At 31.7% G+C, this 129,780-nt stretch overlaps 2 protein-coding genes across 4 annotated transcripts; one reads left to right on the plus strand and one right to left on the minus strand.

The window, feature by feature from the left end:
- Positions 1 to 30,509: 30,509 nt before the first annotated feature.
- LOC118190553 (N-acetylglucosamine-6-sulfatase-like) lies at positions 30,510 to 74,765 on the minus strand. 2 transcript variants are annotated; one of them, XM_035361286.2, is made up of 12 exons: positions 74,416 to 74,765; positions 74,281 to 74,340; positions 73,272 to 73,475; positions 73,128 to 73,193; positions 65,886 to 65,984; positions 62,106 to 62,202; positions 51,632 to 51,716; positions 39,177 to 39,295; positions 37,409 to 37,512; positions 37,123 to 37,335; positions 36,904 to 37,014; positions 30,510 to 32,822 (listed from the first exon to the last, which is right to left on the minus strand). In XM_035361286.2, exons 1-12 carry the CDS (start codon positions 74,563 to 74,565, stop codon positions 32,718 to 32,720), a joined length of 1,413 nt encoding a protein of 470 aa, XP_035217177.1. In that variant the 5' UTR covers positions 74,566 to 74,765; the 3' UTR covers positions 30,510 to 32,717. The 2 variants fall into 2 exon arrangements, with proteins under 2 accessions (XP_035217177.1, XP_035217176.1); XM_035361285.2 differs by having other exon boundaries at positions 51,632 to 51,714; positions 62,105 to 62,275; positions 74,416 to 74,760.
- A 1,218-nt stretch (positions 74,766 to 75,983) lies between these two features.
- LOC118190554 (lysosome-associated membrane glycoprotein 5-like) lies at positions 75,984 to 116,886 on the plus strand. Of its 2 annotated transcripts, none has more exons than XM_035361290.2 (9): positions 75,984 to 76,177; positions 78,982 to 79,217; positions 80,552 to 80,671; positions 83,657 to 83,696; positions 91,010 to 91,134; positions 96,850 to 96,969; positions 100,888 to 100,969; positions 111,236 to 111,418; positions 115,003 to 116,886. In XM_035361290.2, exons 1-9 carry the CDS (start codon positions 76,111 to 76,113, stop codon positions 115,179 to 115,181), a joined length of 1,152 nt encoding a protein of 383 aa, XP_035217181.2. In that variant the 5' UTR covers positions 75,984 to 76,110; the 3' UTR covers positions 115,182 to 116,886. The 2 variants fall into 2 exon arrangements, with proteins under 2 accessions (XP_035217181.2, XP_035217178.2); XM_035361287.2 differs by having other exon boundaries at positions 75,986 to 76,177; positions 80,522 to 80,671; positions 115,003 to 116,788.
- The last annotated feature ends 12,894 nt before the right edge of the window (positions 116,887 to 129,780 follow it).

Raw genomic sequence — 129,780 nt, forward strand, 5'->3', positions numbered from 1 at the left:
TAATGTATTTTTACTTATTTTTTGTAAAAAATATGCAATTTGTTTTTGCTTAATGCTTATAAAAATATATTATATACTTTTTTATAAAACGTTTGTATTTTTTATATGCATTTTACTTGCAAATGAAATTACATATGTGTAAATAAGATGGTCAAAGATTCTAAATATTGTCATATATAATTTTTTATAGTTACGTTTATTTAAAATGAGATGTGCTAAGATTCTAATTTTTTTCGCATATATTTCTATATAGTTGTCTTTATTTAATATTTTGACAAAGTTTGCTAGTAGTTGTCATTTATTTCGTATTAATAGAATATACGGGGACGGGTTTATGATTTTGCCGCCTCGTCTAAAATCATTTTGCTGTCCCTAAATTATAAATATTTTCCCCCCTTATTTACTTTATTCTGTTTATTAGTGTTGTTTAGGATATCAATAATAAATCGCAATATAATTTCTCCTATTATTTCACATAAATATAAGCAAAATACATATGTATTTATGATTTACATTGAAATAAAAAAAAATGCAAAAGTTATACAAAAGGAGAACATGCGAAAATGTGTAACATAATTCAAGAAAATCATGATTGCATTTCTAAATTAGCATTAGTAAAAAATATAAATTTCATGAAAAGTTTTAAAAAATTAAGATGAGGATATATTTATCTATTTTACGATTTTCCATCACGCTTTTGTTTTAGCGATGTTGTAATTATATCCTCAAAAGAATATTGTTAAATGTGTTATATTTTATTGTTAAAATTGCTATATATAGTTTGATTTTTCCTCAAACGTTGTCGATCTTAAATAATATTTTATTGGGTGAAAACAGCCAAATTATTTTTAAGTTTGCATGACGTATAGTTTATAACAGCGGTCGATACTTTTGAATATTCGTAATGTTATATCCGCATTCGGCGTTAAAATCTTTTCTTTTTCTTCTTTTGCATTTAACTGCATAGAGTATGTTTAAGTTTCAATCTTGATTTAGAAGTTTTTGTAATTCTTCAGCTGAACTTTTTTTTTAATAAACTTTCACAAAAATGAATGTTAAAATATTTAAATTTGTAACATGAAAGATTTTAAAATCGTATAAAATTTCATTTTAGTAATCTATTTAGTCCTATCTCAATTGTTATTTTTATAATTCGCAAAGCAGTTAATCAGTAATAACAAAAAAAGTCTAAACTTTGTATTTATTTTTGTTATTAAGAACTTCTTTTTCTGATTTACGTCAGAAGGAAATTTTCGCGAAACATTTATGTGCCTTTGTAACGTATAAAGTATATGTAAAACGTTTTGAATTATTTTTATAAATATGTCTAATTGTTTTCTTTATTCAATGAAATGTTTGATGCCCCCAAAATTGCCCTTCTTAGGTATTAGCCTATTTAGCCTGAGAACACATGCCATTTCATGTAAAGCTCAGTGAAATATATATGTATAACATTGCAAAATTAGGTACTTACGTATTAACGCAACCACCTTGGTGCAAATTGGCGATTTTTTACAGATGAAAAGATAAAAGTTACTTTTCGGGTGCAAGTTGGTCGTTTTCGCACTCCCTCCCCCCTTTTTTTCCTAGAAAGATTCCCAAATTATCAATATTTATCATAAATCGGTAAACATTTTCAACATATGAAAAGAAAACATACTTTAGGAACTTCAAATACAAACTTGAGTTATTAAATCATTACATGATACATTAAAAAAGTGAAACACATTTTTCTTCAAATCTTTCTGTAATTTATTTGTAGTATTCTTCTCCTAAAGTACACAGCAATCTGTTTCCGCTTGAAAAAACGCTAAAGAATTGTGGAGATTTGCCTTCGTACAGCCCTCTGCAACAGCGGCTATCGAGGAAAAACATTTCAGTACTTTTCCGTTTTGCCGGCGCAGGCGATAAAGTCGCCAATAATGGTACAACTAATGCCAAACGGAATATCCTCGCTGGTAACCTTTTACGCCTCATTTTCAAAACAAGTCGCAGCCATTTCTTATCAGATTAATTTTTTTTTTCCAATACTGGCATAAAATTACATAGAATATTTACCAGATACTTCAATTTTATGACCTAAGACCATTCTCGGTAATTAAGTCAATTAGGAAGCAATCACACCGCTCACCGAAGACGAAAATATAGTAAAGGCAAAGTCAAGAATTAAAGTCAGCAATTCTAATGCACCAGCGAAGTAAAGCACTGCGGTTTTACATAATTTCTGAGTAAGCTATTCGTACGAATTGAAACAATTCTTGCATTTAAACTTGTATTCTAAGATTTGTAAACAAGATTTAACTTGAAATTAATGTAGATAATTATTGAGAGAATTAGATTTTGGTAATATAGTTTACGTGAGATGAGATCTTTTGGGGTCACGTGATACGAACCGGTGAATCAGGATGTTGAACAATGAAAGCATAGTAAATTCTTAAATTAATGTCTTTTTTACAAATGTATTGTTTTTATTTATTGGCTTTTTACAAAATTTTAAGCTCTATTAAAATATTTATGCCTTCAAAATAAAAAATTCTTAGAACTAACATTTGTTAACATTTTTTATTTGTATACTGTATGTTGTCGCCAATAACGTCTGCTTGGCGAGATTTGCGCCGGCGAAACGGAAAAGTACCAACATTTCTTTATTGTTTCCTTTAGAAAATGTTCAGCAAAATTCTGTAATTTTTCAGAAATTTTACCGCAGTTTCTTTCTTTCATTGCTGGCAAATTCCACAAGCTCATATTTTAAGACTAGTTTAAGGAAAGAAATGCCACGATTTGTTTACAAAAAGCCGTTGGAACTTGGAATACAACAAAAAAGAATGCATACGAAAATGGTAATGTTGCTTGAGAGAAGAATTATTATAAGCGTGGTTGCCGGAAGAAATGTGCATAGTTGCTAGAGTTTGGCACATTCTGAAAATCTAGCGACTTCTACTAAAGGTTGTTGCGTTTATACGTAAGTACCAAAAATTATTTTCAGACAAACTATATATGTTTAGAGCAGATTATAACGACAGTGCAACACCCGTATAATAGGGCGGCAAAATCCGGTTCAACCGTATCGATTAAAAAAAATACCGTATATATCCGAATATAAACCGAGAGTGCTTTTTTTTCTTTCCTCCCCCCGCCTCCTTTTTTCCCCTATGTTTATCTAAAATTCAAAACCTTTATATAAGCCGAAATGAAAAAAAAAATCTTGTAATGTTCAAACATGTCGCCAGTTGGAGCGAAAATGTTGCTGTCGGTGACCCTATTTGAAGTTAGCACACTTCTGTCATTCATTTATTGTCTTGTACATATTATATTTGGTATCTGTGCTAGTCATATTTTCTCTGCCATTTTAGTCTGAAAAAAGAACGGGACGAGAAATTCTTATACGGCAAATCTCAAAGTACAGATGATCGCGTCTGATGAAAATGGTTGCTGGACGTTTCTGAAAACAAGTTCGAGAATGGAGAAAGCGGGGCGCAGATTTCATCAGTATCAAATTGTTCGTGCTGGGACGACGCCAGCAATAATGCGCAGTTTCAAAAATAAAAGAAAACTCATTCAAATATCACACTTCATTTAATTTTTTCGTAAACTAAAGAAATAAAAAAGTGCGATTTTGGCAATGATCGCTTGCTTCCGGCTAACGGAAAAGTACCTACATTTTTGCCAGATTAGCGGATCTATATATAAATCGATCCTCGTAATTTAGTTTCAGAAAATGTTCTAAGAATTCTCTCCTTATATACGGAAATATACGGCAGTTAAATTGCAAGAGGAGAGAAATGTACCTAGATCTGACTGAATAAACTGCCATCTTCGCCAATTTTATTTGTTTTTCCTATTATTGATACATTCCTTTAGTTGTTGTGATATAATTTATATCATATGTGTTCATGGTTCATGTGATATAAATAAAACGTAAGTATTTATTATGTATAAGATAAACGTATATTTATATATGTATAATTTATATCATATGTGTTCATGGTTCATGTGATATAAATAAAACGCAAGTATTTATATATGTATAATTTATATCATATGTGTTCATGGTTCATGTGATATAAATAAAACGTAAGTATTTATATATGTATAAGATATTGACGTTATGAATAATATTTTATCGTGTACCTTCAGATTTAAAATTGTCATATAGTTTAATATTGCTTTTATACGTTATGTTAAAGCAAAGCAACATTAAGACAAAAAAAGGTGAAAGCGGAATTTAAAGAAAAGCTTTCTATTTTTAAGTGAGTCTGTCTCAAAACTCTACTTGAAGAAGCAAAAATCGTTTTGATTTGTATTTGCTTTTTGATGAAGGAAAGATTGCTTCATATTTGTAAATTAAGATAACTAGAGTTTAAAATTGAGGTTTTTTTTTTTTTTTTTTTTTTTTTTTAAATTTTAATTTTATATCTCTTCAATAAGTTGTAAAATTTGACGTTGGCTGGAGTTAATTTCAAACGAAAAGGTTCATTGCATTTCAAGAGACAAATAATAAGTGATTTTCTTTTTATCAAGGGTAACTTATTCTAAATTAAAGTTTCGGATTTAATTACTATTGAGAGAAACTATTAATCTCCGTAACTCACTTTAGCTTTAAACAAATTTAGTAGAACCTGACCTGTTATTAAAATATAACAACACTGGCTAACAGGGTTTAATTTTTTGCTTGTCAAATGGAAGTGAAAATATGATTCTTCGAAATTTTTTTCTACTGATTTTAAATGTTTTTACAACATTTCGATCCCTTAGATGCATGAAAGTACGTAATATGGTAAATATGAGTAGAGGTAATTTCCAAACGAAAAAACAAATCTAATTATATTTTTCCAGTTTTGTACACTGATCAATATCAATTATGAATTTAACAAATTCACTGTTTGTCAAATTCGATCTTGTCCAAAATTTACATATTCTATTCTTTCTTATTGCTACATCAGTTAATGATTGTAATTTTGAAGTATTACTACAACAGTTGTGATTTGTTTAAGTGCTATTTGTTTTCCCAAACTATCTTTCAGTTGATGGAATTCTTTATGTATTTGTGATGCATTCAATATTAGGTTCAATAAGTTTTATGTATTGTTGGAAAATAAATCATGTTCATCAGATGAAGTGTTCTGTGTTTCTAAATGAAGTTACGAGAGCTTCGATGCAACAAAGTTTTACACTTAGAAAAAAAATACATTAAATTTATACATAGAAAAGTCATCTACAATTTTTTAACTAAGAAAGCTGTAGAGAAACAAAGATCTATACCGAGGTATATGGTGTTAGAAACAGCATTTAACTACAATAATGCCGCAAATGGTTCACAACAATTGTTCAATTCGATATGTAACAAATAGTATTTAAACTATTTATTATATATCATGTATTTTAACTACTTAAATACGTCTTTAACTTATTAAAAATATTAATTAATTAAATATTAAGTGAATTTTATTGCTTTGAAAACTATCCATCTGTTAAATAATAAAATAATGACAGCTTAATTAAATTTGAAAGAAAAAAATCTGATGTGGACACCAGACTTCCTTGTATGGCCTATAAAATTATACACATATTTTGCTGCACTCTTCATTTAAGCAAAATTTGCTCGAATTTCATTAGAATAATATTTCTCATTTAATCAGTTCTCACTTCGCCACAAGGCAAAAATGCATAAAAACTCGAAGCATCTAGATTAAAAATTGACAAATACAGTAAAACCTAAAATCACCAAATACAGTTATAAAACAATTTTTGCAGTTAAAATTAGAGTTTCTACGCGAAAACAAAACATTTGGCCCGCGGGGAGGAAGACAAAATTTTCGGTGCACAAAACTGAAAGTTAAATCTTGATCCCACTTGTCAAAAAGGCGGTGAAATTAGTGCACCAAACTGAATTCATCATTCCAGTAAGAATTTCAGATGTAATCAAATGGCTTCGTTAGGTTTAACTCGCCATTTAAACTTTGAAATTGTCGATAATTCTACAACTATTGCATGCAGATTAACCAAAGGCATAAAAATCTTAACTGGAACATAAAAACAACTTAATTCAATAAAAAAAATGCTCTATTTACCAACATACATGAATAAAATAACTAAGCTCACCGAGCCGGGTAACAGAGTGGATATATATGAATCGTTTGATGATGTCAATTGCAACCAAAAAGGGAGGTATACAACTGCATGCCATAGCATTCCTATATACAAAATTTCAACGTTCTACGGCTATTCGTTTTTTATTTATGCGAGATACATACATGTTTACGTACTGACGTCAAGAAAAAAAATATCGTTTGAATCCGTTTTGGCAAAAAGACAGTCCTTTATTCTGTCCATACGTACAGATGTCACTCAGAAACATGGTTTAAATGGATTCGAGAGCGGTCGTAATGGATATTGTCGTTGAAATTTGATACCAGAAATCTTACACGATTACAATACAATACTTAATTTATTTCCCACAAGAAAGTAAAAACTATGACATGAAACTTCTCTTGCCAAAACATCATAATCCGACTTCTGAGTATGCGAAGAGTTTCTGGTTAACACTTCGACCTGCTGCCTTGGCCAGCGAGAATAATTCAAATTGACAAATAACTCTTCTATAATTCTCTCATAAATTCATAGAAAAGCAAAAGTTTACAACAGTTTTGCTGAAATGTTGATGCTTTATAGATTCACTACACATTAATTATAAGAAATATAGTTCTTCATTGTAGTGTATAATATTTGTACAAGGTTACATTACTTAATACAAAAACCCAAAAAATTATAATAATACAGAAACAAAAATTTGAAAGCTTTCTTGATTTTATATTACGCCCAAGGAGTTAAATATGGAGTTCTGCTTCGAGAGTTATTTTGTAACTTGAATGTTTAAATATTATTATCTTAAATGTTTTGTACTTATAAGTTCTGTGTCTTTAATGTCCTTTATTGTGTTTCATAATTAAAACTCAAGTAGAGTTCTTTTGTATAGGTAGTGCCTGTTTTTAATTAGATGTTAACCCTAACAGAATTAAGATGTCCTGCTTACAATGGTATAAATATAAAGCTATTAAAAGAACGCTACTAAAATGTTATTAAAACAAAGAAACTTACGTCTATACAAATATTCAACAGAGCTTTAAAAATGCAATAAAATAACTCGTTGAAAAATTAAAGATCACTTTTCAAAATCAACTCGATCTAAATCTCTTCTAGAGCTCCATATTTTATGAATCGTTTTCAGACACGAAAACGTAGCTCGAGAAATTAAGTTTTGTTGCCAACAGTTTTTTAATTGTTTTATAAGTAAACTATATTTATGCTGGAACACAGCTATTTTTTAGGCAAAGAAGTTCCATAACTTACGGTCTGTAATTTGATTATTGGTGGTGTCATTATATTTGTAGATATATTGGTTTTGACGGAGATTTTAAAACCATGTTGCTATATTTCCATTGTTTAAATCTCCATTTCTTCTCTTTAGTTCTCGATTAATTTTAGGTTGTTATTTTTTAATTCGCTCATAACCCATCATTATGAGCTATATCGCGTTTGGATTGTATTTTATGAATCGTTTTCAGACACGAAAACATAGCTCGAGAAGTTAAGTTTTGTTGCCAACAGTTTTATAATTGTTTTATAAATAAACTATATTGATGCTGGAACACAGCTATTTTTAGGCAAAGAAGTTCCATAACTTACGGTCTGTAATTTGATTATTGGTGGTGTCATTATATTTGTAGATATATTGGTTTTGACGGAGATTTTAAAACCATGTTGCTATATTTCCATTGTTTAAAATCTCCATTTCTTCTTTTTAGTTCTCGATTAATTTTAGGTTGTTATTTTTTAAGTTAATTCGTCCATACCCAATATTATGAGCTATCTCACGTTTGGATTGTTAATGTTGAACTAATTACTTTGAGTTAGCGGTTTACTTCTTTTAATTCATTTTTAGTCCAAAGGGATTTGAATCCCGAAGGACTATTAGTTTCGTTTTGGCATTTTGCGTCGGACTCATAAATGTCGGTTCACTTTTCAAACTGTTGCCACAAAATGTTAGAGTCCTGCATTATATTTGAAGAAATTAAATAATGAAAAATCTGCATAAATGTATGTATATTTCTCGTATTGTGATAAAACAACGGTACATAGAGTCATCGAATTTTGAATAACGTAATCCTCCAACGAATATGAGCATGTGGAAGACCAAATTTGAAATTTGTTTTATGATCGATTTCCTATTTTTTAAAACTTTGACGAATTTTCGATTAACAAACTCAAGGATTTCAAAGCGAGCAATGGCAACGTTGTGCAGAAAAAACATTTTTATCTCCAGCGCGTGAGTCTCTGTATCGGAAATTCTAAAGATATGCTCGTTTTAAAACTATTTTGCGATATTGCTGTTGCACTGGATCTTATGGTTTAAGTGCGAGGAACATGATATTTAATAAAGAAAGGTAACACACAAAATGTTAAAAAACGCCCCTTTGGACGTAATTTAAAATCTGAAACATTTCAGATTTTGTTTTTTCTTGCTTTACTTTAATTGTTAATGCTTTTCAGTTAATTTTTCGTTTTAAGTGTTGAACATATCTCACTTCATGAGGTTCTAATTACTAATAAAAGCTACAATCTTTTACTGATAACATTGTTTGTATTGTTATTTAGAATCTGGTGTTACTTTAATTTTTAAATCTCTACAAATACAATAATCTTAAAAACTGTGTTAATATTTTATTTTATTTTTTAACTAGCTGTTACCCGGCATGCGTTGCAGTGCTACTGAAAGGAAAGAAAGTGTTTGTGTTTTCATTCTGCTTATTGGAGCGCTTTTGGATGCACAGAATTTTTTGTTTTCCCATCTGGTGCGTACACGAATAAATCGGAATGATTTTCCGACGCGTAAGCAGGCTGTAGCTGCCATGTGAAAAGCATGGATTTTTCCAAATTTAGTCCACAAACTTGTAGCTATTGTCCCTGTACATTAAAATTCCAATGGCATAAATGTCGGGATCATTGAAACATGGGGCAACAGTACTACATCTCCTTTAAATTTTCCGTTTAAATGTGTAGCCTGAATGATATTATTCATCAGTTTTTTCCACCGAAAGCTTGGCACCATTGCAAAGTTGTGGCGGATTGATGTTTCGGAGAAACAGTCGTGGCATGCCAATTTTCAATTTTAAAACATTCGGCGGCATACCTGGCAAATTGAGTGAATTTAAGAATTAATTTAAATAATTGACAAATTCTTTTCTTGATTCATTACAATATTGGCCTGGTACATCTCTTTGAATGCTGAAACTGATGGCAATGACATCATTGTTATTGACTGCTAATATAGCACTTGCACTGAGCCGCTGATGATCTTTATAATTCTGTTCGATTGTGGTTGCTGCAATTTTAGAGAAGTTTTTTATCAATGGGATACACTGTGTGGATATATTGATTGTAATTTTCCCATTCCCAATATCCAAGATATATTTTTTTCCCCGAAACATTCAGCGATGATGCATTATGTTGTCGTAACTCTTTCTTGAAGTGTACATCAAACAGTCGATTTTTGTTTTGGTGGCATAATTGATTTTACAGCGAAAGTAATGCTTTGTGACGATTATTACAAATTCACTTTCAAAAAGCAAAGAAAATGCGTGTGATGCAATAACACGCATGTTAACATGCGTGAAAAATTAAATATTTTACGCTTTACTGAATAATAACACACCTTATAATATTTCAGTTTGGGCAGTGGCAATACATTTAGGCGAGTTTATTAAATTCGACAAAAACTAATATAACTGCGTTTTGCCGAGTGGCAACACAATTTTTTTATATCACCGAGTTTTCTGATTAAATTTGAAACATATGCTTCACAGAATGGCAACGCAAAGCTTTTAAATCGCTGAGTTTTTAATCAAACGTTTGTTAAATTAGCATAAAATGTATGTATAATGAAGGGTGCAGACTCCCTGGCCTGATTTTTAAGAAATCTTATATAGACAGTGACCTTCGTCATGTTCTGAAGGTAGAGTATGGCAAGTTTCATAAATAGAGGATTTAAACTGTAGATTTGCATAAAAGACAAGCATTCATTCATTTTTATACATTTAGATTGTAATAACGTACACATAAAAATAGGTGCTTACAACATGAGAAAAAATTATGATTTATTAATTTCAATTACTTTGAGCAATTCAAGTGAAAATCTCAGATGATGAAAGTGATAGTATTTCTTTCGTACAGATTTCGCTCAAATTGTCCGTGAACATTTAAATGCATAACAAATACAGAAATTTTATTTCAAATTGATTTAAGCATTCAATTTAATAGCTTATCACTTTAAGCGTTCACTTTTCCAAATGCATTTTTAGTTCAAAGGGGCTCTCTCCCGGAAGGCTATTGTTTTCGTTTTACGTCGAATCATTCCGAATGTCCGTTTCACTTTTCAAACTGATGCCACCAACTATTGTCGCCCTGTATTATATTTCAAGAAATTAAATAATGAAGAATCTGCATAAATGCACGTATGTTTCTCGCATTGTGATAAAACAAAGGTACCTAGAGCCATCCAATTTTGAATAACGTAATCCTGCTGCGAATATGGGCATCTGGGAAGCCCTAATTTGAAATTTGTTTTATTATCGATTTAATATTTTGTAGAACTTTAACGAATTTTTGATTAACAAACTCAAGGATTTTAAAGCGAGCAATGGCAATGTTGTACAGAGAAAACATTTTTATCTCCAGCGTGTGAGACTACGTATCAGAAATTCTAAAGATATGCTCAATTTAAAATTATTTTGCGAAATTGCTCTTGAACTGAATTTTATGGTTTAAGTGTTAAGAACATGATATTTAATAAATAAAGGTAACACACAAAATGTGGGAAACCCTAATTTGGAATTTGTTTTATTATCGATTTAATATTTTGTAGAACTTTAACGAATTTTTGATTAACAAACTCAAGGATTTCAAAGCGAGCAATGGCAATGTTGTACAGAAAAAACATTTTTATCTCCAGTGTGTGAGACGGAAATTCTAAAGATATGCTCAATTTAAAATTATTTTGCGAAATTGCTCTTGAACTGAATTTTATGGTTTAAGTGCGAAGAACATGATATTTAATAAATAAAGGTAACACACAAAATGTTAAAAAAACTCCCCTTTGGACTTTTTTTTTTTTTTTTTTAATATATTATTCTAAGGCAGGATTTGTTGAAAATTTTATGTATGCTTTAAAGAACGATTGTGCTTTGTTTAAACAGTTTCTTTCCTCAGACATGGGCATTTTAAGCCAAGAATTTTGAAAGGTAGTGTGAAATTTTTCACTTTATTCATAATTCACACTTAATACAGAAGAAGTGTGGATTATGTTACTCGTAATTCACAGTTCACACAGAAGCTGTAATATAATAGGCATGCCCACTCACAGATCACTAAAATACCAAACAAAGCAGTTAATCATGTGAAAACACCAGCGATTAGAACTGAAAAACTGAGTGTACATGTTGTACGATCGCATAACTGCTAGAAGCCAATATTTATTTAAGCTTAATTAATGCTATTTATTTACGCAGTTTACGATACATTAAAAAATTAGCACACGAAAATAATGAAGAAGTAGAAAATTCGCAAAATCCCAAATTTTAACTAAATCTGCTACTTCTGACACTGGCTTGTCAGGAGTAGCAGATTTGGGAAAAATCGCATGATCAAGCAACAGTGGTGCAGTGTACGAAAGACATGAAATACGAAGATTCCTGTTCCCAGCCAAAGAGGAAAACAAATACATAACCATAAAAGTATTCCATCTTACATTGCAATAAGTTAGTTATAATTATTAATCATGTATAATAGTTCGGTGCACAAAACTGAAAGTTAAATCTTGATCCCACTTGTCAAAAAGGCGGTGAAATTAGTGCACCAAACTGAATTCATCATTCCAGTAAGAATTTCAGATGTAATCAAATGGCTTCGTTAGGTTTAACTCGCCATTTAAACTTTGAAATTGTCGATAATTCTATAACTATTGCATGCAGATTAACCAAAGGCATAAAAATCTTAACTGGAACATAAAAACAACTTAATTCAATAAAAAAAATGCTCTATTTACCAACATACATGAATAAAATAACTAAGCTCACCGAGCCGGGTAACAGAGTGGATATATATGAATCGTTTGATGATGTCAATTGCAACCAAAAAGGGAGGTATACAACTGCATGCCATAGCATTCCTATATACAAAATTTCAACGTTCTACGGCTATTCGTTTTTTATTTATGCGAGATACATACATGTTTACGTACTGACGTCAAGAAAAAAAATATCGTTTGAATCCGTTTTGGCAAAAAGACAGTCCTTTATTCTGTCCATACGTACAGATGTCACTCAGAAACATGGTTTAAATGGATTCGAGAGCGGTCGTAATGGATATTGTCGTTGAAATTTGATACCAGAAATCTTACACGATTACAATACAATACTTAATTTATTTCCCACAAGAAAGTAAAAACTATGACATGAAACTTCTCTTGCCAAAACATCATAATCCGACTTCTGAGTATGCGAAGAGTTTCTGGTTAACACTTCGACCTGCTGCCTTGGCCAGCGAGAATAATTCAAATTGACAAATAACTCTTCTATAATTCTCTCATAAATTCATAGAAAAGCAAAAGTTTACAACAGTTTTGCTGAAATGTTGATGCTTTATAGATTCACTACACATTAATTATAAGAAATATAGTTCTTCATTGTAGTGTATAATATTTGTACAAGGTTACATTACTTAATACAAAAACCCAAAAAATTATAATAATACAGAAACAAAAATTTGAAAGCTTTCTTGATTTTATATTACGCCCAAGGAGTTAAATATGGAGTTCTGCTTCGAGAGTTATTTTGTAACTTGAATGTTTAAATATTATTATCTTAAATGTTTTGTACTTATAAGTTCTGTGTCTTTAATGTCCTTAATTGTGTTTCATAATTAAAACTCAAGTAGAGTTCTTTTGTATAGGTAGTGCCTGTTTTTAATTAGCTGTTAACCCTAACAGAATTAAGATGTCCTGCTTACAATGGTATAAATATAAAGCTATTAAAAGAACGCTACTAAAATGTTATTAAAACAAAGAAACTTACGTCTATACAAATATTCAACAGAGCTTTAAAAATGCAATAAAATAACTCGTTGAAAAATTAAAGATCACTTTTCAAAATCAACTCGATCTAAATCTCTTCTAGAGCTCCATATTTTATGAATCGTTTTCAGACACGAAAACGTAGCTCGAGAAGTTAAGTTTTGTTGCCAACAGTTTTTTAATTGTTTTATAAGTAAACTATATTTATGCTGGAACACAGCTATTTTTTAGCAAAGAAGTTCCATAACTTACGGTCTGTAATTTGATTATTGGTGATGTCATTATATTTGTAGATATATTGGTTTTGACGGAGATTTTAAAACCATGTTGCTATATTTCCATTGTTTAAATCTCCATTTCTTCTCTTTAGTTCTCGATTAATTTTAGGTTGTTATTTTTTAATTCGCTCATAACCCATCACTATGAGCTATATCGCGTTTGGATTGTATTTTATGAATCGTTTTCAGACACGAAAACATAGCTCGAGAAGTTAAGTTTTGTTGCCAACAGTTTTATAATTGTTTTATAAATAAACTATATTGATGCTGGAACACAGCTATTTTTAGGCAAAGAAGTTCCATAACTTACGGTCTGTAATTTGATTATTGGTGGTGTCATTATATTTGTAGATATATTGGTTTTGACGGAGATTTTAAAACCATGTTGCTATATTTCCATTGTTTAAAATCTCCATTTCTTCTTTTTAGTTCTCGATTAATTTTAGGTTGTTATTTTTTAAGTTAATTCGTCCATACCCAATATTATGAGCTATCTCACGTTTGGATTGTTAATGTTGAACTAATTACTTTGAGTTAGCGGTTTACTTCTTTTAATTCATTTTTAGTCCAAAGGGATTTGAATCCCGAAGGACTATTAGTTTCGTTTTGGCATTTTGCGTCGGACTCATAAATGTCGGTTCACTTTTCAAACTGTTGCCACAAAATGTTAGAGTCCTGCATTATATTTGAAGAAATTAAATAATGAAAAATCTGCATAAATGTATGTATATTTCTCGTATTGTGATAAAACAACGGTACATAGAGTCATCGAATTTTGAATAACGTAATCCTCCAACGAATATGAGCATGTGGAAGACCAAATTTGAAATTTGTTTTATGATCGATTTCCTATTTTTTAAAACTTTGACGAATTTTTGATTAACAAACTCAAGGATTTCAAAGCGAGCAATGGCAACGTTGTGCAGAAAAAACATTTTTATCTCCAGCGCGTGAGTCTCTGTATCGGAAATTCTAAAGATATGCTCGTTTTAAAACTATTTTGCGATATTGCTGTTGCACTGGATCTTATGGTTTAAGTGCGAGGAACATGATATTTAATAAAGAAAGGTAACACACAAAATGTTAAAAAACGCCCCTTTGGACGTAATTTAAAATCTGAAACATTTCAGATTTTGTTTTTTCTTGCTTTACTTTAATTGTTAATGCTTTTCAGTTAATTTTTCGTTTTAAGTGTTGAACATATCTCACTTCATGAGGTTCTAATTACTAATAAAAGCTACAATCTTTTACTGATAACATTGTTTGTATTGTTATTTAGAATCTGGTGTTACTTTAATTTTTAAATCTCTACAAATACAATAATCTTAAAAACTGTGTTAATATTTTATTTTATTTTTTAACTAGCTGTTACCCGGCATGCGTTGCAGTGCTACTGAAAGGAAAGAAAGTGTTTGTGTTTTCATTCTGCTTATTGGAGCGCTTTTGGATGCACAGAATTTTTTGTTTTCCCATCTGGTGCGTACACGAATAAATCGGAATGATTTTCCGACGCGTAAGCAGGCTGTAGCTGCCATGTGAAAAGCATGGATTTTTCCAAATTTAGTCCACAAACTTGTAGCTATTGTCCCTGTACATTAAAATTCCAATGGCATAAATGTCGGGATCATTGAAACATGGGGCAACAGTACTACATCTCCTTTAAATTTTCCGTTTAAATGTGTAGCCTGAATGATATTATTCATCAGTTTTTTCCACCGAAAGCTTGGCACCATTGCAAAGTTGTGGCGGATTGATGTTTCGGAGAAACAGTCGTGGCATGCCAATTTTCAATTTTAAAACATTCGGCGGCATACCTGGCAAATTGAGTGAATTTAAGAATTAATTTAAATAATTGACAAATTCTTTTCTTGATTCATTACAATATTGGCCTGGTACATCTCTTTGAATGCTGAAACTGATGGCAATGACATCATTGTTATTGACTGCTAATATAGCACTTGCACTGAGCCGCTGATGATCTTTATAATTCTGTTCGATTGTGGTTGCTGCAATTTTAGAGAAGTTTTTTATCAATGGGATACACTGTGTGGATATATTGATTGTAATTTTCCCATTCCCAATATCCAAGATATATTTTTTTCCCCGAAACATTCAGCGATGATGCATTATGTTGTCGTAACTCTTTCTTGAAGTGTACATCAAACAGTCGATTTTTGTTTTGGTGGCATAATTGATTTTACAGCGAAAGTAATGCTTTGTGACGATTATTACAAATTCACTTTCAAAAAGCAAAGAAAATGCGTGTGATGCAATAACACGCATGTTAACATGCGTGAAAAATTAAATATTTTACGCTTTACTGAATAATAACACACCTTATAATATTTCAGTTTGGGCAGTGGCAATACATTTAGGCGAGTTTATTAAATTCGACAAAAACTAATATAACTGCGTTTTGCCGAGTGGCAACACAATTTTTTTATATCACCGAGTTTTCTGATTAAATTTGAAACATATGCTTCACAGAATGGCAACGCAAAGCTTTTAAATCGCTGAGTTTTTAATCAAACGTTTGTTAAATTAGCATAAAATGTATGTATAATGAAGGGTGCAGACTCCCTGGCCTGATTTTTAAGAAATCTTATATAGACAGTGACCTTCGTCATGTTCTGAAGGTAGAGTATGGCAAGTTTCATAAATAGAGGATTTAAACTGTAGATTTGCATAAAAGACAAGCATTCATTCATTTTTATACATTTAGATTGTAATAACGTACACATAAAAATAGGTGCTTACAACATGAGAAAAAATTATGATTTATTAATTTCAATTACTTTGAGCAATTCAAGTGAAAATCTCAGATGATGAAAGTGATAGTATTTCTTTCGTACAGATTTCGCTCAAATTGTCCGTGAACATTTAAATGCATAACAAATACAGAAATTTTATTTCAAATTGATTTAAGCATTCAATTTAATAGCTTATCACTTTAAGCGTTCACTTTTCCAAATGCATTTTTAGTTCAAAGGGGCTCTCTCCCGGAAGGCTATTGTTTTCGTTTTACGTCGAATCATTCCGAATGTCCGTTTCACTTTTCAAACTGATGCCACCAACTATTGTCGCCCTGTATTATATTTCAAGAAATTAAATAATGAAGAATCTGCATAAATGTACGTATGTTTCTCGCATTGTGATAAAACAAAGGTACCTAGAGCCATCCAATTTTGAATAACGTAATCCTGCTGCGAATATGGGCATCTGGGAAGCCCTAATTTGAAATTTGTTTTATTATCGATTTAATATTTTGTAGAACTTTAACGAATTTTTGATTAACAAACTCAAGGATTTTAAAGCGAGCAATGGCAATGTTGTACAGAGAAAACATTTTTATCTCCAGCGTGTGAGACTACGTATCAGAAATTCTAAAGAATATGCTCAATTTAAAATTATTTTGCGAAATTGCTCTTGAACTGAATTTTATGGTTTAAGTGTTAAGAACATGATATTTAATAAATAAAGGTAACACACAAAATGTGGGAAACCCTAATTTGGAATTTGTTTTATTATCGATTTAATATTTTGTAGAACTTTAACGAATTTTTGATTAACAAACTCAAGGATTTCAAAGCGAGCAATGGCAATGTTGTACAGAAAAAACATTTTTATCTCCAGTGTGTGAGACGGAAATTCTAAAGATATGCTCAATTTAAAATTATTTTGCGAAATTGCTCTTGAACTGAATTTTATGGTTTAAGTGCGAAGAACATGATATTTAATAAATAAAGGTAACACACAAAATGTTAAAAAAACTCCCCTTTGGACTTTTTTTTTTTTTTTTTTAATATATTATTCTAAGGCAGGATTTGTTGAAAATTTTATGTATGCTTTAAAGAACGATTGTGCTTTGTTTAAACAGTTTCTTTCCTCAGACATGGGCATTTTAAGCCAAGAATTTTGAAAGGTAGTGTGAAATTTTTCACTTTATTCATAATTCACACTTAATACAGAAGAAGTGTGGATTATGTTACTCGTAATTCACAGTTCACACAGAAGCTGTAATATAATAGGCATGCCCACTCACAGATCACTAAAATACCAAACAAAGCAGTTAATCATGTGAAAACACCAGCGATTAGAACTGAAAAACTGAGTGTACATGTTGTACGATCGCATAACTGCTAGAAGCCAATATTTATTTAAGCTTAATTAATGCTATTTATTTACGCAGTTTACGATACATTAAAAAATTAGCACACGAAAATAATGAAGAAGTAGAAAATTCGCAAAATCCCAAATTTTAACTAAATCTGCTACTTCTGACACTGGCTTGTCAGGAGTAGCAGATTTGGGAAAAATCGCATGATCAAGCAACAGTGGTGCAGTGTACGAAAGACATGAAATACGAAGATTCCTGTTCCCAGCCAAAGAGGAAAACAAATACATAACCATAAAAGTATTCCATCTTACATTGCAATAAGTTAGTTATAATTATTAATCATGTATAATAGTTCGGTGCACAAAACTGAAAGTTAAATCTTGATCCCACTTGTCAAAAAGGCGGTGAAATTAGTGCACCAAACTGAATTCATCATTCCAGTAAGAATTTCAGATGTAATCAAATGGCTTCGTTAGGTTTAACTCGCCATTTAAACTTTGAAATTGTCGATAATTCTATAACTATTGCATGCAGATTAACCAAAGGCATAAAAATCTTAACTGGAACATAAAAACAACTTAATTCAATAAAAAAAATGCTCTATTTACCAACATACATGAATAAAATAACTAAGCTCACCGAGCCGGGTAACAGAGTGGATATATATGAATCGTTTGATGATGTCAATTGCAACCAAAAAGGGAGGTATACAACTGCATGCCATAGCATTCCTATATACAAAATTTCAACGTTCTACGGCTATTCGTTTTTTATTTATGCGAGATACATACATGTTTACGTACTGACGTCAAGAAAAAAAATATCGTTTGAATCCGTTTTGGCAAAAAGACAGTCCTTTATTCTGTCCATACGTACAGATGTCACTCAGAAACATGGTTTAAATGGATTCGAGAGCGGTCGTAATGGATATTGTCGTTGAAATTTGATACCAGAAATCTTACACGATTACAATACAATACTTAATTTATTTCCCACAAGAAAGTAAAAACTATGACATGAAACTTCTCTTGCCAAAACATCATAATCCGACTTCTGAGTATGCGAAGAGTTTCTGGTTAACACTTCGACCTGCTGCCTTGGCCAGCGAGAATAATTCAAATTGACAAATAACTCTTCTATAATTCTCTCATAAATTCATAGAAAAGCAAAAGTTTACAACAGTTTTGCTGAAATGTTGATGCTTTATAGATTCACTACACATTAATTATAAGAAATATAGTTCTTCATTGTAGTGTATAATATTTGTACAAGGTTACATTACTTAATACAAAAACCCAAAAAATTATAATAATACAGAAACAAAAATTTGAAAGCTTTCTTGATTTTATATTACGCCCAAGGAGTTAAATATGGAGTTCTGCTTCGAGAGTTATTTTGTAACTTGAATGTTTAAATATTATTATCTTAAATGTTTTGTACTTATAAGTTCTGTGTCTTTAATGTCCTTAATTGTGTTTCATAATTAAAACTCAAGTAGAGTTCTTTTGTATAGGTAGTGCCTGTTTTTAATTAGCTGTTAACCCTAACAGAATTAAGATGTCCTGCTTACAATGGTATAAATATAAAGCTATTAAAAGAACGCTACTAAAATGTTATTAAAACAAAGAAACTTACGTCTATACAAATATTCAACAGAGCTTTAAAAATGCAATAAAATAACTCGTTGAAAAATTAAAGATCACTTTTCAAAATCAACTCGATCTAAATCTCTTCTAGAGCTCCATATTTTATGAATCGTTTTCAGACACGAAAACGTAGCTCGAGAAGTTAAGTTTTGTTGCCAACAGTTTTTTAATTGTTTTATAAGTAAACTATATTTATGCTGGAACACAGCTATTTTTTAGCAAAGAAGTTCCATAACTTACGGTCTGTAATTTGATTATTGGTGATGTCATTATATTTGTAGATATATTGGTTTTGACGGAGATTTTAAAACCATGTTGCTATATTTCCATTGTTTAAATCTCCATTTCTTCTCTTTAGTTCTCGATTAATTTTAGGTTGTTATTTTTTAATTCGCTCATAACCCATCACTATGAGCTATATCGCGTTTGGATTGTATTTTATGAATCGTTTTCAGACACGAAAACATAGCTCGAGAAGTTAAGTTTTGTTGCCAACAGTTTTATAATTGTTTTATAAATAAACTATATTGATGCTGGAACACAGCTATTTTTAGGCAAAGAAGTTCCATAACTTACGGTCTGTAATTTGATTATTGGTGGTGTCATTATATTTGTAGATATATTGGTTTTGACGGAGATTTTAAAACCATGTTGCTATATTTCCATTGTTTAAAATCTCCATTTCTTCTTTTTAGTTCTCGATTAATTTTAGGTTGTTATTTTTTAAGTTAATTCGTCCATACCCAATATTATGAGCTATCTCACGTTTGGATTGTTAATGTTGAACTAATTACTTTGAGTTAGCGGTTTACTTCTTTTAATTCATTTTTAGTCCAAAGGGATTTGAATCCCGAAGGACTATTAGTTTCGTTTTGGCATTTTGCGTCGGACTCATAAATGTCGGTTCACTTTTCAAACTGTTGCCACAAAATGTTAGAGTCCTGCATTATATTTGAAGAAATTAAATAATGAAAAATCTGCATAAATGTATGTATATTTCTCGTATTGTGATAAAACAACGGTACATAGAGTCATCGAATTTTGAATAACGTAATCCTCCAACGAATATGAGCATGTGGAAGACCAAATTTGAAATTTGTTTTATGATCGATTTCCTATTTTTTAAAACTTTGACGAATTTTTGATTAACAAACTCAAGGATTTCAAAGCGAGCAATGGCAACGTTGTGCAGAAAAAACATTTTTATCTCCAGCGCGTGAGTCTCTGTATCGGAAATTCTAAAGATATGCTCGTTTTAAAACTATTTTGCGATATTGCTGTTGCACTGGATCTTATGGTTTAAGTGCGAGGAACATGATATTTAATAAAGAAAGGTAACACACAAAATGTTAAAAAACGCCCCTTTGGACGTAATTTAAAATCTGAAACATTTCAGATTTTGTTTTTTCTTGCTTTACTTTAATTGTTAATGCTTTTCAGTTAATTTTTCGTTTTAAGTGTTGAACATATCTCACTTCATGAGGTTCTAATTACTAATAAAAGCTACAATCTTTTACTGATAACATTGTTTGTATTGTTATTTAGAATCTGGTGTTACTTTAATTTTTAAATCTCTACAAATACAATAATCTTAAAAACTGTGTTAATATTTTATTTTATTTTTTAACTAGCTGTTACCCGGCATGCGTTGCAGTGCTACTGAAAGGAAAGAAAGTGTTTGTGTTTTCATTCTGCTTATTGGAGCGCTTTTGGATGCACAGAATTTTTTGTTTTCCCATCTGGTGCGTACACGAATAAATCGGAATGATTTTCCGACGCGTAAGCAGGCTGTAGCTGCCATGTGAAAAGCATGGATTTTTCCAAATTTAGTCCACAAACTTGTAGCTATTGTCCCTGTACATTAAAATTCCAATGGCATAAATGTCGGGATCATTGAAACATGGGGCAACAGTACTACATCTCCTTTAAATTTTCCGTTTAAATGTGTAGCCTGAATGATATTATTCATCAGTTTTTTCCACCGAAAGCTTGGCACCATTGCAAAGTTGTGGCGGATTGATGTTTCGGAGAAACAGTCGTGGCATGCCAATTTTCAATTTTAAAACATTCGGCGGCATACCTGGCAAATTGAGTGAATTTAAGAATTAATTTAAATAATTGACAAATTCTTTTCTTGATTCATTACAATATTGGCCTGGTACATCTCTTTGAATGCTGAAACTGATGGCAATGACATCATTGTTATTGACTGCTAATATAGCACTTGCACTGAGCCGCTGATGATCTTTATAATTCTGTTCGATTGTGGTTGCTGCAATTTTAGAGAAGTTTTTTATCAATGGGATACACTGTGTGGATATATTGATTGTAATTTTCCCATTCCCAATATCCAAGATATATTTTTTTCCCCGAAACATTCAGCGATGATGCATTATGTTGTCGTAACTCTTTCTTGAAGTGTACATCAAACAGTCGATTTTTGTTTTGGTGGCATAATTGATTTTACAGCGAAAGTAATGCTTTGTGACGATTATTACAAATTCACTTTCAAAAAGCAAAGAAAATGCGTGTGATGCAATAACACGCATGTTAACATGCGTGAAAAATTAAATATTTTACGCTTTACTGAATAATAACACACCTTATAATATTTCAGTTTGGGCAGTGGCAATACATTTAGGCGAGTTTATTAAATTCGACAAAAACTAATATAACTGCGTTTTGCCGAGTGGCAACACAATTTTTTTATATCACCGAGTTTTCTGATTAAATTTGAAACATATGCTTCACAGAATGGCAACGCAAAGCTTTTAAATCGCTGAGTTTTTAATCAAACGTTTGTTAAATTAGCATAAAATGTATGTATAATGAAGGGTGCAGACTCCCTGGCCTGATTTTTAAGAAATCTTATATAGACAGTGACCTTCGTCATGTTCTGAAGGTAGAGTATGGCAAGTTTCATAAATAGAGGATTTAAACTGTAGATTTGCATAAAAGACAAGCATTCATTCATTTTTATACATTTAGATTGTAATAACGTACACATAAAAATAGGTGCTTACAACATGAGAAAAAATTATGATTTATTAATTTCAATTACTTTGAGCAATTCAAGTGAAAATCTCAGATGATGAAAGTGATAGTATTTCTTTCGTACAGATTTCGCTCAAATTGTCCGTGAACATTTAAATGCATAACAAATACAGAAATTTTATTTCAAATTGATTTAAGCATTCAATTTAATAGCTTATCACTTTAAGCGTTCACTTTTCCAAATGCATTTTTAGTTCAAAGGGGCTCTCTCCCGGAAGGCTATTGTTTTCGTTTTACGTCGAATCATTCCGAATGTCCGTTTCACTTTTCAAACTGATGCCACCAACTATTGTCGCCCTGTATTATATTTCAAGAAATTAAATAATGAAGAATCTGCATAAATGTACGTATGTTTCTCGCATTGTGATAAAACAAAGGTACCTAGAGCCATCCAATTTTGAATAACGTAATCCTGCTGCGAATATGGGCATCTGGGAAGCCCTAATTTGAAATTTGTTTTATTATCGATTTAATATTTTGTAGAACTTTAACGAATTTTTGATTAACAAACTCAAGGATTTTAAAGCGAGCAATGGCAATGTTGTACAGAGAAAACATTTTTATCTCCAGCGTGTGAGACTACGTATCAGAAATTCTAAAGAATATGCTCAATTTAAAATTATTTTGCGAAATTGCTCTTGAACTGAATTTTATGGTTTAAGTGTTAAGAACATGATATTTAATAAATAAAGGTAACACACAAAATGTGGGAAACCCTAATTTGGAATTTGTTTTATTATCGATTTAATATTTTGTAGAACTTTAACGAATTTTTGATTAACAAACTCAAGGATTTCAAAGCGAGCAATGGCAATGTTGTACAGAAAAAACATTTTTATCTCCAGTGTGTGAGACGGAAATTCTAAAGATATGCTCAATTTAAAATTATTTTGCGAAATTGCTCTTGAACTGAATTTTATGGTTTAAGTGCGAAGAACATGATATTTAATAAATAAAGGTAACACACAAAATGTTAAAAAAACTCCCCTTTGGACTTTTTTTTTTTTTTTTTAATATATTATTCTAAGGCAGGATTTGTTGAAAATTTTATGTATGCTTTAAAGAACGATTGTGCTTTGTTTAAACAGTTTCTTTCCTCAGACATGGGCATTTTAAGCCAAGAATTTTGAAAGGTAGTGTGAAATTTTTCACTTTATTCATAATTCACACTTAATACAGAAGAAGTGTGGATTATGTTACTCGTAATTCACAGTTCACACAGAAGCTGTAATATAATAGGCATGCCCACTCACAGATCACTAAAATACCAAACAAAGCAGTTAATCATGTGAAAACACCAGCGATTAGAACTGAAAAACTGAGTGTACATGTTGTACGATCGCATAACTGCTAGAAGCCAATATTTATTTAAGCTTAATTAATGCTATTTATTTACGCAGTTTACGATACATTAAAAAATTAGCACACGAAAATAATGAAGAAGTAGAAAATTCGCAAAATCCCAAATTTTAACTAAATCTGCTACTTCTGACACTGGCTTGTCAGGAGTAGCAGATTTGGGAAAAATCGCATGATCAAGCAACAGTGGTGCAGTGTACGAAAGACATGAAATACGAAGATTCCTGTTCCCAGCCAAAGAGGAAAACAAATACATAACCATAAAAGTATTCCATCTTACATTGCAATAAGTTAGTTATAATTATTAATCATGTATAATAGTCATGCAGTGCATCAATATTTTTTCTGCGTGAACAAAAGGCTGAAGAAACATGACAATAAAAATTCCTAAATGCTTTCTAAATTCCAAGTGGACGGTGTCATATTTAATAGTGCTGCCATCTAGTACTCAACATGTAAATTAAAATCACTGGAATCGTTGAGTACCGAGCACATGAATTAATACTTGATTGCTAATTCAATGATAATTACTCTTTGAAAAATATGGTATATAAATTCAAGGGAAGAGTATATACAAGGAACACAAACGGAATTTTTTCCATCAATCTCGAAGGAATAAATCGTGTTCTAGATTCACGAATAATTTGATTTTATACTATTAATCAGGTCAGACCGTTGATAATGGTCACAATTAGCTCACAGATAAGAATTAAAGAAACGGATTAAAGAGAAACAAGTCATATCATAATTAATAACTAGTTTTATCTCCTAGCAGTGTAATGAACACAGTGTAAACAACGGAAGAATAAGTCTCGTTGGTACTTTGCGGTTATCCGAGCGGTTTTTTTTTTTTTTTTTTTGGGGGGGGGGGAGATTTTTAAGACTACTTGCACAAGTGACCAGAACAAAATGGCCGTTACCCAAAACAAAGCGAAAACGTTCATCAGTATACAGAACAAAAAAAAAAAAAAAAATTATGTTCATGAATATATAAAGAAGAAATTTTTATATTTGTTCAATAATTCGATTCTTTCAAAATATTGAAATGTCTTTAAGAATTTCCTCAAATGGATACCTTACTCCTCTTCTCCGCATAAAATCGGCGAGGAACTACTCCATGTACTGATGGGGTGGTTCCCCGATGTAGTTTATATCTTCATTTGGCACTGCTTTAAAGACATTCGATTTTTTTTTTTTTTTTTTTCCCAGAATTTATACCAATGTCAGTGTCTACAAAATTATACCTGTGGTTGACTTTGAAATGCTTCAGAACCGCTTCATTGATTTTAGTAGTGCATAAACCGTTCTAGGAATCGGAATAAACAATAGATCCTTTTTATAGTATAGTTTTTTATCGAGTTTAAGAATACTGGTAGAGAACGGTTTGGAACCTTAACTAGGAAGCATTCAATAGTTTTGGGGCAAATACCACCAAATATCCATTGTTCCGGAAGAATTAGACAAGCATTGCTCTTCCTTTTGGTAAACAAGCTTTCGTCGATTTCAACGATCACTTCAGGAACACCGATTTTTTTTTTTTTTTTTTTTTTTTTTTTTTTTTTTTTTCCTCGCGCGTTTCGCTAATATTTTTAGACAAACTTCTCGAAAGTAGTTATTCCAATCTACAATCGTTAAGCGATTCATGTCTAGTTGTTTTTCACACCATTTGATTGATGTCATTTCTTCACTCCAAGCGTAAATAAATCTTAAAGATATTAGAAAACTTTATCTGGACGTTTCGAACTACGCGCCTTTACGAACGCTTTTCTTCCCGCGACAGGTACTAATATTGCAACGCCATCTAACTCTCAGAAAAATAGTTTTGTTTCATGATTTGATTACATGATGAATTTGTTACCAATATCTCTCTTTTATGAGAAAAAAGAGATGGCCTTCTCTTCACTTCGTGGTTAAGTCCCAAATTTTCAGCACTTTCTAATACCAAATTTGCATAATAGTAAAAATAGATGTTTCTTGTTTTAAATGAATGCTGGAAATGACGAGAATGAATCCCGTCAGGTTTGTACGCAAGTTGGCGCAGGTCTAAATTATTTGGCGACTTTCCGCTTGCGCCCGGCTAAACGGAAAGTATCTTATCACATTATTATAAATTAAAGCTCTAACGCTAAGAGATCTAACGTTATAAATTAACGCTAAGCTATAAATGGCAACAAAAAGCACTTCGTGCAAAACAACTTGAGTGTTGATTTTTAACTTTTTTGAGGGGGGGAGGGGACAAGCTTTTCTTTTTCCTTTCAAGACTGTCTTCCGGATGATGTCCTAATGTTTACACATTCTAAATTGCATACAGTAAATTACGTATTGATCTGAACAAAATCAGTCAGAAATACTATACCATCACCTGCAATTATTATTTTCCTTATCTTTTTGGATTTTCTGTAGACACTTTAGCACGATGATAGTTTGTAAAGATAATTTTTCTTCTTTCCGCAATAAACAAATGTAATATTTTTATAGATAGATCTAGTTCATCGGCAGTTGATTACAGCAATATAGTTAGGCTGACTAACAGTCACCGCCCGTCGACGTAACATAGAAAACTTTGGTTTAAACTATTAAACTATCACGAATTTTAAGTCTCAAAAACCATAATCCTTGTTCATTTTTCGTCATTTTGATCTTCTGAATGTTAACCTGTCGCGATTTATTTCACTTGTGTGACTAAAGAACAAGTCAACAAATTTTATCATAATAAAGAGCGCAAGATTGCATATCTTGTTGGTGTGAGCCTTGAGAACCATATAGATGACAGTACGACTTTGCCCTGTTCCGTCCCCCCCCCACCAAAATTTTGACAGATAGACCCTGGGAGGACGAGTTCGAAAGTCTTCCATCTATTTTCCCTTACCACTAAACCATTCGACAGGACTTTCGACTTACTGTGTACTTCGAGTACTCATATGCTACACAGGCACTCAAAATACTCATGCCTTACCTAGGATTCGAACCCGAAGCCAACTAACAATACAACAGCCCGCCAACAAACACTAAGCATTATATTAATAGATGTGACAGAAGAATTCTAACCTAAAAAACCTATATATATATATATATAACGTTTAATATGCACAATGCGAAATTTGTCTCAATTCTCTGAAGTTTTTTTGAGCTAAAACAGATCCCCGTGTACATGGGAAGAACAACAATTTGGATCTCCCTACGTACACTACATTCTGTGTTCGTTAAAAAAAGCACCAGAAAAACAGTACAATTTTTGCATCACACGCATTAAATATTATATATATTAATTCAGTAAATATTTTTTTTTCTTTTCATTAAGTTTTATGTATCATTAGCATTGCCACCATTTAGTGAAGAGTTTTGCACCAACGTTTCTGTTAGGGCTAAGTGGCGCCCCATTTACTAAAAATAACCAGACGTCGATTTTATTGATGTTCAGTAGGTGCAATTATTAGAAACCTTTATTGTTGGAATTAGAACATCTAATGATTGTTTATATTCATGCAAGCATTTTTTACCTTGTCCAAGACCATTTCCGTGTACTTAGACCTTTCAGCTCGGGCTCGTTTAGACAATATTTCAAAGAAAAAGGGTTGTTACAACAAGTATACGACCACTACATCTCACTGTATTAACTGCGAAGAAGCGAATAAGAAACTAAGTACAACATACGAAGTAACACACTTGGCAGGAACATGCCCAGCATACAAGGCACAGCTCAGAGCAGCTTATCAACATTAAGCAACGAGCATGGTCTTGTACGCAAGAGAATATTTCAAGGCTTCTCCGTCCTACAGGGAAACCTCCAGAGATACCAGACTGCAACAAACAACTGCAAACAACGCATCCCCAATCATAATGGAAAATCTTTTCAGTGGCTCTACTGCTGAAATATTACACCACTAGTGGAAAAATTGTAGGCATGAGTTGTTTTAAAGCGTTTCAATTAATCAGTAATACAGCAGCAGTGATGTACAACGGTCCGCTCACGCCGTTATTAATGTACAAATACTCAATCACCATTCAGCTTGACAGCCCTAATTGGAACATTGCTTTCACAAGGGTTCATATTCCGCCTTCATATGACATCACATTAGCGCTCCTTGACTAGAACACGTAGCTTAACTTCCGGTTCGCAGCAAAATTGTTGGGGGAGACTTCAATATCACAAACCCTCTTTGGGGTGCACCGGAAGAAAACAGAAAAGCAGTGCCAGTTCTGGACTTCATAACATCCGATGGCCTGACGATAGTTGATTCAACTGACAGTCGCCCAACTTTCTGCAACAGACGGGCAGAAAGCTGGCCAGATATTACACTGGCAACTACTACCATTTACCCAAGAACCCACAGCTGGAATGCCCATCATTAAGCAACCACCGCTTTATTAGCTTCGACACTGATTTAGAACACCAATGCGCAGTTAAAAATATATGTAAAACAAAAAGATAAATTCTCAGAAATTTGGCAGCACCTTGGAGCTCCATGTTTCTCATTTAGTTTCAGCTGGCGGTAATGCAAATGATAAAAAAATAGAGCTCGATACGGATACAGTATGATATTAGATGCATTGCATATGGTCTCTAATAAAGTACTTAAACAGCAAAGTCACTCGGTTCTAAATAAAACTCTGTGGTGGAATTCCATATCAGCGGCAGAACAGAGTCAAGTTCAAAGATTGCCGCAAACCAAATGAAAGAGAGGCATTTAGAATGGTATTCAGGAAAAATGCGCAGCCTACAAGCGGAAAATTTCAAAGGCTAAACTAGAATGTCGGTAGAATATTCTAGTTTAGCCTTTGAAATGGCTAAACTGAAATTGGTAGAATATTCAAAGTTGCTTCGTGATAAGATCTCTAAACCTATCATTCAAACTGCGTCAGTCCGACAAAATGACAACACAAGTTCACAAACTGTGACAAACATACCGGAAACGATTTTCCAGCACAATGACCTCCGTCAAGACACCACTGTCTAGAAGGGAATACGAACTAGTATTGAAACAATATTACACTTCGTCCATTGCTGACATCGAAACTCTTCCAATAAGAAAGGAACTGAATGACATAATCAAAAAAATCCGAATAAAGCCCCAGGGCTTGATAAGGATATTCCCAGAGTTATGTATAACACGCATCCGGTACTTTTCTAATACATATAGGCGAGCTGGAGAATTCGCTACTTTGCAGAGAGCACAAAAACTGCAGACGTTGCCCTCTTCCTAAAGGGAAATCGAGATCCAAACGAGGAGGCCTCTTATAGGCCCATCTGCCTGCTCCCAGCCATGGAGAAAATCCTCGAAAAAGAATAATACTTTAAAGACTGAATTTTACATTCATGCTAATAAACTCATAAATACTAGATAATATGGCTTTGTAGCAGAGAAGTCAGTGGATCGTGCACTGAATCACCTGTCAACATACGGTACTTAGAAACAAGCATCATAGATTGCATACTGTAGACTGCATACAGCATAGACATCCAAGATGCATTCGATTCGTTGTGGTGGCATGATGTTTTAAAATGTCTCAAAGATTCTAATTGCTCCAAAACTTCATTTGATTTAATCTACAGCTGCCTGAGTAAAAGACGAATTCAAGCTACAACGGACGGAGGAATCCACACGCAAAAGGTAATAAAAGGCTGCCTGCAGGGCTCCTGCCTAGGTCCACTCCTGTGGAGCCTCATAGCAGACACATCGCTCAAGCGGTTTGATGATGATGAAACATTAGAAGTTACTGTGCATGCTGACGACTTCTTGTTTGTTTCAAATAGACACACCCGAGCTACGAGGTAGGTTTTGGGAATTGTTTGAAAAAATAATAGTCCGCTGGGCCAGTTTCTTTTAATATTTGCCATAAAATTGCTTAACTGAATACCTGAATTGGTGTAGGGTTGTTCACTTCAAAGAAAAATTCTATCACGATATTATTAAAAATAATATACGCTGCAAACTCTTGGAGAGCCAACATACCTCCTTGCGAAGAATAAAATTGTGGTAACTTTTATTTCTGCGATCCCATAGTCGCGTAAAAGCAAAGCCATTCAAAGCTACGTAAAGGGTACACTTATATATTGATGACGTAACTGGCATTTGACCAGAACTTGTCTTAACAAGATTTAACGGCCAGCATGGGTGAAAGAATAGACGTAGATTTTGCTGTCGTTCATTTGTTTTGCGTTCTTCGTATTTTTTGTGTATTTCTGCACTTTACCTCTTTATACTGCACTTATCGCATAAAGCTTTATGTGTTCAAAAAAAAAAAAAAAAAAAAAAAAGTATTATTGATTTTTAAAATTCATTAAATGATTTTAGGGTATTTTATTCCTTAGATTTATTTTATACGATTTCTTCCTCACAGCATGATATAGCACTATATCAATGAATAATTAATTATCAATTTAATATTTTTTGTAATCAATGGGATCTCGTATGCCAATCTTTTACCGGTGCATATTCGCCTATCAACCCCTTTTAAAATTTTATCGACCTCAGTGGGATTGATTTTGGTTTTACAAGATTACAGCAAAGCCTCAAGGGCTATCTGCCAAATGGAAAGGATGCCTTCGTAGAGGACTTTCTAAGGAAAACTGGCTCGTATACACGTTACACATGGGTAAAACCACAAAAACTCCCATGCAGCCAGCCCGTTTGCGGGACGACATAAGTGGGAACCTCTGATCTAACAGGTACATGACTTCATACTGTAAAATGTTTATTTTCCTTAATTTTTCCCCCTAAAATGTTTCACCTATGAGAACCCCCCCCCCAAAAAAATGAACAAGCATTCTTCAGTAAATTAAAATATGTTATTGCTTGTAAACATGATTCACTAACACTATTTACTATCAGATTTAACGAATGCGAAGCGCAAGGAACGCAGTGAGCTGCTTAGCTATGTTTTGGAGTCCATTGGAGTTTCCAAACATATTTGCTGCATTGCATAACTTTTTGCTTTTTCTTTTTTTTTTTTTTTTTCTTTTTTTTTTTTTTTTTTTGTATATGCAATATGAAACATAAGATATTGACGATTTTAAGATAATAAACAATTAATTATTTCTTCATCTAATCTGCAGCTCTGCTAAATTAGGAACATTTACACAGTCCATATAAGAGTTCATAGACTATTAAAATAATGATTAATAGTTTTCAGCACATTTTATAAATAAACATTAAAAAAAATTCACATGTTTTATTTTACTGCTTTCAACCTTAATGTATTCTAAACTGAATTTACTTCTCTGAGCATGTTTAAAATTCATGAATTTTCCTGTAAATGTTTATGTACAAACCTTTGTTTCTGCTGAGTTACAGTTTCAAATACTGGCACATTTTCCACAAAACTATTAATTGTACCAAATTTTTATATACTAATGTATAAGGTATTTCTTCTGCCTTCTTGGCATGCTTCGTGGTGTGGTCGTCTGCATGCTGGGCACATATTCCAGAGGTCCGTGGTTTGATTCCAGGCGAGGGCATTGCTAATTTTTCGTCTTTTCTGCTTTCAAAAAATACCTAATGTCTCTACAGTGGTGCCCGAACTAAAAGGGTGGTGGATGATGATTCTCCCCACCCAGGATTTGGCGATTGGGTCCCCTAAAACCCCAGTTGCCCTTTAAGAAGGGGGAGTATATAAGGTGTTTCTTCCGTCTTCTTGGCATGTCTTCGTGGCGCATATTCCAGAGATCCAGGATAGGTGTTGCTAATTTTTCAATCTCTCTTGCTTTAAAAAGTGCGCGTATTCCAGAGGTCCGCGGTTCGATTCCCAGCGAAGGCGCTGCTAATTTTTTTCAATCTCTCTTGCTTTAAAAAATAACCTAATGCCTACAGTGGTGCCCGAACTAAAAGGGTGGTGGATGATGATTCTCCACACCCAGGATTTGGCAACTGGGTCACCTAAAAACCCCAGTTGCCCTTTAAAAGGTATTTCTCCCGCCATCTTGGCATACCTTTGTGGTGTGGCGGTCTGCATGCTGGGTGCGCATCGCTCATTTTTTCATCACTTCTGCTTCCAAAATACCTAATGTCTCTACAACTGTATGTTACATTTCAAAAGGTAAGATGGCCAATGTATTTCCAAATCTCTTAAGATTTGCAGTTAAGATAACTTTCATATATAACAAATCAAGTCATTGTTTTTGTGGAGCTTTGTTCCTGAGATACTGAAAACGACAACATTCGAGATGGTGCTGAAACTTTTAGAGTTCTTACACTGAATATAAGCTTTCTGGTACAGAAAATTATGAGTCAATCCATTACACCATGAAATTAGATTCCATACACAGAAAACAGTTAATTTACCGCTTTCCTTCTGATATTGAAAAAAATATTTATATTTCAAGATTGCAGATGCAAAATGGTCATCATAACTGCTAAATTTTGCAATGTCCATAGTTAGAGTTTCATAAACAAAAAGCAGTAAACTGGTCCACTGGCTTTGTTCTCATATTCAAAAAGAAAGATCATTTGAAATAATCTTGAGGAAATCATTTGTTAAAAAAATGATTATGTAACAATTAAACAAAAACCTTAAATTTTGGATTTTTATATTTGAATATCCTTTCAATTTTTCATAATTATTAAATAAATTTTTATTACATTATCACTTCATCAAAGTTTAAGCTAATGACATTCTAGTTCGCAAAAATATGCCAAGAATTAAAAAATAATTTCAGTTTGACTATGTGGAAAATCAGTTTAAATCCAACGAAAGCAATGATTATTTTGGAAAAGAAGTTACTGAATTTACTTTGCAGAGATTTAAAAACATTGTTCAAACAATTTCTGAAAAAGCATCAGCACAGTACATTCAAGATGGCTGCAAAACTTAAGAATTCATTAAATAAGAAAGAAGAAACTAAGAAAACTAAAAAATGTTACGAAAATTGAAAATCAATTCAATATTTCTCCCAATTAAAATATTGTTAAAATAATAACAAACTGAAAATTCCAATGAGATTAGTTGCTAACTCTAAAAATGATAGAAAAGTTTATTGTCATTGGATTTTTGCCTACCTTGAAAGATTTGGTACCTATGTTAAGCAGAAGTCAGTTAATTTTCATTTCTAAAATATCTGAGACAAATAAATATACAAAGCAAGTTAAATAAAAAAAAATTACATTTACGATTTTTTCTGCAAATAAAAATTCAAACATTCAATTATTCAAAAATTTTCGAATAACATCCCTTTCTTTTGCATGTGGATAAATGTTCCTCATCTGAAAAGGATCTTCAGTAAGATTATATGCTTCTATAAAATCCTGAAATACATAAAGATGAAAAGGATCATCAGTATAAAGTTTAATGAAGCAATAATTTTAATTTTAGTCTAAAAACAGAATATATTTAAAGAAGATTAGGCAATTAGAAAAAAAAATTAAAACAAGTACATTTTTATGGTACAAAACAGAATAATGCAAGCTATACTTATCCCTTTTAAACAATTACAACTTCTAAAAATGTTATTATAGTATGAATTGCAAGAGTAATGGCTTCATTCTCCCTCTTTCTTTCCCAAATTCCAAACAGCCCCTTACAATTTAAAATTATGCAAAACATAGGGTTTTTTCCCTCCCCTCCCCCATTCTATACAACAAAATAAAAAATGTTTGTATAATTTTTAATTTTACATTAACTTTTTTTTCATTAACTGGTCACATATTATTTCCATTGGATCTACATAAATAGTATTTAAAGCAGTGATCAGAAAATTGCCTGCTACTGGAACTGAGAAATGATATCAATAATCTACTATTTCATATGCGATTCTCTCTCTAAGGTTACAAAACAAATTTCAGAAGGGGGGAAACACAGAAAAGTTGAAGATTAGTAAAGTGAAATTAGACCATGAAACAGTAATAAAGTAAATAACGTTTTCTAGAAATTGCAGAGAATTGGCAACTGAGCAAAAGATAAAAGTACTCTCTGCAGATGAAATCCAAATTTGAACTTTTTCGGTACAAAACAGATAAAGCATATTAGATGAAGATCAAATGCAAGAAACAATCAGGAATAGACCACATTATGAAATATAAAAGTAACAATTCTTTTATTTGGTGGTTTTTAGAGCTGAAGAAGTTTTTTCTTTTTTTCTTAAATCCCATGCCTGTCGGTGGCACTTCTGCCATTAAGCGATGAGCAGCGCAATAAAATGAAGAAGAATGAAAATGAGAATTAAAACTAGCATCAAAAGAGTTGTAAAGAAAAAGTAGATCTCAATAAAACTTGGGTAAAAATACATCACAAAACTCTTTTACTGGTCACATAACTTTATTGCTCAATTATTCTTACAAGTGTCTCTACCCAATGGTGCTGCAAAGAAGAGCTATTTCTTAAATATGAGTTTAACTGAATTTCTTATCAACTTTCATGCACAGACAGATTAAAACTAAATAGCATTTTATTTAGCTTTTCTTGGTAGATTACATTTAAAGCTAAACTAAACTATACAAAATAGTCAGTAATCTACTGAGAATATGGTAACAAAATCTAGGCAACTTTCCTTTTTTTGATAAATTTTACAATTATCTCATAAACTCTGCACTTATTTGTTTCTTCAACTAAGCACCTTAAATCACTTACCAACTCATATGGCAAGTAGAATTGGTAAGGCCTCCAACCATTGCAAACTGGCACAAATCTTTATTCAAGGCAGCACATAACATTTGCTCCGATAAGCATGAATTGCTGTTAACCTATCTAGCTTTTTAAATAATCTTTTTCAAAATTTTAATCTGTATAATCTGGTCTGGGTGAATACATTTGACATATGTCAAAGGAAAGGTAAAGCAAATTGTCACAACCATGGTATCTGAAATGGATTTCATCTTATCTCTATTATTAAATAATTAAGAATTTATCCGTCTGTCTGCGTGCAAGCATACAATTGTGATTTAAAGTGCTTAGTTAGTCTAGAGCTCTGTATCATAAAATGGAAAAAAGCTTCTTCCCAAGAAACAAAAGATGAAGCTTACATTCTTTTCTGAAAATAAAAGGTCCTATATTAAAAGAAAATATTGACAGTCAAAAATAATAGTCGTAAAAGATATTTCACAATTCATAAGGACACATATGGTATTATTTATAAAATCTGTGCAAACAAGGTCTTCAGCCTTACCGAACTTAAGAATCCCAACAAGAAGATAAAACAGTTCATCAAAAGATGATAACACCGTTGCAACGATAATGAGAAAAAAAAGCTCCTTCAAAAGAAACAAGAGATGAAGCTTACATTCTTTTCTCAAAATAAAAAGCCCTATATAAAAAGAAAATACTGACAGCCAAAAATTATAGTTGTAAAAAACATTGCACAATTCATAAAGACACATACGGTATTATTTATAAAATCTGTGAAAACAGGTCTTCAGCCTTACCCAACTTAGACTCACAATGACAAGATAAAACAGCTCATCACAAGACAACTACCATTGCAACAATAATGGAAATAATGAAACAACGATTTTACTTCAGATGAATTATCACAAGATAATCAAGACCAACATTAAAAGGAACAATACAAGAACACCTAATACTCCGAATACTCCCAATCTCTGTGAAAACAGGAATAGGCCCCCTGAACATAAAGGCACAAGGAGAACACATTAAAGGCATGACTTTAAGACTCACAAAAAATTTTTCCATAAAAGATAGAATCTTTGAACATACCAATTATGAATCTCCTTGTAATACATACAGAAAGCACCCAGATAATACACCATACAAAAATCAACTAACTGTATTGCAAAAGATACACAAATAAGAGACTACTACCCATGAGCATATACAGATGGCTCTAAAATGGAAGAAGGAGTCAGATGTGCATGCATCATTCATATTTATTCTTAAGTTAAAATAGTACAAACAGTTATACTTGGAGATAGTAATAATTTCAAATATAGCAAAATAGTGTTTTGAAAGCTGAGTTATCAGCAATAAAAATGGGCTCTACAATACTGTGCCGAAAATGAACTCAAATAAGTTCAAATATATACACACAACCAGTCCATGATTTTAGCTATGAAAAATATTAAACATAATGGTCTGATCATCCAAGATATCTATGATATCTCCACTTTGAATCCCAATATACACCCTAATAATTTCATGGATTAAATCTCACATGGAGATTTCTAGAAACGAAGAAGCTGCTGATGCAATAAAATCTGCTATTACTAACATATAAGCAGATCTAATAACTTCAAATTCCGGATAAAACATCAGCCTAAATTCCTACGGGAACAAGTACAGAAAGAAGAGTGAAAAGATAGTGATAAAAGGAGAAGACTCTTCCAGCTGAAACCTCACATCAATACAGACAGAACCAGTATGAACTATCTAATCAATTTATTTATGACAGGATATGGCCCCTCCCACACTCATTTTTACAAAAGCTCATTCTGGTGGGGAAAGGGGCAACCCTCACCAGTACAAGATCAAGCGTCCATTAACAGAAAACTATCACTTAAAACTTTTAAAGTCCAATATATACCAGCACCTAAATACCAAAAAACAGAGAAGAAAATTAGAACTCTCAGTCATATTCCTTGTATAGGAGAGGAACTGTGCAGTACAAGATGAGTAAATAATGAACACATTGCAATTTTCAAAAATGCAAAATAGAAACGACAAAATGACCTACTTGTCAAAAAGACTAATGGAAAAAATAAAAAATGCACACTAGAATTGACAAAATCACAACAGTACCACACAACACCCATTAGCATCCAGCAAAACAAAGGATCAAAATTTTCTAAGAAATAGTTTTCATACAAAATGCTGTCTTCATGAATGTGTACGATCATATTATTAGATATATATAAAAAAAGTACTGTTATGTATTTACCATTACATACACTAACATAAGTATGAATGGCTCCATCTACCCTAATCACACTAACTATATGTGAAAATTCTTCAGAACTAATGTTCAAATAAAAATAGATAGCACAAGTTAGACAACAGCCCAAATTGTCAACGGTAACTAATGGGTGTTTGCTACACTTTAACCTGAACCTGTAACAGTTACCTAGCAGAAGTCAAAGCAGCTGGGTTTTTTCAAATCTTAACAGTCCATCAGAGAGTAGATATAAAATGTATATCAATCATTAAAATGTGCTTAATATTAGTTTAATAACAGTGTGATAAAAAAGTGAGTATAAAGAAAATTTTTATAGATATTCTAGGCATCTTTTTTAGTAATTAAGATTAATTAAAACGAAAATAACATCAAAACTCTTTCACATACTTTCAAAACAGTAACTGGTCATATGCAGAATAACATTTAAGATATATTACGAGATATTTTTAATGACTATACTATTTCAATATATAAAATAAAATTACCTCATCATCTTTGAAAAGACAGGTCAGATAATTTTTCTCTTGAGTAAGTTCTCGTACACAAACATAAGTATTGTTTCGTGAATCCTCACATATACAATCAATTTCACATGTCTAAGGGGAAAACATAAAACCATAAATAATTATAATAATTAATAAAGAATTTTTTTACATAAAGAAAGAACACTTTGCATAAAGAAAGAAATGGGGAAAATGCATTACATGCACTTCTTCAGCTTTGTATTGTGGGCATCCAGGAATAAGCTTATCACTAGCCTCACCCTGATGTTCTATTATGAAACTTGATCTCAACTTGACATCTGAGTTTGGATTTAACAGCAAAGTAGCAAACGATTTACCATCTAAATCCTCAGGAATTGATATGTTTGCAAGTTCCAGAAAGGTAGGAGCTAGATCAATATTTAACATTGGTTGCTAAAAGATAAAAAATGACTTTTATTGGCAGCATGACAGATTCATTTTTATTGATTTAAAAATTACGGCTTACCTGAATTGTTATTCCTTTCTCCACTCCAGGGCCTCTAATCAGAAGAGGAACTTTTACATCAAATTCATATGGCTGTCGTTTATCCCACGGCAAAGAAAATTGCCCTAAAAAAAAGGTGATACGAAGGGTAAGAGAAGAGAAAATTTCAGTACTAAAATGGGAATAAGACTATATTGAATTCTAATCGTAAGAATGTGACCATTCACTGCTTTAAAATATTTTACAATGAAAAGACTTTGTGCAGTTACATAAAAAAATAAATACAGTGTCTAGAATAAAATGACTTAATTATAAATTTAACCTCATAAAGAGCATAAATTTCACTGAACCAAACAGCAATAAATATAATCATGTTAACATTCAGAATTAGACACATAAAAAACTTGACAGCATGATCTCAATATTTTCATTAGCAGTATATAAAGCTGCACAGTTTAGTAACTTAATAAAATCACAGATCAGAGATTAAAGGAATGCAAATATTCATAACTAAATTGGATTCATAATAAATTAAATGTATTTAAAATCATATAAAATGATATTGTACCTGGTGTACTTAAAAATAAAAATAAAGATTTAAATAATTAAGTTCATTGCTTTTCTATTGTATTGCCTGTTAAGCAGTTATCATTTGAGTTATCATTTGATCATTCATTTTATATCACAAGAAGTGGCAACAGTATGGAAACCATCTATTGCCAGACCAGGTTATATATCAATGATCTTACAAGTCATCAAATGGAAAATTTCATTAGTCATATGCATGATAAATGGCATGGTAGCGTAATGTAATATAATGCCTATCTAACATTTTTGAAAGATTTCTTTAAAGACATTTCTAATATCAGCAAGTGCCAGTTACATGATAGCTTGAGCAAATGATGTTTACTTTTAACATCTAATGTGACCACTTTTATCCATACAAATTTCATAAATAAGTGAGACATTAAGAGGAATGCTTGAAATGTATGTGAAATCTCTAATTGAGTAAGGATCTCATGCTGTGCCCACACTGCAAATAATATCTTAAAAATGCAGTTTGTATCTACATAATAACTTTACATTTACCCCACTTATTTTAACCAAGTTAAATAGCTTAGTTTGATTTCCTTTTATTAGATATATATTTTATGGTCTAAGACTTGTAAGAGTCTTTTGAAACATTTGGTTTTTGAAATCTTATTCTAGGATAACCTAGCATAAATATCTAAATAATGTAATTAAACAAAATTGATAGCTGTGATCAATGGCAGATTTAAGTGCAACTCAACTTAACTACTAAGACCCAATCAGCTTAACAGATTTATTACTTTGAAAACTATTGTGGGCCTGTTCAAATGAAGGGCTCTATACAATTGTGACAAAAATCCAAAAATCAAATTTTCACCGTAACTGACTGACTGGCATTTAATAATCGTAAAGTACACTGCCTTAGGGAGCTACAAAGGATTTTTCAAGAGAAACTGTTTTATATTTATACCATACATAAGGAAACACATGGAAAGACTAATATGATTGGCAATCAAGAATCAAATTTCAATATTTCTGCAGCTTCAATCTCTTGGCTGCTGGAAGAGCTCAAGGGGGGAGATTGATTTTTCATATTAATTTTAATATGATTTACAAAGAGAAAATTCTGCATTACATAGCTCATCACCGATATCAAATTATCCAAATTCAGCAAAATTATAACACAAGTTAGCTTCTCTATTATTTAAAAACATAAATAAACACACTTCAATTTTCTAATATAGTATAATATTCTGACCTAAGTGAAAACCATTATCTGATGTAAAAAAGATGAAAGTATTATCCAACAACTTGGTATCCCGAAGCACTTTAAAAATGCTGAGCACGCCTTCATCAACAGAAAGCAAAGTACGCCATCTGCAATAGGAAAAATAAATCTAAATAAAATTTATGTGCATTTTTTCATACATTTTCAAAATTACAATTTCTTTAATTTTTTACAGCTTTATAAAATGAAACATCATTAAAAAAATTTTTGCAGGTTCATGTAAAATGATAAACAGTTTAAACAATTCACAATTACAGGATAGCTTATGATAAATATCATCATAATCAATATTTATTACATCAAATTCCATGCTGTGCCCACACGAGTCACCTAGTGAAGAAATCTCTCATATTTGTTTAACAAATATTTAAATCCTCACAATAACAGACTTTACTTTTCTTGCCCAACTCCTCTTTGGATGCCGAAGTTCATACTCAACAATATCTACATAATTTAAACCTTTGGTTTGAAAATGATTCAAAAATTACAAGAGGAGAAATTACATATGGCTGTAAAATCATTTCTGCATCTTGAAACTTTGTGTCTTTTTATTCTGTCTGTAAGGTTTAATTTTAAATAACATGTCATTTATATCATTAAATCTTTGATGCACTTTTACTCCTTTGGTCAACTCTGCCAGATATGAAGACTGAATTTAAATAATGAGTAAGAATACAGCTGAATAAGTTTAGAGGCAGAGGAGTGGCAACAGCAACTAACAGTACTATAACTCTGATACTTCACCTGCTTACTACAGGTCTAGAGATCTTGCACATGGATGTCGTAGTGCTGTCTCAGGCAATCCCCTTGTCTTTAAATCTTTCATGCATGAATTGGAGATGGTACTCGAGGATCTTGACTTGACCAAAACTCTCGGACCTGTGACATCCATGGCCAGATCTTGGCATTCATGCAAGAAAGAAATTTCTGAATATAGTGAATCAATCTTGGAGTCTTGGAGGCCTTCCTAAAGAGTTGAAAAGAGCCACAAGCATACCTGTTGAGAAACCTGACCAAACCGATGTGTCTCCTGGGAGCTTCAGACCCATTGCCCTAACCAGCATTGCGTGTAAAGTCATGGAAAAATTATTATGGGGCAGATGCTCTTCTACCTGGATACCCATGACCTCCTAACAAAAGAACAATACGGTTTCAGAAGAGGTCATAGCACCACTGTTCAATTGGTTTATCTTAGCCAGAAGATTAGAGATGCCGAAAACAAGTGACATACCAATCATACTGTGGCTGCTTTTCTAGATTTATCAAAGGCACTTGATCGTGTCTGGAAACATAAACTAATTATTAAACTCTACGAAGACTTTGGCATCAGGGATAAAGCTTTGACCTGAACCGCAGATTTCTTAAGAAATAGACTGATAAAAGTAAAGCTTAATTCCACTATGTCAAACACCTTTAAATTGAGCCAAGGCATCCCCCCAGGGTTCTGTGTTGAGCCCAATTTTTTTCTGTCTGTATTTAGCTGGAATTGAGAAAATTATATCAAGGAGATGTGAGGTTGAGCTATTTGTGGATGACATCGCCCTTTAGAGCTCTGGCCCAGATGAGAGTTCAACTGAGACCAATATAAATCTTATCCTTGAAGAAGTGTGGAAATTCTCGAAAAACCACAAATCGAGTTTTAATCCAACTAAATGTATTGCTAGTTTTTTTACCACCAATAAGAAGTTTTATAATTATCATCCGAAACTTTTTATGAATAATTTGCCTCTTACATATGACAAACATCCCAAATATTTGACTTCATTCTCGGTCCAGAGATCACTAATAACAAACATGTGGATGCACTAGTTTTTAGGGGCAGAAAACGACTAAACATTTTAAAGTACTATATCTTGGAACGTGATTGGGGAAATGATGCTTGCACTTTGAGAACTACTTATTCAGCTATCATACGACCTATTTTGGAATATGGTTTCCCCATTTACTGTTGTGCCTCTTCTACCAACCTCCAGAAATTGGAAAGAGTCCAACTTAGTGCTTCTTGTATTATAACTGGCTTACACAACAGTTGCCCAAATAAAATTGTATTGTATGAAACAGACCTTCAACCCCTTAGCCTAAGAAGAAATGTTGGCCTTGCAAAATATTATAATTAACTTTTCAGTTATGGCTCCCAAAATAGAACTTCAGAGTTCCTACAGCACTGGAGTAATAACCAAAGACTTAAGAAAAATAGCCCACTTAGTCAAATTGAGTATTCTGGTATAACTGACCGTAATGTTGAGCAGCATTCCTTGAAACAATGTTTAGATTTGTCTGAGGGACTCCCTAGAGTTAAGTTTCATACGGAACTTTTGTCTCGAGTTTCTAAGAAAAATGATATTCCGGCCCTGTTACGATAATCTGCCTTAGAAACTATACACACAATTCCCGCTGAAGCTACTCTTATCTATACTGATGGGAGTAAACACGAGGACTCTCATTCCGGTAGTGGAGTTGTCATTAAATGGAAATATTGTTAAAATAAAGAAAAGAAATTCTGACTTCAGTTCAGTTTTTAAGAGTGAGCTTATAGCCATCGAAGAGGGACTAAAGGCTGTTTCGTCCTTTACAGATCTTAAGGCAGTATGGTTTTTGTCTGACAGTCGTAGCACCATCCAATATCTGTCAAACTGGTGAAGAGTTGGTGATAGGGCCGGAATTGCAATTCTTAGCAAGCTTAAGCAGGTCCCGTCACTCTGTGAAGTACACCTTCAAAGGATTCCTTCCTATGTTGACATATGGGGGAATGAAATGGCAGACATTCTGGCAAAGGAAGATTCTGAAGAACCATTACCAGTTACCAATTCATTGACATAACTTGAACTGTATTCCATTGGAAGACATGCAGACAGGCAAATTTGGCTTGTTCCTCCGAATCATCCCTGGTATCAAGCTGATTGTCCTGGAAGATCTCTTGCTATTGATTGCGATAGATGTGTTCAGACAACGCTTTCCTGATTCTTCAGTGGACACCTGAAAGGACTTACTTTTGAGAGATGTCTCAAGATGCACCCAATTTGTTCTAAATGTCAAAATGCAATGGCATCACCGGCACATATCCTTGAGTGCCCGGAGTTGTGTCTTGAGGAACTTTTCAAGTCTCCTAAGCTTGTTTTTGATTTTCTGAAGGTGAATGGACTCATGGACCTCGCCTAATATATTCCTAGACATGGAGATTAGTAACAACAACTACAGAACTTTACTCGTTTTGACAAAATCTAACTTTTTGCTAGTAATTATACTCATAGTCGAACTTTAAATTGGAGATGGGATTTTAAATACTATACTGTGGCTTTTTAAATATGTAAAGTTACTGTTATAGTCTTAGTTCACAAAACGTTGTGTTGACATTTTAGTTTTCCCCTTCCACTTGAAGTGTAAATAAACTTCAGGTTATTTCATAAATTAAAATATATTTTAGAAATTTTGGCATTCACTTAATTTTCTTGGAACTGGTGATGGTATATTGCCATTATACTCCAGAAACAACAGAAAGTCACTCAAAAAGGCACAACATCAATAAACAATTCAAAAACAATTTTATTGAATATTTAAAAAGTAAAACTGCATCCTGCAAGAGGACAAATACTTAAAATGAAGATAACAGTAAACTGAAATCAGACATTGACTATGAACAGACAAGAAATGAGTCTCTTCATGTGAAAGTTCAAGCTTTCGTTCCTTAAGCTATGACAAGTATGCACACACATTGTGCAGCAAAAATGGATGTTGCTACTCGCTGCAATAAGAATGTTCTGCCATAGTATTCCTCTCCACATGCCAAAGGCACAAGGCATCAGAGATACCTCATGGTAAACTTGATCCTTCTGCCAAAATGCGTAGTACACACTGGTGGTGTTTGATTGGCCAGTACAGGTATTTTAACCATAATGCCCAATGGATTTACTGTAGGAGTCTGTTCAGGAGGAGGAACTGATGCTGGAGTATCTGAGAATAAAAATGCTGGCTTCAGGCAATCAATGCCACTCATCGATTCTCTTCCCTTAATAAGAAGTGTAAAAATTTTATTAACCCTTTTTATTACTTTACTTGGGCCATCTATAAGCGAGTCAGTGAAGGTTTCATTGCACTGTACTTCACAAACACGCCAAGTGCCACATCCAAGGCATCAACCATTAATGACAGCTGCTGACCAGGAGCATGGCAATTTCTGGCTAAGGCCGGATCGGTAAATATTGGCAATATCGGCAATTTCTGCCTACCCAAGCTCCATTTCATTCTCTTATAAAAGATTCTAAGAAGAATGATAAACATCCATTTCCTTGGACAGTTAAAACAACTGCAGCCTTTGAAAAATGTAAAATTGGTCTAACAATTCAGTGACGCTTGTTTGCCATGCTCCTGGTCAGCAGCTGTCATTAATGGTTGATGCCTTGGATGTGGCTCTTGGCATGTTTGTGAAGTACAGTGCAATGAAACCTTCACTGACTCGCTTATAGAGTACTCGCTTACAAGTATTCATTGACTCGCTTATGATTCGCTTACAAGTATGCACACACATTGTGCAGCAAAAATGGATGTTGCTACTCGCTGCAATAAGAATGTTCTGCTATAGTATTCCTCTCCAATGCCAAAGACACAAGGCATCAGAGATACCTCATGGTAAACTTGATCTTTCTGCCAAAATGCGTAGTACACACTGGTGGTGTTTGATTGGCCAGTACAGGTATTTTAACCATAATGCCCAATGGATTTACTGTAGGAGTCTGTTCAGGAGGAGGAACTGATGCTGGAATATCTGAGAATAAAAATGCTGGCTTCAGGCAATCAATGCCACTCATCGATTCTCTTCCCTTAATAAGAAGTGTAAAAATTTTATTAACCCTTTTTATTACTTTACTTGGGCCATCTATAAGCGAGTCAGTGAAGGTTTCATTGCACTGTACTTCACAAACACGCCAAGAGCCACATCCAAGGCATCAACCATTAATGACAGCTGCTGACCAGGAGCATGGCAAACAAGCGTCACTGAATTGTTAGACCAATTTTACATTTTTCAAAGGCTGCAGTTGTTTTAACTGTCCAAGGAAATGGATGTTTATCATTCTTCCTAGAATCTTTTATAAGAGAATGAAATGGAGCTTGGGTAGGCAGAAATTGCCGATATTGCGAATATTTGCCGATCCGGCCTTAGCCAGAAATTGCCGATAAAAGTTCAGCATTGCAAAAAACCTCTTTAGTCTCTTCTTTAAAGCTGGGTGCACGAAATATTTATTGTTAACGTGAGCTGATGAGGATACCAGTACCATCTCTCTCACTAACTCGAAAAAAACTTCTGTATAAATGAAACAGGGTTGACAGAATTAGAAATTTGGCTGGGTTTCAAAAATTCTTTAGGGAGACAAATAGTAGTTCCATAAACCATCTCTGAGAAGGTCCTTCCCCCCCCAGTTCTTTTTTATATATAACTCAAAGGCCGAGGAATACAACTGGAAGACTCAATGTCCACTCCATGTTAATATGAAATATTAATGTCTGTTTTAGTGAACAATGAAATTTCTCAAGTAATCCCTTGGTTTGCAGAGTAGTATAGAGTAGTCTGAATTCAGTAAATGCCAAGAATTTAATTAAGAGTAGTAAATATGCATGACTCAAACTGTCATTCCTGATCAGTACTTAAGACGCTGGGGACTCAAGCCCAGCAATCCGATGAGTGAAAAACATTCAACAAAGAGCTTCTGCCGAAATATCTTTCATTGGTATTGCTTCCGGCCATCGGAAGAAATGGTTGATGAGGGTTAAAAGGTAGGAGATTCATTATGACATATGATTTCCGAATGATCCATTATGACATGAGGTAGTCAAACTCCTGTCTGGCCATCAAAAATAAATCCAGTGACAAACAACGAAGTTTAGAAAACACAGAGAGACCTCTAATCTCAATATAATGGAAAACTGTTGAAATCTGATTATTGCTAGTTACATAAGAAGGAACAACAGAACGTCAATTTTCGATGCTTCGCTTTCAGAATGTATTGCAATCGATCTTTGTTTTATACTATTATATTTTTCAGTAGTGGAGGAGAATTAAAATAACATTGCTAACAGAATTAAGTATATTAGAATCCACAACAGCAACATGGTTAAATTTTATTAAATCTGGAGCTATACTGGAAAGAAAAAACTGTGATTCTAATCTTACAAACCATACTGCAGAGCTTGTTTTCTAAAAAGGCAGTAATTTTACTAAATCCTTCGATAGTGTAGCTGCTACATTTTACAATTTTCATTAGGAAAATCATCAGTAGAATTTTCATTAAATGACTATTAAAATTTAGAAGAAAACACACGAATAAAAAATGCACATTAACAAAATGTAAAACATTCAGCTCATAAAAAATCTACTTTACACATTATTAAAAAGGAAAAAAGAACTCCGGTGAGTACCAACAACACGCAATAAAAAAATTTCTTTTAAAAACTTCTTAAAGATATTCTATCCATTTAGATTATCAGCCAAAAATCTTTTTCTGAAAAACACTCCCTCTTAAATGCTAAACAACAATCATATGAAAAATAATTCAATCCTACACTGCAAAAGACATGGAATTTTTTTTAAAAAAGCAATCCAGTGTCAGCACTGACACAGAAAGTGATGAACTCTTTCACTACAATATTCCTGAGTTATAGATCCACAAAAGAATTATTTGCACTGATGCTATGAATTCCCAAATTTTATCCAGCTTGCTCTAAAAGACTTCATGCCAGTAAACTCAGACTGCATGTAAAACTTTAGCATATTTCGTTTTTCATTTTAAGTCACCATAAGGTGAGAGTTTATGGCCATTATACTTCAGACTTATCCAGAAGATCATTTAAGAAGGCCACAACTTCAATAAACAATTCAAAACCAACTTTATTTAACATTTAAAAGATAAAAATGCATTCTGCAAGAGCCTAAATATTTAACATGATTACAATCACGAACCAATGTCAGACATCGATTATGAGCAGGTGAAAAATGAGAGAAGTGAGACTCTTGATGAAAATGTGTAGAGACATTAGGATTTTTTTTAAAGCAGGAGAGATGAAAAATGAGCACCACCTTTGTCGGGACTCAAACCACGAGCCACTCAAATGTGCGTCGAGCGTGCTGACCACTACACTATGAAGGCATGCTAAGAAGGCGTGAGAAATACCTTATATACTCCCCCTTTTAAAGGGCTAATGGGATTTAGGGGACCCAATCGCCCAAATCCTGATGGTGAAGAACATTTAGATTCACCACCTTCTTAGTTCGGGCATCACTTTAGATATATTAGGATTTTTTTAAGCAGGAGAGATTAAAAAAACGAGCACCGCCTTCATCGGGACTCGAACCATGGGCCTCTCGAATACACGTCAAGTGTGCTGACAACTACACTAGGAAGACATGCTAAGAAGGCGGGAGAAATACCTTATAAAAGTTCAAATTTTTGTCCTCATGCTATGATGACCACACATGCACATTACAAAGCAAAAATGGATATTGCCACTTGCTGCAATGAGAATGCTCTGTTGTAGATTCTAAGAAAAAGTTGGGACGCTTATTTTTTTACAGTCTAGAAAGGTTAGACAAGGGTTTAATAGCTTAGGTGCAATTAGTTTAATTTAACATTTTATTAATATAATCTGGAGTACAGAAATATATGTTATGTTGTCCATTACAGTGTTTCCATTCTTGGAAAAACATAAAATTTCGATAACTAAGAAGAACTACGTATTTATAAAGTTTTTACTTATTTCAGAAAAATTCAAGCAGATAAAAGTTATTCTCTCCTTTTTTAAATAGATTTCTTGGACTTAAATAAAAATGTAGGAAACAGAGATGCATATGTAAGCTTTAAAATATGAAAGCAAACTACTAACTTTAATTTCACAAGAGTTGTTTTTAATTTCGCTACTTCCCCTTCCTATCCTATCATAACTAAATTTATCTCATCTCAAAATTAATCTGCATCATGCTATCTTATGTAATGTGCAGCACTGCAAATATCTTTCCTCGTCAGACGAAAGAAACTTTTAACAAGCCCACATTTTTGCAGACTGTGCACTTATATTTTTGCTTTGCTGCCTGCTATTAACACATGATTCTTGATCATACTATTAACACATGAAAAGCCTTCACATTTCCAGGACAAACAATTTCTCCAGCTTTCATTAGGCATTCCTTGATGAAATCACCGTCAGTAAAAGGCTTCGAATGTTTAGCTATCAACTCAGACAAGACGTAGCTTGTATGTACCGCCGCTTCACTTTCTTGCAATACTTTACTAAACATGGACCGTTCTTTTTCACTCCTAACTTGAGCTCTTTCAACTTATCTTCTCTCATTAATCCTTCGTAATTGTTATATTTCGATTTGTGTTGTTCGTAATGACATTTAATATTATATAACTTTGGTACATTAATAAGATTATTATTATTACATATCAAGCAGATTATTTTATCTTTTATTTCACAGCAAAAATATTCTAATTCCCATTTTACTTAGAATATTCTATGTTTGTCAGCGATTTTTCGTTTAATTTTACTACCACTTGGTTTTGATATAGACATACTGAATACAAAGGGCTGGAATAAACACGGTTAACGTTAAAAAGTTAACAAAAATTTATTCTTTCCACAAGAGATAAATCAAAATGCTGAAATATTTCTTCAAAAATATTCTAACAATATCACAAAATGTCAAACGTTTAGCAAAAATCAATTCAAAACAGAGAAACTAATTCTATCTCACAGCGAAATCACTACAAATCAATCACAGCATTAAGTACACAAACAGTTCGCTAGAACTACAGCTACTACTGAGATGAGTTGTTTGTTCTCGGCTTTTATAAGCTCTATAATTAATTTCTCGAATATACTGGAAACATCTATAAATATCTGGATTTTTGTGAATGGCAACAGCAATTACGAGATATTTATTTATTACGTATTAAATGCACACGCTGTTCTATTTTTAACCTTCCAACGCAGCTGTCTTTTCAAAAATTGTCTGCGTTGCTAAAGCAACATGAAGCAAATCTAATTATAATTCTAAATAAAAAAAAACTAAATAAATAAATAACTATGAAATCCGTAGCAATATGAATTAAGTAATAATTAATAATAAAGCAAAGTGCATGCACATGCATGCACCAATATATCGTACAAAACTATGACTGGAAAACTGAGACCATGAGTTCAGCCACATTCGGCTGTCGGGGGATGTGTACAAGTTCTGAGTGCACGTGTCCCCCAAAAGCCGAAGGTACCTGAACGCAAGCTACTCACTCGCATTTGTAATTTAAGTAGTGTGTGTGTGTCAGTTCGCTGTGCGTAATCTAACAACACTGAATAAATTATCGTTAATTACTTAGCAGTAAACATTTCATTTTTTTCTTCATCGATATGTTATTTTATTATTATATATTATTATTTGCCGATATATTGGCCGAGCCGCAAAAATATTTGTTGTGGGGTTCGACATCCTTGCCCTACAGTGATGAGTGATTGAGAATATGTATCTCAAGAATGTCCAGCAATAAATTAAGTCTTGTTTCAGCCAGATCTGTCTATAGATGCCATCTTTGTATTTATGCAGAGAAACTTTTGCTAAACTGCTGCAACTATTACCCAAGTTAACATTATTTAACAAGATCTATAAATAGAAGAAAATTGTGCTACCTCCCTGGAAGACTGGGGAAGGGATCTATATTTAGAAAAAAGATTTCTGCTTTAAATCAGCTACATTCTCCATTCAAAATAGGAACAGCATTTGATATCGAGTTTGCCAATACAATTTCCATTGGCTAAAAGCAAACAATAATTCAATATAAAGCACTTAACCAAATTTAAAAATTTCATTCATTTGCTAACTTTCAATCAATAAAAATTTGTTTATTTTACTGATATTACACAATAATATAATTAAGGTATAATTTCATACTTTTCAACAGATCAACAATTAAAATGGGAGGGATTTTCTATGTATTTTATATTCACTATATTTGCATACACCATAGCTGCCAACCTTGAAATATGAACAAACAGGAAGTTCTTGTGCCCCCAAATGGGAATTTATGGAAGATTTTTGCCTGCAGCATTCCAAAAGACCTCCAAATTGTTTAAAATTCACTTTATAATTTAGGTTATTCAGGTGATTATAGTACGATTCTGAAGTAACAAATATTCATATTTAATTATATATTTTATGTTTATAAGTTGATTTCTTTTTCTAATTTTCTTATACTTTTAAAATTGAGAAAATCCTGAGCAAGGAAGAAAAGCTTAAATTTATCTCAGCAAGCATGACAAAAATAAAATTAATAATTAACGCACATACTATTGTAATGCAAAATTTTAATGCAGGTGTTAATTTAATTAATGTGAATTACAGATGCTTTAAAAAGTTAAAATAAAATTATTTGGATTTGCATAGCAGAAATTTAATTTTTGAAAGTATAAAGCCATTTTATAGCTTTAGATCCCCCCCCTTCAGGATTCTCATTGTTGGGAACTGCTGAGTGAGGCCAGACATTGGACAGGGTGTTTTTCTGAACATCTCGATAAGAAATTAGTGGGAAATAAATGACTTGATCAGTGTTTCCTCAACAAAATTTCTTAGCAGGTTATGTGTGTGAATGAATAACTGGTGTCTTTACTTTGTTGGATATCACAGTTTTGATAGACAAATGGATTTTTTTCAAATAGAAAAAAAACATTAAGCTTTTTTGTTTCAAGATGGAATTAAAGACAATTTTGACTTAACCCTTTTTCTGTAAAATTTCTCTGCTTTCAAAGGATAATGAGAGTTTTTGAAGTTTCTTACGGGTGTTGGTGAGCCATTTCCAGATGGAAAATTGGATGACAATCTTGAAATATTCAACACAATTTTTTTTCAATTGCTCAGGGGGTTAATTTTAAATTGATTTTAAACTTTGTATTGTCACAGCACAATTTTAATTCTCTTATTCAACTTAAAAATTTTTGCAAGTGGAGAAAGTGAGTTTTCCTTGCAGGTTGCATGACAGCACAGATCAGATTTGGCTGAAATTTGAAGAATGTAAGAAAAAGAGAAATGGGGTTTCCCATGGCCAGGCAGCCTGGATAGACCCTTTAAGACTTGCATTTTCCCAGCTATAGGAGCCTGGAAAAATTGACTGGATCCTGTCTCGATCAGTGACATTAATTTCATTACATTTTTTACTTAACTTGTAGTACCTGAATGCGAAATGATCTCATCATTTTGACTCAACATATAGTTTAAATGAAAACAACAGCAACAAGATCTGACTGCTTAGTTCTTGAACTGGGGAATATTCTTGAAATTTGATACATACTCATTGAATAACATGAATAATTTATCATTATGTGAACTCGTGATTGATTTAATTATGTATGGTGTTTAATTCATTTAAATATGTATGTATGACTGATTTAATTATATTTGTGAAGCTGCATACCAATGCAATCCAGTGAAATGAGTTTATGGCTATCTTTAGAGAGTTTAGAAGTTATTGCGAATTTTGTTTTCCAGATTCTATGGTTTTTAGAAAGTCATCTTAAAGACTTTAATGGTATAGATTTAAAAGAGAAATAGCATTTTTAGATTATGGAAATGAATTGAATTTTCATCATTACTGGAAAATAATTTATGTTTTCATTTTAATACCCAAGCACCAGATACGAATCTATCTCACTTTACTTTCAGTGGTACTGATTAATGAATTTGAATTTTGAAATAAATTAATTTACCTTTTTAAAGACATGTATTTCAGTAATTTTGGTTAATTTCAATCATGTGTATCCAGCATCAAAAAGTTTAGCTTAGAGCAAAGAAATTTTAATTATTCTAAAATTTTTGACATAACTATACTACTGTGTGAATAAACTTAATAATGTACCACATATTAATGTAAAACAAATTTAAATACACATATTAGCTGACTAAACATTAGTTGAATCTTCATATGAAATTCTACAAATGTGTACAATAGATCAAGACAACAAAGATCAAATAAAATTTAATAAGAACATAATACTGAAAATTACTAGGGGTGGGGAAATGAAATTTGCATAATTCAAGTTTCATTAATTCAATAAATTTCATTTACTGCTGAAAAACATTTTCATTAGTAAAGGCTAAAAAGTAAAAATTGGGAGATTTGGGGACCTACCAGGAGATATGATAAAAATTCAAAAGTTTCCCGATAAAACTGGAAGAGCTGGTAACTGTGATATACAAATATTAATATTCTGATAAAACACTTTACTAAAGCTTTGCAATATTAATGAATAATATTTTATAACTACAGATAATAAACATTATCTTTTTACTTGTGTATATTTTTACCTGTGCTAAAATAGAAAAGCAAACCAATAAAACATAAAACATTGCCTAAAAATGCAAAAAATTACACTAATTATATATTCTATACCTATTCCTGAATGTTTCATCAATACTTTCAATTACATCTTCTGAGAGAGATTTAGGAGGCTGCCTCAACAACCAATGTTTGCCCTGGAAATAAGATGTAAAAAATCATAAGGAAGGTGACTGTAATCAATTATCCTTATTTATTAAGTATTATCAATGGGATAATACAAAAGAAAAGAGGTTCTAATTCCTAAATTCATTATCAGGGCTGCTGTAAAGCATATTCAGGTTGAAAAACTGTCAATGCAAATGAACTGCATCAAACACTACAGTGGAGGTTGCCATATTAAAGGAATGACAATAATTTTCTGTCATGTACCCAACCATATAACTGAAGATACAGTGTGTTGCTGCACAGCTTGTATGAAGATCAGAGGTGACCACGTTCTTTATTACAGAAAGAACTATTACACAATAAATTATTACAAATATATCTAAATATATTTCATTTACAATAACTTTTAGTCAAGAATACATAATCATAGCTTTTCTATTTATGCAATATTTACTAATGTGTGCTTAACATTTGCAAAGCAAAATAAATATCAATGATGAAGACCTGTATTTAAACAGTTTCTATTAGCTAATTTTTTATAATTTTTAATTAATATCTATGTTTTTATAAATTTAATTAATATCTATATTTTTTTAATTTAATTAATATCTATATTTTTAAAATTTAATTAATATCTATATTTTTATAATTAATTACTTTATTCTCGACTTTCACAAACGTCCATACTTTAAGATAATTATTATAAAAGAAAGTCAAAAAGCAAAATATTTTAAATTTGAATCTAATACAGTACAAAGTCCGTAATCCGGACCTCAAAGACCACAAACTTTTTTTTTGTATGCTTTACGCCTGCATGTTCAATGTATAACTGACAGTATAAGCTAGGCTAAAATCCTCTTTACTGATTCTAAGGCATTTCAGTTAATGTTGCAGATTGTGCTGTTCTTTAATCTTCTAATTGGATCCGCATATCATTTTTTTGCAGACTGTTAGAGCAATTTCATAAAAATTAAGCTTGAACTTTCAAATTATGTCAAAAAGAGTTTCCAATTCTGGAGCTGCCAAAGGATCTACAAAGCATGTTTTGATGTCCATCAAACAAAAAGTGGAATTGCTGCAAAAAAATGGATAAAGGCATATCCTTCTTTAAATTATGTGAGGCATATCACATTGGAAAGTCAACTGTATATGACATAAGAAAAAGGAACTTTTTGAATTTTTTGTGGAAGCAACTTAAACAACTTACATTGAAAGATATGTTTAATAAAGTAAACAAATAAATACTAAGCTTTATCTTTTGTGAATTTGATACCTTTTAGATCATAATTGCTCTTTATTTCATTAATTACAATTTCATATTTTTAATAAGTATAATTATTGCATGCCATCTTACCAGATTTAATCTGATGATCTATAATCCAGAAAAACCCCTAATCCAGAATCGCTAAAGTCCCGACGATTCCGGATTATGGACTTTGTACTGTATATACCAAGTGGCAAATAATTTCCTGACTGGATAAAGGTAGTCATACTACTCAAAAAGTTTAGATATTTAGAAAACATAATATATGCATATTCAATGGATATTCACTTTTAAGTCGATTATGAAAAAATACTAACTAAAAAATCTGATGTGGACACCATATGACTTCCCAACTTAATTAACCACTCCCTCAAGGCAAGTTAAAAGTGGCACCAAAAATTGCAAATTTTGAAATTAAATACCTCAGTCAGTTTTTGCCTGACAGAATTCAAATCACATACCCAATTTCATAATAATTGGTTAATGTGTGCCACAATTTCTTGATGTTCGCTCATTTTGCATAAATAATCCTTAATCATAATTTATACTGAAGCAATGAAGCTATAATGTAAAAACAAAAGGCCTCTTAAAATTTCTACTCTTAATTTTTTAATTTATTGTGTTTTAACAAAAGTTTCCCGCCACCACATGAACTGTCTGTACAAACAGTTTGTGTTGCCATGTTTAACCAAATTTTGTCAAATGATTTTTGGTGTTTGAAAAAAAAGTGACTTGCTTTAGGACACTGTGTTGTGAAATTTATAAAAGAATATCATTATCATTAAGTACAAGGTGTCTGAAATGGAACTATCACACTACTAGATTATAACCATCATTTACTTCCTATCCTGTTTCAAAAAGTCAGTTACAGAATATTACCAAATCATGTGTACAGCTTTAGGTACTAATGTTGTATCATATGACACTGTGAAAGTTTGGTGCTGAAAGTTCAAAAACAAGGACTATGACATTCAAGAAGCAGAGCGCTCTGGCCGCCCTACTGATGTTGATGAGGTTTGCCTGTGAGAACTTGTGAAAGAAGATCAGTATGCAAACCTTCAGGGAGCTTCCTAAGAAGTTAGACATCAGTGCCATGCCCATTAGTCACGCTATGCATCACAAAAACTTGATGTACAAGTTCAATCGTTGGGTGCCGCATGAGCTGTCTCAACCAGATAAGGACAGACGTTGTTTGGGCCTGCATTAATCTCCTCGAATATCAATGTAAAGACAAGGATCATCACTTGTGATGAAAAGCAGATTTACTTCAACAACACAGGCAGAAAAAGGGGTTGGTCTACGCCCAGTGAACCCTCAACAGCGTCACAAAGCGCAATTTGAATAACAAAAAGATCATGTTTTATACCTGGCGGGATTGCTGTGGTATTATCCACAGAGTATCTGGGAAAAGATAAAAACCCTCGACAGTAAAGTGTACAGCTAGACGCTACTCCATGTTGATGCTGCTATCAAGGAAAAACATTGGACTGAGTTCCGGTGCAGAAAGGTAATGTTCCATTATGATAATTCAAGACTACATGTGTCTGCATTCACCAGCTGGACTCTGTATGGATTCAAATGGGATCTTTTACCACACCCACCATATAGCCCCGACATCGCTCCTTCAGACTTCTACCTTTTTTCCCATCTGAAGCTGCATCTTGCAGGTGCTATCTTCCATTCTGAACAGGATGTCTGAAATAAGGTGTATCTGTTTATGGGCACACAGCCACCAAGTTTCTACATTGAAGGCTTTGAAAAACTATGAAATTGCTGGTAGACAATCATAGATTTGGGTGGTGATTACTACCCACACTGAAGGTACTGCTTTCATGATTTTTTTTTTTTTTTTTCCTAATTTTATTAAGAACGTTTTTTGGCAGAAAACTTTTGTTACAACCAGCTATATTTCAACACACACTTTTCAAATATCTTGAATTTAGATTTTGTTTTTTTAAATTCAAATCAATTTCTGCATTTTTTATTACTTTCTAATTAAGTGTAATGCAAAAATCGTTTATAAGGAATAGCTATCAGCTGCCATTATGTAATGCTTGAAGTTTACTAGGTTATGGGAGTTACAAAGTGATGCTTGTAATTTAAAATAATTGACCAAAATCAATTTTCCTTCAGGAAAAAGTAAAATTTTTGATTTCTTATGTCTTCAGAAATTATAATTAATCTCCTAAAGAACTTTTTATTTTATTTTTATTTTATTTTATTTTATTTTATTTTATTTTTTTATTTTTTTTATTTTTTTTTTTTTTTATTATTTTTTTTTTTTTTGGTTTGTTTTTTAGAGAAGAACTGAATAATAAAACTTTTAAAAATAATTTATTATACAAAAATTAATTTCACTTTTAGCTGCAGACACTAGTAACTTTTCTGGTACATGTTACATGGCATGTTGCTTTGTATTATACCTATCATTTGAAATTTTTTATGTGGAATGTGGGTTGCTGCTCATAATCACCATTTTCACTTAGATTGTTTTGCACTGTATAGAATTTCATCTTAGTTTAAAAGGCACTTTTCAGTTTGAATATTGATAATACCTAGAAAAACAATTTCGTGAAATTATTGAAATATTATTAGAAACATTAAAGTCTACTAGGATAATTTTTGGATATACAAACAGAGCAGATTCAACAGCATGGAAGAAGTGTTAAAATTTCTGTCTAAGGACTGAAAAATTAATAATAAAATAAATCAACAGCTTAATGAAATTAGAAAATAAATAAAAAAAACTAACATTATACAGTACAAAGTCCATAATCTGGACTCATCGGGACTTCCGTGATTCCGGATTATAGATCATAAATTTAAATCTGGTAAGATGGCATGCAGAAATTATACAATTAAAAATATGAAACCGTAATTTATGAAATAAAGAGCAGTTATGATCTAAAGGGTATCAAAATTTACAAAAAAAAAAAAAAAAAAAAGCTTAATATTCATTTGTTTACTTTATTAAACATTTCTTTCAATGTAAGTTGTTTAAGTTGCTTCGTTTTTTGTGCTAATACTTTCTCTTTAATTCTATAAACAGACATAATTTCTTCTTCAGTTACAAAGTTCCAATGTTCAAGTCCTGTAATTGCTCTGTCCAGAATACCGACTAAATTATCAATCGAGATTTTTTCTTTTTCAATAAGCTCTCTGTCACTTTCTTCACTATCGGAAGTGGTATTTTTTGGATCTAGAACCATACTACAGATTTTGCCGTCCCTTAATTGATTCATGATTGAGGCATTGTCGTCGCAATGAAAAACTTCTGTTATATCATCTTCATTTATTACCGCTTCTCCAAGTTTCTTAACAAAATCCAATAACTGGAAAATTTCACCTTTAGTTTGTGATGTCCGAAAACCTTCAAATTCGCGGCTATCATCTTCATCATCCTCCTCATGAAATATGGTAGTAGGCCATAAATTATACCAAGCATTTTTAATGTATCTGGAGACACATCCTCTGAACGTGCTTGCGCATGAATAAAGCAAACAAAAAAAAAGTTTGTAGCTTTGAGGTCCGAATTATAGATCATTCCAGAAGACGGACGTCTGGATTATAGACTTTTTACTGTATTACTATACAATTTTCTTTAAAATTTGGGCTACCAGCAAAAAATATATACTTTTTATACAGTCAAAAGTCGTTAATTTGGACATCCAAAATCCGGACCTCAAAGCTACAAATTTTCTGCGCATGCGTCAAAGGGACGCATGCGCATAAGACCTTTACGGCTGCGAATATGCTTGTGCACGTGCGCAAAATACGTTTACGAGTGCACGTTTAATGTATAACGGACAATATAAGCTAAGCTAAAATTATCTAATTATCTATTTCAGTTAATGTTGCAGATTGCGTTGTTCCTTAATCTTCGAATTGGATCCGGCTTATTATTTTTTGCAGACTGTTACAGCAATTTTATAAAAGTAAGCTTGAACTTTCGATTATATCAAATAGAATTTCTGATATACATTTATTAATATGTAAAGGATCTACAAAGTGAAAGTATGTTTCGAAGTTCATTAAACAAAAAGTGGATAAAGGCATATCCTTTGTTTATCTAAACTTTAACGTTTGTTTATCTAAACTTTGTTTATCTTTAACGCCATGGCGGGCGCCCAATGAATTGGAAGTTAATCTGTCAGCACTATCCTTATCTTCAGGGCAGATGTTTTTATTTTATTTGCTTATAATTCCTTACTAAATGTAGTATTTCATCTTGATGTACTCCGTCTTTGATATGATTTAAATCAAATTCCTCGTCATTATAATTTGCTTCCGATAGCGAAGAAAGTGACAGAGGTTATTGAAAAACGAAATAATTTCGATTGACAAATTAGTCGGTATTCTCAACACAGCAATTATAGGACTTGAACAGCGAAACTTTGTAACTGAACAAGAAATTATGTCTGTTTATAGAATTAAAGAGAATGTATTATCACATAAAAAACGAAGCAACTTAAACAACTTACATTGAAAGAAATGTTTAATAAAGTAAACAAATAAATATTAAGTTTTTTTTTTTTTTTTTTTTTTTTTTTTTTTGTAAATTTTGATACTCATTATATCATAATTGTTCTTTATTTCAAAAACTACGGTTTCATATTTTTAATTTTATAATTTCTACATGCCATCTTACCAGATTTAAATTGATGATCTATAATCCGGACAAATCGATAATCCGGAATCGCTGAAGTCCCGACGAGTCCGGATTAACAACTTTTGACTGTACTATCTTCCAACCCCCAGAATGTCTACATAATAAAGCAGAAATGAGATACAGTATCTGGAAGCAACCAGAATAATTCTCAGAGCAATAATGAGAAAGATGATGCTCATCAAATTACACCTAACAGATGAGAATTCCTTTCTTACAATCCATTATATTTGTCTACAGCAGAAAACTTTGCAAAACAAAAATCTAATGATAAATGCAAGTTTCTCATTTAAAAATTTAACTTTCTTATAATGTTTAGCAAATGACAACATATTTAGATCAACTGAGAGCAGAAGGCTCAAAATTAAACTTACTACCAAGTAAAGAGCAAATAATATTTTATATCTAACTACTTTAATGAAAAAAAAAAAAACTGAATAGTCAAATTTTAGTTGTATTCTATTAAACAAAAAGTAAATATATATGCAGATATTGGATATTAAATCTTGAGTACTTTCTAATTACCCACACTCTAATGAAATGTTCTGAAAAAGTATTGATGAGGCAAAGCTGTATGTTGCCAAAATAAATACACGGTAACCCACAATATCATTAAAAAGTATTTATGTTGCAACCTAGATATGAGTGTAACACACACCTACATTGACTGGAATGCAATGCCAACATTGTACGATGCAGAAAGGAGTGATATTTTTTAGCTTCAGTGTAATTCTTTAATTTTTTAAAGCAAAAAATAGATTGCTGTGTACATAGGAAGAACAAGAGAACAAGAATGCAAAAAAAAAAGGACTTATAAAAGATTGTTTCATGACTGATGCTTTTTAATTTTATTGACTCATTGCTCTTGTATGGAACTCTTAATACAGTGCTATTTTGAAAATGGCTGTTCCTTTTCATGCATTAGCTTAATGAAAGATTAGTCACCAACAAATTTGCAAATACTGCCCAAAAATTGACACTTTGACTGATGAGGTGACTTTTTGGTAAGAAATGCAGATAATCAGAAAATAACAAATCTTTATAGGCCCTTAATTAATATTACAAATTGCTAAATTTTGTTTATTAAGCAAAATTTAAAGCCAAATAAATATAACTTTTGCCCTTTAACTATCAATTTTTACATCTCTCATATACACATAACATGAAAATAATCAAGCATAGATTTTCTTTCCTGTTTATATATTCATTGCTGTTTTTGTTTGCATAAGAATTCAACATTAAAAAAAAAATAATATTTTAAGTAAATAAGTAAGGAAGAAAGAAAAGAAAGAAAATATCCTCAAAGCATAGTAAGCAGTAAAAACTCGAGTTTGATAATTTAAATATCACAAATCAAAATTAATTAAATTATTATATTAATATTTATAGATGAATATTTGATACTATAAATTTAAATATCCAATTACAGCAAAACCAAACTGAGTTTAATTACAAATAACATCACAAAAATTCTCAAGAAATTAAAAATGTCAAGAAATCTTACACCCAGAGCACAAGCATTAAATACAGCAAAGGAATATATAGAAAAATTACAATTTAATCTTAGAACTCAATACTGACTTTCTTTCTAATTTAATATTTCAGAACATTGAAGTTAAGGCCAAATTTGAGACAAAGTAAAAAATCTGAATTAATAAATTATTGTATATTCAAAGTTCATGCAGATCTCCTGAATAACAGATAGGATACAAATGAAAAATTGGTACTTTTCTGTAATGCTGCTGCCATGCATTTTTTCAGGTTTCTTAGTTGTAAACAGTTTCTAGTTACGAGAATATTTTATAGATGCCAAATTCACATACTACATGTCTATCTTCAAGAAGTTTATTGTAATTCTTTGATGTCTTGTCCTAAAACTAAGATCGGTGGTACTGACAAAATCATCAAAAGTTTATTCACAAAAAGGAAATATTACATAGGTTGTGTATTACTTTCACAATGGTTTTTCGTATGTTTGTGTCAAGAAATGGAAGAATGCTTCTTAGTCAATATTCTAGATCCCTCTACTAAGCGGTTAATGGATGCTATAGAGAATATATCAGATGGAACAATGATATTCTCAGACTGCTGAAAAGGTTACAAATCATCTGAGTTGAAAGCTGCAGGATAAGATCACTTCACAATGAATCAATTGTTCAAGTTTACTGACCCAGTCACAAGCTACCACTGCTATCTATCAAACGTTTTGGGGGCAGTGCTAAATGATAGAACAAATGCCAAAGAGGCATCGTCGTCAGCATTTTAGTTCCTATTTAGTAAAATTCATTTGGAGCCACCTACTGTTTTCTGCCATAGGATATTTGTAAATTTATGTCTCCTGTTTAGTGTCTTCCTTCATTTCAGCTTATGTTTTTCAGTAATAAAGAATAAAAAAAAATTCATAATAATAAATGCTATTTGTAATAATATATTACTATCTATAAACTATACTTATAACAAGAAACTGTATACAATTAATCCCCCCCAAAAGGAACAACAGGAAAATAACCAATATAACAGGAAAATACCAAAAAATTTAACATTAATTGTAACTCCAGTTGATAGCAATTATTTAAATGAAGAATACTGCATAGGTAGCTCTCACAAAGCTAAAAGATATCATTCTTTTGCTCTACACAGAAATGACTATTTGCAAATTCCCCGCTTCTCCCCCCTCCAAAAAAAAGATTACTTGAGGGATAGTCATAATAAATAGATCAGAGATGAAAGTAACAATTCTCAAATGAAAAATTGATAACTTAAACAAAAAGCTGATAATTTAATCACATAAAAAGCTGAAAACAAAGAATATTTAGATATAAAGTGAACAAGATCTAAAAAAAAAAAAAAAAAAAAAAAAGGACAGATGGGAATGTTCTAAAAAATCCATACCTCTATGCCTCACCTCCCCCCCCCGCGCCAAAAAAAAGTCTAAAACTTATATATTGCCAATACTACTATATATTGCCAAATCCGTATAAAATCATTGAATATCAACTCTAACAATAATAATTTTTAAAATATATATATATTTAAACAATTTTTCCGACTATGTATATTAAATATTTAAAAAATAACTAGTCAAAAGTCTTTAATCCGGACACGTCGGGACTTCGGAGATTCCAGATTATCGGTTTTTCCAGATTATAGATCATCAGTTTAAATCTGGTAAGATGGCATGCAGAAATTATAAAATTACAAATATGAAACCATAATTTATGAAATAAAGAGCAATTATGATCTAAAGGGTATCAAAATTTACAACAAAAAAAAGGTTAATATTTATTTGTTTACTTTATTTAACATTTCTTTCAACATGCGCATGCATAAAGCATATATTACGCATAGTCGAAATTGAAAAATTGCAACCAGAAAACTGTTCAATGTGTATTCGTGATATTTATAATGAATTTGATTTAAATCATATCAAAGACAGAGCACATCGAGATGAAATACTATATTTAGTAATGAATTATAAGCCTAATAAAATAAAAACATCTGCCCTGAAGTTAAGGATAGTGCTGACAGATCAACTTCCAGTTCATCGTGTGCCGCAACGTTCCCCTCAGCAGCGTGAAATTGATAAACAGATTTCGGAATGGTTAGAGAAACAAAGGATATGCCTTTATCCACTTTTTGCAGCAATTCCACTTTTTGTTTGATGGACATCAAAACATGCTTTCGTTTTGTAGATCCTTTGGCAGCTCCAGAATAGGAAATACTTTTTGACATAATCGAAAGTTCAAGCTTACTTTTATAAAATTGCTCTAACAGTCTGTAAAAAATAATAAGCCGGATCCAATTCGAAGATTAAGGAACAACGCAATCTGCAACATTAACTGAAATGGATAATTTTAGCTTAGATTTGTGTTTGTATATTTTAATAAATTAGATAATTTGAAATAGATAATTAGATAATTTTAGTTTACACCATCCGTTATACATTAAATGCGCATGCGTATACGTATATGTGCACGCATAAAGGTATTATGCACATGCATAAATGCATTATGCGTTTACGCATGTGCAGAATGTTTGTAGCTTTAAGGTCCGGATTATAGATCATTCCAGATTATGGACGTCCGGATTAAAGACTTTTGACTGTACAACTGAAATTCACCAAATAAAAATAATTATATATTTCCCCATTTTTTAATTTTTGGTAATTACATAATCAATATCCCATATTTTGATATATTTTGATTCACATATTTTATATATTTATCACATATTATACATATACAATATACATAAATAAATAAATTTGCATTTTAAGTAATTAATAATTCTTTGAGTTTGTACTAACTAACATGAAATTTTAGTTAGACAAACACTAAACATTCTGATATAATTTATGAATTTTTAACATCATTAGCCAAGATTATGACATATTATCACAGAACATATTATCACATATGGAACATATTATCACATATGACATATTATCACATATGAAAAATATATATTTAATAGAATTTTAAATATGTACCTTTTTTGGATTGAAGCTAAAATTTGGTGTCCTGGGTGCAGAAACATTAGAAAATTCATATCTATAATGAGGAGCAGGAGTAAATGGTGCATGTGGTGCTGGAGGAGACAAAAACATAAAAAATGGAACTGTTCCATTTTGTTTTAATAAAAACTCAATGGCCCTTTTCATCTGCAAATTAAATTTCCTGATTAATAGTAGCAAATGAACAACCAAGTATTGCTAAAATGTTTTTACCACACACACACACACACAAAAGAAAAGAAAAAAAAAATATTTTCTTGCTAATGCTTAAAAATAACAAATCACATATTTTTCTACGATTTTTATAAACATGGCAAATATATAGAAGACTTTTTTGAATTACTTTTTATAATGTGTGCATTAGCTATTTTTATATTCGTATACATGTTCTAGTTGTTTTTTTTTTTTTTTTTTTTTTTTTTTTTTTGTTTAACTTAGTGAACAGCTGATAAATTACATTCAGTTTCCTACTTAGAAAATACAGTATCTTTAAAAGTTTTGATTGAGTTTCAAGGTATTATTTATACAGAATCTACATTTTATCTACAATATTATTTTTATGAAACTTTTTCAATGACTATTTACGATTCATTAGATTAGTTTATTTTTTGACAAAGATAGATGGGCTTTGTTGATAACACAAAAAAATTGTGATTAAAAAAAGTCAACAGATTAAAAAGAAAAATGCACCTAAGAAAGTTTCTAAATCAAAGAAAAACTACTTTTAAGCTTTGAGGCTACAAGGCAAAGGAAGTGACAAGAATCAACAGCAATGAAAAATAATTTAAAACTGAATTTGAGACATATCAGAATCGCCACATATAACAAAGAGTCTGTATGTGTGTGTGTTTTTGTTCATGCTGCATGTAAGTTAATAGACTCAGGGCTACAAAATTTGGTACACAGGTGCATCTAGACAAGAGCCAGTGAACCTTGAGGCAATTTTTTCAAAATTCAAATCATATTTTTTTTTTAATTTTATCTTTTTTGATGAAATCGCATCATTTTGAATAGCTTCTTTCTTTTAGAAATGTGGTTTTGACAAGAGTTTGTCATTCAGTGCTTTTGCATATTGGACTACTGACTGTTGAAAATATGAGATAAAATGCTGCTCATTTTCTTTTGATTTTTGGATATGCAACACGTACATCGCAATGCACAACGAAAAGAATTGCCTTTTTTTTCCCTATCTCTCTGTTTAATAACTAATGGCAAAGAGCTTTGTATATTTTAATTATGTCATCCACAAAGCACAATTTTGATTGGTTATTGCTTTCTGATGATAGTTTCATTCTTATAGAAATGGGGTTTTGGGAAAAGTTTTTCATTCATTGCTTTGGATATTGGACTGCTGACTGTTTTCTCTTGAAAATATGAGATTTATTGCTTATTTCATTGTAATTTTTTATATATTATGTTTTAATTATATAAAATTTTAATTATATAAAAAGTTTTGCATGATCTGTTTTAGGAAACAAAGTTCTTAACTTTCTTTGTACCATTTGAATTCTTACGATTTTGCAATGGAAAGTTGGTTAATTTATTTATTAGGAGAATTAATATTTGTATTAAGGGATATTGCTTATTTCATTGTTAATTTTTTTTAAAGTGATACATTTTTATTGCAGAGTAAAATTCTGTGCAGGTTTTAAATTTAAGGTTTGGTGTTCCCTTTAGGCATTTGTATGGTACATTTAAAAGCTAGATGAAGGCTGGCCCCATAGCAGCTAGTAAATTATATTTACAAATTTGGTCATATTTGTAAAACTTTGAAAGCTTTTAGTGAATCAGCACCCAAATTTAAAATTAAGAGAAATACGATTTCTTTCTAAAATTCTGCACCAAAGGTTCATAACATGTGGCAAAAAGAAATACTTAAGTCACACTAATGTTATAAAATTTGCTACAATTAAAGATATCAAAATATTAATAAGAAACACAAATTATTTTAAATGGCTCATTTATGATTATAATTTGGAAAGATAAACGTAAACATTTATGCCATGCAACTTGACAAGAAGCTAGTTCATGATAAGGTCAATAATTGTGAATGCAATACAACATTATATTAAGTATCACAATACAAAAAATCTGGCTACAGACCTCATAAAATTAGAGAAAATTATATGAACTTAAAAAATGAGACAAATACCCAACACTGAAAATAAACATTTTGACATATAAAATAAGGGCAACATTATAAGCACAAATAAATATCATTTGTTGTTGAATACATTTTTATAAAAATACACATTTGGAATCAAAATACAAAATCAATACATCAATCACTAGCCACCCAGCTGCTATATTGGTTGATGATGCTAACTGCCATATCGATGGGCCCAGGTACGAATCAAGGAAAAGGCATGGATGTGTGTACATGTATAGTGTCTGTGCAGCAAGGGGGAAACTTAAAACACATGGTGAGACAAAAGTACTCTTAAGAGCCTGGTGGTAGGGAAAGAGGAGTGGGAGATTCTTGGCCTGCCTCCCTACCCCCAGATTCTTCCTCAAAATTGAGACAGAACTGCACAGTTAGTGCAGCAAACTATATCCATACAACAAATGGTGAATTTTTGGCATCCTGCCCACTTTTACCTGTACTTGTACCTGCTTCAATCACTAAGGGATATTGTTTTGCCTGTTAAACAAGACTTAACAGACAACATATTAATGCACCAATTTTATTTCTGCCTCTTACAAAATATTTCTCTATGAGGTTCATGAGGTAACATGAATGCACAAAACTGCACTGCAGATAACATGGATGACCAATACATTAAGAAGATAAACAAACATGCCAGTGTGAGACATAAAATCAACACCCCCCCCCCAAAAAAAAGAGCAACCTCAGTCTGGTATGAATTTTGAATAAAACTTTATCAATTTCAAATAGTTCATTTTATTAATTTCATAGACCCTCTTTTTAAGGATTTGTAAAATTTTTTTGTTTGTTTGTTTTTGTTGTTGGGAAATTCTCTTGTGGCTGCATAGTGATCAAAAGGTATTCAATGTTATATATAATCCCACAGCTGAAGCCGAGAAATGTATCAAGACTGTATGTCCTCCCAAAGTGCCAATCTGGAGGGATCGTCCTGGTTACTGACGTGGTGAGTAGCCATAATTCTCTCTAACATGGTACGGCAATGTGATTCACACAATCCTGACATGGAATAGAGCTCTCAGAGACTAGAATAAAAATAGACTGTGTCATACAATGACAATCAAAGTGTGCAGCATTTAGCAAAAAATAAAGCAAAACATATTTGCTCTTTCAAAAAATCAGTTCTCCTAAGATTCTTATAATCTTCAATTCTGTAGCAAAAGAATTTCCTATTTACCATGTCTTAGATTCTTCAGATGATGAAAAAACAGCAAAGCTGTTGTCAATCTTTCCTTAAATAATAAGTTTCCTCATGGTTATTTTATAAGATAAAGACATCATGTCAAGCATCATACAACTCTTTATCTTCACAGTTAAATTTTCATACACTGCCAATCTTTTTGCAGACTTTTGCATCTGCTAGACATAACTATAAATAAAAATTTTAGATACCAAAATTATTTTAAAATATCTCATAATTTTATTAATTTCTGTGCTGTTACTACATACTACAAATTCGCAGAATTACAAATAATTTTTTATGAATAAATATTGCATTTGATTTGAGTTTTCTAGATGCTTCATGTTTTAATAAAACACAGAATTAAATCTACAATTTGCAGATCACTGAAATATCTTAAACGTTCTACTTACTATAAGGTCAGTCAAATAGTCGTTTTGCGGATTAGAACCATGTTTTTCTTCACGGCCATTCACAGATAATGAATAATCATAATAATGTGAATTCCCAACCTAACGTGAGAAAAAGACACTATATTCTATATTAGAAGATTAAAATGAAACCATATATAATACTTAAACTTAATAGTAAATTCTATTAAAATGATGCAGGACACCGATAAACATAATAATAAAATGTAATGAAAATATACATTACTCTAAATTTCACAAAATGAAATATTGGTAATGATGTAGTATACAAACTATCGCTTTTAGTTAGTTAGTTATTTCTTAGATGTCATAACTAAAATGCGATATTTTGACATGAAAATAAAAATAAATAATTACAAATACATAAATGAAAATGATTCCATCAATTAATTTAATAATCTACTAAATTTTAATTTCTCTGACTTCATAATGGCATCAAAAAATAAAGTCAGTAGTTTTCATATTCTAACCTGTGAAAAAATGGCAGGGAAACAAATAATGGTACTATTCGGTTTCGAGGGCCGTAAAAAATCGCCAAACTATTGATGCCAGTGCTGCCAAATGTAATTGCGGCAACCCTAACGCAAAAAAGGAAGTATAACAGTTAATAACTATCTAAATATTGATATTTTAATTTAGATGAAAGGTTAATTTCATATAATATTTCACTACTAAGTTATCGTTAAAGCATAATGTCATCTCGTTGGTTGTTCAAAAATAATTTTCTATAATGAAGATGCCTTTTCTTTGAAAACATTTTCGGTAAAGTGCAGAATCGCCCGCTTATTTCTTTGCCGCTTTTTACAAGGGTAAAAACAATTGGAATTTTGTCAATTTTCTTTTACTTTTTAAGTGACAATAGGTCAATGTGTACATAGATAAAGTCAAGGGTGTGCGCAGTGCCATTTTTTGTGCAATTCTGGGATTTTTTTTAAGTGAAAATAAGTCGATGTGTACATAGATACCGAGTATGTGCAATTCTTAAAAACGCAATGGGTGATTCAGTGGTGATTCACCCACTGCTTTGGATTATGTAATTTCGTACACCTTCTTTAATTTCACACTTCATAATTTGAACGAAGCAACAGTCCGGAAGCAGTGCAATTGCAAAGCAGTCACTTAATCCGAAGCAGTGGGTGATTCTGCACTTTACCCAAAATTCTATCGCAGACTTTATTTACATCATAGGGAATTCCCAAATTGTTAAATCCATAGGATATCAAAAAAGGAATTAAAAATTAAACTAGTATTTCAATGGCGTCTTAAGAAATATAGAACTACTATATAAATTTACGCAATCTGAAATCAGCGCATATGCAAGATTTGGCACGCTGTTAAATGGGCGTGTTTGCTAGATTTGGCGCTTTTGTGCATACATTTTCCCTGCAATTTTTTATGACCCTCCAAACTGAATAATTAACCAAATAATTAACTAAAAGAGGTAAATAACATACTACATTATATATATATATACAGTCAAAAGTCGTTAATTCAGACACCCATAATCCGGAATGATCTATAATCCGGACCTCAAAGCTAAAAGCTTTCTGCGCATGCGCCGCGTTGACACTTGCGCATAGGCGTTTACGCGTGCACGTAAGACCTTTACGACTGCGCATATGTGTGTGCACAGAATATGTTTTCGCATGCGCGTTTAATGTATTACAGACGGTATAAGCTAAAATTATCTAATTATCTATTTCAGTTAATGCTGATGATTGCGTTGTTCCTTAATCTTCGAATTGGATCCGGCTTATTATTTTTTGCAGCCTGTAAGAGCAATTTTATAAAAGTAAGCTTGAGCTTTCGATTATGTCAAATAGAATTTCTGATGCTGGAGATCCCAAAGGATATACAAAACGAAAGTATGTTTCGATGTCCATCAAACAAAAAGTGGAATTGCTGCAAAAAATGGATAAAGGTATGAAGAAAGTGAAAAAGAGGTGATTTGTTTCTCTAATCATTCCGAAATCTGTTTATCAATTTCACGCTGCAGCGCGCAATGAACTGGAAGTTGATCTGTCAACACTATCCTTATCTTCAAGGAAGATATTTTTATTTTATTCGGCTTATAATTCCTTACTAAATGTAGTATTTCATCTTGTTGTACTCCGTCTTTGATATGATTTAAATCAAATTCCTCGTCATTATAAATATCATGAATACACATTAAATAGTTTTCTGGTTGCAATTTTCTAATTTCGACTATGCGTAATGTACGCTTTACGTATGCGCGCGTTGAAAGAAATGTTTAATAAAGTAAACAAATAAATATTAAGCTTTTTTTTTTGTAAATTTTGATACCCTTTAGATCATAATTTATTTCATAAATTACGGTTTCATAGTTTTAGTTTTAGAATTTCTGCATGCCATCTTATGAGATTTAAACTGATGATCTATAATCCAGAAAAATCGATAATCTGGAATCGCCGAAGTCTCGACGAGTCTGGATTAACGACTTTTGACTGTATATATATATGTAAAATATAAAAAAAAATACGATGCACTCTTTGCGAACCAGCAACCTTTAATTAATTTTCTGCATGTCAGGATCTTCCCCTAGACCAGTACCTTCTAGAACATTTGCGCTTTTTACATAACCACATAACCTCCTCATATAAATGCTGCGTAATAAGTTCTCCTACACAGATGTCTCCTCGCCTTTGTTCTGCTAACACCTCCGCTATGCTCCTCTTTCTTTGTTAGAACGTTATAACGTATTAAAGTCAGTCATATCTAATAATTCAATTACTGAATAAGTTATTTGAGTAACTTCATCTGGAAAAAATCATCTGCTCTAAAATAAAATAAAGATATGCTGTTAAAAGTGAAAAGTCCCGAGTCGTCATTTTTCTCCGTGGTGCAAACATCCCAGCTTCGTCAACCATCTGCCAAACGTGAAATGGAATAGCCTCACCATTCACCCACAATGTGTTGGAATAACTGAAAACATTACAGTTATTAATTATCTGGTAGGACAGTTTCCTGCAGCCTGAAACCTCAATGGAAAATTTAGTGCAGTTCTGATGATGTAATAATTGGGAAGTGAAACTGCCTTTGTAAACCAAAACTTTTCTCTTCGCCATGCTTCGATCCTTTATAACTACGCACTTCAGCTTTTGCTCTCTACTGTGCAAAATGTAATTTCGCTGGCTTGCTTTCTATCTCAACAATATCAAAAATGTAAATCTTCTGTGGAAAGGCACAACTAGAGTGCCAAGTGATTGTGGCCACAAATATCAGTTGCAAATAAAAATGGAATTAAAACTGCCTCAACTGCCAAGTTCTTTAGAAATTACCAAGTTAGCATTACTAGCATACTACGCAATCAAAATCTTCTTCAATATGGGTCTAATCACGCATCTACAGTGTTCCGTCTTTTCCTTTGCTTTTATTATGACATATATATAATAACATGTATAATTTAATATTAATATAATATTTATAATTTCAATAGTACATAACACACATGCACATATATTTTTGTTTTAATTTTTAGCCTCATATTAGGTTTCTTTATGTATTTATATATACAGTATCACAAAGATTTTTTTTTAATATCCCAATATTATTTCCATGCAATATGCTGCTGAAAAATTAATCAATTATAGGCAAAAAAGTAAGAAATTTAGAATCTAATTCAGAAAGACATGAAACATATCCACATACGTTTTTCTATTTCAACTGAAGAGGGCCAACTGAAGAGTTGATGTTTTCAGTTCTTTCATGACAAAAATATTGATGCTTATACAGTGCTTGATTGAAAATTTCTTCCAAGCTTTGATTACATTAATTGATTCTGAATCAGTTACATCTAAATTACATTATAATGCTCTTCTTATACAATACATTTTAAAGGTATAAATAATACCTTAATCCAAAACCTGGAACAACAAGTAGTGTTAGGCGATAGGAACAGTATTTTGTTGGAATGATTCAGATCTTGTGAGTGACATGGAGCATTATCTAATAGTAACAGTGCCATGAAGCTCAAATTTTTCTGCCTTCAATAAGGAACGTTCAGCATAAAACAATTTAAAAAACAATTTAATTGAAAAAATTTCCAGTTACCCACGCTTTTTTCTGGATTTGCTTTCCAATATACCAATAAGGTGTTTTTATTTATGCCTTTAAGCACACAAGGTTTCAAAGAACTATAAACTAGCAATGTTTTTTGTCAAAAAATCCCCCGACACATTACTGCACAAAAGTAGCATTAGACGATTTGTAGACACCTTAAATTTGGGTGCAGTTCTTTCTTTTTTTGATATAAAGATTCTACTGGGCATTTTTTTCCACCAAAGCCCAGTTTCGTCGGCACTGAAAGCTTGTCTATCCTTCTTCTCCATAATGTTTTGACTTTTTTCTGGATACATCCTAGCAGCTTCACGATCAGCCGATTCTCCTTGAATTCTTATGAAAAATGCTTTTTGAAATTTTTAAACTAATCTTTACTTGATGCAAGTCTGGGTTGAAAGATGATTCTTCATGTTTTTTAAGGTGTTTATAAATTTTGAGTGCTTTTTGCTTAATAATTTTATCATCCAATGGAATTCTTTTTGACAACTATCATCAATAAAAATGTTGAGTGCTCATCTTCTCAATTATTGGTGCCTGGAAGCGAGCTGCAAGTTTTGTGGATGTTGAAGATCCTGCAGCAACTGCCCTTCTTATTTCTTTTTCATTTTTCTTTATAGTCCGGACTGTTGCTTCATTCAAGTTATGACGTGTGACATTAAAGAAGGTGTTCAAAATTAGACCCTGGACCATGATGCAGGCCTCACATTTCTGGCAAATGAAGATTTGCATCATGCACAGAAGATCACATAGAAGATGCATGATACATGGTTCTTATATATTAGTGCGATTACCTAATGCAGTGTGTTGATTTTTCACAGAAGACGAATGACGGCTAATTATTGAAAAACATGTTTGTTACATACACATAGTGACTTTTAGTTACTTACTTAATTATTCTGAAAATCAGTCAATAAACCTACTTACAGGTTACCACTACTTCTGCCCTGGTCAAAATTTCATGGTGATCGCTTTGAAAATAGATTCAAACCAATTGTTCTCTTAAGAGATGCTGCAGAAAATTTTATATTTTTGCAGAAATATATTGCAATTTTGTCTGTTGATAAATCCAACAAGCACATATTTTTAAACTGAGTTTAAGACCCCCCCCCCAAAAAAAACTATTTGTTTATAAAGTCCATTACAGCTTGGAATACAGTAAAATGAATGCATACCAAAATGGTTACTTTGCTTGTTAAAATTGAAGAATTAATTGCCAGAGTTTATCTCATTCTTAAAGTAACTTCAATCAAGATTGTTATAAAACAAAATACTGATTATCCTACTATCATTTCAGTTTTTGAATAAACAAAATTTTCTGACCACATAGCACACAAAATGGTATTTTCTTGTTAAATGGCCACTGCAAGCACTTTGACAACATTTGAAATTAATTTTATTAAAAGTAGAAAAACATTATATTTGGGAAAAGTCATATTTATCTATGAGGAGGCCATAATTCAGCAGCTGCTGTTATCATAGAATCAAATAAGTGTGATTTCTAATTTCCATGTATATTTAGCGGTCTGTTGCACCATCTTCAATCAACAATCAAGATTTAAGTTAATAGGAAAGTACCTTTTAACACTTTCAAAAGAGAATTTATGAAAAATCTTCCATAGAAATTTTGTGAAAATATATAATGATCTGCATATAAGCACAATTGGAATCTACCTAGGTTTTGTTTTGCCCATATTTCATCATTAAAGCAGTCATCTCATTCATCTGCCAGAATCAGAAGATTAGCTACCAGAATCGGAAAAATTAATCATCGTAATTTTAATGGGCGATATATTTGATTTTCAAACCATTTTGTGTGCAATGTTGTCCACGTGATATCATTGATTATGCATTTTTCCACTCTAAAATGTTTAACATTTAAAATTTATAATTAATTTTAAAAACAAAGCAGTAGGTTTTTAAGCTAATCTTTGGAATATGGTAAAGGTAGTTTGGTGACATTTTGGTAAGGCGATAAAGGTTACTAGCTAGGACTTTAGCAGTGTACATGGATAAAGTCAAGAGTGTGCGCAATGCCATTTTTGTGCAATTCTGAGATGTTTTTTTTTAAGTGAAAATAGGTCGACGTGTACATGGATACAGTGTATGTGCAATTCTTAAAAACGCGGCAAGCAGTTTGCGATTCTACACTTTCTCCCAATTTTGCACCTAATATTTGTCATGATTAAGCACTTTTGTTCCATGAAAGTTCTAGCATAAGCGTAATTCGGTTAGCAGATTGTTGGAAAAAAATTTTGAATTAAAAAAAAAACATGCCTTTACTTCGTGAACAAAATGGCGTCCAAACAAAAACTAGCAGGGTTGGTCACCAAAAAATCGCCAAGTTATCATAATTCAAAGATTAACCGGTTTTTGTAATATTTATAACATGACATATACTTAATTTTCCCACTTACATTAGACCATGCAATATCCTCTGTTCATTATACTTCCTTCTAAAATGTTGACCCTTTTTTACTTCCCATCAAATGGAAATAAGCAGTAGTTCCTTCATAATATCATTTATTTTGTACTCTTTGTTATTTTTCCATCGGAAATGTTAGCCTATTTATCATCAATTGGGGAAAAAAAAAAAAAAAAAAGAAGCAATTTTTTTTTTTTTTTCAAAAGCTTGGAATTTTGTATACTCAGCAAAAGAGAAAAAATGGCCACCAATTTATTGGAAGGTAAAATATTTGTAGATGCAAGCAAAAAACGCAGGAGAGCATCCTTGGGCCATTAATTTGTTTCATATTTCCAGGGCTCTTTTCCTCACTCTGTTTCATAAGATGGTGCAACAGACCGCTAAATATACATGGAAATTAGAAATCACACTTATTTGATTCTATGATAACAGCAGCTGCTGAATTATGGCCTCCTCATGGATAAATATGACTTTTCCCAAATATAATGTTTTTCTACTTTTAATAAAATTAATTTCAAATGTTGTCAAAGTGCTTGCAGTGGCCATTTAACAAGAAAATACCATTTTGTGTGCTATGTGGTCAGAAAATTTTGTTTATTCAAAAACTGAAATGATCTCAATATAGTAGGATAATCAGTATTTTGTTTTATTAAAAAATAAGAAAAACATTTCAAGGAATTCATTATTTTTCAAAATGTTTTACTAAATAACTGATCACTTACCAATCCCATCCAATGGTCCCAGCCTCGTGGCACATGCTTTACTCCTCCAACCGATTTTTTGCCATACTGAAATATGCATTTCAACAATTATTTCATACCACTGAAAAATATTATGCAATTAAAACAAATTAGTTAATTTCATACCTGGTTAAGATATTTCCCAGCATAATACGTAGTATAGCCAGTCCTTTTAAAATACGTAGCAAACGTTTTCGGTTCATGCTCTCTCTGCCACTGAGTGGAATGACAGTTTCCACTAACTGAGTTATTGACAACACCATGATTATGGGCATACTTTCCAGTAAGCAAACTCGCACGACTTGGACAACATAATGGTGTAGTGACAAACTGGAAAGGGTGAAAGTGGATACTTTAAAAGAACAATGATACTATAATAAACTGAAAAAGAAAATATTAATTAATAAAATGTTACTTAATATTTACTTACTATACAAGAAAATAACATGCAAAAAAAAAAATAATAGTAAAACTGAAGACTTGTAAATATCTTTGTTAACATGAACAGTACACTTTTCTGGCTTTTTGTTAGAGATATGGATTATCAGAAAGGTCCAATTCCCTTAAGATAGGTACAACATATAGCATATATAATTGCAATGCTACAATGCTACAAATTCCACTTGGAAGCTTGGAAAAGTTTGATGGAGCAGAATGATAAGAATAGAGCAGCTAGTATACTGAAATGTAGTACGTGTTTTTAGAAATATATTTTCAATCTTCTGGACAAAAATGGCAAACAAAGCTGCTTTTTGCTGCTTACATGATGTTGCTCTAACCGATTTTCAGAGTGAATCAAGTTATTCCTATTAATCCATAAATGTAATCTGAATGATTCATTCTTCGAAACATCAATTAATAGTTGCTTCTGCACTCACAGTAAGAATTATGTAAGTTTAGTTAAGTACGCAGTCATATAAATTCATTGTATGCAAGTAGTTGTTTTTTTTTTTTTTATTATTATTATTATTATTATTTTGGAAGAACTTGCTTAAAGTCAAATTTTATAAGAAATACAGCTTTGGTAGGCATCCACTAAACAATATTGAAAATTATTTTAGTATTAATAGCAATTATTTTTAAAGATATTGTGCCCCCCCAAAAAAAATGAAATAAAAAATCCAAAATTATTTACCATGTTTTTAATTTCTGCTCCCTCTCCTCCAATAACAGACCGAGTTTGTTCCATAGGAATCTGCAAGCAAAAGAAATATTATATGATCTGTTTAAAGTAAATAACCACTCGATAACACAATAATATAAAGCTCACCAAACCACCAAGTTCGTTGTCTTGGTCATCTGTTAGTATTATAAGAAAATTTGGAGTTTGGCAGAAACATAATTCATTAATTATGCTAAACAAAATACAATAAAGAACTATTTGAGGTTTCATTAATTCGGAAGTGTTCACATTTCTCATTGCCTTAAAAAATAAGCAACAGAGACTGCATGAAAACCTAAAAATAGACAAGTTTCCTATTTGCAGAAAATATTAAAACTTGGGGCTCATCATTGCAATCATTCAGCAACCACCTGTCAAACCCCAAACTTCAGTGTTTACAAATTCCGCTTTCTCTGATATGCACGTGACGTCGTTGGGGAGGGGAAGTAGCTCCACACAATTTCTTCAGCGCTTCACCTCCCCGCGCATGCGCGATAAGAATATCATCTCTGCACGACTGCAAAAGAGAAATTTTGCCTTCTGTTTTTACACGTTCCTCATCGCTGAGATTCCTCTTATTTTTTCGCATTCACTTATACATTTATAATTCATTCAAATATAAAACTACTACTTTTGCCTCTAGGTGTCACTAGTAAAGCTGGTCGTTTTGATTACAGAGCAGATAATACTTCTTCCTTCTTAGGATATTTCAGAAACCTTGATTACAAAGTACTTTTGTAATTAAATGGAATTACTTCCACATCTTTGTTAATAATTTAGAAGTGTCTCATATCCAGAAACCAGATGCCTGGGAAATCAGTAATGGCTCTTTCATGATTTCCCTAAGCAGGAATAGCTGGTCATGATTTGTACATCTCATTAAGGCTGGATTAACCATTAAGAAAACAAGTCCGTGCTTAGGGCGTCAAGGGAAAAAAAGCTCAGCAAAATAACTCGAGATCATCCCGAAAGTTTCATCATGGTACAGCTAAGAGTGAAGGAATGGGGGGGAAACATGTAAATTTATAGGAGGCCTAGGCTAGGGAAGTGCAAGGGAGTGACATCTGTTCTGTGGCGCAGCATAGAAGTGGAGCCAAACCGATGTTCTTCATAACATTTTTGTATACAGGAAGGAGCGCAAAATTGATGTTTTCCATTGCATTTTAGGAAAAAGAAAGAGTGCAAACTCTTCATTTGCTGAAATCCCTATCTATGCTTATAGCTCAGGTCTCTAAAAGTCTTAATCTGGCTCTGCATCTGGTAGATACCAATGGCTTTGAGGATAAAATGATAACAATATTATCCGGAAATCCGAACTGAAATTTCAAAACCTGCATCAGTATATGTGATTCGTTCCCTGGAAATTATAGCAGGAATTTATAGAACTGATGCTTTATTTCTCCACTCCAATGTGTTTCCGACTCTCTCTACTCTCTCTCGTTTTTAATCAAAAACAACTTCTGAACTTTGCTTTTGCCGGTCATTATTTTTCTAAGCCCGTGTAGGAAGACATATCACCTTTCATTTCTGCTTTGTACAAAACCGAAAATGCAAGTATATAAAAAACGAAAGTTTTAGCTGTTGTTACACTGCTTTGATCCCAAGGTGGTTTCTTGATCTGAATAATGGGTGTGGCCTCCATGTAGCGGCGAAGCGATATATTTTAGAAGCTGTCTGTTTTACTACGGCCGGTCGTAGTTTGAGTATTTGCGTATTGCGGCGGTTTTGGAATGGAAGGGCTACTGAAAGAATGTGCATTTAGTTATTAAGTATATTAAATCCAGTAGTCGTCCGATTGCGAAAATGTTTGTCGATCTGAGAAAGATAATTTATCTTTCTTATCTAATTCTGTTTCTATGTCTTATTTTACGTAAGTATATAGTGTGAAAGCAAAATAATATAAAAAAGTATTAGCTGTAGCATTGATATTTACAAAGATTTTTAAAACATGGTAAATAATTTTAAATTTTATGCGTGAATACTTTCCAGTAATGCTCACAAGTTATTTATTAGCATGAATTATTTTAACAACTTGGTTTTCGTCTTCTCAATTAAATTCGTTTCAAATTTTTTTAGGTTGATTAAAAAAAAGCACGTTTTGAAAGGTTATTGCAATTTGATCATCTTCAAGGCAATTTTAAATTAAAATCTATGGTGTAAGATTTTAATAAAAAGACATAAAAGTCGAAGTATGATTAAAGTAAGTGAAATAAAATTTGTTACATTTATTTAGTTGCACTTGGCAGAAAGGAAATTGTTTGAATATTTCGTTATTAATTTTATGCGTTATTAACAAATAACGGAATGTTAGTTTTCATTTATTGTCAGTACATGCAACCTAAAAAATGATTTTTGATCACAGAAATATATATTTCTGCTAATCGTGTCCCGTCTTTCCAGCGCATATATGCAAATTATGTAGATTTAAAAAATAAAAAAAAAAATGAAGAGGTCTTTACTATGTGTTTAAAAGGATAAACTGTGATAGGATTTTTATAAGATGTTGTTATAGCTACAATTGTAAGTGTAATCATGATAGGGATTTGTAAAAATAACTACCCACGAGAGGTGGATAAAACCACTCCTTTAGGAGATCAGATCAGAACCTTTCGCCCACTGAAGTGAATCATTTCTGTTTAACGATTTATTGCTCACTAACAATGACCTTGATCAATGTGCTCGAAACAGGCGTCGATCAAGAGCGGTGTGCAAAGAAGATGGAAAAGCAGAAAAAAGTGAACAAGAAGTAAGATTGATGGAATCAACTCAATCAAACCACTCACTCTCTGGAGGCTCAGCACACTTTTGTCAGGCACTCTTTTGTTATGCACACTTTTGTCAGGCACGTAGGCTGGTAGACGCATCCTGTATGTAACTCGTGAGGATGAGCATGACGTCCCTAACATAACATGGCATCACTCTCCAGACTGATTTCTTTCAATTGTACTTTTGAGATTCCCTAAAAATACCTTTCTATATACAACAACAATAAAATTCTAGAATAAGGAAATGCTAAAAAATGTCTTAAAAAATAATGAAAAACTAAACTTGCTTTTGTTAAAGATTACATTATTTTATTCCTGTAGTTGATATTTTGTTGCTACCACTAAGCACAGTGGGAAAATAAATTTTTAGATTGGAGGCAAGTCCCAAAGAACAGGAAATTACATGTATGCACGCATATATCCACATACATACATGCATAGATTTCTAAATCCAGTCTTGATAACAGAAGAGTATCAAAGAAATAATTTTAAAAACAACCCACTTTAGTGGTGCAATCTAAAAATAACTAACTAAAAGCGGTGGACTGCATACTATTTTGATTACCAAAAGTGTTTGTGTGTTATTACTGAACTTAATTGTAGGTCATTATAATATTATTACAAATGTTTATATATATTAATTTTAATGAAGTCATGCTTTTTTTTTTTTTTTTTTTTAATAATTTAACATGAAATTCTTGAAAAAGACAATGCTCAAACAGAAAAATAAATTACAGGGGGCAATTCTATTTAGCATTGACTAAATGGCTATCTCGCGAAATTGGCAAGATATCACCAAGTTGTCATCGGTTTGCTGACACATTTTTGTGGTCCAAACTTGGCATCATTTTGGTCCAATGTATGTATAACTTTAACTAGCACTGTGATTGAATAAATGTAGTTAATACCTTAATTAAGACACCTAGTTAATACCTGTATTTAACTAATCTAATCTAATAACCATATCTGGCTCTCATGTACGTTCCAGTAATTTCAAGAAGTGGAAAGTACTAAAAGATTTTTTGGCAGTGGGAAAACTATATAAGAATGGAAAGAGCATCAGTTTCTTAGTTGTTAGTTCAGAATGACTTCAGAGAATTGGGATGACCATGAGAGCTGCGCTTTTTAGATGCTCTTTGCGTTGCAGTGTTTAACGTTCTTAGTAGCTTGGATTTGAACTACTGATTGTGCTTTGTGATACCGAGTAGAGTTGTACTAGTGCTTTTGTAGAAAGTTCCAGAACTGTAGTATTTCTTTTTTAAAAATAAATTTTGCCATGCTGTAATCAGAGTTGTGTGCATTCAATCTACTAATCTACTACAAACCCATACGCATGCAACAGTATATTTCAGAAGTTACATTTAATACAATGTACCTGTATATGTACAGTTAATTAGAGTGCTCAAAGTGTCAGGTTAAGTTAGGTTAGGTTATTTAATTACACAAAGCCTCGAGGGCTATTTGCCTAAGGGGAGGGATGCCTTCGTGGAGGACTTTCTAAGGGAAAATGGCTTGTATACATGTTACACATGAGGAAAACCACCTAAACACCCATGCAGCAAGCCCATTCGCGGGATTCGAACCTTGGACCGAACTACCAGTGTTCAGTGACTTTACCGCTTGGCCGCTGGTGAGCCCGCTCAAAGTATCAGAGTGTTGGCCATTAGTGGCCAGATGCAGCACAATCGCAACCAATTACTTGAACAATATTGATCAATGAGTCTGCGAGGATCACTGTAATTTTTCTGTTGGATCCTATATTTTTAATCAGTATGAATTTTTATTTATTTATTCATTTATTGTTATCTCTTTTATACACAGTGTTCAAAATCATTTATTATTGCTATTTATTATGCCTGGCCTTTTTGTTTATTATTGCTGCTCTTTATATGAATATTTATTTACGCAGACACTACTATTGGAGATAAAGTGCATACTGAGCCCAAAGAAGAAAATGAAGACAGTGAAAAGGGTGTTTCAGGTTTGCCAGCAGTATCTGAATCAAATGAAAACCAAGGTACTGAGCCCCCAGACAAAATACAAGAAGATGTACCTGTAAAGCCAGAAGAGAATGCAGAAAAAACAGAAAATATTCCTGAAGTGCCTGAAGAAGGCAGTGATGAAAATAAAGATGAAAGTGCCGTGGTACTATGCAATTTTTTAAAATTTTTATACTGATCATTGTTTTATATTTTTACTACCTTTTTTATGCCTGAAAATAGTCGGTTGTTTGAAAGTATCATAACACACACACAAAAATCATTTTTTTTAAATTAACAGTTGATCGTTCCCTCTATTGCTTAATCTAATAATCAATGATTTTATCTTTTCTAAACTTGATTGGTAGATGATTTACAGCCAACACAGACATTCAGTGAACTGTCATGGCATGACTTCAAATACATGATACTAATTTCTTCTGTCATCTGCATTTATGTTTCGCTTCGAAAAGCAATGTTTACCTTTCTAACTAAAGCAGTATCTTATTACCAGTGCTTATTAAGCAATACTTTATTATTATTAATTTTACCTAGAGCAGTACCTTTATTAGGAACTTAATGAAAATCCTATTAAAGAAAAGATGCCAAACTACATGATTTTTCACCAAAAATGGAAAAGTCTTCTTCAAACATGCTGGGTTTGGTGTAACTTTGATTGTATGTGTTAGTTATTATTCTTGAGTAAAGACTCCTTTTTTCCCCTCTATCACGCATTTTCAAAAAAAGGAAAATAATTAAAATTTAGGACCTGCCTACATGCTAATAAATATTTATCAAAGTTATGGAATCTTACCGGACTAAAAAAAAATGTGTTAATGGCCACGAAATGGTGCTTTATTTAAAAACTGAAAAACAAAAGCGTTGCAATTTTGAGGATTGTGCAAAGCGAGTGTCAGTTCAAAAGGGAACGTGGTTCGAGGGTTCTACTATTTTATTTTTGACTGCACTCTGATTCTTTTATAGTTGGCACAGAGAATTGACGACTATTGGATGGAAAAAAGAGAAATTAGAGTTAAGTGACAAGACTGTTATAAATTGGAATAATTGCCTGAGAGAAGTTTGTGCACACAGCCTTTTATCAAGGCCATAAATTTGAAAGAAAAATAAGAATAGAAAATTTTTTCTTGTACTTAAATTATTACTGTATATGTACCTAAGGAATAAAGTTTGTCTCTAAAAGTACTTTTTGATTTGCATTCATTATTAACCATTTTCATGTTAGGAATTCTTAACTAAAGCTTCCTTTTATGCAATGTGCAATTTTCTTTAGTATTCACGTGAAATGTACCGTAATTATTTTCAGTACATTTCAACTGAAGGTAACTGGAAAAGAAAAGAAAATAATAATTTATTTTCTTTTTTTCCTCATGACCTCCCGCCCTTTCATTCTTTCAATTTTTTCCCCCCATTCTGTGATTTCAAATGTGTTTGGTATTAATTTTTTTCGAGGTATCTGAAAGCAAATCTGATACAAAACAGGAAAATGAGGGACATTTAAAAGAGAAAGAACAAGAAGAGTCTGAGAGTACAGTTTCTGAAGAAACAGTAGTACCTGAAAGTAGCACTGAACAGCAAGAGACTTTCTCTCCAACAGAAAAGGTAACTTTATATAATTACATTTAATTTACCATAGAGATACCAAATTCTTTTCAAGTGACCTTTCTTCACTTTACGAGATTGGGTTGGGGAAAAATAGCATTTTTTCTTAAAAGCTGTCAGTTTTTCATTTTGTTTTTACAGCAGTTTAGTGTCATCTAATATTAAAAGTAAACATAATCACATGTAGCCCAAATATAACCAACCAAAGTAAACATAACCCAAACTCCAAAGATGTTACTCTAAAGAAGCACTTTAGATACATTAGTTGTTAACCCATAATTACTTAATCTTTGAGAAGAAGCTTTCTAATGTGCCAATGCTCAGTTTTTTATATTAAAAAAAAAAATTAAAAAAAGCTCCTGCCAGATCGTGTCTGTTTTACCATTATAAGGGTTTTAAATGTGAGCAGTATGCTGTCAGCTGTAGCCAGTGCGATATAATGTGATGTCAGCTGTAGGCATGTGCAGCTGAATGTTGCATTAACTATCACATTAAGCTGCACCTACTGTATGTTCCTCGCTTTGTGGAAAATTGATCCTTCAAGTCTGTAGTTGCATATTTATCACCTTGCTAACTAATTCATATAGCATATATTGCCTAGGATACAACAGTCAACTTTCTGCTGCATCATTCGATGAATGTCCAACGCGGTGTTGGAAGGCAACTAAAATCTCTAATCGAGGCTACCTCAACACTGTCATGAATATTAATATGTTGAGAAGGAACCAGCACTTGCTCACTTAAGAGCCATCAGATTTTGAATACTCATAGTCCTCTTCCCAAATAATCGTAACTTGAAGCCTGAATATTGAATTTGTTTTTTATTTATTTCATGTTTTTATGAATTTAATTAATTTTTTTTAACAAACTCAGCAATTTAAAAGCAAGCAGTGACAGCACTTGTTCCAAATAAAACATTTTTATCTTTGATGCACCAGACTTGCCATTTGGTAAAATGTAAGATATTTATTTATCTTTCAGCTTTAAATCAACAAACTTGGCTATTTAAATGCAATTTGTTACCACTGCCTGAAATAAAATACTTTTATTTTTCACATACAAGCATGTTACTATTCAGTAAACCGTGTCAAGCATATTGAGTAAAACAACTATTTAACTTTCAAATTAAATGTCTTTTTTTTTAGTAACAAAGTAGCAAGTACTTTAAAAGCAATATATACAGTTTTTAAGACTATTTTTTCAGCTCTAGTGTGGAATTGGGTGCCCCTTTGATTAGGAAAATTTTTTGTAAAATTTTGGTGATGAAATCTCATTTCTGGTTACCATGATAGTTTAACTTTGCTTTAGCCTCCTGATTTTTTTAAAATAAAAATAGATTGATGTGTACATGGTCAAATTTAAAGCAGTGCGCAATGCCTAGTTTGTGCAATTCTGTGATGTTTTTTTAAGTGAAAACAGATCAATGTGTACATGGACACAGAGTTTATGCAATTCTTTGACTTCTTATTTTGGTTTTGTGTAGAGGCCATCTTGAAATTGTGTCTTCCTGGTGCCGATCTTGGCGTCAAAAAAGAATCGCCAAAAAAAAGGGGCACCCAATCGCAAACTTTTACCATTTTTTCTACTTTTTAATCTGATTGATTTAAATAAAAATGCATGAGATGTCTAATTGGAAATTTTAAATATTTTTATGAAATCATACTTAGCTGGATATTAAAATCATTACATATTCTTTTTTCTACAAACAGACACTAGTTGCACAAGCAGATAGTTTTAAATAAAGATAAACGGACCAAATGTGCATGGAAATATCAGAAATTCTGTGGTACAACAGGAGAAATTATATGAAATGCCATGGGAAGCTGCCAAATTGTTAGAATTGCATCTGTACCATATCTACTGCATTCAGGAATTAAATATAGCACTTGATAGGAAAATTCTGTGATGTTTCTGATAGTAACTGAAAAAAAGTAATGCAATAACAACTTGATAGAGTTTTTTTTAGTGAAGATGTTAAATGTTACTAATGGTTACCAAATGTCCTTTATCGGCCTGAAAAGTCTTGGATTCCTAATTATGCTCAAAACTATGCCCTGGATAGAAACAAATCGGAGATTTTTGAAGGAGTAACTACAAAGTTTGAAGATTAATTAATTATTAATTTATAGAGTAAAGTAAAGAGCATAGCATTTTAATGATGCTTCTGTGGTGTGAACTGCAGTGAATATGGGTATTTTAGTTAATACTGGGTAATTTTTTTTTAACTAAATAGATAATTTCATTAATACAGTTTTATTTCATCCACATATTCACAATAAACTTACTGAAAAATTCAAAGTGTTTTGAGTATTTTTGTTGATCAAGTTCTTTGCTTTTTCCTTTACTTATTAATATTTTCTTTTGCTGTAACTTAAGAAGCTTGAATTCTTAAAATATATTATTTATAAAGTCGCTTTGATAAACTTTGCTTTATTAGGATAACCGTAAACTTATTTTATATATGCAGCTGTATAAATAGCTAAACCAGTAGGACACAGTTTACAAAAGTCTTCTACTTGGTTGTATTATTCTAATTTGATGACCATACTGTAGGAGATGCATGGAAAAGTTTTTATCTTATCCAGTCTCAAGCATGCTTGATTGAAGAGAATTCTGGAGAATGTGGTTTTAAAGAAACTGATTCATTTCCTTTTGAGTAGTACATGGGATTAAAGTCAGTGTTAAATTTTACTTTCTTCTTTCATGATATCTGATTCTTCAACTTTGAAAGTTATAAGTAATTTTCTAATTGAGGCATCTTTAAGTTATTATACTCTACTTGATATTAATGAAAAGGTGTATTAGTTTAAAGTGGATGTCTTTTAGATGTTTTTCATACATTATGAGGTATTTTGGCAAAAAATTACACGAGTTTTTTTTTTTTTTTTTTTTTATTCTTTTTAAGGCTGCCTTTGAATATTTTTTATTATTAAGACATGTATCAACATCTATATATATATATATATTTATATTTTTTTAATATAGATAATGGAAGAAACTACTACCAAAGAATCGGAATTCATAGGTAAGTTGATTTTAATATTTTCTAATAATTAAATATTTCTGATTTCTTTATGATAATATTAGATTTGATTGAAATGTGCCTAATATTACACATACCAGCTCTGTTCTGGAAGGTCAGATTTGACATATTTGAACTTCAAATAACACAATATTTGGTAGTGTGGAAGCATCTGTTATGTTTTATTGTAACAAGTAAAGAAGACTTTTCTGTGAAAATATGAGTAGAGGTTTTTTAATCAAATTTTATGTTAAATTTCTGAAACTTGTTAATAAAACACTTGAGAGTTAGAGCCTGCAAATGGTTGTGAAACAACTGTTTCTCAATATTTCACTGGTGGAGGCAGTTTATAGAAGGTAATATCGTACTTCTTACTGATTAACAAAGCAGGCTATCACAGCTATCCACTAGATTATGGATATCAACACTACGAAATATTATGTATGCTAACATTGAACTTAAAGCTCCACTTTAGGGCTATGTAGGCATCTCCTTTTCTAATATTGTAGATAATAGAAACTTTCAAGAATTATCTGATTGGAATTATATACTGTGCCTGCCAGTCAAAACATTAAGATTATTTGTCTAATATACTCCTGCTCAAAAAATAAACAACAAAAACAAAACACGAAATACAATAAAAACCATTTAATGGATATGCATGAAATTAATCCAAGAGGTTGGTGTGGCATTACTAGACCACATAGCAAACAATGAAGCAAAGATATACAAAAACACATGTATCACCATCACATCGATCACGAAAGACCAAATGGGTCAGAAGAATGTATAGTGGAAACATCAGTGCTCATAACAGGAATGATACCCTCTAGCTGAAATGTATGGTTTGCAGTAGAGAGGCAAACTGGCAGTGGTGTTACCAATCACTTGTTGTGTCAGTAGCACCCATTCCTGTTATAGTGTACATGTTGGAACTTGTAGAGGGTGCCTATCGGCACACTACAACCTACTATCTGTTATTCCAATATGTTGCACGCATGCTGTATGGTAGTTTAGATCCAATGATCTGCCAGACCACGGTAGAGATGGAATGGCTTAACTCTCTTGATTACCCCTCACCACTTGAGTTCTATATGGGCAGGCATAAACATCCATAAATATCTTGTCAGTACCTTTTGCAACAATGAAAGGATGTAGAAGAGAGTGTAGAATGTCGTTGTAATATCAGATGGCTGTCACAAAACTCCCAGGAATCAGCTAAAGGTCAGTGCAGCCATTCATTGCTATCCCAACCCATACAAGTAGGCGTTCTCCTTTGTAATATTCCCTCTCTCTTTTGATAATGTTTTGCACCAATAACATGTTGCTGGTTCTCACCATATCACTGTCTTTCGGGATTCATTCTGGATATTAAATTGAGGCTCCAAGAGTACTTGGCTCCATTGCTCTGGTTTCAACTGCGATTTTTGCAGGCCCAATTTAACAGAGCTCTGACATGCGATGAGGACAAAGAAACACAAACCACAGGTCGTTAGGCAGACAGTCCATCTTCATATAGTTGACGCAGCACAGTGTGGCAGGATATGGGCTATGGCTATCCTGCAGCAACAGAGAGATGCAAAGCCAACAGTCATGCTGTTAATGATTTATGGTATGTTGCACATATCAACAAGAAGCGATGGTCTGCCGTTGTGGTAAATTTCCTGCATCCAGACCCACATATTCTACAAGGGTTTTGATCTCTTTGGTAAGGATTCCGTAGCCTATTGATTACACTGTGGTGCACAATCAGCTGTGTTGCAACAGCAGATTGTCTTGAACCAACTTGCAACATCCTGGTAGCTCTCCAACACATTTCATTGTGCAGTCTTTGGCTCATGCTTTCCGCTTTGGCTGTCTTGGATTACATGTAACTATCACTGCTTGCGAACTGACTCATAGGTCCGGCATGTCCCTTCTTAAGGTGTTGTGGTGTAACTGCAGGATTGCATTTTATGCTAATTTTGGTTGTCTATTTGCATTCGGCAATGCAGCTTCTACCTCACATGTAAATTGTATGTTTTAATACCCCTTTTTACATTTGTACCCTTTTTTTTTTTTTTGTAACTTTAATGTTTGTTGCTTATTTTTTTTTTATCATGAGTGTATAATGCAGCTCCTCTTTTCAGCACCAAAGGAGCTGTTAGCCTATCAGGCATGAATTCAGTGAGGTATTTATAGGTAGGGGAAGGCAAATGCTATCGTGATTGCACTTAAAGGCTTTCACTTTCCATAAATTATAGAGCTGGAATGCTGCTGCTTATTATTGTTTCTGCGACTCAAATAGCAAATGTTTTATTGGACTCGGGTGGAAAAACATTTATGTTTGGGCCAATAAAAGCATTTTCTCTTCAAATTCCTGGAACCATTTCTGACCTGCTTTGTAGTGTCACAGGTAGTTTTACTTAATGTCAAAAGAATGTCTTTATCAGAAAAAACAGTTTGCTTGACGAGTCATGATATTTAAGTCATCAGTAGTCAGTTCTAAAGATGATGGGCCCTAGTGCTTTGCAAGAAAATACTGCTATGACAGAAGACTGTAGTAATTAGAATATTTTGCTAGAATTTGTGAAAATATTCAGGTTCGAGGAAGACCGTATTAATTGGAACATTGATTTCCTTTTCTTCATGGTGGCAGCAACCAAAATGTGTGCAAGCTTGCCAAACATTGCGACCCAACATGTTTTGATATAAATATGTTTTTTATGTTAAATTTTGATAAAGGAAGTGAGATTGATTTTACAATTTGAGGAAGACCAAATAATGAAACGTTTGCAAGAAAGTTTTCTCAGGCAAAGTAGTATTCATGTGTTAAAATTTTCATGATTATGTTTTGAATGGTAGTGGACCTTGAACATATGTAGTTAGAATAACCGTTACTTATATCCTTGAGTATATGGCTACGATAGTCATTACTTATTCAGGCTACATTTTGCATGACCACATATATATAGCAGTAATGTCTAACATGTTATTGGAAAAGTAAAAATTTTTTAACTTCTATTATTATTAGAAATACAATTATTTCTTTTGGTACCTTTCTGTTACTGGGACTGGAGGTTTGCTAAAATCAGATGATCTGGGATTTAGATGTTTTACTAAAATCGTCTTTTGCCAAATAATATTGGTTCATATTTGTTTTGAGGACCAGACTCATTTACATATGTTTTGGTAAACTCGTCAAGAGATTGGTTCAAATAAAGTCAACAGTGTTTATTTTTAAACTCATTACAATGTTTACTTTTTTAGAAAAAAGTAAAAAGAATACCTTTCCAAAATTGGCAAAGGGAATGCAAATTCTAAAGATGTAATGGTCACATATGTTTTTATTATTATTGTATTTACTATGCATATAAAAATTTGGAATGTACCTAATGATGCACAGAGTTTCCATTCAGTTTCTTCAAGAATGAGGAATTTGAAATGAAGCTCTATGTCAATTCAAAGGAAGCACTGAGATGGAGATTCAAAGATATGACATGCTGAGAAAAGTAAAGAATTATGATCTCAAAATTGGTTTCAGGATTTAGAATCAGTTTCTTAAAAGCAATTCATATCATTTATACATGGTGTTTAGAATTAACTTCTGTTGAATTTTGTCAGTATCTACTTGATAAGAATCATTGCACCATTATTAACTGGAACAGTATATAAGGGAAGTCTGTCATTAATGTCTAGACCATCAGTAAAAATAGGTGGTACTGGTACTATTGTCAAAGTTGACAAAAGTGTATTTTTGCCTCAAAAATAAAAAAATGGTTTTATCCATCCGCACCAATGGATGTGCAGCAGGATTTTCCCAGGAATAAAAAAAGAATATTTTTTAGTTGTTGTGTGTAACCGCTGTGTCAGAGCTTTGCTTAAAGTTGTTCAAGAAAATATTATTGGTGACACTATAATATATTCAGACTTTTGGGAAGGGTATAACATCGAAGAATAAAAAGGGGCTAAATTTTAAAATTTCTGCATTATCCATAAATATAGTTTTATCGATCCCAATACCTGTTGTCATATGCAAACTATAAAGTTATGAAATGGCAGAATAAACATCATTGCGGCACGAATTGCAACCATTTAGAGTGTAATTTAATTGAAATCATCTGGTGGCAGCAGCGTCCTGATACATGAATGTTTTTGGACATTTGAAATGATATTCTCAGTTTCATGCTTTGTTTCAATCTTAATTCACTAACCAAATTTTTTCCCCCTAATTTCTTTGGAAACTTGTTTAATCAACATTAAAAGTTTCTTATTTTACAAGTATCTATTATGTTATTTTTTCTTTTGGATTTTTCTTCCACTTAAACTGTATCATAAATATTTCGGCTACTATATTTATGCTTTAAATTTTTTGCCAGATTGTCAGCTTTTGGCGATATCTAAATCCTGTCCCAATAACAGAACAGTACCTCAGGCTGCATTTTTCACCACACATGTGTTATTGACTTCTCACCTGTTATAGGAAAGTAAAAAAAAGTTTTACTTTTATTGGTACTTACGTATTAACGCAACCAGGCCAAAATTCGCATAAATCGCCAAATTTGGCAACCCTATGTGTTATACGTAGTTTTGTAAAAAGAATTTATTTGTAAAAAGAAAAAATAACACTGGGCGTGTACTACCACAGCAATGGGTTTTCGGCGGAATTTGCCGAGAAAAGGAAGACTTTTTTGGTTACTGTACCTAACAGAAACGCCGTTACCCTCATGGAAAAAATTTGCGAAAATATCAAGGAAGGAAGCATCATTTATTCTAATTGCTGGAAAGGATACAATACAAGTGAGTTCGAAACTGCTGGATTTCTGCATGGAACTGTTAATCACAAATATAACTTTGTGGATCCCAACACGGGCGTTCACACACAACATGTAGAGCGCATGTGGGGCTCAGCCAAATGGCGCAACAAAAAACAAAGAGGAACAGCCCGTCATCATCTTGACTCATACCTTATCGAATTTATATGGCGCCAAGCTCAAGCTGTTAATGGCGAAGATGGTTTTCAATCAGTGCTAAAAGCAATAGCCAAAAGGTTTCCGCCGAAAAAATAATTCTGCAACTTATTCAAATTCGAAACCGGAAGGGTTTAATTGCAATTTTATATTTTAAAACAAAATAATATAAAAAACCGTATTAAAAATTATCTGTAATTAATAAATGTACATTTTCTTTCTATTCATACTTTTTTACTCAAACTTACAAATCGCGCCAACCTGGTTGCGATAATACGTAAGTACCCTTTTATTATCAGTAGAAATACAGTTAGTTATTTTTGTTTCCATCAGAATGGCAAGTGGCAAGTTTAACTAAGTAAACTCTTGATTTTCCTGCAAGTATTAATCTTCCCTTCCCCAGAGAAAGAATTCTTTTAAACCATTAAAAATTATGACTGTTTAATAAGTATTGTATAATTTTAGGGGAGGGAGATTTAAACTAGAATGAGCTAAAATTTTAAAGCAAGCTGCAGTGGTGAGATTGAAGGATACTATAAACAGTGGATTCTGTAAACATGTGTTTGAAAAATGTAAAATATAATTTTTTATGCTTTATATCCTTATTTCTTTTTTTATATAAAATAAAAATGCTTTTTATCCTTATTTTCTTTTTTATATTAAAAAAATATTGTTTTGATGGTTTTTTTTTTTTTTTTTTTTTTTTATTAATCCTTTTTCTTATTCTTTTTCATAATTTTCTTTTCCTTTTTATAACTTGAAATCAACAACATTCTAAAATCAGCACAACCTTATGTGCCAGGATATGTGGATTTTTGATATTCTGTTACAGTGGCAAAAGTGCTTCTAGAACATCTAGAAGATTAATGAGAAATAATGAGTATTTGTATTAAGTACACTTAGAATATTTTCATACCAGTTTGAAGAAACTATCTTCTTATAATATTTGAACAAGGAACATGTTCAAACTCAGGTCCTTTCCATCTCATGATTGAAATATAGATAATGATATTTAGTTTTATTATTATTATTATTATTATTTCCTTGTTGATGTATTTTATTTGAGTTACTCTAATGTCAAATTCCAGTCAATTAGAGTAAACACATATCTACATTCTGTTATTGTTTTGGTAACCGGCAAAAAATTCTTGAACAACATTTGTTTTTGTTAAAAATAGTGTAGTTAATTATGTAGTCATGAATTATTATAGTTGATGTGTTATTACAGTCAAAAGTCGTTAATTCGGATGCCCATAATCCGAAATGATCTATAATCCGGACCTCAAAGCTACAAACTTTCTGCGCATGCGTCAACACATGAGCATAGCGTAATACCTTTACGCATGTGCATATGTGTGTATGCATGCGCATAATACGTTTATGCATGCGCGTTTAATGTATAACGAACGGTATAAGCTAAGCCAAAATTATCTAATTATCTATTTCAGTTAATGTTGCAGATTGCGTTGTTCCTTAATCTTCAAATTGGATCTGGCTTATTATTTTTTGCAGACTGTTAGAGCAATTTCGTAAAAGTAAGCTTGAACTTTTGATTATATCAAAAAGGATTTCCGATTCTGGAGCTGCCAAAGGATCTACAAAACGAAAGCATGTTTCGATGTCCATCAAACAAAAAGTGGATTTGCTGCAAAAATTGGATAAAGGCATATCCTTTTGTTTCTCTAACCATTCCGAAATCCGTTTATCAATTTCACGCTGCTGTACAGGGGAGGGGAACGTCGCAGTGCACAATGAACTGGAAGTTGATCTGTCAGCACTATCCTTCTCTTCAGGGCAGATGTTTTTATTTTATTTGGCGTATAATTCATTACTAAATGTAGTATTTCATCTCGATGTACTCTGTCTTTGATATGATTTAAATCAAATTCATTACAAATATCACGAATACACATCAAATAGTTTTCTGGTTACAATTTTCTAATTTCGACTATGCATAATGTATGCTTTAAGCATGCATGCATTGAAAGAAATGTTTAATAAAGTAAACAAATAAATATTAAGCTTTTTTTTTTTTTTTTTTTTTTTTTTTTTTTTGTAAATTTTGATACCCTTTATATCATAATTGTTCTTTATTTCATAAATTAGGGTTTCATATTTTTAATTTTATAATTTCTGCATGCCATCTTACCAGATTTAAACTGATGATCTATAATCCGGAAAAACCGATCATCCGGGATTGCCGAAGTCCCGACGAGTCCGGATTAAAGACTTTTGACTGTATAAAAAAAAAATTATTTTTGAATTCGGAGTTTCCAGTATACTAGATTGCTTTTAAGAAATGAAGAAATGCAAAATAATACTTGTTGATGCTTTAGACTTTCAGTTTATATTTGTTATTTGTTGTAGAACTTGAGAAAGTGAAATTCCCAAAGGACACATACGCTGTTTTGAATAACAAAAATAGGATTTGTCTTCTTGCAAAATTTGATGCCAGGATTAGTATCACGTATGTCACTGAGCTAGGAGAAGAGGTATATCTGAATATATTTTCTTTCCAATGTATATATATCATAATCGGATGTAGGATAAAAAATATATTTATAAAATAATAAATTCTTCTCAAATTTAAACATGTGGTAACCCTTATCTATTTTTAAAGCTATTATTATTATTATTACTTTTTTTTTTCTTTTTTGAATGAATGAATGAAAGGAAGATGCCTAATGAAAATTATATGCATCTTTTTTTCCCTTTTTTTCACGTATGTCAATTTGCTTGCTACTTTTTCTTCATGTTAGTTGCTAAACATTTAATTAGTAATGGCAAGCAAGTATAATTTACTGAATTTGTTCCTGAGAAGTTATGGCTAAAGATAAATTGATAAGTATTACCAAAATATCACTGATGATATTTGGTTTCTAAGAAAATTCGTGGTATCAAAAATTATTAAAAAATGTGACCTGAGATAACTGATGTGTACGTTATTTTCTGTAAACGGTATGCCTAAATATATTATGCTTTGTTAATAACAATATTTTTTTTAATTTATAATTTATATATGATTATTTGTTAGAACAATCATAACTACTACAAAAACAAGCAGATTTGAAAATATAGCCAAATTTGTCCCTGGTTTGCTTGCATTGCAAAGGTTAAAAGCATTATGGGAAAGAAAATCATTACTCTATCATTATCAAAATTAAGTAGGCAAGACATGGGCTATGATTCATTTGCTATAAACATAATAGACACATAGTACCACATACTGAATGAAATTTTAAAAAATTGAGAGTACTTTTGCATTATGCACTTAACACACTTTTTGGTATTTGTGAAAGGGAATGAAACCAAACCTGTATCCAGACCCAGTGATATCTCTAGAAGAAACTATTTGTGTGTTGTGCTGTGTTTAATTAACACATTTAATTGGGTGTTTACAGTTAAACAAACCTGCCAAAATATGGGGCAGGTGCAGAATGGAAAAGTACCAAATTGAGAAAGGAATGGGTGCATCAGATTATTTAACCCCTTACTAGTCGTGCCCATCTCTCATATGGGCAATCAATATGAATAAATTTTGTTGCACCCGTATCTCACACAGTCTGTGCTTTTGCAATAAAAAGTCAAGGGAATACCAATTTTTATTGCACCCATATCAATTCTATTTACACAGATGGCAGCACAGTACTTGTAAGTTGATTAGATAACAGTAGTATGTAGATTCAGAACATTTTTTATGTTAGAACATATTTTGAAAAGATGCAGTTTCAGTGCTCATCGCTTTTTCGTGTTTAATGTTTATAAAATGAGTAGTTCAAGTGAACAAGGGGAGTTAAGTTTTGAAGAATCGGGAATTGGTTCAGAAGGCGGCTTCCTTTCAGATGCTTTTGATTCTGAAGATAGTGGCAATAGTGAAGATCCCACACAATTTTTACCAGAGCATCAATAAAACATAATTATTTCGGATGTCCCAAGTATTTGTTGTCCTCGTTTTCAGTTCAAATTGTTACCTAAAGTTAATATTTCATCTCAAGCCAGTGCAGGCATTTTACAATATTATGAGCATTTTATAAATGATGAAATAGTAGATATAATTGTAAAAGAGACTAATCGTTATGTTGAGCAATCAGGTAATGTTGTTGGGAAAAGGAAACTGAAAGCTAGAAGAGAATGGAAACCTGTAATCAGCACATGAAATGCATTTGTTCCTTGTGCTTTCAGTTTTCCAAGGTATTATTAAAAAACATGAAGAAAGCATGTATTGGACTAAGAAAACATCAATACAAACTCCTTTTTTTTATAAGATTATGTCATATAATTGATACTGTGAAATAAAAAAAAATACTTGCATTTTGTGAACAAAGATTCTTATGATCCAGAAAAACATCCTAACCCAAAACTCTACAAAGTTTGGTTTATCTGTGAACATCTGAATGACGTATATAAAAAAACAATTACTCCAGAAAGAGATAAAGAGTAGAAGTCCAGAAATCCGCAACGCTTGGAACAGAGGTTATGCGGATTTTAGAATTTTGCGGATTTCAGGACAGAAAAGATAATATTCAGACTAAAAGTGCAAAATAAATAAGGCGTATTAGATACATTTAATTAAATTATTATATACATTAATACAATAATTAATTATATGCATTAAATTATTATTACATATATAAACTGATTATATTATATTGTTCATTTACATTAGGCTCCTCTATTTTTAAATTAGCATGAACTTGAAAGAAGAGTTGAGTTAATCGTCTGCTTTTTTACCTTGATGCAGATTGGAGGGGAAAAAACTCTTATCATGATGTCAATAATTTGGTATTTCAGTTATGACTCATTATTATTTGGTAATTATGACAACATTATCCAGTAACTGTTTTTTCTTCGATATTTCATACTCCATGTTGCGGTCCGGAACCTATAAACTAAATGTTTATATTTTGAGAGGCAACGTGGATTTCAGGAGTTGGTGGATTTCAGGTCGGCGGATTTTCGGTATTTGACTGTATTACCATAGATGAAATGCTGGTATTGTACAAAGGACATTTATCCTGGCACCAGCACATACCCTTGAAAAAAAGCAAAATTTGGTGTCAAAACATACATGCTAAATGAATCTAGTTCTGGTTATATATGGTCATTTATTATATATACTGGGAAAGGTACTTTGTTTCATCCTAAATTCCGATCTGTCTCGGTACCTTCACAAGTTGTTATGACTCGGATGATGCCATTATTGAAACAAGGCTACTGCCTCACCTTAGATAATTATTATTCTTCGCCAGAATTATGTGGTATCCTTTTGACTTATCAAACAGATGTGTTTGGAGCTGTTAGGTAAAACAAAAAGGATTTACCTTTAGCATTGAAAAATTAAAAATTAAAAACTGACGAAGTTGTATCATTTAGACGTGGCAGAATCTTTGCTCTCAAATGGAAGGACAAAAAGGCAGTAACAATGTTATCATCTTTTCATGATTCTAAAATTGTTGAAGTAATGACCCAAAGTAAAAAACTGAAAACAAAACCAAAGGTAGTAATTGATTACAATAAAACAATGGGAGGTGTGGATCTTGTAGATCAATACATTTCTAGTTATCATGTAGCAAGAAACAGTGGGAAAAAAATATTATAAAAAAATATTCTTTTACCTTTTAGACCGAGCCATTTTCAATGCTTTTTAAGTTTATAAAAAAGGAGGTGGGAAAAAAGTCACATTTAAAGTTTAGACTGGATTTAATTCATGAAATAATTGACAAATATCACACTTTTATCAATTTTTCAAGATGAGGTCATCCATCTAGTGAAGCACTGTTTATTTGAATGACATTTTTTGGAACCTATACCACCTTATAAAAAAAGAAAAAGAAAAGAAAAAAAAAGAAAGAAAGAAAACCCTTCCAGAGAATGTAATGTAAAGTGTGTTCATCAAAGAAGAATGCAAATGGAAAACGAATTAGGAGAGAAACAAGGTATTATTATAAAGATTGTAATGTAGGACTGTGCATACCATGTTTCAAACTTTACCATACCTAAAAAAATTATTCGATTTTTGATTAAAATATTACAGCTATTATTGATGTTGAATAAAAGCCTCACCATTTGCAGATACTGGTGTGTGTTATTTAAACGTACATGATTTTTCTCTCTCCAAAATTTATGTGTAATCTTAAAGGCCTGTATTGAAGCTTTTCTGCCAAGCTAGGGTGTAAGAGGAAAGCCAAATAGAAAGTAAAGCAAGGTACTAGCTTAGAAGTCAAACAACAAAAGCCAGCGATATATTTTCAAATTTTCACAGGACTAGTTTTGATGGTTTTACCGAACCATCATCCTCAGCTGCAAAAGCGCAAATGAACGAGATAAGATATAGTGATTAGATGAGAAACAGACAAGTGTCAAGCTACTGGCACCATCTGTTGATGAAACCAGAACTAAAACCTAATTTCTTTAAAGGCTGAAGGCAAAGATAGATTGGAATAAGGGTCGTTAACTATAACAGAAAGATTTTTTTGAATGTGAAGTGCCCCTAGAAAATCTAGTTCACCAATAGAAGATGTTTTTTAAATAATTTTGGCTGCAGAAAAATTGAAAGTGTGATTTTCGGACCAACAATGCTGGGCAACAGAAGACTTCTTCTTAAAGCAAAATTTTAAGGCTCTCTTAGTTTGGCCAATGTAAATTAAACCACACTGGCAAGGAATCCTATAAATACTCCAGGAATTCATATCCGGAATGGGGTCCTTGAGTATGGAACTCGGAATTTTATTGATGGGAGAATAAACGACCCGAAATTTAAATTTCTGCAAAATATGAGCAACTTTATAGCTAATTGATGGAAAGAAGGGAATGACAATAGAATTTTTATAATCTCCTAAAATAAGAGTGTGTCTTTTCGTGTGTTGAGATGAGAATTTTTTAACTGCTTGATTAATAATGGTTGGGTAAAGAGCCCCTGTCAATAGCTACTGCTTTTAAATAATTTAGTTCTTCACCAGGAGATAGTTTGGAGGAGCAAACTAGAAGAGCATGGAAAACATAGGAATAAAATGAAGCTAACTTTTGTTTAGTCAGATGACATGATTTGAAGTGTGGTGGAAGGCAAACTGATGAAGGTTTACGGTAAACCATAGTACTGAAGTTGGATGTGTTACGTGTGACCAAAATGTCGAGAAACGGAAGAGAATAGCAAGTCTCAAGCTCAAAGATGAACTGAATAGCAGGATCAATGGACATTTATTACAAGACATTTTTGCCATTATGACTGATTATATTTCAAAACTCTGCAGTGTATTTTTGTCACTTTTTTTCTTTTCATTTTTACACTGTGATGCTTAAAACTGCAAACTTTTTTTGGGGGTGTGTGTGTGCAGTGTTTTCCTTTTATTTATTTATTTATTTATTGTGGCATTTCCCATCCATGATTTTTTTTTTTTTTTTTTTTTTTTTTTTTCTCTTGAAATCATTGACTGAAGTGGAACAATTGATATAAATCCAAAAAATTCAGCAGAATTTGTTGAGTCAAAAAGTTTTATATAATTTAAACATAATAAAAATTTAAGAATGGTTAAAGTAAGTTTTTTGAATATGAGTTCATAAAAATGGATGAAATAGTTTTCTTTCTACTAGGCATCTGTAAATATGCTTATGCATTCTTTGTCGCTAAAACTCAATAATAAATTTATAAAGAAATTTCGCTTACCTGTCAGATGCATTCTTACCTTTTGTCATTTTCTCTAAATTTTATTTGATGACACAATAAATGGAAACACATATAAACTTTAGTTAGTGTTTCACGTTCGTGTTACATCTCTCTCAGTCACCAAGGTTCTGCACTAGTCCAAGGAATTCGAGTGCACACAGCGCCTCTGGTGCAATACAGTTTCTACAGCATCTATTTATTCCGCATCTCATCATTAAATGAAATCTTATTTAAAAGTTAAGAAGAGGTTGAAAGGCAATTTTTTCCCCAGAGCATCTTAAATAAAGTTTTATATTTGAAGGCTTTAAATTCTTAGGCCCATCTAAAATACACATAAAGTTTAATATTCAAAAAGAGTGATGTTAACATTCTGAATAAAAACACTGCTTGTATGAAATTGCAGATAAATTTTGTACACTTAATTAGAATTAAATATATATATTTTTTTAAGATTTTGTATGTGATAATTGTAGTTTGTAATAAACTAATATTTATCTCTGTAGTTAAATATTCATTTGTAGTAACTGTCATTTTTAATTTATAGCAAGTGGAAGTTACTGTACCTAAAGATGGATATGTAAGAGGAAAATGTGAATCTTCATCAAAATCGCCTGCAGTTTATGTGTCATGGAGAACATTTGTCTTTGGTCTTGTTTTTGATAAGGTATGGATACTAAATAATTAAAATACATTCTCTAAGGATATACTTAAGCATGCAGTAAAATTTCCAAATTACTTGAAAAAATACTGAAAATTAGTAGAATTTTGAAAGTGGTGAGTTTTTTCTTATATTTCAAAATTAATGAAATTACAGAGAAGTCAACAGCAAGCCTGTTTAAAATTTTACATCTGAATTACATTTTGAAAATAATTGCAACACTGTAACATATTAAGGACTATGTTATTTCATGTGTACTATATTAATGTTTAGATCATTTCATACATTCTCCTTATGTGCACTGGCACAAAAGATTTAATCTAGAATAATATAGGATATTTAATCTAAGATAATGAAATGCATTATGGTAAACCCTTGCCAAACACAGACTTGAGGAATGAAATTTTGCATATACACGCCATCTTAATTATCTGTGTTTAATTTGTCCAGTGTGAATTTCAGTTATAGGCAATATGCTACAGAGCATTGGTTGCATTGTGGTATTCCTGCCTAATGAGTCTTTTGAAAATTCATTCAATAATCAAATATTACTTAGAGCAGCAACACTTGAGTTTTAAAATTCTCTTAATTCTCAATAATGCTCAAGGACAGGATGCTAAAGTCTTCATAATATTGCATCCAAGTGTAAAGTTTTTATTCCTTCTAACAAGCACCATTTCCTTAACCACCAATAGATTAAGAAATCATAAAAACATTCAAAGCACATTATTTTTATATCTCTGCAATAAAGCACTAGATGAACGAAAGTTGACACACTTATGGCATTTTGGAAACAACTCAATATAAGGCACTGCATAGAAATGACTAAACTTGCCTGGGAACAAATGAATTCATCAACAGTAATTCTTGCTGGTATCAGCTCTGATCAGAAGTTGTCAACAATTTTAAAGGATTTACATAGATTGAAAATGAAAAGGAAATCATACATATAGGAATAGGCAGCAAAGGATTTTCAGATATGGAAGACGAGAAATCAAAGAATTAGTCAATTGTGAAATGACAAATGAAGAACTGAATGATCTTATAACACCAGCTGACAGTAAAAGCAGCAATAGTGAAAAGCCTTTAATATATTAGAAGTTAAATGAATTATTAAAAAGGGCATAAGAACTGTCTGATTTTGTAATGGAGATTGACACAAAGAAGACACTGTATGAGAGGTAATGAAAAATTGTGTACTCCTTTATGCACATACCACAAAATATTTAATGAGTTGCATCAGAGACTATCCCTGGAAAAAAATCACTATCTATTTAAAAAGTAATTGTATCATGTACCTGCTTATTAATCAGAAATATAAATATTTCAATTAACATTTGTTTCATTTTCCCTTCTCAATTAGAATAATATTTAGGTTTCATTTTTTCCATGGGAAGTTAACTTTGTGGAATGTGGTTTTGCCGTATGTGCAATGTCCTGATGACATAAACCCCTAACAATAACGGTTTACTGTATTAAAATATATTAGCTGCATTTTAGTACTTTTTTGCCATTATTTAAAAAACTCATTTTTTGCATAGACAGAAAAAGAGAAAATTAGTTCCATATGAAACATAAAAGTATTAGAAAGAGTCATAAAATTACTTGGGAGGAAAAATTATACTGAAGAGTAATGAAGAAATACTTATTAAAAACAATCTTTTAACTTTCATTGATAAATACACTAAATGGTAAAAAATAATTTTATTTATCACAGTATCCTCTGTCATATATGACTAAAGATGAAGTAATGAGTCTGCCAACAAAGAGCAATTTTAAAATAAAAGTTTTGGAGAAAAATTTATGGAAATGGAATGTGATCAATCTTATATGTGTAATTTCTTTACTATCTTTTTTCCCCCTTCTTTAAAAGTCTGTTGCCCACAGCAGCCAAGTGATAAAGTTACTGAATACTGGTAGTTTGGTCTGGGGTTAAAATCCCAGTGAACAGGCTGGCTGCTTCATGGTTTTACCCAAATGCAATGTGTATACAAGCCAGTTTTCCATAGAAAGCCTTTCATGAAGATATCCCTCTCCTTAGGCAGATAGCCAGTGAATGTTTTGGCATAATTAAATAAACAAAACCAACTACTAAAAATCTGTTAATGTCTTGCTAGACACTAACACACTAGGTAAACAAAGCACAAATTTTGAATTTCAAATTTGGTTTGTATTTATTTTATGTTTTGTGTGAACTTAATGAAATTTTGATTAACAAACATTGTAATTTAAAAAAGTGTGATGCCACTCTCCAAAGCATAAAATATATGATTTTCAAATTTAAAACTCGGGGATTTAAAAGCATTCTGTTGCCATTCAGTGAGACTGGGTTATTTAAAACCATTATGTACTTTTTCTTTTTTACAATAACTACGTTAGGTGGTTGGCTACGAAAGCAACTAGAATCATCGTAATATGAAATGAGTATTTTAATGTTTTATCAAACATAATCCCCGCTTCTGTAGCAATTTTTTCCAGCAATATTTTATTGCAGCTGAATATGTAGAATAAAATGACAGGCAAATTTCATTGCTAATAATTTTTTAAAGAAAATTTGTGATACTTTTGTTTTTAAGAATTATTTTTTTGTCTGTAGTAAAAAAAAGGAAAGAGAGATTTCAAAAGGAAATAAGCACTAAATCCTATATGTGCCTTTAAAAAACAATATGACATTAAATTTAAAAAATGAACTTTTAAAGTGAAAAACTAAGAAAATATATATACTTTTAAAATGGGCAAAATTGCAAATTTCATTGCAAATATTTAGTTCTAAATACCAATTAGTTCTTAAATTCTCTTGATTTTTATATTAAATTGAAAATAAAACATATAATGAAGAGAATACGATTATGAAATACAATAAACACTAAACGTGAAATTTAGCAAGGGGTGGGTTGAAAGAAAATAGCATATAAAAGGAATGGCGGAAGACTAAGCATAATTCCATTGCAGGTAATTCTTATTAGCAAGAGAGAAAATGAGATAAATAAAAAAATAAATAAGTAAATCAGTACTAAAGTAAAAATCTGTGTGCAAGACAAAAATAATGTAGCAGATAATGACATCGTATCCTGGAAACTGTGTTTCCGAAATAGGTCGCATGATGTTAAATCAAAGTTGTACCAGAATTAATTTTTTTTTTAATCCTAGAAAATCGCCCACTAGAAGGTTGCATCATTCTTGTTTCAAAGGGGTTGGAAGTTCGTTATAATCGGTAAAATTTTCAAGAAACCTAAGAATTTAAATGTAATAAAAAACATTGAGGTATTTTTGGAAAATCGTTGAATTTCATTAAAGATTCAGAACAAATTTCATTAAAAGTTTTTTTTATTTCCTATTCTATCTGATGATACAGTTAATAAAATTTGAAAATTGTTAATTCATTTGTAAAGAGAAGATATGCACAAAAATCCATAAAGGCCATTTCAATGCTAAATTTTTTTAAAAAAATCAGAATTCAAAAAAGTTGCTTCAAAGGGCATGTTTGCTCTTCAAACAACATATGTTCCAAATTTTTGAAACTCTGAACCATTCCATCTCTGCATTATGTGATATACAGACGGATGAACTCCCTTTTATTATTATAGATGTCAAATTTAAACTTCATACATACACAAATATTAGGAATGTATGTTGAAATATCTTTTAGCTATTACACAAACAAGATTTTTTAACTCTTTTGAATGGGCACTGAAAAGTTAGATTATTTTGCAAGCCATAGAACTAAACTTAAATGTTGGAAAGTGTAGCTTTGATGAAACATTATACTTTACTCTTTAAATTCTGAGCATTTTTTCATAAGAATAATGTTAAAATTTTTTAATAAATTTTTCTCAGCTGAAATTAATACACAAAGTACTAATTATTTTATTTTGTATATGTGCTGTTAAATATCTAACGTTTGTTCCCTCCCCCTTTTTTAAGACAAATGGTAGCATTTGGATTGTAAATTCTGTGGAACTAACTTATAATACATCAGAACCAATATTTGATGGAGCTACAAAGGGTAACTAGTTATTAATATTTGCATGCATTTAAGATTTTCCATATATAGTGAAAATTATTTTATCAATTTAGTGCTTGCCAAATTATTTGCATTTGTTCTGGAGTGTGATGTAAGTGGTAATTATATTTGAGTTTGTAGTATCGATTGTTTGTGCTTTCTAAAACTAAATCTTTTTAATAAAGTTGAAAATTTTATGCATGGTGTTCTTATGCATAAAGCAAAATAAAAGTGGTAAAATAGTTTTCCATATTTACATCTGTTTTTTAAAAATACAAATATCAATGGATGATTAACCTGGTTTTCCTTTTTCATGTATTTGACATTACACATAAAATGTGTTAATAAGCAGCAAATTTTAGTTTGTTATCTGTAATTAATTACAGTAGACCTTAGATTAAACTAAGTAATCGGGACCAAAACCACCCCATATAATTAAATTCTTAGTTAATGGAGAATACATTTCAAGTTGCAGCAGTTTTTCTTTTGGTAAGCTTTTCTTTAATATTTTATTTGAAATTCTAAAAATAAGTGCTCATATATTGCTATTAATATTTTAACAAATTTTTATGAGTAATTAAAAAATGTTTCCTTCAGTTAAAAAAGTAATACATATTTACTGCACGACAAAAGTATCCATTGCTCTACATTAATTATTTTACTTCAGGTATTATGTTATCAATTTTAAGAACTTGTTCATTTGCTAAAAGTACACCATTAATCATTAGAAATTAACAAGATTTGACATATTACAAAAATGTGTGAACACTCTCTATATTACATTTAAAAAAAAATTTCTTTTTTTGAAATATGAGTTCGTATGTGATGCTAAATTTGGCGACTTAACAACATTTTGGCAGTTTCATGATCAGTTTGTGTACAACATTTTTTATTCAGAGATTTGCGAATTTTTGGAGGATTTTTTTACAAACATTGTTAAATCTCATTAAGTAATGATAAATTAAAATTACATTTTAAAAAATAACATATAAATAAAACATTTTTATTTTCTCCTGTCTTATTTTAAAGTGACATTACCTTTCATTTTTGGGACTTGGGAATATTTTGATTTTGAAAAATAAACAAAATAATAAATACTGTAAATATAAAACATGCTTTCTGAAACACTTTTGAGAATAAAACAAAAAAGCTTCTGTAATTATTTTTAAATTAATTTTATTTGCTTTCTTTTAGATTTTTTCAGGATGAGAGTTTTTTTCGATGTAATTATGTCAGAATGTTTAATGTGTATGGGTTTTCTCTTGAAAGTTCACTTCTCTTTTCTGAACTCTTTTGGGGTTACCTCCCCCCTCTCCAGAAGTCATGAAGCATTTTGCTGTTACAGAATTTGTATTGATTTTAGACCTAGCATCTCGTAATTTAAATTAAAAGGATTTAAAGGCAAGATTTAAAGACCTACAGTTCCAGAAAAATGTGATGAAATGAAAGATGTCTTCATGGTTGTTTCATATGAAATTTGTGATGAATGTCTTAACTTTTTAAGAATTTTTGGAAGAACAGTGAAAACAAAATTATTTGAATCTTCTGTTTTTCTTCCCAAAAGTCTTTTTCTTAACATGTTTATCTTTTCTTTATTTTCTTATCTTTTCACTAGACACAAGCATTATAGTAAGGAAACTAATTGAAAACCAACAATTTATCAAAAAATTCATCTTATATGTGTGAGTGAGCCATACATACCTCAGCACCTGCCTTAAATTCTAAAATTTTTGCCATTCGTAAATTTTGTTACTCAGTGCTTCACTAAATTTTTTAAATTCTGCCATACTGGCTCTGGTGTCGGCCTTGATCTTATGTCATTTCATGATACAATCAAAAGTCTTTAATCCAGACTCGTCGGGACTTCGGCGATTCCGGATAATCGGTTTTTCCGGATTATAGAGCATCAATTTAAATCTGGTAAGGTGGCATGCAGAAATTATAAAATTTAAAATATGAAACCATAATTTATGAAATAAAGAGCAATTATGATCTAAAGGGTATCAAAATTTACAAAAAAAAAGCTTAATATGTAGTTGTTTACTTTATTAAACATTTCTTCCAACGCGCGCATACATAAAGCATACATTACGCATAGTCAAAATTAGAAAATTGCAACCAGAAAACTATTTGATGTGTATTCGTAATATTTATAATGATCAGGAATTTGAGTTAAATCATATCAAAGACGGAATACATCGAGATGAAATACTACATTTAGTAAGGAATTATAAGTCAAATAAAATAAAAACATCTGCCCTGAAGATAAGGTTAGTGCTGACAAATCAACTGACAGTTCATTGTGTGCCTCAGCCCCCCCCCCCCCCCGAGAGCAGCGTGAAATCGATAAATAGATTTCGAAATGGTTAGAGGAACGAAGGATATGCCTTTATCCGTTTTTTTGCAGCAATTCCACTTTTTGTTTGATGGACATCGAAACATGCTTTCGCTTTGTAAATCCTTTGGCAGTTCCAGAATCGGAAATTCTTTTTGACATAATCGAAAGTTCAAGCTTACTTTTATAAAATTGCTCTAACAGTCTGTAAAAAATAATAAGCCGGATCCAATTCGAAGATTAAGGAACAACGCAATCTGCAACATTAACTGAAATAGATAATTAGATAATTTTAGCTTAGCTTATACCGTCCATTATACATTAAACACTCATGCGCAGAAAGTTTGTAGCTTTGAGGTGTACTGATGTTGCATAAGGTGGGGAAAACATTAATTTTGCTGATTTTACTTTTAGATTTGGTGAGTAAGCTGGCAAATTGTCAGGAAATAGCGGAATCTTCCTCTCTCTCTCTCTTTTTTCCCCTTCTCCGAGACATAGTTTTATCATGAGCAATCGACCATTCTAGTATTATGCTTTGTTTCATCCATGACTTTTTATTGTGATGCCAATGGCGTGCTAATGATTTTGCATTGATTTGTTTGAAGTATCTTGTTTTTTTGGCCTTTCCAATCACAAGTGGTTGCTTGAACTCTTGTAGCATGTTAACACAAAGTAGTGCAGTGAGACATTTCTTGGAGCTTTTACCACCAAAGCACTCTTCTGCTTTGAAGCATAGAGTTTTACTGCACAAAATTCGATAAAATAATCCTGTTTCATCTGCATTGTAAATGTTTTTAACCTCAAATCCTTCACAATATTTTAAGTTTTTTTTATTCGGTCTGTTGCATTTCTAATTTTTCCTCACCACAATTTGTCTTAAAAGTAATGCTATGTCTTTGCTTATTTTTGTCTGATTAATCATTTGCTAGTCTTTGAATGTTCATTTTAATTAGTAATATATAATATTTTTTCCCTCTATCCTTTAGCACATTTTAATTATTCCAAATTTCTGCTTTAAATCTGTCAAACTAAGCTTTTCAATTTCTGCTTCATGAATTAAATCAAATTTTTATTTTAATATTAATCTTTTCATCTTTGAAGCCATGCTACATAACATATGTAAAAATAAACTTGAGTACAAAACTACACTTCTTTTAACCTACAATCCTAGCAAGAACTAAGAATGATAGGAATTTTCACTCCATTGGGAGATCCCTGTATCTTGACAGGTCCAGTCATCTCACCATCTTTTCTTTCCCACTGGTCCTTGTCTTTGATTGCCTTACCAACATGCTAACGCTATTTTCTTCCCACTACTGAGAAATGTAGCAAAAATAATTGGATTCTGTGAATGTGAAATATCCTTTTGATTGCACCACAACTTTCTTTTTCTCAATATATTGTCTCCCTTTTCTCTCCTGAAAATCAGTTTTCTAAGGAGAGGGATTAACTTTCCATTTTATTTTTCTTTTGTCACAAAGCTATCTTTCACTAAGCACAAACTTGCCTTTGAAACCTCAGAAGGCTACTAACAAAAACTCAAAAGATTACTACAGCTATTTTTTATTTATATTTATTTCTCTACCTCTATCTTATTTTTTTAATTGTTTTCAGTGTCCCTTAATAAGTAGCAAAAATATTAATATACCTATTCAATAGAATTGTCCCTTATAGGAAATACTGCTGTGTATATATAACAGGTATATAAACTTGAAGCATCTCAGTTAAAATTAAATTAGAATCAAAGCAAGCCAGTTCCTCTACAATATTAATAATTGCAACCATGGATAAGAGGTTTAACACTTTATATAAACATATTAAAATTAAAATTAAAACTCATCTGTAGAACTAACTTGAAAAATAAAAATGTGAAAAGGAAAAATATGCAAAATTATAACAATATAAAAATTAATCTCCTTTTACTGAAACTCTAATTCAAAACTTAATCAGGGGGAAAAGAATTAAAGTTTCATAAAAGTCAATTAATATGCTTCGAAAACATGTTTTGTTCTTTTGGCTCATTTGAGATCGAAAACTGAAAAAAGATCCAATTAAATTTTCATTCAAGACATCAAACTTCATCTAAAACCAATAAATCGAATCTAAAATGTATCCAGAATTTCCCTACATGCTTTTGAAACACTTGGAAAAAGAATAAAACATTACATGTGCCAAATTGACTGCTCAAAAGCACAATAAAACTTTATATTATGCATCAAAAAAAATTATTATATTTATATTATGCACCACTCAAAAAAAAAATAAATTAGTCAAATAACATTATATGTAAATCCAGCATTCAAAAGCCGGATTAAAGAACAAAATAAAATACAAATTAAAGAACAAAATAAATATACTTTAAATCAAATTGTCATTTAAACAACACTAAAAAGTTGGGTGGTCCTCGATTATGCGATCCTAAACTTTTAATATAAAAAAAAAAGTAAAACTTTTCAGAAGAGATTTTTATAAATAATATAAAATCTAATCTGAGCCTTAAACAGCTAAAAACTGAAAACCTATTTGAAACAAACAAATATTGAACAAAATGTAAACTTACTGAAGTCTAAAAAAAGACCTTCTTTTTCCAAACTGTGTTCCTTACAAAAGAAAGTTAAATTCAAGGCTATGCTGGAAAAGCAAAAAATTTACACTTCTTGGAAAAAGTATACATATATATATCTATATTTTTCTACTTATATATATATATATATATATATACAGTAGTAAGTAGTAGTAGTAGTAGAAAGTAGTAGACAAAAAGAGAGACCTAGTTGGTCAAAAAAATTTGTGCATTGAGCTGCAAATTTTAAAATATTAGCACAGAAGAGAAAAGTAAAATTTTGCTAATGCTAAAGTACATTTTATATTGCAGTTCCAGAGCACCCCAGTAACATCAAGTAAAAGTAAAAGTAATAATACAATACTAAAGCAGTTAAAGTTTACATGAAAAAACCTCCTGAAATAACCTACTTAACAATATAATCTACAAAAACAAAATTGGAAAATATAAAAGACTAAAAAAAATTAACAACCTAAAGAACATCAATTTTGTTCGCAAATAATCAAAAACATTTTAAAGACAAAGAAATCATATACAAAGAATTGCAATAAATGGTCACTTGCCCAATTCAAAGTTTATCACAAACTTACCAAGGGAAAAGCATGAGAAAGCTCCAATTTAGCTAATACCATAAGCACATTTCGTCAAACGAAACAATTGAGACTGAAAGCAGTAATCCATTAAAAAAATTATTTAATTAAAATCTTATTTTAGTAATGTCTCAATAGCTTCGTTTCTTTTCCTGACGTGCTTGCAATTAAAATTAAAATTAAATAACAAAATAGAAAAAAAAATTTTTTTTTAATTTTGTTTTTGTAGATTATATCGTTTAATAGTTATTTCAGGAGATTTTTTTTACGCAAACTTTAACTGCTTTAGTATTGTATTATTGTTTTTACTTGATATTACTTGTGTACTCTGGCACTGCAGTATCAAATGTGCAAATTTTTACTTTCGTCTTCTGTGCTAATACTATATATATATACAGTACAAAGTCCGTAATCCGGACGTCCATTATCCGGAATTATCTATAATCCGGACCTCAAAGCCAAAAACTTTATGCATGCACACGTTGAAAGAAATGTTTAATAAAGTAAACAAGTAAATATTAAGCTTCTTTTTTTTTGTAAAATTTGATACCCTTTAGATCATAATTGCTCTTTATTTCATAAATTACAGTTTCATATTTTTAATTGTATAATTTCTGCATGCCATTTTACCAGATTTAAATTGATGATCTATAATCCGGAATCGCCGAAGTCCCGACAAGTCCGGATTTCTTATAGTTTGACTTTTTTTTATTTAACTTTTAATAGTTTATTTAATTTATAATAATAATATAATTTATTTTTATAGACTTTTTTTTTTATTTAACTTTTAAATTTCTTTTATATATGTTTTGAAAAATTTATTATATATGTTTCTTTCATTATACTTGTTTTTTTTTTTTTTTTTTCATTATTTTTTATTGATTTTATATAATTATTCAAAATTTAAATATTGATACTAATTAATGTATGTGAATATTTTACCAATCATTTTATTATAATTTTTGTAGATTTTTGTTCCTGTTTTGCCGTTTTTGTTTGTGTTTACTTAACCTGAATTAGAAGGTATATCCAAAGTGTTTTGTTTCTTTTCAGTAAAATATTTTATTCAAATTTCAGTTTTTTATTCTGTTGTTACATTTATTGTAAAAATAAATAAATAAATACCCTATTCGACAGAGAAAATGACATGCCATGAAGGAATGTTCATAAGTGATTAAACTGCATGTCTGAGTAGCCAAATATGTGCAGAAAAAAAATTATTCAGTTTTCACATTCAGGCAAGGGCTGTAGGTTTCCTAAATGCAGGGTAATTAGTCAAAAGTGGAACTTCCATTCTTGGCAATAAATACAACTCGGAATTACTTTGATTGAGTGACTGAATAATGTCCTAGGATGTTGTAGACCATATGTTGTTCCTCTGAGTCCATAATTCATAACCATTTCATGAGGATAGGAGGGTGTTTAACTGACACCTAATCATGTCTTAGATGTTTTTATTGGTGACTAGTTGAAGAACTAGGCTGGCCAAGGAAGCATTTGTGCATTTTTCAAAGCATTTAGGCTGTTCTGCATGGTATATGCCTAGGTATTATCCTTTATAGTGCTGCTTTTGAGATATTTTGTGAACATGATAGTGCATGCATGGCCTTCTTAAAAGGCAGAAGAATCTAATGGTACTATCTTCCCTGTACACTTACTGCTGAATGGTATGAGTTCGACCTGGGTTCAATCCTAGGCGAACGACCTGGCTGTATGGTTGATTTTCCTCATGTGTAACACGAATATGAGCCAGTTTCTCATAGAAAGTCCTCCCTAAAGCCATTCCTTCATTTAGGCAGATAGCCCTTGTATGCTTTGTTATATTCAGATAACCTAACATAATGTTAAACAGTACTGTTTAAAATGATAACGATGATGATTCACTGTTACAGATAGTCTTCGTATGGGTGGATAAAAACTTGCTATAACTAGTTGGGATGGCAGTATCAGAGTTGATATTGAAGCATCAAAATTCTTGTACATTTTTCAAAATTTCACCGTTTGATATTAAGAATATGCTATCACAATGATCTGCTGGATGTGACATCATTTTTCCCTATTCCAACTGCCAGTGATTTTTGCATTTTCTTTGTGCTATTTTCTCATTTGTTCTCCAGTATGATGCAAGGGCCAACTTCTTAGAGCCATGAGAGGCTCCTATAAAGAAACCATTTGCAAATGCATTTGCTTGATTATATTTTTTACAATGGCAGTTTAAAGGCACTAACTTTTCTTGTTAAATTTTTAGATATAGCTGCAGGGGAAAAAAATGCACTTCTGGCAGCCACACCAGCATCTTGAATGGCTACTTAACGTGCTAGTTGCCTACTTAATCATGCACAAGATTTTTATGATTTGCCAGAAATCATTTGCATAACTTTCAAAGGTGCATTATCTGCTATTTACATACCACTGCATTCCCATATTCATGATGTGGCATATTCTCTGTCAAGCAATGTATTTAGTCTGTGCATAATTTTCAGAAAAATTTGAAGTTTGAAATGTTATCTGGAGAATGTATGTACAGGATTTATCATAAATTCGTGCAGACTCCAAAAATGCATAATAAAATAAATAATGCTCAGAAAAAAAATTTCGGTTTGTGCGAGTAGGGCACTGGATTTCCCCCCCCCCCAAGTATTTAAAAAAAAAAAATTCTAAAAGTAACTGAAAGAGGGCTTACCAGTTAAAGCGCTGGTGGTTAAACTTTTGTATAAGAAGGGTGAATATTGCGTTGCAAAAGTTTCGCACAGAAAAAGGATTTATTGTGCAAAGAAAGCCCTATTTCATTGAATGGGATGCTGAATTTAGTTCAACCTTTTTGAGCAAATGGGGAGTTTGGAGGATGCCACGAAGTGGAAGACCATCCTTGAGCATGAATCACATCCATGTAATACAAAGTGTCATGAAGGAATTGGTAGCCAAGATATCAAAGGAGAGTATCAGTGCTCATAATGCTGAGAGAATAATAGGAATTCTAGAATCCTCAATTCAGCATATTCTGCATGGAATCTTGCCTTTGTATCTGTATAAAATGCAGGCTGTCTGTCTGTATTTTATGCACATATCTGTATAAATGCAAATATCTGTATAAAATACATCAGTTGTTACCAGCAGGTACAGATGAATGTCAAAACTTTGCTACATGGGTGTTGGCAGAAATGGAACGTGACCCACAATGATTGCTGAACATCCTATGGACGGATAAAGTTCATTATCCTGAACATTCTCCTACTTCTGTTACTCTAACTTCGAAAAGAACTCTAAGTTTTGATTTCAAATTGTAGCCGCGTAAAATTTCTGAATGTGTAGTAAATTTTGTAAAAGCTGTAAAATGTATTTGTAACTTTAATTGCTTTATTAAATGTCTTCAAATATTAAATCACTGTTGTGAATTCGGATGAATCTGAGATTTTAACTATTTAGAAGGAAATATTTCACCATTGATGAATCCAGTTACTGAAAATAGAAATAAGAAAGCTCAAGGTGAGTATTCTCCATTTCTTTAATTGAACAGTTTTGGGAAAATCCAATCTTCACTGCACAGTGATGTTGATATGCAAAATGGCCACATTTGGGCAACATCAAAATGTTGTGACTATCTGGCCAAGCCACTGCATTCTGCTCTTGTGACTTTTTGAAGCAGTTTCACCATCTATTTCATTTTGACCCTTACATTTTTGAAGAGCATTGTCCTGTATCCAACTGGAAAATGTGGGCAGTCACTGCCAAATGGTTTGCTATGCTTTTGCATGACCACATTGTGCCTATATTGCAGGAAATATGTACGTTACTTGTCATCACTTTCATGCAGGATGGAACCGCACCCCATATTGCACGTGAAATTTTCTTGTAGGAAACTTTCATTGAAGACCGAGTTGTAAATCGAAGTTATAAGTGGCATCATGATTGCCAGACATGACCCTGCCAGATTTTTGGTTTGGGGTATGCTTTAAGTCTCATGTGTACCATGGTTCCCCAGCCACTTTGTTGGAATTGAAAATCTTTTGCTTTAAAATAAATGCAGTGTCGTGTTATTGGAATCTGTTTTGTTGTCTGTTTCTGTTTGCATGATTTGCATAAAACATCTCACAATGATGTGTGAGCACTCTCTTTCAGTTACTTTTGGAACCTATCTTTTTTTTAAAAAAAGATATTATATTATATATACAGATATAGATATTATAATCTATCTTTTTTTTAAAAAAAGATAGATTCCAGAAGTAACTGAAGATAGGTTTTAAAAATGATAACTGAAAGTTCCAAAAGTAACTGAAGATAGGTTTTAAAATGATAACTGAAGATAGGTTCCAAAAGTAACTGAAAGATAGGTTTCCCTGTCATCATATTTATGCTAGCTGAATTTTTTCCCTAGCAGTACTCCTTTTATTATAATTTTTTTATGTTTGCACAAATTTATAACATACCCTGTATTTAATATTGTTTTCTGAAGATTTGATCAAATTTGAAAATTTTCAATTTGATAAAGAGGATACTGTATGATGATTACTTGTTTCTTTTTCATGTATTAGTGATGTTTGTAAATAGTTATAAAAAATCTGATTACGTTTATTAAATTTTATTTTTTTATATAATTTCATTTCTCTATAATTACTGCTTTTTCAAATTTGGCTTGTGTTTTGTTTAATTTAGCTTTGTTAATTTTCATGGAAATATGACATCACTTAATTGTTTTCATTTATTTTCATGTGTTAATTTTTTATCAAATGTCAAGCTTAATTTGATATATTTATATCCACACTTCTTTTTATATTTAACAGCTCGAAAATATACAGCTAAAAGTAAAAGCATTAGTTTATTTGAAACTCCTCTTGGAAAGTCATATTATTGCCCTGCAGAAGAAGTAATTCTTCTCTATCATGAAAATAAGCATGTGGCTACAGCAAGAATGAGTGAGATACACTTGCAGCCTTATGATGTCAAAAAAGGAAAATTTTCACAAAGTAAGGATTTAACTAAGTAATAAGGATTTAATGGATATATATATGCTTTCACGCTAGTTTCTGAAGTCTTATATTTTGTTGGGGGAGAGAGAGCAGACTTCTTAGAATCATATAGTATTTAATATAATGTTCTCTATTGATATTTAATTACTTAAGACTGCTATATATAATTAAATAGCCGTAGAGGGTTGAATAACATCCAGCACTAAACAAAGGTTATCTAATAGATATTTAAGACTGATACTTTCTTGTGCACTTTTATTTGTAATCCATGCAGGAATAGAATTTTTTAAATAATACATAAAGAAGAGCAGTTACTAAAATGTAATAATGATGTTGATACTGTGGCTGAGTAAAACTGGATTTATTCATCTTCACATCGTATATGTATTAGTTTTTTCATCTTTAACATCACACATGATTTTTTTTTTCCATCTTTAATACACTGCAGTTTTTAGCCCAGAAGAGCTGTTATTTTTGTTTTGGCATTTTGCATTGATTCACTATAAACTGCGAATCACTTTTTAAATTGTTGCCACCAAATATTAGAGCCTTGCATTATATTTAAATAAATTAAATAATGAGGAATGTGCATAAATATATGTATGTTTCTTGCATTTTGATAAAACAACAGTATCTAGAAACATCAAATTTTGAATAACAGACATCTGCACCCGAATATGGCCATCTGGAAATAAACTTTAACTACAGATTTTAAAATGGGTCTTTTAAAATGTGATCCATCAATAACTGCGTAAAATCATTATTATGTAGCATTTAAGTTTTATAATACTGTATTTACTTGCATATTCCCTCCTTTTGTTGCTACTTTTACCGTTTGAAAACCTATAGAGGAAAAATATGAATGATCCATCAATAACTGCGTAAAATCATTATTATGTAGCATTTAAGTTTTATAATACTGTATTTACTTGCATATTCCCTTCTTTTGATGCTACTTTTACCTTTTGAAAACCTATAGAAGAAAAATATGATATGTATATTTGGTGAGAGTGTTGAGACTCCTTAAAATTATTAAACGGAGACTGTTATCAAAACAAAATAATTCTATTTAAGCATAACATTACATCATACATTTATGTTACATAAAAGTTTGGACAGAGGAAATGTCATTACATACAACATCCATGACACCAAGGCTAGAACTGATCTGCTCTGGACTTGCTTGCATACCTCTACCAAGGCCAACTTATACTCAAGGCCTGCCAGACTGAACGAAATTCCGGTTCCCAGTTTTCAGTGGCTTTTGCGAAATTCATCACTAGATGGCGCTCGCATTCTGCTACAATTTTGCTATATGCTCACTATATGTAATGTGGCTCATTAGTTATTAACAAAAAGTGTATTTTATGTCTAGCTGCTGTATATTTAACAAGCTTGGTTTTTTTGCGTAACTTTATATGCATATAGGTTTAAAATTATGTATATACCTCATTGAACTCAGTTCTGAAATTCCTCATTCTGCTTATTTAATTCTGAAATCTTTGTGCATCTAATGCTGTTATTTTCAAAACTTTGTTTGCAACTTTCTTCTGCTTAATCTGGAATGGGAATGGTACACATGGATTTATGTCAGGTAGTTAAATGTAGGTAATGTATCAAGATGGCACTCATGTATATATGTGTGCGTAATAGTGATAATATTGTTTTGTGAAATTCAGTAATTTTATTTCATGTATACATTATTCTTGATAATGAACTATATCAGTATCTCACGCTGCCAGCCATAAAATTTTGTACACATGTCATTCTGATTAGTGTTGTATGTGTGTAAAAATGTCTAGCTGCTGTATATTTAAGGGCTATACTTAATAAGCTTGTTTTTTTTGCCTAACTTTATATGCATATAGGTTTAAAATTTTGTATATACCTGTCATTTTATTTCATGTATACATTATTCTTGATAATGAACGATATCAGTATCTCACGTTGCCAGCCATAAAATTTTGTACACATGTCATAAATGTTGTATGTGTGTAAAAATTTCTACCTGCTGTATATTTAAGTGAATCATATAATAAGCTTTTTTTTTTTTTTTTTTTTTTTTTCCTAACTTTAAATGCATATATATCTAAAATTGTGTATATACCTCATTCTACTTAGCATTGTGGGCATGTGTGATGGATATATTATTTATATTCAGCCATTGCAAGTTTTCAAATTTTATCCTTCATATACAGAACTGAACGTTTTCTTAAGTATATATTGTGATTATGAGAGTTATTATTTTTTTGTGTGCTGTTAAAATATATTTTATGATGTCTGTGTCTCTTTTATTTATAACAAACAGATTGATTGGATCAATAGCTTTATCAAATATTTCATTATTTTCATTTGAAAAATTGAAGTTTCTCTAACACTGAAAATGTAATTGCTGCAATGCATTTAATTCAATTACTAGTTTCTTAATGTTAACATCAATGAAATTTAGAATACAAATGAAAGTGAAGAGGAACACACCTGTGTAATATTAAAATTAGTCAAAAAAGCAACTTTGGGTTTGAGTTTCATTCAAAATCTATGCCACAGTAAGACTTTTTCTTTTCTTTTTTTCCTAATAATTTTAGAATGTCTTTGAATGTGCAAATACTGCACAGAGATCAAAATCTGCATTATTTAAACTTTTATTGTTTAAGATTTTCTAAAAACAGTTATTTATAATTTAAAAAAATTCTTCAGTATGTAAAATTTAATATCTTTAAGTAATATTTTTACTTTAATCTCTTTAAGTAATATACAAATTTTAGTACAATACGGTGTATTAATACATTAATTACATCTTTGATAGGGGATACTAAATTATTTTTTGGCCCAGTACAGCCGATAGAAATATTTTGAAACTTTTTCACTGAAATAGTACATGATCTTCTTACTATATAAATAATTAAAAAATAAGGTGTATACTCTGAATTACATTTAAATTAGAATAAATAGTTGTAATGCGTACAATTCAGAATAGCGCATGTCTAGATGAAAGCAGGAATTAAAATCGAGATCAAATAGCTGGTGTTTATGTGTGAAAAAAAAAAGGTGAGATAGCTTAAAATTCCATGCTTTCCTTCTAATTAAAATATTTTTACTAATAAGAAATCAACAATTTCTGACTACTATGAATTAATTGTTTTTAAACTTTGCATATAACAAGACAGAATTCGTTTTTGGTACTTTTCCGATTTTTGTAAACATCGCAAAGTGTAGCAGAATTGTAGCGCCATCTTGCGGTCAGTAGGAATAGAACGCAGGCAACCGAAAACACAAAAGAATATTTTCACACTGGCAGGCCTTGAGTATAAGGCCAATAATTTTAAATGAAGTGCAAGAAAAAATGCATATAATTTAATATTCCATACAAGGAAGTCATGTGGTGTACACATCAGATTTTTTAGTTTGCCTCAAATTAAATGTGATTTTGAGTGAACCATGACCATCATCCTCAATAATACCCTGATATTAATTCATTAATTTTGTATATTTACTAAAATATAAAATTAATAAATTTGTTCAGGTAGAGGTATTTCATATATAGCATTCCTCAGTGTAAATATGTGTATACTATTTTTTAGTTCACCGATGCAGCAAAGTTGTTCTTGATGGTCCTGATGAAACAGAATTTATTCAAGATGAAACTATACCTTTTGCTGTTGGATGTACCCTGGCTCTGATAACTCTGTTGATATTGGTGGGGTTTTCTGTACACCGAGCCTACCATGCTGCTAAAGTGGACTACAATACAATGGAATAGGCTGGAGGCAATATTAAGAGGAAATAATCCATCTACTTTTATGAATTAATTTGATTTGAAAGAAGATATTAAGACTGAACATGTCCTTATATGTTATATCAGTATGCCTTTTGTAAATATTTTAATTATTTGTTTAAAATATATGTTTATATTTTTCTTAAAAGAAATAATTCTGTGATATGATTAAGTAGGAATGATGTTTAATGGAATTGCAACTTAAAAACTTAATTTTTTTTTTACATATGTTCTTTGTTTGAATTTGATGTGGGAAGAAAAGCATTTAATTTATTTTTTGCTAAACAAAATAATATAGTTTATGACATTTTAAAAAATGAGGTTTTAAAGTTTCAACCTTTTGAATTTTTATTTTTTTCTGAATGCTAATTTTATAATGTTTTATTTGAATCTTAATGAACTATATTAATTTAGATCTGAGTGCTTGATCTGAGTTTGATCAAATGCTGGGAGGAATAATTAAATTCCATTTTAGTTTCATTATGTTGCCATGCTGGTATAATCGCATAAAATGAAGAAATGGATTTGCAGATATGCAGTGATTGTATGATTTTCAAAGCTGTTATCATGGGGATGCTACATGACTCTTTATGGTGTATATGAGCTTTTATTAATTTTTGTTACTATCATTTAATTATAAGATACAACCAAGTAAAATCAGCAATATCTATAATATGTGGAAGAGAAACTTGTGTGTAAAAACTTGTGTGACTTCACCTTTTCATGTTAATCTTGGCTTCTTTATCTTTGGTGATAAGAAAATCTTCATGAACTCTCTTTGTACATCTTTGAAAATTGCATAAACTGTTTTTATTTTGAGAGTATTTTCTTTTGAAATATCTTTTATGGAAAAGTAGGGTAATTTGAAGATGGAGTCTTGTATAATTAATGTTATTTCTTTGTTAACCACTTAAATTGACAGTTAGTTAATTCTATGTTTAACAGAATTGATAGAAGCTTTACTTATAGTTTGTAAAGGCATTTCTTTAAAACAGCAGGTATACTTGGGAAGATTGAAAATATAAAATATAAATAAAACTGAGATGGGGATTTCAATCTTGTTAGTATGTGTGTATTCTTTGGTCTTGACTTCTGTGTATCCAAATGTTTAAAATATGTTAATGTAAAGGCTTATTTGCTAGAATAAAATAAATATTTAAAAGTATGTTTAATCAATAATAATTAATTGAAATCTATTTCTCAGTGTATTTCAACTTGGCAAATTTCCATTGACTCAGTTTCATTCTTTTGGTTTTGAACAAATTTTTGTGTATCTATCTATCTGTTCATTAATAGTTTCAGTTCAAATTTTTTAAAATCGGTGCTTGAATTTTTTTTAATTTTCAATTATAATTACACATTTTTACTTACAACTTTTTTTTACTTTATGCTTATACTATTTTTAAAAATGTCAACAAACGGATGCAAGTTATATTTTCAAAGGATAATGATTTCCTATTATATTGAATTTTAATGAACTCCTTACAAATATTCAGTGTCTTAAAGTGTTTTAATGTTCCTTTATTGAAATTTTATTGCAAAGCACATATGGAATAAAATTTATTATATTTAAAATAAATAAGTAATGTATATGTAGCTGTCATTTTTTTGCTGTGATTTGATATATTTTTATCGTTTATTTTTGTTAACTTGCAGGTTATGTTACTGAAATAAACGTCTCAAAATTAAAGCATTTTTTTTATTAAATAACTTAAGTTGTCTGTGTAAGAAACAATCTCACTTGTTTATGCATTTCGCAGATAAATGTATCTTAGGAGTCATTTTCATTATATTCTTAACATACAGAAATTGTTTATTAACTAGATCACAGGACTGTTGAAAATCTTGGTTGTTTGAAAGTCTGGGTCTGTGAAAAACAGCAAAAATAAGGCTATGTAAGGACTTTTATGGGTACATTGTATACACCTATACATGTGTATGATGTAAAATGATCAATGGAACGAATATATGTGCGCACATTTATACATATATATATGTAAGAAAAAACATGTAAATCAGAATTCTAATTTCAATTTGCAATTGCCCCTCAACTCTTTCTTTTAATTTGGGTAATTTTCCCTTTCTCCTTTACATTTACAGTAAAGATAATAATTGCATATACATTAATTATTCTGAACTCTTTCATTTCAAAATAAATCGATGTCACGTGATTCTTGTACAGTGCTAATGATGTAGATAAGGCTTCGGCTAGTAATTATTTTTTGGGAACCAAAATTTAAAATTAGCCAAAAGGAGCAATCTAAACTGAAATTAAATTGTTGTGAATGGGAATTTCTGTAGCTAGACTACTATTTCTTTTCTTACTATAGCATCTTAAAAATGTAAAATGCTTTAGGAGGAGGTGCTGATTTTGCACCAAGTTAACTGTGTCTGCATCAAAAATGTTTTATCGAAACAGTGCTCAATCAGCCACAGTTTGCTCAAGTTCTTAATGAATCAACTTTCATCATGAACAATTATATCACGATCTGAATTATTTCAAATATATATTTTTTGACAAATAAAAATTTGGATTAGAAATTGTCTCATTTTTTCAGTTTTGCAATTTGTAAATGCCTTACTTTGGGGGGGAGGGGAGATGAAGAAGATGCAACTTTAGTTTTTGTTTATTTCACTTTAAATACTTTGTAATGATCAGTACCACAGATTAAAAAGGAGGCATGCTTGCTATTTTTGTGTACCTTTATTTAAGGGATATAGTTAATTTAATACTTTTTCTGACGTGAGTGATGTGTTTATCTCAGTTATAGCAATAATAATATTGTAATTTTTAGAAATGACAAGAATTTCTGAAGAAATGATTTTTTTTAAAAATTGCATTTATGTAATTTATTTATTTTGTTAGGCCACATTATCATTTTTACTGTTGGCAACAAAATTGTAAGTAAAGTTTTGTCTTAATGTGAAAGATTGTGACTGTAATCTTTTAAAATTCATGAAGATTAAATTTTGCAAATAAGTAAAAATATATGAAAGTATAAAGCTCTCAAAATAAATTGACCTGCATAATAAATAAATTGTTGTATTTGTACATGAACACATGAATTGTGAAATTTTTTTGCAGTAGAAATTTTTTGCATCACATAAGACTTGTTGATTGAATGGCATTTTAGAGCAACTATCTTATAACTTAACATGTGTAACTCACCTTAAAATGAGCATCCATTGAATTATAAGCTAGATACAGTACTCCCCCCCCCCAAGGTGAAATGTCCTGTAAAACTGTGTTGTGAATATAGTAGGATAAAATAAACACTTTATGATGATATAAAAATGTGGTATATCACAAAAACTTCTAAATCCTATTATTCTTGGTAATAATTATAAAAAAAGTGATCATAGTTTTGCAATGTCAGAAAAAAGTGTATTTAATAAAGGTGTACAAATGATAGAATTGTTTGAAATAATCTCAACCAGTTGCATGTCTAGGAGAATAAAGTACTGTATTGGAACTTTTAAAACATTATCGCCATTGACAGATTAATGAAACAGTGGCTTCACATGCCCGAAAGTTTGGGAACCCTCTTTGGAATGTGAGGGTCCATAAATATGCCTATGATTGAAGATTATACTTTAGGAAAATAAAACGGAATTTAAAAGTAAACAGAAAGTTATCTAACTTGTGCAAAGTTTGTAACCCCCCCCCCCATTTTTTTATTAATGTTACAATCCAAAAATAGAGGAAAAGAAAATGTGACTAATTTAATTTCCGAAGGATGCGGTTACTGTAAGAAAATAACAAATGAAAAGTAGTCATGGACAAACTGCAGGCAACTATTGCAATATTATTTCTTTGAAAGAAACCTAATTCCAATAACAATAAATAATAATATTAACATTACAATATCTAATCAGGTTTCTGCTTTTCTGTAGTTTGAATGTCACCCATTCACAGTGTCATCTTTGCTAATCCTTAGACCTCAAATCATCCATAAATAATTTGAGAAAATGAATGTACAGCTGACTTGCCGAAATCGCAGATGGAACAGCTAGACGGAAAATATGCAGTATGCCCGTCATCAGTAGTTTGTGTTTAGTTAGTAAATTGAAAACAATCACCCAGGGCTTAATTTCTAAAATTAGAAGTGCCAGAGCCCTATGGAGACTGTGAGAAAGGAAATAAATAAATACACTCAAGAGCCAAAACATTATGACCACCTGTCAATAACGAGTTGGGCCACCTTTGGCGCGCAACACAGCTTCAACCTGCCTTGGCATGGATGCCACAAGTCCTTGATAGATGGCCGGAGACAGATTGTACCAGATGTTGTAGGAACGGTCACGCAAATCCGAGATATTGCGAATTGGTGGTCTTTGACCTCTGAGCTGCCGTCCCATGACATTCCAAATGTGTTCTATTGGATTGAGATCCTGTGAGTTAGGCCAAGACATTAACTGGAAATCAGCATCATGTTCCTGGTACCACTCCAACACAATTGTAGCCTTGTGACACGGGGCGTTGTCCTGTTGGAACATTCCATTTCCAGTTGCTGCAAAAACAGAGGCCACGTAAGGGTGCAAATGGTCCGCAATGATGTTCAAATACCCTGTAGCATTCATGATGTGCTCTACCACAACCACAGGTCCCAGAGACGCCCAAGAGATTGTCCCCCAGAGCATAATACCGCCACCACCGGCCTGTGTATGACCTACTGTGCATTGAGGGAGCAACTTTTCGCCTGGAAGACGGTGTATCCTGACACTGCCATCAGCGTGATGAATGACATGATTCATCTGACCATGCAACTCTCTCCCATTGATCCATAGACCAGTCGCGATGTTCCCGGGCCCAGCGCAGGCGCAGTTGGCGATGACGCTTGGTCAGCAAAGGCACTCGAGTGGGACGTTTGCTGCGTAGCCCTATATCCAACAGTGTCTGCTGAACAGTGTGCTCCGATACTTTTCTACTTGGCCCTGCATTGTATTCGGCTGTCAGCTGAGCCACTGTTTAGCTCTGGTTTTGCTTCACCATGCGAGACAGTCTCCGACGACCTTTTTCTTTGATAGTGTGTGGACATCCAACACCATGTCGTCTACTGCTGGTTTCACCGTCATACATCCACTTTTCATACGTACTAACAACTGTAGATCGCGAACAACCCACAAGTCGTGCAGTTTCGGAAATACTTGTACCGAGCCTTCGAGCCATTACAATCTGCCCTCTATCAAAGTCGCTTAGATCCGCAGCCTTTCCCATCACACACAGAAGTAAGTGAAAGAATGATTCTTCATACTCTCCAGCAGCAGTTAAATACTACTTCCACCTGATCACGTGCCTTCCACGTCGCAGGCGCGTTCATCGCAAAATGTAGGGCTGGTCATAATGTTTTGGCTCTTGAGTGTTAATAGAATAGCTAAAAATTAAAATAATACATTTAAATTAATATTAATTAAGTAAAAAAACAAATTTAATTAATTAAATAATAAATTTTAATTTTAAAAATGTAAAGAGATAAAGAGAAATCTAATATATTATTAGATTATTTTTAAATAGTTAAACATAAAAAATAGTATCGGACCTTGTCTTTGTTTGGGGTATCGGCTGTATTCACAATTCCAATTTGATGCTAAGAAGCAGCTCAGCCAATCTCCGTCTGAGTTTAAGCCCCAGTTATATGTATAATGTTCTATTCCAAAGGATGACAGGTACCACTCTTTTCTTGCAGCACACTAAGTAAAAAAAAAATAAAACGATTGAAGTTCCACTAAGGAGAATAGTGAGATTTCTAGAAACAGTATGAGGATATGGAAAGAAATTTAACGGAAAAGTGTATAAGGTATTACTCCGGCCTTCTTAGCATGTCTTTGTAATGTAGTGGTCAGCATGCTCGACACTAATTCGAGAGGTCCGTGGTTCGAGTCCCAGGCCAAACAAATTCAAACACAGCTATATATGTTTCAAAATTTTATTTTTATTTCAGATATGCTGAAATTAGAAATGTTATGCTAAAAAAGATTAAACCTTTATATGAACTAAAAATATTTTTTTCTATAACAGAGAAGGAATTTTTTTAATATTTTTTCCTGAAAAATCGGTAATTAAAAGAGGAACATTTCCATTACGGGAACCCTATATAAAAATTAATCATAACTTTTTAATTAAAATATGCCTCGCAACCAGAATTTTCATAATCTCGAAACCAGATATTTACATGCATTTGTTTAACTAAAACAATGTGTCTACCAGTGGTTGCAGAGATATTTAGACTCGCAACTCTTTTGAAACATTTTACATACATAAACACATACAAATATATATGGAAACAACAAACGTAAGCATTACGCCCTAGTTGTTCTAAAAGCTGCAGCAAATATAGAGATAAACAAGATACAAAAAATGTCAAATCAGATCCCTGCTATGAATCAATAAATAGTGATTATTAACTCATTAGAACTATTTACATTTTCCTACATTAGCAGAAATAAGTAACATGTTACCAATTTGCAAAGCAGCTACAACAGTGTGGCAATGTAGCAGCTACAACATCATTATTTTTTTAAAGTATTTATATGCGTTTAATATTTATTTAAGTTAATTGGATAACTGTCAGCACGCATTACAACTATGAACTTATTGTACTTAGACTAGAAGAGAAACACGCTAATGTGACAATCAAAATCGTAAAAATAACCTTGTATTTAGCGTAAGTAAATTGAAACAATCGATTTCAAAGGCAGCTAAAGGTCGCTCTTCATCAGAAGAAAGAAATACCTAGAAAGAAGAAAAATAAAGGGGAAGGAGTCTCAGAAACACTTGGTCCTTATCAGCACTGCACGTGATTATAACCGGAATTTGAATCAGAGTTACGCTGGCCGCCTACTTTTACTGATCCAGGCTATGTGATCAAACATATAACACAAAGGACAAGAAAAATTAGCAAAATCCACGTGATTTTCTCCCGTGATTATTGATAAAGCCGTTAAAAAATTTTCAGAGTCCCATCAAAGAAGACATTCCACTGTTAGAAATAATATTAATGACCTTGTCGTGCTTCCATTTTATCCTTCTGTTAGCTATAAAATTGCACGGATTATCCAGAAATTCAATTTTCAAGTCGGTTTCTCCCCTATTAATAAAATTCACCCTTCGATTCTAAAAGATTGCGTTTCTGTCTTGAATTCTTGGGGAATTTATAGTATATCGTGTCAGTGTGGTTTAAGATATATTGGCCAAACAAAAAGAGCGTTGAAGTTTCGTATCAAGGAACATGAATCTTATGTCAAAAAAGGCGAAATTAACAAGTCTTCAATAGCATATCATAGTTGGACATTTAACCATAATTTTGACTTTGGGTCTGCAAAAATTATCCAAAAGGCTTCTTCCATAGGTGAATTGGATTTTCTTGAGGCTTTTCACATTCACAAAGATTTAGCAGGTTTAGTTAATGATTTGAAGTCCAATCCAGTCCTTCCCAATGCCTTTAAAATTCTACTATCTTAATTCAGTTATTTTTGTCGATAGATGGCGTTACCTCCTCGCGTTTGGTCCTACCAGAGGGTATAAAAATCCGTTCAGTGGTTGCTTTCCATTATTTGAAGTTCAGATTTGAGCGTGAAGGTGCATTTGCTCCTCACTCCCTATTTTAACTTCTCTAATTTTTCTTGTCCTTTATGCTTGATCAGATAACCTGGCTCAATAAAAGTAGGCGGCCAGTGCAACTCTGATTAAAAATCCAGTTATAACCACGTGCAGTGCTGATAAGGACCACGTGTTTCTGAGACTCTTTCTCCTTTATTTCCTTCTGTCTAGGTATTTCTTTCTCCTGATGAGGAGGGACCTTTAGCTGCCCTCGAAATCGATTGAGTGTTTCATTATACTTACGCTAAATACAAAGTTGTTTTTACGATTTTGATTGTCACATTAGCGTGTTTCACTTCTAGTCTAATATCATTCTCTTCGGGAACAAAATTTTGGATCATTTTTTTGGAGATCGAAATATGCATACTTTCTTCATTTCCATTCAAGTTAATAGATCTTTTATGTTAGCGGCATGCAATTTCATTTTGGTTATTTCGAATTCTCTTTATTCTCTCCTAATTTAATCCTACCTCTCTTCCTCTTCTCTTTTAATCCTATCCTGTCTCTCTTCTTTTTTAATTATCCTCTTCCTCTTTTTTTCTTCTTTTCTTCCTTTCATCCTCTTCTCTTTTTATTCTATTCTATCCCTTTTTTCCCTCTCAAGCCTCAATGAAGTTAGTATATTTCCTAACATACTTTTCACAGGTTCGTTCTCGTGGGCTTCATAAGCAGCTGTCTTGGATCCATTACCCTAGGCTCAAGTCCGACCTTTTTCCTTTTGTTAAGGTTTTAAAGTCCTTTTTTTCTAACTTTTACGAAGAATGCCATGATAAATTATGATCAAAATGTAAAGACTCTCTCTCTCTCTCTATATATATATATATATATTTAAGCAAATAACTATTTCAACTATGAGGAGCAAAATTTAATTCTTAATTTTTTTTCACAACATATTCAGTTGCTCTTTTAAAAGATAAATTCAAGACAATTTACTTTATAATATGCACATGATGCAATCATTGGTCAGCTTGAGAATGTATGATAATACAATACATTGTACATTCAGATCATCAATATTTTTAGGTATATTAAAGTATGCATTCAAAGGTAATTTTAAAAATATTTAAATGTTTATAAATGAATATCGATATAACAACAGTTTAAACATAAGATATATATTTAAGCAAATAACTATTTCAACTATGAGGAGCAAAATTTAATTCTTAATTTTTTTTTTTCACAACATATTCAGTTGCTCTTTTAAATGATAAATTCAAGACAATTTACTTTATAATATGCACATGATGCAATCATTGGTCAGCTTCAGAATGTATGATAATACAATACACTGTACATTCAGATCATCAATATTTCTAGGTATATTAAAATATGCATTCAAAGGTAATTTTAAAAATATGTAAATGTTTATAAATGAATATCGATATAACAACAGTTTAAACATAAGATATATATTTAAGCAAATAACTATTTCAACTATGAGGAGCAAAATTTAATTCTTAATTTTTTTTTCACAACATATTCAGTTGCTCTTTTAAAAGATAAATTCAAGACAATTTACTTTATAATATGCACATGATGCAATCATTGGTCAGCTTGAGAATGTATGATAATACAATACACTGTACATTCAGATCATCAGTATTTCTAGGTATATTAAAGTATGCATTCAAAGGTAATTTTAAAAATATGTAAATGTTTATAAATGAATATCGATATAACAACAGTTTAAACATAAGATACTAACTTTTCCTCTAACACGTTCTACTGAAAATTTTTCATTTCTTATAATTCTTGCACAAAATAATGTTTTATACTCCGTAACGGAAAATTCTAATAGACAGCTTAGATCTTCAAGATAACTTAAAAATGATTTGTCAAAATACTGCTAAAATTTAGAACTTTCAGAATTATAACAATTCTTTCTTTCTTAAATATTCAACTATATAAGCTTAATTGCAGGCAGAGCTTATCAACATTTCAGATACTAAAAGATCTATTAATACAAATTCAAATTTCTAAAATTTATGCTTTCTTATTTGTAAACACAAAACCGAAACAGCACATTTCTGAAACAGTAAACAATGTTGAGTAAAAAACAGTTACTTTTATAAATTAAATTACAGAAATAATTGAAACTAAATTACTTCACTGCTTCAATATAAAAAATCCAAGATACTTATCCACCTAGATTTGGCGCTCTGACTGAAGCCTATAACCTGAAGATGTTGTAAACGAAACTTAAAATTTTTATGAACGCTAATGGTTCGGGCACTTAAAAGCAATTCTCATAAGATACACACTTTTCGGACATTGCGAGTGCCCCATAACTTAAAAGATGCTGAAGCTCCAAATTATTGCTACAAAAATTGAGATGAGCTGAATCTCGGAGTGTGATGATCCCTTCCTTTCTCTAAACCATTTACGAGCACTGGGCGATCCTACAAAACTTGATCTTCGGACATTGACTGTCCGGCAAAATTTATGAGTCGATGAGAGTTATGAAACTTACGATTTCGAAGACTGATGGTCCTCATCTTTACCCGGAGTGACGTCAGCAGTCTTTTTAGAGTCAAACACAAGAGCTCTCGCTTGACTTCCAAACTAAAACTACTGCTTACTTCTTATCCCACCCTGCCACCAATAAATTTAAGCTATAACATCGCCGAGCTCCCGGAGGGAAATAAATAGACAGGTTATCTTTTTGGGATTTATTTAAAAACTTAACATAGACTTTCCTGGTTGATTAAGAAGTAACATTACAAAATGGGAGGACAACAGCTTCTCCGACGCTCGAATGCGTCTTACTCTCGGCATTTCGCTGACTAAACTGCAACTAAAGCAACCTTTTCTTTACTCATCTTTACCAAATGAGGAACGGATACATGGCCAAAGTGGGGTGTCCTTAACAAGTCTTTCTTGATCACTTTCACCGTCCCCACGATCGATAATGAAGTTCGTTCTCAAGAGAACAGAAAGTTCTTTTGAAAACTGCTTGAACTTCTCATGCAGGTAAAGTATTCACAGAAAGTTCTTTTGAAAACTGTTTGAACTTCTCATGCAGGTAAGGTATTCTTAGGCAGATTTCCATTCAGCACACTTAGTTGCTATGACGTTGCAGTGACCTCTCAATGTTGCATTTTCTTCACATTACATTTGTGACCACGGTACAACGTCGCAGAAATGTCGCATTGTGATGTAGATGTGAATGTCGTACGGATGTCACATACACGTCGCAGCAAACGTTTAATGTGACGATAAGAAATTCGCAGTCTTCCCCACCCTGACCTTGCTCACATAATTCTTCTTTAATGGGGGTATTCTTGCGCGCTGACCTCTTCATTGCTATGTCTTTCAGTAAACCTTTCTAAATAAATTATTCTTTTATGCTTTTTTATTAAAAATATTAACAGTTTATAGCGTGTTTTTATTGATGTGGTACTTCGAAATCATTGAACTATATTCTGTGATGAATGAATTCACATTCTATTGTAGTGTTATCAAGAGAAACTGGCCGTAGTGTTATCAAGAGTGTTGTCCGCATAGCGTTTGTTTGTCTTAAGGATTTTCGAGACCAATTTTTTAGTTCTGTTCTCCGAACACATCGTCTGTACTACATTTTCAGGTAAGCACTGTTTGTTGTATGAGTTTGGAACAAGTTTTACCTGAAGATTGGAAACTGAGCATCATCTGTCCTATACACAAAAAAGGAGACATTTTGGAATGTACCAACTACAGGGGAATCAGTCTCCTTTGTGTTTTTTTTACAAACTATTTTCCAATATACTTTTTAGTAGACTAGTAACTTATACAGAAAATATTGTAGGTGATTACCAATGGGGTTTCCGCAAAGGAAGATGTACAACAGAACAAATATTTAACATTAGGCAAATTTTGGAAAAAACTAATAAATGTGGCGTTGCAACATACCACCTTTTTGTTGATTTTAAGACTGCCTACGATTCAATAAACAGAAAATGTTTAATTAAAGCTATGAAAGAATTTGCAATACCTGAAAAACATATAAATTTGATCACCATTACTCTTACTTAAACAAAACTTAGGGTTAAAATCCAGAATAATCTTTCTGAGCCTATTGTTATTTCAAATAGGCTCAGACAAGGTGATGCACTGCCCTGCTTGCTTTTTAACCTTGCCCTCCAAAATATCATAAAAGACTCCAACATTAATACTTGTGGAACAGTCGTTAACAAGTCTGTTTCAGATTTTTGCGTTTGCTGACGATATCGACATAGTCGCACGCACTCCCGAGTCACTTACAAAGGCTTTTACATCTTTAGAGGTTGCAGCCAGCAAAATGCATCTAGCAATCAATCAAAATAAAATTAAATATGTGTCATGTGGTAATAACAGCAGCCCCTATTTTGAAATTGGGAATTACAAATTTGAAACTGTTAGCAAATTTAAATATTTAGGATCAGAAGTTAATACTCTCAATGATTTAATACCTGAGATCCGTAGTAGAGTGACAGATGCTAACCGATGTTTTTTCAGTCTCAAAAAATACTTGACATCTAACTTCACTAGCAGAAAAACGAAGATTTTAATTTACAAAAGCTTAATCAGACCTATTCTTACATACTCTAGCTGAGACTTGGGCAATGACAGAAAAAGCTAAAAGTATCATTTCTGTCTTTGAAAGAAAAATTTTGAGAAGTATTTTTGGTGGCATAAAAATGTAACGATATCTGGAGAACTAACTCTGAACTCTATAAATCTTTTAAAGAAATAGATATAGTAAAATATATAAAGATTCAGAGAATTAAATGGACAGGTCACCTGTGCAGAATGGATGAAAATCGAGTAACTAAAAAGATCTTCGGCCAGACCATCCGGCAACCGAGAAAGAGGGAGACCTAAACTTGTGGCTCGACTGTTTGGAAACAGACTTAAGAATTTTAAAAATAACCAATTGGATGTCCATGGCCAGAGATAGAAGAGTTTGGAATTTGATTTTGAGGAAGGCAAAGGCCCATCCTGGGTTGTCTGGCCATTGAAGGAGAAGAAGAAGAAGACTGTTTATTGTACATTGAATGTGAATGATATCAATAATAACCAATATGTAATAATAAAAGCGTAATTTAAATGCTATGAACAAAAAGATATACTGGCAGTTGATGAACTTTTATTTGTATTACAAAGAGTGCGAAAGCAAGGGCCATTATCAAAAGCTAACTCTCAATTTTGTTTCGCTGCTTAGAAATTTTAATTTAGGGACTTAGGTTTATTTGGTAGATATAATTCACTTTTTGTTGTTTTAAATGTAAAAGGTAATGTGAAAAAGGAATTGATTTTATGCATTTTACTGCAGTACTTTCATCGTGTTCAGCTATTTTTCTAAATTATTCTCAACATAATTTCTTACTTCTATGCGTGGTACTTAGCGCCACGTTATAGATGATGCAAGAATTCCACAACCACGTTTTAGTCATATAGAACACGTTTTTTAATTATTATAACTTTACAAAAGTTGTATTACTTTAAAACACTGAATGTTTCTACATGTTTCCTATATGTAAATTTCTGAGATTATTTTTAAAATTCATTAGATCAGATCTTTTCTTTTCGCAAATTATGTCACACTTTTACGTATAATATATTTGTGTTGTTAAAGTAACCCAATCCTTATTAAGAGACTTAGAGAAAAATATTTCCTAGTTTAGGTTAAATTATTTGAATACGGCAAAACACACGAGGACTGCCTACTTAGAGAAGGGATGCCTTTGTGGAGGACTTTCTAAGGACGCTAACTCGTATTCATTTTACATATTAAGAAAAACATGAAAACAAACTGTGCAAAAGTATTTGTTACTTGAGAGATTAAGACAATATATTTATGATATTAATTTTTTAAATAGATACATAAATTATTTAAACCAGGGTTTCTTAAACTGTGTGTCGCGATTCCCAAGGGGGTCGACAAAATTTTTAACAGTTTTGATATTTCTTTAACGTATTATAATAATTTTAAAATTACCAAATATTTTTACACAATGTATCTGAAAATAGATAAAGATCAGACAAGACAGACAAAGAAAAAAAACGAAAACGTTTCGAGGTATTTTTTTTTTATAATATAAACGTTCATTTTCCTTGCTTTGCACGTGACTCTGTCATTTCGTCTGCCACTTATTTAAAATTTCCACATTGTTCTATGTCTTAAAATTAGAAATTGGCCCACCAGAGGCCGAGCGGTAAAAGCCGCTGAATACTGGTAGTTCGGTCCGGGGTTCGAATCCCGGCGAACGGGCTGGCTGCATGGGCGTTTTCGTGGTTTTCCCCGTGTGTAACGTGGATACGAGCCAGTTTCCGGGCATCCCTCCCTTTCCGTGTAGTGCCTAAGGGCGAAGCACGTAATAAGAAAGAAAAAAAAATTAGAAATTAAAGTTAATGACCTAAAACTGCAATAGTTTATTAGAGTACAAGTGAAAAAATTGACAGTTTCTCTTACGCGTGTGTCGGATTTGCGCAATGCTTTTAGGGTTCCACAAAATTTTTGTAAATATTATGGGGTTCTGGGGGTTGCGGAAAACATCTCGGTCGCGACTGAAAAAGGTTTAAGAAACCCTGATTTTAACCATAACAATATAAAAATAAGGAAATTACATTTCATCATTACTTATATATGAAGGAAGTTAAAATTTTATTTGTGACAAAAGACTATAAATTAATATTAATTTGTCTCTTAAAGTACAAGTTACTTCATGTTATAAAGAAACCGAATTTCAAATTGTATTTTAAGAAAATTTAACCTATTGCAGACAGTTTGTAATGATTATGTTAATTAAGTTACTACGACCACTTTGCAACTTTTCGGACCAGTTTGCAACGTCTTTGCAACGTCGTGTGCTACTTGGGTAACGAAATGTTTCGTTTTGAATTAAAAACTTTCATAAATCAACACAATCATAGTTTCCAAATTAGTTAACTACAATCTTCGTTTCCAAATTAGCGATTTGTTGCTTAATCTATAATACTGAACAAATAGTTATGTGTACAAAAGTC

This window comes from Stegodyphus dumicola, chromosome 4, assembly GCF_044657685.1.
Source record: "Stegodyphus dumicola isolate Sdum_Otavi_A_Nest chromosome 4, ASM4465768v1".
Taxonomy (NCBI): Eukaryota; Metazoa; Arthropoda; class Arachnida; order Araneae; family Eresidae; genus Stegodyphus; species Stegodyphus dumicola.

Bases quoted from the DNA above. Each gene is read 5' to 3' on its own strand.
- LOC118190553 (XM_035361285.2), bottom strand. From the start codon at position 74,565: ATGAGAAATGTGAACACTTCCGAATTAATGAAACCTCAAATAGTTCTT. The intron at 62,276-65,885 runs GTAAGTAGAACG...TTTAATTTGCAG, and splicing joins ACTATTTGACTGACCTTATA to ATGAAAAGGGCCATTGAGTT. The intron at 32,823-36,903 runs GTAATTTTATTT...TATGTATTTCAG, and splicing joins GTCTTTTCAAAGATGATGAG to GATTTTATAGAAGCATATAA.
- LOC118190554 (XM_035361287.2), top strand. From the start codon at position 76,111: ATGTTTGTCGATCTGAGAAAGATAATTTATCTTTCTTATCTAATTCTG. The intron at 76,178-78,981 runs GTAAGTATATAG...TTATTTACGCAG, and splicing joins GTTTCTATGTCTTATTTTAC to ACACTACTATTGGAGATAAA. The intron at 83,697-91,009 runs GTAAGTTGATTT...TATTTGTTGTAG, and splicing joins CAAAGAATCGGAATTCATAG to AACTTGAGAAAGTGAAATTC.